General features: G+C 40.9%; 12 protein-coding genes across 12 annotated transcripts in view; 10 read left to right on the top strand and 2 right to left on the bottom strand.

Annotated features, from left to right (window-relative positions):
• Nucleotides 1-9,204: 9,204 nt before the first annotated feature.
• LOC119738397 (dedicator of cytokinesis protein 3-like) lies at nucleotides 9,205-52,907 on the bottom strand. Its single transcript, XM_038213281.1, has 31 exons — nucleotides 52,901-52,907; nucleotides 51,695-51,792; nucleotides 50,582-50,766; nucleotides 50,133-50,264; nucleotides 48,840-48,948; nucleotides 47,684-47,873; nucleotides 46,641-46,768; nucleotides 44,403-44,501; nucleotides 43,228-43,421; nucleotides 42,222-42,300; nucleotides 41,215-41,280; nucleotides 39,173-39,332; nucleotides 38,916-39,061; nucleotides 38,049-38,137; nucleotides 36,676-36,835; nucleotides 34,387-34,629; nucleotides 31,764-31,853; nucleotides 31,006-31,101; nucleotides 30,663-30,804; nucleotides 30,149-30,312; nucleotides 29,493-29,579; nucleotides 27,927-28,103; nucleotides 26,614-26,697; nucleotides 25,456-25,572; nucleotides 24,125-24,222; nucleotides 23,142-23,238; nucleotides 17,390-17,479; nucleotides 13,109-13,196; nucleotides 11,535-11,711; nucleotides 11,268-11,353; nucleotides 9,205-11,148 (listed from the first exon to the last, which is right to left on the bottom strand). Exons 1-31 carry the CDS (start codon nucleotides 52,905-52,907, stop codon nucleotides 10,546-10,548), a joined length of 4,281 nt encoding a protein of 1,426 aa, XP_038069209.1. The 3' UTR covers nucleotides 9,205-10,545.
• Nucleotides 52,908-53,071: 164 nt separating this feature from the next.
• On the top strand, nucleotides 53,072-57,686 carry LOC119738395 (C-X-C chemokine receptor type 2-like). Its single transcript, XM_038213276.1, has 2 exons — nucleotides 53,072-53,534; nucleotides 57,682-57,686. The coding sequence occupies exons 1-2, from the start codon at nucleotides 53,072-53,074 to the stop codon at nucleotides 57,684-57,686; spliced, it is 468 nt and encodes a 155-aa protein (XP_038069204.1).
• A 12,102-nt stretch (nucleotides 57,687-69,788) lies between these two features.
• LOC119738391 (C-X-C chemokine receptor type 2-like) lies at nucleotides 69,789-71,891 on the top strand. The gene is made up of 2 exons (XM_038213273.1): nucleotides 69,789-70,205; nucleotides 71,856-71,891. Exons 1-2 carry the CDS (start codon nucleotides 69,789-69,791, stop codon nucleotides 71,889-71,891), a joined length of 453 nt encoding a protein of 150 aa, XP_038069201.1.
• Nucleotides 71,892-73,601: 1,710 nt separating this feature from the next.
• On the top strand, nucleotides 73,602-74,585 carry LOC119738388 (beta-4C adrenergic receptor-like). Its single transcript, XM_038213268.1, has one exon. It carries the CDS (start codon nucleotides 73,602-73,604, stop codon nucleotides 74,583-74,585), a length of 984 nt encoding a protein of 327 aa, XP_038069196.1.
• Nucleotides 74,586-78,314: 3,729 nt separating this feature from the next.
• Nucleotides 78,315-80,012, top strand: LOC119738384 (C-X-C chemokine receptor type 2-like). The gene is made up of 2 exons (XM_038213266.1): nucleotides 78,315-78,731; nucleotides 80,007-80,012. Exons 1-2 carry the CDS (start codon nucleotides 78,315-78,317, stop codon nucleotides 80,010-80,012), a joined length of 423 nt encoding a protein of 140 aa, XP_038069194.1.
• Nucleotides 80,013-83,152: 3,140 nt separating this feature from the next.
• On the top strand, nucleotides 83,153-88,893 carry LOC119738381 (C-X-C chemokine receptor type 2-like). Its single transcript, XM_038213255.1, has 2 exons — nucleotides 83,153-83,569; nucleotides 88,741-88,893. Exons 1-2 carry the CDS (start codon nucleotides 83,153-83,155, stop codon nucleotides 88,891-88,893), a joined length of 570 nt encoding a protein of 189 aa, XP_038069183.1.
• Nucleotides 88,894-91,092: 2,199 nt separating this feature from the next.
• Nucleotides 91,093-92,858, top strand: LOC119738373 (C-X-C chemokine receptor type 2-like). The gene is made up of 2 exons (XM_038213247.1): nucleotides 91,093-91,509; nucleotides 92,745-92,858. The coding sequence occupies exons 1-2, from the start codon at nucleotides 91,093-91,095 to the stop codon at nucleotides 92,856-92,858; spliced, it is 531 nt and encodes a 176-aa protein (XP_038069175.1).
• A 2,352-nt stretch (nucleotides 92,859-95,210) lies between these two features.
• Nucleotides 95,211-96,194, top strand: LOC119738363 (beta-4C adrenergic receptor-like). Its single transcript, XM_038213233.1, has one exon. It carries the CDS (start codon nucleotides 95,211-95,213, stop codon nucleotides 96,192-96,194), a length of 984 nt encoding a protein of 327 aa, XP_038069161.1.
• A 4,230-nt stretch (nucleotides 96,195-100,424) lies between these two features.
• Nucleotides 100,425-102,581, top strand: LOC119738359 (C-X-C chemokine receptor type 2-like). Its single transcript, XM_038213224.1, has 2 exons — nucleotides 100,425-100,841; nucleotides 102,576-102,581. Exons 1-2 carry the CDS (start codon nucleotides 100,425-100,427, stop codon nucleotides 102,579-102,581), a joined length of 423 nt encoding a protein of 140 aa, XP_038069152.1.
• Nucleotides 102,582-103,731: 1,150 nt separating this feature from the next.
• Nucleotides 103,732-105,448, top strand: LOC119738356 (C-X-C chemokine receptor type 2-like). Its single transcript, XM_038213221.1, has 2 exons — nucleotides 103,732-104,148; nucleotides 105,443-105,448. Exons 1-2 carry the CDS (start codon nucleotides 103,732-103,734, stop codon nucleotides 105,446-105,448), a joined length of 423 nt encoding a protein of 140 aa, XP_038069149.1.
• Nucleotides 105,449-108,334: 2,886 nt separating this feature from the next.
• LOC119738355 (C-X-C chemokine receptor type 2-like) lies at nucleotides 108,335-109,312 on the top strand. The gene is made up of 2 exons (XM_038213220.1): nucleotides 108,335-108,785; nucleotides 109,158-109,312. Exons 1-2 carry the CDS (start codon nucleotides 108,335-108,337, stop codon nucleotides 109,310-109,312), a joined length of 606 nt encoding a protein of 201 aa, XP_038069148.1.
• Nucleotides 109,313-111,457: 2,145 nt separating this feature from the next.
• Nucleotides 111,458-125,977, bottom strand: part of LOC119737057 (dedicator of cytokinesis protein 3-like) — a gene marked incomplete at its 5' end in the record, with an annotated part of 15,196 nt that continues 676 nt past the window's right edge. Inside the window, 8 exon segments of the mRNA XM_038211129.1 lie at nucleotides 111,458-111,661; nucleotides 113,632-113,898; nucleotides 115,053-115,174; nucleotides 116,280-116,494; nucleotides 117,174-117,258; nucleotides 120,204-120,327; nucleotides 121,670-121,751; nucleotides 122,813-122,952. Of these exon segments, the coding sequence (XP_038067057.1) occupies nucleotides 111,473-111,661; nucleotides 113,632-113,898; nucleotides 115,053-115,174; nucleotides 116,280-116,494; nucleotides 117,174-117,258; nucleotides 120,204-120,327; nucleotides 121,670-121,751; nucleotides 122,813-122,952 (1,224 nt within the window).

Here is a 125,977-nt window from a genome sequence, read left to right as displayed (position 1 = left end):
AGATGTGATCATGTTCAGTACATGTTTTTATGGTATTTTGTGCGTTTTGGAATGTGATATTACAGAATGAAAAAAATCTTTGTCTTTAATAATAATGTGTAGTGAGAAAAGAAACAAGCAGACCTGAAAAAAATGGAAAATAGTCATATCTTGAGTTTATTTTTGTGTGAAATATTACATATTCATAAATAAAGACAGTTTACCCATTCCTATTGGTCGAGAGCCCGTCACGTGGCCTGTCTTAAACAGATGATAAAGACATGGCTAGCTGGTCTCAAACCCTTTTCCAGTGTCACATGAAATTTGGACTCTTAAAAATCCAGTGCCTCTTACCGTTTTATTGGTTGAACGTTCACAATCCTCAGGTAGGCATGCACAATACTACCAGTGAGTCAGTATTTTATAGTCCTAAATTCACAACGCAACGCCCCAGGTGCATTCTGCGCGACATCACGCAGTATGCGCGATGCGCATGCCAATCTCCATAAAAGGAGGTGTTTACATCTTATTCGCGAGCTGGACACTCCATTATTTAGCTAGAGAGGTGTTTCAAAAAATATGAAGTGAACTTGTTGAACAAAATCAGGGTTTTTTGACCGTAAAGTTTTGATTTAATTTTTGGCTCGGGTAATTATCAGCACCCAGACTCCAAGCGGTCTTAAACAGAATGATAAAACCTCCAAAACACATTTATTCCCTTATTAAGGGATTCTGTGATTACATGAGCTACATGTTGTGAACCCCCTCCCCCATTGGTCGTTTGGTACATGTATCATCCATAGTGCTGTGCTGAATATTCAATCACCAACCAGATATCAGAATGTCATTTTTTTGCGATTCAAATTTTCAAAAAAATGTGAGCGATCTCAAAGAGATGAGAAAACGTCCATGATGTTATCCGAACCCTAACCCCCAAGTACTAAGTTCCTCAGGACTACCCTGCTAAATCCAACAGAGTCCAACCGGAGTGTCCTGCTCAATCCACTGTGCCTTATTTTCAGGTGTCTGCGAGATCTAACGGAGTCCAACTTGGCGTTAAAATGCGGTTCAGTTGCCTGCTGAATCCAACATTTTGCATCGGGAATGTACACAAGGGGTTTACTGCTCAATGCAACAGGCTCCATCGGGTATATGATTTACATGTAGTTGGATCCTGTTGGATTCAGCAGGGTTAGGGTTTTAATGCCACACTTTTCTTAAAAGCCATTTTCACATGAGTTGAGAGTTTCCACAAGGAATGTTAATGAGATCAAATTTCTCCTGTTCGGCCTCCTGTTCTTTGTATTATTTCCATGAGCCCTTTGTCATTTTTCAACGAGCGCAGAGTCGTGCATATCCCGATTGGCGGTCACATGTAGCTTGGGTTGACATATATGCTGAACTTGAGCAATGCATTTTGTAATCATGTATGAATATTAAATTATTTGAAAATGCACAGCGCAGGTTATCCATCCGTTCCGACTTCCTTGCGTTTCCCCGTTTTGGCAACAGATTGTGCAAAGAAAACTTGGCAGGAGTGCCATTCACTGTCATTTCAGTCCTTCAATCAAATGTGGCAGGCTGTGAGTCAACAGCCCACGTGGATGGAGTAGAAATAAAAGCTGAAAGGGATAGAATGACATGCTAAAATTCTACCACATTACATTTTTGGTCTCAATAGAATGTAAACTTACATTTACTCGTGTAAACGGCTCATTCTATTTGGTGTTTCCTGGCAGCATGAGCTCTGCTTATCGATATAAATCCCGTAGACTTTTTCAAGCCCTCCAAGTGAAGACACGGACTTTTTGCATTTTATTGACAAGTATCTCTGACCCTTTATTATTTGAAATTTTGCACATTTCTTTTAACAGGGTTCCCACAATCGTGGAAAATTCCTAAAATCCTGGAATTTAAAGCTATCGTGGAAATTCATCGAAAAGTCATGGAATTTTGTTTTAACAGGAGAGACGGAAAGTTGATATTTCAAGAAAAAAGATCATGGAATTTTGTACAGCCCGTACGTGTCATATTTGACAATAGCAATCCAGTTTACTACAATGTGCGTGTACATGTACTGTTTACATGTACATGTACATGTATATTGTATTTCCTCTTTATGCATGTACATACATTGTACATGTATGGTCTATATGGGTGCAACAGTGCAATAAAATTCCCATAGACACTTGTGGTAAATGCCCATACTTCAGAATTCTTTTAAAAATACTCGGAACTCTCACATGTATTTTAGCTGCACAGTAAAATGATGATCGACATGTCATCTTTCATTTTCTTTTCATTTTTTGGTGGGTTGACCATTGACTTTTCCAGGAATTCTCACTCAAAGAAGATGTCCCCTATTTTCCCCAAAGCGGAAAAGTAGCCATCTTGAAAAAGGATCCCTCCACAACATGGCAAAATAGTGCCACTCTCGAGCCCAATTGCATCCAAAATGCTCAGAATTGGAAGCCCCCAAGTCCGGGCCAGAGGTTCATTGCCATATCTCTTCAATTCCCCAATGTTATGGCTCTCAGAACTCTCTAATATAGAATATTTTGAGGGTACAAGCTTTATTCATGAGCTCGGCGGATGAGTTTAGGCCTACTTACAGGTGTGCACCCATATGTACACGTACTTAACTGCATGTTCAATGCACCATTGTGTTGCTCAATGGTTTTGTGTCAAACTGGAAGGCTGAAAGGGAGTGGCATCCCTTGCTAGTGCCTCCAGAGCAACAGGCTCCTAAGATGCCAAAAACAACATGGGAATTGGTCATGGAAGGCCCTTATTTTGTTCTGGAAAATTTTAAGATTTCTGTAGGAACACTGGGAACAAAAAACCCACTAAAAATCAAAATTTTGTGGAGAATACATAAATTTCCCAGGCCAATGCAATTTCGAACTAATGAACGGCTGCACACCAGTTAGCTTGTGTCATATATAAAAGTGTTTATTCATACCTCGTCTTTGTTTCAACACAAAAGGCAAAACGTACTTTCAGTTCAAATAAAAAAATATGATAGTTACATTGCAGACCAAAAACAACGAAATTCCAACTACGCTGGATTATACATAATCTGTACATAATTTGTAAACACACAAGTCGATATGTAGTCCCGAGTAAAACAACTAATTTCTACATCCATTCCATTCCATTCTATACATGTACATGAGATTATTACACGTGAATAAAGACCTGAAGTAAATACAAGCATTGTCATACACCCAGGGGCAGAACCAATGTAACTGTTTTTTTGAGGGGGGAGGGTGTCACATTGTAATTTTTACTGTGTGGATCACATCCCCTCAGCCCCCTCAATACCCCCCCTTCTTTCAAAATGGTCCAGCCAGAGCTGGAACCCAGTCATATACCCAGCACCAAATGTAACAGAGCAGTCCCCCCCCCCCTCCCATTCTCCCTATACCTTATACACACCCTAGACTATTGTTACCTAACACATCCCCTAGATATCTCAAAAGAATTTCTGAGATTCTGTTAACACAATGACCAACACAAGGGGGGGGGGGTCCCTCTGTCACATATCGCGCTACATGTGTATAGGCAATCACACGTGAATATACAAGTCGGATCGGAAGCAGCAAGCGATGAACAAGGACAAAGGAATGGAATAGCTTGTGAGTTGACTAAGGACTGGAGGACTTGTGATGGACTGGGCCCGATAGCACTGCTTAACAGTAAGCAGAAAAGTTGTGCTTACTATAACAGAAAATCATGATGCTGCTTAAGCACTATTTCATGCTAACGGCTGCGCGCGCATGGAGATTTCTATTGTTACGTCACTGATTTAAGCAAAGTTTTCTTCTGGGGTTAAGCATGCTTTTGCTGTGCTTACTGCTTAACGGTCCCTATGAAATAGATGGAGGCTCGGTAAGCACAAAGTCGGCTGTTAAGCAGCGCTATGAAGTTGGGCCCAGGTGATGACTCGATTGCAACTGTGTCCAGCCCCGATAGTCTTGATCCAAAAGAGACAATAAAGAAGAGATTCATGTGTGGTTTTAGGACAGAAAACTGTACATTTTAGCAATCATCTGCAGAAACATGCTGGATTTTCTTCAAAACAGCCCTCGGTCGATACAACTCTTGAACCGTTAACTTGCTACACGCGATTCATAGTTCAAAAACCTGCCACTGAAAATGCAAAAACCCTGTACAAAGGCAAATCTCGAACCTTCAGATGCCAGACCATAGCCTTTTTTTCATTGGGAGGGGGACAGGTTTGCATCTTGAACAAAATACACAGATAAATAATAAACTTAGATGTTTCATCTGCTTTGAAAAATTTGACAGCATTTATCATTGGAAAATTTTCATGTGACAAGTTATAAAACTCTTTCTAAAGGATAATTCTGGCTAAACAATAAATTTCTTTTTTTATACTCATTCCTGTTTTGAGGAACACAGAACTTTGTCAAACGACAATCAAAAAATCTACGGTGAAAAAATCAGCATTTGTCTATCAATTCTCAATATTCGCTACAGTTTATTTTGGTCGATCTGTACATTTTATAAAACATCACTGAGTAATGTCACTCGTGAAATAATTGTTAAAAAAAGGAACAGCTACATAAGGATAATTTCCTTGATTTGCTTGCAAAATATATCAAAATATATTTTTAAATATCAAAAAATATTCAATATTTAATGACATGGTCAAACTCAAATATCTTACTCATACCGGCTTACAAAAAATAAACCACCAAAAAAACCCCAAAACTACCCCCATCCAAAGAAACAAAAAACCAACATCCCATCCACAAAACAAAACCATACCACATCCATGCATGTAATGCATACAAGTAACCACAGATTTCAAAATATGTAAATTTGCTGAAATTCGATCAATAATTTCTTCTTACTTATTGTCATGATTCCCATCACTTGCAATGAAACTGGACAAATACAGAGAACAGTCTTGTGCAGTTTACAGAACAACCTCTTTTGGTTTCGTTGTTTGTACAAATATTATTTTACTTAACCCTTTGCAAGTCAGGGTTAAGCTACACTACCTCAGGTATCAGTACAAAATAGTATTAAAGAAAAGGATTTTTTTATAAAATGTATTGTTGGGTTTTGCCCTACACTGACACTACTCTTTAGAACTGTATACTCAGTGTTGTCCAGCAGCTTGTGACAAAAAATCCCACTCGCTCAGGTGGGACTCGAACCCACGACCTCTTGCTTACTCCAGTAGATATCTTAACCACCGGAACACCGAGATTGCTGGGTCGGCTGGCGGGTTCTATCGGGGGACCAGCTATTTGTTCGATTTGAAGACTAACTAGGTACATGAACCCAGTTTCCATTTAACAAAAAAGACAAAAATATTTCCCAAGTCCTGTTGCTTTGTATTACAAAATCCCCCCCCCCCCTCTCCAATATTTAAAAAAAAGTATTCTAAGAAAGTATCTTGAGGCATATCTTGTGTTGTAGATTTTTGGTGTGTTCTCAAGCATGTCAAGATTTCTTAAATCGCAAAGATGTTCATCTACATGACATTCAAACTTTTTGGACGCATGAAAAAAATTACTGCTGCTTGCCAATACATCCATTGAATTAATTCCTACAAAATCTGAGAAACAAAAAACTGGAATCAGGTCAATTAATTATTTCAGGTGAAATTCAGTACTATACATGTATATACGCAGATTGCCGTTTATCCGGCAAGCAGTCTGGCTTCTCTACAATCAAGCCATAAAGAAAGCACAATAGGTAGACAGGGTACACCTCCCCTTTGTTTGGTGCATTACATTAAATTATCATGGTCACAATTCTCCTGTGTACACTGTATATATATATCCATTTAGCATGTGTGCATAATGCTTTCTCTGCTTAATGTCGTTGTGCTATTGTGGAAACTTTAGGTGATTTTTATCGAGACAAATATAATTATTTTATGCTACTTGCAAAATAATTCTCCAAATTTTGTAACAATGAAACAAAAACTTGACAAAGCTTCTGCAATAGGCATACACCCTCAAATATCAAATTAACAGTTCAGCATATTTCTAAGCATTCAAAAACACTCTAAAAATGGAATTGGGGTTGAAATTTTTTCTAGGAAATATAAAGGAAATTGATATAAAAACCTTGTGAAAAATTTCCATGTATTTCACAATGGTGGGTTACTCTTGACCAATGCCAAATATGTAAAATGTACATGTACAATACTGTATTGGGGATAAAAATTCCCATACAAAATAATATTAAGTTGTTTTTTTTCTTTTCCTACTGTGATGCAAATAACTAAATGAAAAGAATACACAAATAATTTTGTACCTAATTGAAGATCAACTTCAGAGACTAACTCGCACATTCTACAGACTACAGCTTGCAAGTTACAGCAAGAAACAGGAATGTAGAAAATCTGAATAATTAATTCTTCCTTTTGTATTCAAAAAGTTACACATGGCCTTACAAATTCCTGTTTACATGTACAAATATATACATATTATATACACTTGGCTTCAATCTACTCTATATTATGATTGAAATTTTACATTTTCATTTACTTAATTTTTTTCCTTTAATATCATTTTCTAGTTTATTACAGACTTTTCTTGATAAAAACACAACTGAAAAAAATAGACCCTATTTGATGAAAAGTAAATTGCATCACTCCAGTAAGTTATTTTAATAAAAAAATCCTCTGCAATTCACAAGATTGTTCGCTTAAGTAGCTAAACCTCTTTTCAGATCAGGCTCCAAAGTTGAGTCCATCTTAAAGGCAATAATTTTGAAATTATTTTGTCCGGGTGTGAATTGCCACCAAAAATGGTCTCGACTGTGAGAGATTTTTGCTTTTCGTTTAATCATGTCCAACTGCTGCCTAAGTACATCTACATGTAGTGCAAAGAAAAAATTTAAAAGAGGTTACAACCTAACAAAACTCTATCTTTCCTCAATCTCCAAACTTCCCCCCTCTCAATTTTTGGAATAAAAAATTGGAGAATTCTTTATAGAAACTTCATGACCAATTTATATTGGTGAATCTAAGAAATATTCCAAGCATTTACAAAAATGGTTTCTGAAAACCGGGTGCAGTCATGTACAATCATTAGAGCGACTGCCCGTGATTCCATACAAGTTTTTTGGTCTTAATTTGTGCCATGTAACGAAGACCCTGTGCGTTCTGATGGAATGGGAAGGCAATGGTTTGTATGCCTTGGACAGGCATGAGTCAACCTTTGTGCATTCACTGTTACTACATTAAAATAATTATAAGATGGAATTTTTTTGCGTCGGGGTGATATAAATCAAATTAGGTTTTGCCCTTCACCGACGTTTTTAAACACTGTATACTCGGTGTGTTACCTCCCGAGTGAAAGTTGGAAAAAATCACTCGGGTGGGACTCGAACCCACGACCTCCTGCTTTCTAGTGCAGATGTCTTACCACTCGACCACCGAGCTAACGGGATCGGTTGACTGGTTCGAATCTGATGTACATAGCAGCGGGTACCACATAAACTATTATACATGTAAGATGGAATTTTTGCGTCGGGGTGATATAAATCAAATTAGGTTTTGCCCTTCACCGACATTTTTAAACACTGTATACTCAGTGTGTTAATATAACAAAGGACGCCCTCTGAGACACCCGAACGCATATGGTCTATTAACCAACGCTAGATATATATGAAATTGCTGTCAGGCCATACTGTGATCTGTGCAAAAATCTGAGCAAATGCTTGTGAAATGGAGCCCAAGAATTTGAAGCAAATGGACGATGAGCAGCAAGATAATGCTGATGATGATGATGATGATAATGGACTCGGAGCACTGTTACGCCCTGATCTTAATGAGGGAGTTTTGAGCGCCATTTCTTGCACGCACCCAGGTTTTGGTTCTTTCTACCCACATTCTGTGGAAAAGTGAACCACTTCGCGCATATGGCGTGGGTCTTTCAAACATGCTTTTTCTGAGTAGGGTCGCATCAAAGTGACTTGGCTACTGCTTGCAATTACACACGCGCCTATGGAAGCCGCTGCAGCCACTCCCCATAGAGCTGTGTGTTATTGCTAGCCGCAGTCAAGTAAATCAGATGCAGCCTAGCCCACACAGCGTTGTCTACAGTGCCCTGCATGGAGTCCATGTGATCAAGGATCCTCTACACAAGTATAAACGACTCATCTGAGCTTGTGTACAAAAAATGTACGGTACGGATTGTCTACATCCGTGATATGCCGCGTCTGCACATAGAACAACGCATAAAACATGTAGAACAATGTGCAGTCCTGCGTGCGTGCGCGTCTGGCACACGCATGACGCTTAAGGGCCGTATCACGCATGTAACCATGGGGAAGTCGTTTATCCTTGTGTAGAGGATCTGTGATATGATAGACGATGGGATATACACCATGTACCAAGATTTGCAGAATAACAAGCAGCAAGAGTTATTGGATGGCAACCCTTTTTCTGCATGCCACACAGCCATTAGGTTATGTCTTTTCAGTATTGTTTTTCAGAACGCACATTGAATTCTGCATGCTTTTTCTTGAAGGACTAGGATTAAAATCGTAAGTGCAAATCGGTGTTGTCTATGAATCTATCCCTTTAACAACAAAGCAAGAATTGATATATCCCATAAATTTGTTCAAACACTTGATAAAGTTGGTCGACTGTTAGCTGTCGCTATGACACAAATTTAGGCTATGCAAAAGTATAGAGGAAGTGAAATGTTCAGTATGGGAGACAGAATTCCCCTCCGATGAATGGATTGGATATTAAATGAATTTACATGCTCTCTATTGCTACCGCACTCACTGCCGTGTGCAATCATCACAAATTAACGTCATTGCAACGCATGCAAAGTTGCCAATAAACCAGCTTAGCTATTTGAAATCAAACAATTTTGGACAAATTTTATTCGAGAGTGAATTAAATACAGAGCAATGTAATCCAAGCGCATGAGTTGCCAACAGTGTCAACGTTTGGTTTTCTCTTCAGAAAATGGCCGAATTTGGGCTGAATTCCAACAACAAACCCAGTCGCAATTACAGTGGACTCTTGTTAGTACAAACTCTGTTAATACAAATTCTGGTTAAAACAAACATAAAGCCTTGGTCCCGACTGTGCATTTATGTGCACAATGAATGGGACTGATGTTCCTCTTAATACAAAATTCTGATATAACAAACAATTTGGCTAGGTCCGAACGAGTTTGTTATAACGAGACTCGACTGTACTGTCATAAATTATCTAGCCTTTTTTTGGGGGGGGGGGGGGACTGGAAAGTTTTGCTATAAATGACTGTTCACTTTAATCAGGGTTTTATGCCAAATTAAAAGTAGAACGGTATTCAATGTTGAAATCACAGTTTTCTTTTGTCTGCAGACATATTTTTGAAGTTTAAATTTTTCCCGAAATGCAATCCATTTTTTCTTCGTATGTCAACTGCCTCACCCTGTAATGAACTCACTTTCTGTTTGAAGTCACATTCCTATTACTTAAACTAAAGCAAATCATTTTTGGAATTACTGCAAACGCTCTAACCGGCCCTTGACTACAAAACAAATTCAGGAAACTGTATCCAGCCATGCAACCCAGTTTGCCAATTGAAAACTGGTGAAAGAGACGGAAGGCAAAACAGAAATGTATCGTTTTGAAATTTACCGCAGCAGTTCAGAAGTTGCACTCACTTCTTTCTTGCGATCATGCAAACGACAACATATACGTGTACACTTAAAAAGAGCTTATTTTGGCATAAGACGTAATTGAAATGTTGCTCATTTATGGTCGTCGGACTTCTAGCTACGCTTGTAAAACAAAACATATCAAAAACAAGTTGACAGGTGCCAGTTTTGTTTGTGTTCTTTGTTAGCCCACCACCTGGAATAAACGCACGGCAATACTTAACAATACCTGTTGACCTCATGACATTGAACAACAACTGAAAGATGGTAGGTGAGTTGTCTATGGAGCGTTTTCTTCCTCTTTTATGCCTGCGACGATAAATCAATGCGACAATTTTAAACAGCGTAATGATGATGAACTGTTGGCATCTTAAAATACAAAATTCAGCCGTAGGTATTTCAATTTCATGTTTGGAATTCACACACTTTGTCTTGACGGGAATTTCAGAAGGAAGATGGCGTTGTATGTCAGGTGTGAACTTGATTTGAAAGAATGAATGAGGTTGGAAGTCAACTTTTTTCAGAGCTGCCCAGTGGCCGATATGAAGCCCAATTTGCTGGGGGGGGGGGGGGGGGGCGGATGCACTTGGGTAAGGCACTCATTGGGTTTTAAATGATAAGGTAATTTCTGCCTTTCCCTGAATTCGGAGCAGGGGGCACCAGGGGGCACAGGCCTTGAGTGGGGGTCTGTGGCCCCTCCCCTCCCTACCCCGCTTAGTTCTGCGACTGCATGAAATTGCTACATGCTGCTACATGTAAGTAGGGTACTTTTGGTCTTAAACATTTTGGGGCGACTTAGACCTACTGGCTGCTAAAGGAAAATATCCAGGATGAGATTTTGATGATGATATCTTTTTTAAGGGGAGGGGAATCAAAATTTGATTCACTAATTCTTGCACAACCAAACAAAGATCAGACATTATTGGTGTCTGTAGGACTAGACGCAGTCCCTTTTCTGGACTTGGGCCTCATTGGGACAGGTGGAGGCACCTTTGGCTTGACGTGGGCTTCGTTTTTCAACTCACCCGCAAGTTGCTCTACCGCCTGTGCCGCTGCGATGTTTTCTGGAAGTTCGGGCGGGGGAATGCTGGGAGGGGGCGGGGAAACAGCAGACGGGGAACGGGGCGGGGAGCCGGGGATGTCCTCCAGAGTCCGTTGGCCAAGCGGCGAGGGGAGTGTGTCCAAATGGGAGGGGTTGGTGCTGGATCTCTTCTCGGGACGGCTTGGGATGGGTGGCGGGGCATCCTCCGATTCCCCACTGGATGGCCTCGGGGAATCGACCTCCCCGCCCAGAGAATGGGACCGGCCTGATTTCACGGGTATTGCCGGTGGGGCCTTGTCATAATCCGTCCTACGCCTGGAGGGGTGAATGGCCGTTGTGCCTCCGATGCTAGACTTCTTGGTGGGGAGGGGAGGCGGGGAGGCTTCGCCATTCTCAGGAAGCTCGTGAGGTAGAGGTCTGGCTGGCTCCAAGATGATGGTGCGAGGAACGGAAGTTTCAGTTGGCTGGGAAGGCTACAGTGGAGACAAGCCAAAAAGGGCAAACACTAAAGGGCATGCTTGAATAAAAGTACACTGTAGTTGCATTTTAAATGTTCCGTTTTTTAATTTTTTTATTTCAGGTGTATACCTACCCGTCTCACTGGCAAGGCGGGAGGAATGTTGGGATCTTCCGATGTACTTCCTGATTCCCGAGAACTTGTTGATGAGGTGCTTGCCACTGCGCAAAAATAAAAAGAACCCCAAACCATCCCAATTAGTCGTGAAGAAGCTCCGAGGCAAACAGTTCCGACTTGACTCATTGGCTGTTTTATAAAAATTACCGTGGAATTATATATCGTCAAACACACCAAAAAAGCTACAAGCCCCTAGCTTGGACAGTGAGTCATTATTTTTTTTACCAGAGCTGGATGAGTTTGGTCGTGACCCCGAGCTGTTCCGCTGGGAAGGACCTTTGTAGGTCTCCCTCAAGAGGTTGGTGACGTCGCGGTCCTTGTGTGGGGACTTAAGGAGCTTCTCCGGGAGGGGCAGGCGGGGTGAACCCAACTCAGAGATGTCTGGGGAGGGTAGGGAGGTACCTAGAGAAAGGGAAATGGGGTTAGGATGGGTCAGTCAGAAGGCGTGATGGGCACAGCTGTGGTCCAGACATTAACAAGTCTGTCGCAAGTCAATCGCAAACAAATCACAAGTGTGTCACGTGTCAGTCTCTATTGGGACGCAAGTTAAATCAAAAGCCAATCACAAGCCAATCGTGAGTCAATCACAAAACTTTCGCAAGTCAATCACAATCCAATCACAAGTCAATCACAAGCCAATCACAAGTCTGTCACATGTCTGTCACAAGTCAAACACAAATCAATCACAAATCAATCACAAGTCTGCACCAGTCAATCACAAGTCGATCACAAGCCAATCGTAAGCCAACCACAACTTAATCAATAGTCAATTACGAGACTTTCACAAGTCAATCATAAGTCAAATCACAAGTAATCAAAAGACTGTGGCAAGTCAATCACAAGCCAGTCACAACTCAATCACAAGTCGATCGAAACTCAATCACAAGTTGATCGCAACTTGATCGCAAGTCGCAAGTATGTTCTTCAAACATACTGTGACACAGCCATTCCTTTATCAGTGTTCATCACCCAGTGCTTCTGACCTGACTTGTGATTTGACTTGTGATAATTACAACTCTGACTGTCATGACTGGCCATGTTATCTCAGTGATATCCATTATCAGCACTCAGTACACCCACAGGTATGGACTCCGTGCACAAGTACCCCCTCAACGGTTACTAAGAGAGAGTTGAAGGAGACCACTAGAATTTACATGTACATTTGAACTCATTACCGACAACGCCTGACGCTCGCGCAAAGATGTAACTGGTTTGTGCATCCTTAATAAAGTCAGTTGTGCGTACTTTAGGGCATACGCGCACGAACATGCGATGTGTCTCTCCTACTGGAGGTATCGAAAGTGGTAAAACAGCACCATCTAATGTTCGGTCACAGATTCCATAGGCACCAGTGATTTAGTCAGATCCTGAGTAGCTAAGTGTACAATTTTGTTGTGTCGACAGTGTTACACATGAATCGGGCATGTGCTCACTGTCAATGCACAAGGCCCACATCAATGGAGTAACCGTCGTGCGTGCTACTGCACAAAGCAACTGCCCCGTGATGGATTATCTGAACAATAGCTAGCACAGTGCTTGAGCCATTGAAGGGGGCCTTCATGATAGAATTGACATCGTGCCGACGTTGGTCTATATTTACAGAGCTCCAAAATGAATATTGTTTTATGTGGTACTGCACTTTACTAATGAAGGACACGTAGATTAGTGCAGGATCATCCAATGCAAGACATCAACGTCAAACCCGAAGTAAAAAAGTTGAAAATTCAAGACAAACGCTAGTAGCACACTGAATTAAGACTAGCTGGTATTGGAAGCCATTTTGGGTCCTCTGTACTTACTACTTGAGCGGTCTGAGGGTAGGCTGGTGGACGAATCGGACTTCTTCAGGAAACTTGGTACAATCTTGCTAGCCCGGGAGCTGCTCTGCTAGACACAAGTTGAGGTAAACGTGAACAGACATAAACATTAAAGTCAAAAGTGCATGGGAATTTAGTAAAAAATGCAAACCGTTCTTGAGGTCAGCGGTTCCGAAATTCGTCTTTGTTGTGCTTAGTACTTACATGTATGGGCTATTCCAGCGGGAGTGTAATGTCCGTGACAGAGCCAATTAACCATGATATCTAATTAATGATTCAGAGAAATGATCCAAAACTCCTAGTCTGTTATCTCCTTGACTATGCATGTACAGGGATAAGATTTGAAAAATACATTTTCAGGCTTATTCATTGAGCTCTTAATAGCCCTGTCATGGACATAACATAATGGTGGAATTGTCAATATGTATTATGTAATGATACATTTACTTGTAAATGTACTTACAAAATGAATGCAATTTTTTTTTTATTTTTATTTAAGGTGACATTGAAAAGAGTGAGTTTTGAACCTTTCACCTTTAAAAAAACCTGTACTGGTGCTCTACTGACTAAGCTACCTTGGCTTATGTTGACAGTTTCTCCTCATTACAATGAATGAAATTCACACTTCTTGTTAAATCACATTACATTACTGTCTCCATTGCCTTAATTTACTGGCCCGTTTTTTTATGGAGCAGTACTTTAATTGTGTTTAAAATTCCCGGCGTAACTTGAAAAGTACATTAGTGATTTGAATAATACTTGTACTAAAAGAAAGCTCATGAATTGGGCTTTCATATCCTAGATTTTGAAAGTGCTACATGCAGAACTATGGTTCCGACATTTGGATTTCTTTTCTTTTTTACTCACCCTGTACAGTAAGAAACCCACTTTTGACAGCAATTTTCACCTACTTGTTGAGCATATTTCAAAAAGTCAATTTAATAGTATTGAAATATCGATCTTTAAACGTAAGTGATGAAAACATGATTGCAAAGGCATATTTTGTCTCTGAGATATGGTAGTTTAAAAATGTCATGTGCCAAACCTGTTTTTCCGTGGATGGCTTTATTCCATCCGCTTGACTGAGCTCCAGAGCTTTATTTGAAGATAAAAAACACGACACTAGACTGACACGTGGACAACAGTGATTTTGGTGACTATTCAAATTAGCATAACACTATTCTTGCGATTGTTTAAAAAAATTCACCACGTATGGTTGAAGAGCTATACTTCACGACATTATAAAAACAAACGGTTCAAATAGGTTAAGTAGGTTAAAATTCCTGTCAAAAGTGGGTTTCCTTCTTTTTGCACCACCCTGTAGTGCACAAGCTATAGTGAACTTCTACAGTTAACAAGTTATAGTAAACTAATAAAATAGTAATAGTAAACTAATAAACTAATAAAATAGTTATAGTAATCTAACAAAATAGCTTATAGTAAACTAATAAAATAGCCCCCCCAAAAGTCTCCGGTTTCTGGTATGGAGCTTGCCCAAAAAGCGGTGCGGCGACGCGGCCTTTTTTTTTTTTTACCTGTTTTTTTTTGGCTTCAAATGTCGGCCGATGACTGCAAATGGTGCCCGACTAAACTTAGTGCAAATATATGGGAGTCCAGAGAGGCCACATAAAGCTTATTCTCGATCATAACCCCATATTAAAACACGTTAAAATTGTCAAACCAGGATTCCAGTCAAACCAGTGAGTTTGGCTGTTTGGAGACATTATCTTTCATTGAAAAAAAAACCTTTTTCATTTTGCCGACGCGCATGGCTACGGCGACGCGCGCGCATACCAGAAACCGGAGACTTTTTTTTTTGGCCTTATAGTAAACTAATAAAATAGTTATCATGGTTATAGTAAAGTGAAGTGGAATGGATTGTGTACAGTGGGGTGCAAGTGGGAGTTTGTGTTGGGTGGATGGGGTTATCTACTCGGGCCTGGTCAAAATAAATGTATTTCTATCATCAATGAATGCACTTCCGACTAAGATGAAATACACTTGCTAGTAAACCTTAGAAGTAGTCAGAATCATTTATGACAAGAGAATATCAAAAGACTAAACAGGGGTGAGAACTGGAGGAAACTGAAAAATCCACAATTAGGCCAATCGGTAGAGCTAGGGTCCAGAGGGGCCCAGAGCAACACAGCATTCTATGGTACATGTATGTGTACGTGTTTGCCTAAAGGCACCCCTAAAAAAGATAACTCTTTACATGTATGTTCTATACAGGGTGGAAAAAAAAACGAAACCGAGATATTATTGCTAATTGGAACAGAAGTAGGGCACATGTGAATCAAAGGGAGATATCCTCTGTTAGGGTTGAATCTCCTCTTTAAAATGACACCCTGATGATGTCTTTACATTCACGGTTGACTGAGCAGCAACCAATTTTATGAAAGGGTCTATTTAGAGACTTGCGCCACTTCTAAATTGTCACAGAGTGAAAGGCTATGGTTGCCAATCAAGGCAGGTGGGGAAAAGAAGCGATTTCACCATGAAAAGTGGCGCAATTCTCTAAATAGACCCTTTCATAAAATTGGTCACTGCTCAGTCAACCATTAATGTAAAGACATGATCAGAGTGTCATTTTAAAGAGGAGATTCAACCCTAACAGAGGATATCTCCCTTTGATTCACATGTGCCCTACTTCTGTTCCAATTAGCAATAATATCTGGGTTTTTTTTTATCCACTCTGTATCAACTTTTATGAGTAAAAAACACCTTTGCTGTAAAAGCTAAAGAGATGCAGATTTAAAAAAAAGAGAGAGTTTTGAAAAATCCTGAAAACATAAAAAAATCCTGACAAACCAAACCCCTGAGTAAAAGAGAGGTTATGAGAACAGGTTTTAACTCTACAAGAGACATTTCAAAGAACAAACATCTAAAATTATTATGTAGATTTCATTCAATAGAAAAATCAGACACAAAAGTAAGAAAGATCAGACAAGTAGAACAACCTGACATCATGCAAAAACTTTATTAATGAAAGGAAGAAATATTTTCAAAGTGAATATTAAAAAATAAGTTACATTGGTAACATAGTAACCAGTTAGATAGAGAAGCTGACGAAGTCCTTTCTATGCTTTGTGGTTGTGCAGACACAACACTGCCGAACTCACCTTCTAAAACTATTTTCCTGCCCAAAATTTAGTCTGCTGCATGTTCACGGTTCATATAGTACATTTCCAATTATAGTAACTTGCAGTTCACTTCACACAAAATACCCATACACAATATGTACAGGATCGCCATCTAGCAATCCTGTGAAGTATTGAACTAAGGACGTGTTAAGTTTAGTAAAATCAGAAAGACCTGAAAATTAGAAGTAAGGTTTGTTCCGAGTGCAGTGAAGTTTAAAAATTTAACTTGTTGAGAGTGAATTTTGTGAGAAAAATGGTTTTGGGTTAGTACAGTGAGTTAAATATAATGTCATCATTACAAGCATCACAGCATTCCAGCCTTCTGCCATTAAAATTTACCGCATACTATAAGTAAAATGTTTTTTGCAGAACATGAAAATGCTACGTGCGGTAGAAGTAATACACTTTGCATCAGTTTTCTTGCCCCCCCCCCTTTTTTTTAGGCACACACTTTGTGCTTGTACTAGGACAGTTACGATTTTCGAAAAGAGCTGGAAATTTGTCTTTGGGTTAAAAATGGGTTAGTCTGTTTTTTTATTTAGCAGCGACCATGTTTGTTCTGTACCTTGAAGTCACATTCATATTAAAGGAAACTTTGCCGAAAAGTCAGATGCATCAAATCTGTGACAACATTTGACGCAAGCCTTTGCATGGTGTTTATCCTTAGAATATACATTACATATGTTTCTACAAAAAGGACCAAATCTGGTTGGGGGAAAAAAACCTGTTTTTTTTTTTCCTTTTTCAAATAACATTCTCCCATTTTTTCAACCCCAAAATGATTCATTTTCCAGAAACAATCGACAAACCATCACTAAAAACGAATCATTGTTGAAATTTCTCAAATCAAAATTGCAATTCCCCAAGGCAGTTTTAAAAACGGCTGAAACTGTTTGGAAAAAAAAAAAAAACCTGAAACCAGAAAAAAGGGAATAAATCTGTATTTTCCCTGTGACATGTAAAGAAACAAATACAGTCGCTGCTTAGTAATTAGAGTGCTTTCTGGAAGTGATGTTAGTATGTTGGAGGGCCATCTACCAAAGTGACTTTCTGCAGCGACAGAGACAGTTCTGACAGCAGAGCGCTCCTTGGATTTTTTTGTTTGTTTGGAGAGTTATACCTCGGTGTGCTGTCGAGTGGTCGCTATGGTAGCCCGCCCTCGTCTGATGGGTGAGTTGTCCTGGGAGGAACGTCTGTCCGCTAACCCTAGCTGCAAAGTGGTTGGGGAAGGGGGCCAGACTAAATAAGATTTGGGCTTGCCATGATGGAGGATTTTTTTTAACACTTTCAAAACCACGTTGTTGATTGACTTGGCCCTCCTCAGTATCAAATCTTCTTTTCTTGTCAAGATCACGAATGTGCAAACAATAGTCCACATGCTGAAATCTGACATTCACTCTAAGTTTGTTCCTGTCACATAATGGTGTAAAAAATTGAAGCCTTATTTTTAAACAAGACTGTCATAGCTATTTTTTTTTTTTTTTTTTAAATCTGAACTCATCCACAAAAATTGCAAACCTGTTCATCCAAATAAAATGGCACTCCATACCACAAGCCCTGCATGGATACCTCGGCCACAGTTTTCTCAAACATTTATTAATGGTCACACAATAAGTCAGCGCCACCATAAGAACAATCTGAAAATGAATATTAGGTTTTGCCCTTCACCGACGTATAAACACTGCAAACACAGTGTGTTACCGCCCAAGTGATCTGAAAATGCTCTTTCAGATGGTATAGATGAAGTATGTGCGGCAGAAATACGAAGCTGTGTTTTGAAAACCACTGGATGTACTCTTCGTTTGGGAGTTCTGTGTGGTTTCCTTGTGGTATAAACTCATTGGTACACAGCAAAGGATGGGTGTCTTGCTAGCCAAGGTTGGACGAAGTCTTCATTGCATTACGACTGACAGGAGTCCACCTGGGCTAGGTGTCTTGCCAACTCAACGTTGCATTGGTACTGAAAGAGTTACTGGGTGGTCCGATTTTTCAAAAGCCAGCATGCTCTTCAGATTGTTTTGATGATTGGTTAAGCACTTCAACCAGCCAATTAATTTTTTTAAGCGTTATAAGGGAAGTCCAAAGTCAATTTGTTTTTCCTTTGCATGCGTTCCTCCTTTCTTTCAGGTGACTGGAAGAGAAAAGTTTTTACATACATGCAAATTAAACACGGCCAATTAATACACCAATTTGGTGATGACCAAAATTAGACGCCATCGCTGCAGGTGGCACTTCACTACTAACTTAGTAGGTTGTATGTACGCACACAACAGGTTACCGAAAATACGCACTCGGCTGAAATTTGAGAAAGTGTGTGGCATGAGCGTAAGCGGGGTACCAGCGCAGTGATGGCGTCTAATCAGGGTTGCTGATTGGTCAATACTCAATATTAGCCCGCCTGCAAATTAAAACATTGAAATAACAAAAAAAAATCTTTGAAACAAAAAAAATGGATTCAGCCTGTGCAAAAGCAGCCTGCCAGTTCGCAGTCAAAACAGTCTTTGCTTTTTTGGCTTGTTTGTCATTCTGGACTACCTCGTTGTGATATTGGCGCATAGTGGCCACGGTAGCACGGCCGCGTCTCATGGCCTGCTCTCGTTCTAACGGTCTGAGCCGGTTCAGTGTGGCGTGCTGTGAAGAAGAAGGGGGCACCTTGAGCTTCCATTTGGTAAAGGAGGGGGCGAGGACGGTGACGTGCGGGGGAGTTGCCTATTAGGCCGAAGCTTTGCCAACTGACCGATGAAATATGTTCGTTTTTAAAGAGCAAAGCCTGATCAATATGCAGCACACATTAACTGGATACGTGTACCACCAGTGTTGGAGCAAAGGCTTTGTCGCCCAAGGCCAAGGCCAAGGCCAATGTTTTGATCCTCAAGGCCAAGGCTTTAACCCTCAATGCCCAGGTCAATGCCAAGGCCCTATAACTCACAAACCCCATTTCGCAGAGAAGAAAATAAATACTACCCAATTTGTTGTTTGTTTGGCACGATTTTTTTCTGAGATCACTTTAGAAGCTATAGATGTCGGGTCATTTAGATATCACAGGTCATTTTTGCAAATGTTAGTATATTAAAACTTTGAGGAATTGAACAATGGCTTTTGTACGACTAGGACCATTGACCCAAAATTCAAAACTTTTATCCCAAAATTCAAATATTTCACACCAAAATTTTGAAAAGTTTAAGGACTGCTCTATCTGAAACCACACACCCAATTTTAGCCCTGCTGTCATATTTATTCTGTACACCGAATCTTTGCCCCCTAAAAACAATCATAATGCTGCATTTTCTAAATTATCCCCTATGGCAAACAAATTCTACTTTTACTTTGAACAAAACTCTCAAATATCTCTCCGAATTCATCTGAAAAGTTATAAATGGTACTTGACATATTCTTCAAATCCCAGTTGACCATCTGCTCCCAATTATTTTCCCTCCAAAATAAAATGTCATGGTAGAAAAAACTTCGGTCAGTTGGCAAAATCTTCGTCGGGAAACAGTTCACGTAGCAGTCCCATGCAACATGCAGCCACAATGCAGATTAGATTCATGCACAGGCGAGTTAGTACACACCAAAATAAAAACACTTTCCCAAAATATAGGAAAATTTATGCCTTGAAGCAGAAATTTGCTGCAGTGACAGTTTTTTTTTTTAAGCTTTAGGATCCATGCACAGATTCATTCAAGAGCTGGAAATTAAGCCACAATGCACACAAGGAATTGCAGCTCTGCGGCCCATGCAGTCCAGTATACGTCTAAGTGATCGATACCTGGAACCTTACAAAATGAATGTTACGAAAGGGAGAACATCTCAGAGGGTCTTTCTAATCCTTCGTTTCATGAGCTTTACGAGGCGTGTGACAACACACAGTCTTGTTCCGTAGTTGTGGGGACATACACTCGTTTGTACGAGCTATTTGTGTGAACCGAAAATGCTGTGGGGACAGCAGAAAGTCCCAATAACTCGGTCCTAATTTGCCTAACAATAAAAAACGTCCCCATAACGCAGTGTAGGCCACAGCAAAGTTACAGACACACCACTCCGTGCTGACTGCCTGGAAGGTAGCCAAGATTTTTTTTCCTGGTCACCTGATATTTGCCAACAGACACAATTTTGCTGACGGGAAGAAGCTTCTGCCAACAAAAATGATAGACGGGGGTTGTCACACGCCCACGCCCACCCCCAGTGACACCTGTAGTTAAAGCAGCAGTATGGGTGGGGCCCTTTCTCGGTTCAAACACTGCCCAGGTACCCTAACTTTGAAAATGTGGAACTTCAAAAATTGAGATCAAAAGTAAAACAATCTACCTGCCTTTTCAATATACCCGCCTTTTCAATATACCCAATGCTATGTGTCCAAACCCAAGCCCAGAACTTTTGACCAAATTGTTGTCAATGAGTGATGAAGAAAGCCTTCCCCACCCCCCCCCCCCCCTCAAAGAAAAAAAAAAACCTCGATGTCCCTCAGGTGGAAATATCAACCCTAAACTTTGCTGCATTCAGGCACAAAACCAAAATGACATGCTCCATGCAGGTAGCATTAAAAAGTTTTGTTTAAAATCAACTAAAAAAAAAAAAAAAAAATTCCCTTAATCCTTTAGAGACACAATTTTCTTACGTTATTGTCCATTAAGCCAACAGTTTTGTGGCAATGGGCTTCAGCCCCTTACATGTACATGTATCAGAAATAATGCAAAAGTTATCAGCAAATGGGTCCTGAGAATTGCGACTTGAATTCAACTATAAAAGGTGATTATGCTTCCAACATTCTCCGGCATGTCCAGAGCCTTTTCCTATATCTTTGAAACCAAATCTTTAAGCCCTGAAATCTTGTAAATACATTTAAACGTTAAAATTTACAAATTTATAAAATCAGATATTCACATATAAGCCTGTTTGCTTATGTCATGGTACAACTCTCACGCTCCCCCCCAAAAGATCAAAGAAGCTTGGCATGTATTGGTTTTCCATAGCGTTAAACACGTCTTTCCTTTTTTTGTTGTTGAATTCTCAAGCTTCTCAACATTTAATTAATTCTTCCAGGGAGACGATCTTTGCAAAAAACTGTGTCTCTCTCCTCCTTTGTCAAATCTTCGAAACCAGACGCACAGTCAGACAATCGGCCTAAATTGTTTCAATTTAAGTGAATTGAAAATCGAAATGTGTGAAATGCATTCGCTATGCGCATGTAGGAGTACATGGCACAAAACAGCCGTTTGATTGTAGATCCTTACCTTGACTTCATCAAAATGGGATTGTTTTAGATGCTCCGGACAACTTTTGTTTTCCTTCTAGCTTTTAGCAGAGCTTTTTTACTTTGAATTTCTCACAGCGGAAAGTCCCCTTATTTAATTTTCAATGTTGTAGATTGTTTCAAATATGTATAATCTTCAAAATTAGTCAGTGTCTGCCACATTAAAGTGACTGATCTTTACATGTTTAAACAGTACATGAGCATCACACTAAACGTTTACCAATTTAAACAAATTGAACAGTCCACCTTTCGATTATTCCCTGGTAAAGGTCATCTCCGGGTTTACCTGAATTAAACCTGACGGTGGGACCAACACAACATACACTTATCTCCTTTTATTGGTTTGACTCCAAATTTGGGGCTCAAGAAACTCAAAACTTGAACTATCCTACTTGTGTCACTTGCTCATTCCCCACAAATACCATTATCTCCGTGCCATGCAAGTCCATGCATTGGGATACCTACCCCATACGAGTTACCTACCACAAACCACTTGCGATACTGTCAGATTGAATAAGTCCATAGGAATAACGCTTTAAAATATGTTCTTGAAAAGACCCCCCCCCCCCCCCGCCCCCACTCTCGAATGAGTACGATTTTACTGCACAACAGGCTTACAGTATTACCATAGGTGTTAAAAGTATGTGTCAAGTGAAGTTCAGATTCGTTCTCCATTGCCAGCAGTGCAAAATATTCAGTGTGTGCAACTTGTTCACACAGGACTTTGTTTAGGGTGCCACTCCACCGTCTGAGTAGCTGATACATAGAAGGGTTCTAAACACACTACCTATACTACTGAGGTCAAAGATTAAGATATCTGGGTAAAAAAATGTAATTCACAATAATCAATATCTAACTCACATATAAGAGTCAGAAAACGTATGTCATTATCCTTATGACCTTTGACACAACGCTTTAACAACGAAGGTACTGTGTTGCCCGTGTAAACATATTTTGGTATAAGGCCCCCTGCAAATCTCTTTGCTAAAGCTACTGTTTAGGTCCTCCACAATTCTATGCTGCTGCTACTGACGATAGTTGTAGCTGTAGTTCTGGACGCCTGTTTTCAGACGTCACATCTCCGGCTAATCAGAACTCAGGAAATAATCATCATCGTGTACAGTAACATTTGGGCAGACATTACAGCCTGCAATTGCACAGTTCATATATGCCTGACCACGGGTCTGTGAACTGACATGGGCATGGGGAAACCATTATTGTGGCAAAGCAAAAAACTGTTGTAAAATATACTCCTGTAACTGCCAACTATAGGAGTGTGTACCGTTAAGGTCATCTCTTGCCTACAACTGATGATGAAAAACCAATGTCTTCACATCTGCTTTGTAGACTAATTCGGCAAGCAAAACTAGAAGTCATGTTTGAGGTGGACCCAAGTACGCGAGTGCATTTTAGTAACCCCATTGGTCGATGGAGCCCGGAGTGGCAGCGTACTACCTGTGAGCACGAGCCTGGGTCCACTTCAGAAACGGCTTCTAATTTAGGTCGCCAAATTAGTCAATACATCTTGTGCCAAGTTTCAAGTAGTAACAATTGTTGTGATTATTAAAACAACCAATCAAACAGCCAGCCAAGTGTTCTAGCTCTGGGAAGCACTTACCTGTGTGGGGGACACCGGGGCGTTGCTCTCAGTAATGGAATCCAGGTAGAACCTGCTGGAACCGGTCGGCTCCTCGGAGCTGATGCGCGGCTTGCCGCTGATTTACAAGTGCAAACGAGAAAAGGAGAGAAAACTTTCACATTCGCAAGTCAGTCACAAGTTAGTCCGTTTCAAAGTCAAGTCACAAGTGTTTCAAATTAGCTGTGGCAACGACGTTCCTTTTGTCCTCGTACATCCCCTGTTACTTGTGAGCTGACTGAGGATTTGTTGCAATGCTGATCAATGTGCAAAAGTTTACTAAAAAAAATAACCATGTGTGGTCTAGCAGCAGCGCACAGGATTCATGATTGTGAGTTCGAGCCCCACCATGGCCATGCGTGTTGTGCCCTTGAGTAAAGCACTTTACCTCAATTACTCCTCTCAACCCAGGTGTTAAAATGGGTACCGGCATTATTCAATGCTGGGAAGGTAACAGACTCGCTGTGGAGGAGGTGTGGCGATCCCCCACAGCAGCTTTTCATGTACTCGAGTCTGGCAAAATGGCTTCGAAAGAGAGATGGGCACTCGGTTCCTGTTAACGCAGGTTCGTCCCCTTAAAAAAAACCCCAGCCTGTTCAGGTCTCGAACATGCTGCGAACTCCAGAATGAAAAGGAAAGGAAAACATTCCAAATCAAACGCACTTCCTCAAAAACAGACCTGAAAACAGTAGGTGCTCTACAAACTCAAAACAGGGCCGACACACGTTTTAAAAGGTAGCTAAAATGAGAGGGGGGGGGGGGGGAATAAAACAAAGTGTGAATGACCCCAGCCACATTTTGCGTACAGGTTGAGACACAATTTTTTGAAAGACAGTCTTCCCTTCTCTAGTTCCATTCTCTTTCTCCAGTTCCATTACCAGAAGTCTGTCATGAAATGAAATCTTCTCAACTTATTGGTGGGGGGGGGGGGGTTGCAAGTATTGGCGATTTGCTTGGACACTCACCTTGGCGAGGTTGCAACAGGCATCACTGATTTACGGAATATTGCCGTCTTCTTTGCATTTGATGTAGGAGTGGTGGAAGTTCGGATCGGCCCGCTGGACTGGTATCGCATGAAATGATTCAATTGAATTCAAATGTACATTATTATATTCATATTCAATAAGGGAATAAATATGTGCTTGGCTGGTTTTAAACAAGAACGTTTCAAACCAGCTAAGGTTGTTTAAAACCAGCCAAGGGCCAGATCCGAGGTCATTATTTGTGTCCAGGCCCTTAGCTGGTTTTTAAAGTACTTGTTTAACACCGGTCAAGCAAATATTTATTCCCAATCGTATTTATTCCCATTCATACATGCCTTTTGGTCGAAAAAGGCAAAACAAGTCAAAATTTCACAAATTTTTTAACGATTTTTTCAACAATTTTACCTCACGTTTTGTGAAACACCCCTCTGGCCATGTCGATGGTACATGCTAACAATCTCCTTATATGGAAATTGGTATGTGCGTGGCGCGTACTGTGCGATGTGGCGCAAAACGCAGCAGTGTTTTACCGGCGGTTAAAAACCACCCACGTGACGAGCTCTCGACCAATAGGAATTGGTAAACTGTTTTAAGTATTTATGAGTAAACATGAATACCAATCACAGTAAAAACACATGACGTTTTCTTTGATTAAATTTCATGTCAAGCAGAAAGTAAATTTTAATACTTTTGCCCTTCGAAATTATGTCAGTGAAGGGCGAATCCAACATTAAAATTTACATGAAATGTGTTGTCTCATGTGCTTGAAATACATTGAAAGTTTTGTCGTCTTCAGAATTAGTTTTAATTTGGTTTCACAAGTCTGTCACACGTCATCCAGTCAAGGGCCCATGGGGGGGGGGGGGGGAGTGCACAGCCCCCCTAAAAACAAAACCAATTCTTTCTTATTTAATTGACATCACAATAAAGGCAGACACTGAGTACTTTGTTTAGGGTTCAAAGTTCAGAAATCGCCTCAGATTGCACCACAGAGCATCTACAATCAAAACAAATTTCGGAGCTCTAGAGCGGGCCCCGAACCCCGCGCCGTAATTTTTTGGACCCACTTTTTGGGGACTAAAATTTTTTTGGGGCCCCCCCCCAAAAAATTGTGCTATGGACCCGCCCTTGCATCCAGTCCAAAGTCCCGTCACAATCTATTCAAATTAAACGATGACAAAGACCAGACTCCGTACTTGTTTATCCCATGTTGCGTGTGGCTGGACTTGTGCCCTGACATGTGATTTACTTGTGACTGGATTGCCATGGTCATTTGATTGACTCGATGTCAACAATGCAGGTGCCATACTCACCAGGCCAAAGTCTCTCCGGAGTTCAGCCAGTTTGCTCTCCAGATTTTCCTGGAATTGCGCCAAGTTGTCGGTGCGAAGCTGGCCGTGCAGATTGACCCCTTTGGTTAATATCTGCATCTGCAGGCAGAAAAGAATTTAAAAAGAAAAAATTTAGTCATTAGGAGCAAATAACAGTACACATGCTTTGGCCTCCTTTTCAACTTTGCGGTTAACATCCTGTTTTCAAAGTGCATTATGGTAAACCCCTGGTATTCCCTTGCACAAGGCCACCGATTTGGGCAGTTTTGGGGGCATGTGTGGCTTAGGCCTAAAAAAAAAAGCCTCCGGTTTCTGGAATGCGCGCGCGTCGCCGTAGCCATGCGCATCGGCAAAATGAAAAAGTTGTTTTTTTCAATGAAAGATGATGTCTCAAAACCGCCAAACTCACTGGTTTGACTGGAATCCTGCTGCTGCACAATTTTAACGTGTTTTTAGATTGGGTTATGGTTGAGAATAAACTTTATGTGGCCTCTCTGGACTCCCATATATTTGCACTTAGTTTAGTCGGGCACCATTTGCAGTCATCAGCCGACATATGAAGCAAAAAAATCAGGTGAAAAAAAGCCGCGTCGCCGCACCACTTTTTGGGCAAGCTCCATACCAGAAACCGGAGACTTTTTTTTTTGGCCTTAACTTGGTTTTTTTTTTTTGTGAGTGAATAATGACCATAGAGCTATATCAAATAACAAGAGCGCTAACTTCATGTACAAAGTAATGCCTGCTGGGTGCATCCATGTTTGCATATCTGGGTTCGTATTCCATAGCCATTACACCTAAACCGAAACGCACAATCAGCAAATGAGCGTGTCATTTTGCTCTACGCAAACAGCGCGTATTCGCTGCAGATGCTTTTTGCCGTAACTTTTTTTTGAACCGTCAATGACGCGCTTAATTTGTTTGCGTATGTTCTACTTGCGCGTTGCATGTGAGTACACTTTCAAAATTCAATCCATCTTATTTCATTATTATCTACAAACACGCACATGAATTCAAAATGTCTGCGCCCAGGACGGCTTCAAAGCGTATCCACGCGCAGAATGACCAGTTAGCGCTCCAGTAATTTAATATAGCTCTATGATAATGACGAGGTTATATTTGAAGCTGTCAAAAGTTATTTACCTGCTCCGAGACCAGCCTTTCAAGTTGTAAACAAAGGTCACTGTCCTCTGGATGCTGTTTCTTGTACTCATTGCTTAAGAATGCCTGAAGGAATGACAAAAAGCAGCATCTGTTATGCAACAGCCTGTTATCCAATGTTGCTGACTAGCCCGCAGATCGACACCGTTTGGTTATAAGACCTGCCTGCTTGATATGTGAGCAACATCACCTGCATTTCCTAATGTCACACTGCACGTTTCGGCAATTGGCATAATGGTGAAGTTCATGCCTATTCAGACATTTGGTTGTGGGTCTTTTCTATAAATCTGGAGTCCACTTTTTTTGTCCTGTCCCTGTTACAATCCTGGATTTCTTATAAGTCTGGAGGCACTCCGGGACCCAGTTGTCCTCTAAAGAGTGATTATGAATAGCAAACTTCCAATCCAAAACAAATTAAAAAAAGGCATGTGGAGTCATTGTTATCCCTAACTCCCTAGGGGGTGTGCAAAATTGTATTAAAATTGGAAGATTCAGGACTGTTAGGGTTTTAATGATACTTGAATGGCAAATTACCGAGGTAATAGGGACAGGAAAAATGTCACACTTTGGAGCCTAAATTGATAGAATGACCCATGTGCAGTCATTACTTGGATTGGACAGAGCATCATGGAGCAGGGCTTGGCAGATCCTTGCTTTTATGAAGGTACTTGCTAACCAAAGCCTAGAGCTAGTCACAAGCAGTATGGATTATGGTCAGAATGTCATGGGGCAGGGCACATCACAAGTCAATCACAAGTCAATGTCAATCACAAGTCAATCACAAGTCAATTACAAGTCAATCACAAGTCAATCACAAGTCAGTCACAAGTCAGTCACAAGTCAGTCACAAGTCAATCACAAGTCAATCACAATTCTAATCAATCACCAGTCAATCACCAATCACACATCAATCGCAGTTAATCACACGTCAATGACATGTCATCACAAGTCAATCAGACGTCAGTCACAAGTCAATCACAAGTCAATGTCAAGTCATCAAAAGTCAATCACCAGTCGTCCAGTCCCTATAGTCAAGTCACAAGTTATTCAAATGACTCATCTCTAGTAACTTCAAGATGTTCATCTCTAGTAACTTCTGACCTGACCCTTGAATTTGACTTGTGAATTGACATGCGATTGACTTGTGATTGAAATCCCAACTCTGCCTTTGTCAATGTTTATCCCTGACTTGTGAATTGACTTGTGACTAACTTGTGACCGGACTTGTAAAAGACTTGGTCTTGACTACAACACTGTTACTACTACCATCGCACTGTACTTGCTACTGCCATTACCAGTTTGTATTTCTTGGGCCCTCCCTGGACGGCCGCGTCAATGGTCCCTTGTAGAACCATACTGAGTGGGTTGATGCTGCCGTTAGGATTGGCATACATCTCGGCCGTGATGGTGCGGATGGCTTTGTTCTTGTTCTCCATGACGCTGACTGCGTTCTGGATTGGGGTCTGTTCAACCTAACCACACCAAGACAAAAAGGGGAATCATTGACTCAAATTCTCTAGGAATTCTTGGGGGGTCATTAACCCAAGTTCCCACGCAATTCTTAGGAAAGGGGATCATGAATGTAAATTCACAAGGAAAGGAATTCTTGGGACCCATTAACTTGAATTCCCAAGGAATTCTAGGGGGATTATTAAACTGAAAGAATGTTGCAACCTGACGCTGTTTTTGTTCTTCGTAAATCATCTCAATGAAGCTCAGTCATTGCAAAAATGATGATGAGACATGAATCTGGGACTGAGAAACATTTCCAGTTTCGTTAGTAATTACTTAGAAAATGTTCTTGACTCTCCATAGACTTTGTACTCTATCGCTGAAGTAGCGTCAGGTTTGAACATTCTTTCCTATTAAACAAATTCCAAAGGAATTCTTGGGGGAGGGGAGCAAAGGGGTCATTAACCCAACTTGCAGGAAATTTGAGAAAAATAAGAATAGTTTAAACATGTGCATGGCAGCAATGTTATCTGTTATTGGAGAGAAGGGGGGGAGGAGATCAGAGTTGTAATGACTCGAGTCAATGACTTGACTCGAGTCTGAATCAAGTCACAATTTTTTGGTGACTCAACTCGACTCAAGTCCCTAAAGGGTAAATGACTCGATTCGATTCGAGTACCTCATCAGAATACTTGACTCGACTCAAGCGAAGGCTAATAAGACTCGAGTCCCAAAAATAAAAGCAAAACTTTGAGAAAAGTGTTTGCAATGACTTATGGTGGAAAATTGATGTTCACATCACTTAGCGAATAAAGTACACTACAGCGGCCGCTGTCATGTACAAACATACAATATGTCACAGACTGCCACCTTATGGTGCTGGAATACACAAAATACTATCCCGGAACCGGACTTGGAAACATATTTCCAATTCGTGGTTTCATCATTGGCCTTGGGCAATTTCTTATTAAGCTCTTGGATTCGAACACCAGCTAAATTTATGCCCTCTTTTTGAAAATTGAATAGATACCTGCCCACTTTTAAATAATCAGAAACAGTTTTGTATAATGCAATTTGGTGTTGCTGTTGTCAGCGATCAGCGAAAAAAATTCTAGATCCATAGCCAAACCAGATAGCCTATAAGACTGATGTTTCACTTCTTGTTAACTGTTAGCGATATATGACTTTCTCTTTTGTCTTTATGTGTTATATAGTGCTCTTATATAGTGCTCAAATATATTCATGACTCAAATTGACTCGAGCCAAATATTTGACTCGACAACACACTGTGACTCGACGCGACTCGACTCAACTCGACTCGAGTCTCTTCTTAAAAATGTCTCGACTCAACTTGAGTCACAAAAATCAGTGAGTCGTTACAACTCTAGGGAAGATAGGGAGTTGCTAACCGTTTCAGACTCGATGACATCAGCCCATCTGAGGAGACTGGGCAGGGTGTTTTCTATCGTTAACTGTGTCTGCTCCACATACAATGTCTGTAAACAACAAATACAAAAATAACGATGAATATGTCAATAATACTATACAAATAAGTGGGATTAAAGAAATTGAAATACTGTTGAATAAATCACTAATCAAGAAAAAAAAACAACGTTTGTTGACGTCAATTACGCAATGCTTATTACCACACTCTAACATTTGTATTTGTCAGGATTAATGCCACTTTAGAAAACACAATGTTAGGCCAAAAACAAAAGTCTCCGGTTTCTGGTATGCGCGCACCCGTCGCCGTAGCCATGCGCGTCGGCAAAATAAAAAAGTTTTTTTTTCAATACAAGATGATGTCTCAAAACTGCCAAACTCACTGGTTTGACTGGAATCCTGCTGCTGCACAATTTTAATGTGTTTTTAGATGGGGTTATGATCGATAATAAGCTTTATGTGGCCTCTCTGGACTCCCATATATTTGCACTAAGTTCAGTCGGGCACCATTTGCAGTCATCAGCCAACATTTGAAGCCAAAAAAAAAAAAAAAAAGGTAAAAAAAAAACTTTTGGGGCAAGTTCCATACCAGAAACCGGAGACTTTTTTTTTTTGGCCTTACCTTGAACTCATTATCGGGATCTTTCTCCCCCTTGTGGAAGGGCCGGTCAAACTTGAATTTGCTGATCCTGTGGGTGTCGTAGAAACTGCTGATCCGGATGGGAACATTCATGTCCTTGAAGATGTTGTCTGTGGGGACGGTGTCGACCGCTCTGACCTGGAGGTCTGTTGGGGTATTGGAGTTAAAGGCGGCAAATACAGGTATCACATAAAGCAATAATGTTAAAGGTAGTGTATGACATCTGAAAATATATCTGGCCGCGTCAGTGCAACAAGGTCGTAACTCGATTCTGTAACAAAGTCATATCTCACAGAAATACATCGGGATTATTTTAAGCGAGATACGACCTTTTGATATTGAAAACTCGTGCTTCACATACATGACGTCGCACAACATTTTAGGAGATATGACCTTGTTGCACGGCCACGACGATATATATAGAAAAATAAAAATTGCCAAATTTTTATGAAAATGAATTTTGAGTATGAATCTTTGAATTTCAATCCAAGGATACACTGATGATTGTTCTGCAAGTCGGCGCTGGTGGGCGGCTCATTCTTCTGCCAGTTCTTGGCGCGGGGAAAGTCCGACTGAAGCCGCTCAAAGAGGGTGCCCAGCTGCTCAAATGGCCGACCGCGGTAAATCCAGGCTTTGCTCTACCGAAACCAGAAATGTACAAGTTTTTAAAACAGAGTGAGAGAGAGAAACTCACTATAAACCAAAAATGTCTGAAATGTTTTTGGTCTGAATATGCAGGGTGAGTCAAAAAAGCGAAACTCAAATGTTGGGACCATTGTTTAAGTGAAGTTCTGCATGTAGCCCTTTCAAAATCTAGGATCACAAGAAGGTGATCTTACCTTGAGTGGGAAGTTGCCATAGAAGGTGACCCTGAAGTAGGTGGGAGTCGGTCTCTGCTTCTGGAGGATGTTGTCAAAGAACGACGCTTGAGCTTGCTGATGAGAACATAACAACATATCATGGAGTTTAAAGTCAAGCCAAGGATATTCAGCAAAACATCGGTTTATTAATGTGCCATCTAGTCAAGACTACTTAAAGGGAATATGCAACATTTGCAAACATCACAAAACAAAACTACCCAATTAATTTTGAAATGACTGTTAGTGAATGACAGTCTAAAGCATCCTGTAAAATCATGGCACCTGGTGTGCTGTAATTTTCAAGAAAAGTGGTATTTTTGTATCAATTTCCAATGCTGGTTGGCCTACCAGCATTGGAAGAAACTGGCTTTTTTCTCTCAAATACTACCCCATATTTACCATATTTGGTTAGTCTGCATTTTGTTTGCAATCGATTACACACCTATGAATGGGTACAAGCCAGGTAGACTGGTTCCCTGACCTTACAATTCCCCAACGTCTATAAATTGTTCCGTTTCATCTTAAGTGGGGTCAGGGAACCAGACTACAGGTACATGATTATTTTTCTTGATTTTTGCAGCATCTACAAACACAAAACTTCAAACAAGTCGGTGTAACTATATTTGCTATAAAATACTAACCCCCAAATCCGTCCATTTCTGAAAATTACAGCAAAAACAAATGTTGTATTTTCCTTTAAAATTGAAAACCATGTTTAAGCCAGAACGTTTTCTTACCAGTATCCTGCTGTTTTTTCCATAGTCAAACAGCTTGCTCTCGTACTGAACCGACAACTCCTTGCAAAGAGGAATTCCAAACTCCCACATCTGATAGATAATAATAATCATATGGATTTATATAGCACACACATCAACCAAACACGTTATCATGGCCAAGGACATCATTATTATTACCCCTGCTCATCAGGCCAATGAAAGCCTACCAAATTTCAGATCCATGGGGGGTATACAGCTTGACACTGCCACATAGGCGCAACTGGCTGAACTTAAACACATAACCATCTATACCCTCACAGGTACCCATTTACTCCTGGGTGGGGAGAAGCAATGAGTGACAAAGAGCCCTGCCCAAGGACGCACACACCACAACCCCAGGCTGGACTCGAACCCACAACCTGCAGGATTACCCGTAGTATTACCCACAGGATTACGAGTAAAATGCACCAGACCAGGAGGCCACGGCACTCCACAATATATAGCTAGAGACTCCGTGCACAGGAACCCCCGTCAACGCTTACAAAAGGAGAGTTGGGGGAGACCACTGGGAGGAATATTCAAGAGCACTGCTAACAAGGCCTGACACTCACACAGATACGCTATGGGCTTGACCACATTCAGCATAAAATGAGTCGTTCGTACTTTTGGCCATGCAATCACGAAGCAGTATGCGAGTGTAGACACCGGCAATCGTGGACCAAGGACAAAAGGGTCAGGGCACAAACAATACGTCCACGCTTGACTGATAGTCCACCACTGAAATTCGTGTACAAAACCAATGAAAGCTGTTGCAAAAAAGTTAGGGTACAAACAAAGGAATGAGGATTACAGCAAATGGGCTCTGTGCGCCAACAAAAAGGGCGCCCTTTTACCTAGCAACGACGTCCCATGGGCGGGACATTTAGCTGGTTGATGCGCACCCTTCCTTGTGTGTGTGACGCACGTACACCAGGGCATTTGTACTATGTACACGCAGTGGTACATGGTACGGCCACGCGTCGCGGCAAAATTGCAGTCAGGCAAGATAGCGTCGGTCGGTCACCCCCAACTGTGCTTTCTTTGCCGGTGAGGGGGTACTTGTGAACGGAGCGGATAGGGGGTCCATGATTGCCGGTGTTTACAAAGATACATACGCATGCAGTGCCACTATCCCACTCTGAAAAGTGTCACAAAGTGCCATGTACGGAGTCCAATATCCAGGAATGTCATTGAAGCGTAAAAACCGGCTATGTTCATTAGCTCATGAATATGCATCAGGTGTAATATTATACAAATACTGACTGCTTTGAGTGGTGTATTAAGTAGCCTCTAATTTAAAGGTGATCCATGGAACGTTCTGTTTTCCCGAAGCGAAGCCGAAGGAAATGGAATGCTCCATGGATCACCGAGGGTGGCTAGTAATAGTACACCACAAGTGAAAGCAGTCAATATCTGTTTCACAACACCTCTCCCACAGATTCTGCTTAATTTTAAGAAATAACTGATCAATTAAACAAAATTCCAATTAATATACATTTCTATTTTAATATGAAATTAGTAGAATATGTACTTACGCTTTTCCAAACTGCCCCTTCATGGAATGTTTGAACCCCACTCTGTATGGCATGGGAACAATACATGCAACGCGCAATGCACAATGCACACACCCGTATGCATACGTGTGCACACATGTCCAGTTGCCATTTGGGTTGCTATGCATATAGCACTTTTTTTCAGCCATTGTACAGTCTTTTTGGATGTGAGTGTGGCAGGGCCAAATTTAACTTGTATTTTTTCAATGTATTTTTGTATGCTTTAGTATAGGAGTAGCCCCCCTGAGGAAATCCAGTGTTTCTATTAGATGTCCCCAACCCTTTCATAGTTGTGTATCCCCCTGATTAGCTTCCCCCAGCAACAAGTCCACATTGTATGTAAATTAGACTCATGCATTGGTCCCCTTCCCCCAAGACCATGTGCCCTGCCACCCTGTAAGCCTACAGACCCCTCATAATCAGTAGCAGACCAGCGGCAGTGGAGAGAACACTTTATTTTTGAGCCTCTCTTTCCCCTTGATTTTTCTTGGGTGCGCTTTGCCCTGTGTGAGTGTTTTTCTGCTCGAGTCATTGAGTTTCTTCCAGAATTGTCTTGAAAGACATTATATTACACACTGTGTTGGTTTTAACTTGGTTTTATCATTGGTTTTATGGTTAAAGTTTTCGGTCGAAGTCTTTAGTTTTGGTTTTAGGGTTTTAGTTTTTTTTTTAGGTTCTATTCTTTGCTTTTAGTTTCTGGTTTGTGGTTTAAGGTTTTGGTAAATAAATTCTTTTTGGTCCTTTTTTTGGGTTTGAAATCTAGAATTTGTGTCTGAGTCTCTATTAATTCAATCTCCTCGCGCCTTTTCCTTTCAAGATCCTGGGTTTAGTTTAGTTTTGTTAGTAAATCCCCATAGATAGAGAGTCTGTTTAGTGCGAGTTCCCCATAGCGGGTCAGTTTTCACGGTTACATGTACAGCAAGAGATTAAACATAGCGAATGTCGCATGACTCACTCCTGGCCAATCAAGGTACAGAATTTGTAGGTGAGGCACTATAAACGAATGTATGATTTCCAAATGTACAAAAAGTTTGTCAATTAGCAAAACAAACCTCTCCCTTGTCCATGAGATTGATGATCTCGTGATACAGCGCCTCTTTTCTCTGCATCTCCGACTGCTGCGGGTGTTTGTCGTCCGATTGAAGCAGCTTGTCCCTCCACTCCAGGGACGTAGCCAGCACCAGCAAGGTGAAGGCGGCCTCGGTGTAGTCGTTGGACTCTAGGTGCAGGTCTCGTAGGCGGTAGATGTAGCGGGCGTAGATATCCTCGCGGTTGGCATCGTCCTTGTAGAAATTCTGTATCGACGTGAAATGAGAGAAACATCATCAGGATGTTCATCTGTCTGGTTATAAGAATCTTCCCATCATATATGATATGTGACGGCTTTGGACTGGCATCCCATGCTATAAAGAGAACCAGAGATAAAGTCTGAACAGATGATCCATAATTGAGTCAGGACAAGACTTTACTTTATTACATTAGAGTTACGTTCCCTGTGCTCAACACATTCAATTATTTTTTCTATTAATAAATGTGATGATAACTTTTGATGCTTTATTCCAACCCTAAAACCTCCTTTTTAGCCCCCCCCCCCCCCCCCCCCCCCCCCCCCCCCCCCCCCCCCTGACTGTGGGAACCTGTACATTGTGATATTTCACCGGTTGAGAATATTCACGACACATTTCAGAATTTCTTGGATGGCATAACCACCGAATGGACTCTACTGATTAATAATGATATTGGCTTCTTGTATAGCGCTCATGTTCGTCACAAAATGATGCTCCTGGCACTCCCATATTACCCTGGCTTTAAGCACGGCTGCCATTACGGCGCACAAGCATTGAAGGAATTCCTTCCTACCAGGTACCCATTTACTACACCTGGGTTTAGAGAGGCAATCGTAGTAAAGTGCCTTGCCCAAGGGCACGAGCACCATGTTCCCCGTCAGGATTCGAACCCATGTACCACGGCACACGAGTCGAACACCGTAACCATTGGTCCACAGCACTCCATTAATACAACACTCATGCATCCATGGGAAAAATACTTTGAGCACAGAGATTTCCTAATAGCACAGAAAATAGGTGACCTGTCGCCAGAGATTAGCTTAAAGTCGGAAATTGCCATTTTGCAGTAAAGTGGGGCAATATACAAATATAACATGGTTTGAGGGTGGACAGTCGATATTCGCTCCCCGAGGTATTGGAAGTTGACAAACTAGTTCCCGAGGCGAAGCCGAGGGAACTAGTTTGTCAACTTCCAATACCGAGGGGAGCTAATATCGACTGTCCACCCGAAATAAACCATGTTATATTTGTTTTACTATACCTTATACATATTCAGTTGCCGAATTTTGTTTTATTATTATGCACCTAAAACAAAATTTGGGAAAACTTGTACAGCTCACCAAAAGATTCAACTTCAATTACTAGTTCGGTTCGTTTGCAATATAATACAGTTACTACAGTTGTAAATACAGTTGTTTGCAATGTGTACAACTTTCTTTTGTACAGGAGACATCTTTACACGGTCTATACATTTTCTCCAGTACGGCATCATTGAGCTCTGTAAATTAACATTTACGCGAACCGTGCAACCATGCATCTCTCCTGTGCGATGTTCGCGCGTGCGTACTGCACCGTGCGACAGTTCCTCGATTGCTCTGTAAAGCGCATGCGTAGTAGACTGTCGCACGGGTAACCCATGCGACAGTCTACTACGCATGCGTATTTACAATGTGCGTGAATCCTCGCGCGCGCGTTTGGTAAACAGCAAGAATAACATCTGGCACGTGATGGTGAATTGACCAGTGAACGTTCGGCTCTCGATCATGAATATGTATGAGGTATAGTAAAACAAAATTTGAAGAGGTTGTCAATATTTTTGTTTCCAGGTGAACCTTGATGTGTAAGTCTTTTTTTTACCTTTCTCCAGCTTGTTTTGTTCTGTCCATCACCTTTAAAACCCGTTTTCAACCCGTTTTATTATTTGACTGTTTGTTCACTTTAACACAACTGCAGGATGTTTAAATTCCATTTTCACAATAATCAGTTTTACATCTTCAAGTAAGTTGGTGGTCTATATTTCCAATACTGAGCTCAGTACCCCTAAACGTTGTATACCATTGCAAAGCTCTTGTTCTGCAGAATCCAAATAAATAAATATCTCAATTCTTAAAAAGTCAGACTTTCGGCTCATATTGTGATGACAGGTCATGTTTGGTTACCAGTCAAAACGACAGGATCTTTACTACTTGCCACTGGTTCTCAGCTGATGTTCGCTAAGCACATTTGTATTCATGCTAAGCGGCTCCATGACAATGTGGTTCAGGTGATACCTACCATGAGATTGTACATGCAGTTCAACCGGAGGTGTCTGTTTTCCACGCTGGTGTCGGCCACGTTGCGGTAGTCGATGAGTCGCTCCAGCAAGCGCTTGACCTTGTCCACAAACTGTTCGCCTTCCTCTCGCCACGGCTGACTGGCGATACATTCCAGTAGACTAGGGAAAGATATCAATGAACAGAGGTTACATAATGTAGAGTACATCTTCAGGTTGAGTGAAAAAAAGCCGCAACCCAAATGGCAGGACAATTTTTTGAATGAAGTCTTGCCTGTAGCACTTTGAAAATCTAGGAAATGAAAGCCCACTTAATAAGCTTTCTTTTAGTACAAGAATCATTCAAATCACTCATGTACTTTTCAAGTTATGGAATTTTGAACACAAAGACTGTTTTAAAGTTCTGTCCTCAGATCACAAAAAAGGTATGTGTTCTTTCAGCAAAAAAAACCAATTCACATGCGAATGAATGTGAATTGTTTTCTTTTTGCTGAAAGAACAATTACCGGAGTAATTGCAGAATACCCCGCCACTCGGAAATACACCCCTAAAATCTCTGGCTACGAGGTTGGAATCACTGGAAAAGAAACAATTCAAGTCCATGCCAGCTACGCGGATACTGAGTGAGGGTCCATTATTTGAGAACGAAGCAACCTAAAAGAATTGGGAGTTGCTGAAAAATGTTTAAGTCCAAATCAACCACCCTGTTGGCGGCTACGCGGATACGGAGTGGGAGTCCCCTTGAATATGCTTGAGAACGAAGCAAACACAAAAGGAATGGGAGTTGCTGAAAAAATTCTAAGTCCAAACCAACTACCCTGTTGCCGGCTACGCGGATACGGAGTGGGAGTGCAGTGGAGCATGACGCATAGTAAATACAGTAGCACTGAGAAGGTTTATTGAGGGCAATCAACCGTGACTCCGTAGCCAGCTACGAGGTGGATAGATTGAGTGGCGGGGTATTCTGCAATTGTGCCCAATTACCTTTTTGTGATCCATGGAAAGAACTTTAAAATGGTGGTTGTGTTAAAAAAAAAACCTGTAACTTAAAAAGTACATGAGTGATTTGAATGATTCTTGTACTAAAAGAAAGCTTCTTAATTGGAGTTTCATATCCTAGATTTTGAAAGTGCAACATGCAGAAGTTCATTACAAAATGGTCCTGCCATTATCCTTTTTTTTTACTCAAGCTGTTTACCAACAGCTTTTGAGTTTACTGGAAATTTGCAATGGACTTGTGATCCATCACAAGTACCTCCACTGCAATACTGATACAATGCCTATATGCACTTTGAGAAATGCTGGCTCTCATCACCAGAAAAAGTTAAAAAAAAACAAACACACAGAAATAAGGGGATAAATGGGGTTGACTTACACTTGATTAAAGAGAACGGTGTAGTTTTCATCCCCTTTCTTCTCCACACACACCATAGTGTCCAGCTTGTCGATCAGATCATCCTCCAGCTGCAAACGACAAAATCCAAAACACTCCAGAGTAACTTTAAAATTGTTAAGATGTCTCTACTAGTGTACAGAATGCAGGGTCAAACCCATTCATTCACTGAAGAATTATACTGCACTCGATCTTCAAATCTCTTGAGAAGCATGTGTGCCTGAATCTAAACAAAAACAGACACTTGGTGCTAAAAAAAAGACAGATTTTATTCTGATTTGAATCTGTGAAGAATTATTCTTCATATATGATGCATGTTTCGCAGCTGAAGCAAACTGGATAAATACTGACAGATGTACGGGAAACAACATTTATGTATTAGTGCTGTGTGTGCTTGTACATTATGTGTACACACACACACACGACATGCACAGTACACCGAATCATCTGGCACTGAAGCCGGGGGCAACGTCCATAAGGAGACTTATATTTACGGCTGGAAATACGTATGCCACAAAATGTCCACTGCGACAGAAGTAAACAACCAGGTTTTTTTGGTCTTTCCTCAAAAACAGTGCAACATTAGTATAATTTCTTTTCAACCAGACCTTTGAATGATAAGTAAACAATCTTAAATATACACAATTTGGCGATTTCAGGACTGTTTGCCCCTTTATGTGTATTCCCATCACCTTAACAAACACAAGCCAACTATACAATGTAGACTAGGCATCATTTCAGAATGATCCCACGGGGAAGATGCGCCCCAGTGTCCAAAATCTGCAGGAGTTTCCACACTTCACCACTAGAGGGCAGCACAGTGCACTAAGGACGATAAACCTGTCGTACCTGGTTGAAGTTGCCCCTCTCCAGTTTCTCGCAGCACATGATGTCAAAGATGATGGGCAGAATGATGCGACGGATCTCGGCCTGTCTGACCATGGTGACCTCCAGGAAAGGTCGGGTCAGGTTGCGGAACAGACTCTTGTGATCGCCTTGGGTTGCGGACAAACGACAAACACAGTTACAAATCAGACAAACACATGTGCAAAGTCTGTGTTAAAGTAAAATATCAGAATCAAAAGTATCAGAAAAAAGTCTGGTACCTAGACTCTGCCACTTGCTGACAATCTCCTGGGCCATGTCCACCCTCATGTCACCGTACCGGTTGAGGATACGATCACGCTTTGCTGGGGTCATAGTGTCGAGCTGTAGACAGGGCTGGGTGATGAAGACACAGGCTAGACGGAAGTAGTCAAACCATAGCTGAGGATGATGAGAAAAATCACTGAGCATTACTAAAAAATTACTGGAAAATTACTCAATTATTTAAAGCATATATGATCATTTGCTTTCCATGCATTTTATTTGTTTCCAATAATAACACCACTCAAAATCCAAAGAAGAATGTTCAAAACCGAACTCGTTAAAGTTTCAGCTCAGTGGACATTACACTTTTTGAGAAAACAGTGAAAAACCATGCACAATCGTTTGATCACAAGCATGATTTTGCCAATAGCACTCTTTATTCAAAAAATCAGTCAATTGACTGACCTACATTTCTTGATTTCTTTTAAACTACAGCAAGCCACAACGTAATTTCACGGGGTGTTTAGTACCAATACCATTTACAATCCAAGTAAGCTTTTGATAATAATTTGGTAGGTTACTTTTGGGATATATGCAAATGATCCTATAGGCCTTCAACGAGTGGAGTGTTTTCTTCAATCTTTTCACTATATGTAATAAGACTGGTGCATCCTCAATGCAAGTGCAAACACAAACTGGAATCTGTGTTGTCGCAGCAATTGTGTTTTTTTGCGTGGCAAATTTAAAATGAGTAGAACACAGGAAACTTTGGCAAGTTTTACTCTGAATATTTCATGACTTCAAATTCCCGTTTGCATTCACATTAAGCAGGAACAATTCTTGACCCTCCAGCACAATACCAGCCAATTTTTGAAAAAAAACCTTGGATTTTGGGCTCATTAGAAAGGACATTGAATAAGCTTTCTACTGATGTAAAGAATATGGGAATCGGACAAAATCTGACAGAGTAAAAGGTACTTTCAGTTCCCTATTTTCATCAATATTCAATGGATTATGGGCTGAATCTCATAATACGGCCATGGGACTGCCAACTGGTTCTGTGCTGGGGGGTCACATATAGTTTTTAATCCATGGGTAAAAAACAAAGGGAAAAAAAATTATAAACAAACATAAAAACATTCTTAAAAAGTTTTCGCAACATCATTTATAAGATGGAATTTTTCCCAACCTTTACTCAGGAGGTAACACACTGAGTATACAGTGTTTACACGTCGGTGAAGGGCAAAACCTAATTTGATTAACATCATTTAACAAACCAAATTACTAGAAAATTAAACACACAATCTTCATCTAAAGAAAAAGAGAACAGACGCATGCCACCACTCTGCGATGACATACCAAAGAAATTTTACAGTTAATTTTACTGGAGACAATATACAAACAAATCTCGTGCACAACCCTTTCATAGCCACGACATGCTAAAAGTCATATGGGGAAAATATCAAGCCTCGAGTACACTATAACAGATGCTCAATACAACAGAACCCCACATGAGATCATTAAAAAGGTAGAGAGGAGGCTTTTGGATAACAAAGTCACATAATTGTGAGGTTTTCTGGCAAAATGAGACAGAACTGGGCAGAGGTCGAAATGAGGGTTTGCAGAGATTAGGAAAGAGAATACATTTCTCCTTACAATACGGTTTGTTGCATTTCAATCGGACATTCTGTTGACAAGTTAGGGCTGTTAAAAGTTTGCATGTATCGATTTGTCAAAAAATATAGTACTGAGAAACAGGCCACTAAAATTTCAAGTTTTGTACTCGTGAAATGAAAGATGCCAATTGTTTTTCCATAAGAACACTTTTATTCAACATATTTTATACTATATCTTTAACATATGTGTAGTAGACATATGAAATATTACAAATATCAATAAATCGAAAAATCGAAAAAAAAAATCATAATTCTCAGTTTTTTGCATTTTTCTCCACTACAGCCTGTGCTTCGACTGTAATACCATAACCACAATCACATACAGACATGCACATGCTGACTTCATGCAGTTCTGTGTCATACTTCCAACGCAAGCCACTTACTTCGTACCCTACTCTTCTTTCCAGCCAATTTTCTCCCCCAGATGCACGGCTGTAACTCTGCATACTCTGGAATGGTTTGTTTGTTCACAGGAAAACTGGTTTTTGGGTTGTTTTTCAAGGAAGGTTTGCAATATTACATTTAGCATAATCACATTGACCGTTGAGAAAAGTCCGATGAGTGAATCTGAAGTAAGCATGCTCTGAATTGCTTCAGCAAGTAACTCACTAAAGGGTATGTACAACATTTGCTCTTGCTTCAATTTTCAGCAGTAAATGGATTTTGGGGATTAGAATGTTGAAGCAAATATTGTTAAACTGACTTGTTTCACGTTTTGGGCTTGAAGATGCTGGAAAAGCCAAGAAAAACATCATGTTTTTGTAGTCTGGTTCCCTGATCCCACTTAAGATGAAACGGAGCAATTGGTGGATTCTGGGGTCAGAGAATCAGTCCAGCAGGCTTGTACCCCTTCACAGGTGTGTAATCAATTGCAAAGAAAATGCGGAAAACTAATTATGAAAAGTTAAGAGCAGTTTTTGAAAAAAGCCAGTTTTCTCCAAAGCTGGTCGGCCAACCAGTGTTGCAAAAATACAATTTTTCTTGAAAATCCAGTAAGATGTTTTGTGATAATTTGATCATTTCGGGGTTTTTTATGTTTGCAAATGTTGTATAATCCCTTTAAGGCCTTTCACACTGTCCAAAATCTTGGTGCTGGACCCGGGTCCAACATGGAGATTTCAGGAACCCCTTCCACACTGGCAAGTATCGAAAATGACTTTCTACACGGATCCAGTGCTTTACATGGGTAAAATTCAACCATGGTCGGGACCGGTATCAGCTTGAAAAATATCTAATAGAGGACTTAGATAGATAGATAGATAGATAAACTTTATTAAAATCCCAAACTGGAAATTACATGTTGTCGTCTCTCATTAAAAGTATTTCGACAGATTGAGGAAGCACGGTAGTCAAAATGGCCAAGGCAGTTCAAGTATAAACAAGAACTCACCTCTACATTAGCGTTGTCAGCAGTCAAGAATGTGCTGGACAGATCGATAGACACTCGCCTTGTTGCAACGAGTATCACACTAGACAGAAACAAGTAACAACATGGAGTACAATTACATTTAACATTTGACACACGCATAACCCCAATGAGGTTTTTACATTTTTCCCAAAAGCTCGTCATTATTTCATCATGCGGAAATACAGGGTGGTTAAAAAAAAGGACACCCACATTTGACAGCAATTTTCACCTATTTTTAAAAATTATTTGTAACCGTCGATTTGTAGCTATTGAAGTAGTGGCCTTTTAGCAAATGTGACGAACAAATCATTGCATTTGCACATTTTGACGTTGAGCTATGCTAATTTGAACATTTCACGTGCGAAACCTGTTTGTCCATGGAGGTATAAACACTCAACACAAAATGCACCAATGCATGCTTGAACATTATCATTTGAAAAAACGCGCTAACAATGAAGCCCATCTTAACATTTGAAAGGGCATGCCATTTGATTGTTATGTTATGTAATGTTATGCAACAATGAACTTAAGCCAACAGCATATTGAGAAGATGATCTTAACACAGACATGAATAATTGGACAGCTTCAATAAAAGTTACCAAAACAAAATATGTTTTGGTGGGAAGGTTTTTGAACTTTTTTATGAACTACGAAAACGTACAATTTACATAGAATAACCCGTGGACAAGACTAATTTTGGTGACTTGTATTCAAATTAGCATAATATCACCATTTTTGCGACTTTTACTATGCTTTTTTCACCATGCATGGTTAAAGGCCTATACTGTACTACTATGTGAACAAAATATTTAAAATAAGTTCATTAAGTAGGTACAAATTGCTGTCAAATGTGGGTGTCCTTTTTTTTTTAACCATCCTGTATAAATAAACCAATACAAATTTATACCCAAAACCCCAATGCCCTCCTATTGTGCCCACCATATCTTAAACAGGCTAATTGTATATATGGCGGTCCATCCTGTTTTACCTGTTGGCCAGCATTCTCATGGCCATCCAGTCCACCTGGTAGAACTGCTTGGCAGACAGCTCCTTGAAGACCCTCATGGTCTTCTTGAGGAATTCTCGGTGCCTCTCCTGTTCCCTCAGGCTGGCCTTCAGCTCCTGGTAGTGGGATTCCTTCATCAGTCGCAGCAGGTCCAGCAGACAAGAGATGCATAGAACCTGGAGGCGAGGAAACGCAAGAGAAGGTCAGACTGTGTAACTCTTTCAGAAAAGAAATATTAATTAAAACAAGATGCATTTAATTCTATAAACACAAACGACAGTTTACCAATTTCTATTGGTCAAGAGTCCGTCAGGTGTGTGTTTTAAATGGTTGATAAAACTCTTGACTGGGTTTAAACACTTTCTGTCTGGCACTGCTTCATTCTGCGCCACAGACACGCCAATCTCCAAACAAGTGGATTTTTATTACTACTCGCAAGGCACAAAATATAAAACATAGCTAGAGGGGTGTTTCACAAAACATGAAGTAAACTTGTTGGAAAATTGTTGGACTTATTTTGATTTTTTGACTGAAGGGTATTTATGAATGGCAATAAATATGGGCCTCCCTTTGGCTTGGGCCATTATCCGCATTTCACTTTGGGAGTTTCAGACCATAATTGTGCCTGAATTTTTTTTTGGGGGGGGGGGGTGGGTTTCCAGGTGTAACAGTCAGAAATGCATAACCCAAAATGTCTCAATTTCACTTTCGTGACACCTTTTGTGACATCATAAACTTCAACTGCATAACTTTGTAAAGGAAGGTCTTTTTCATAAAATTTAATCAATGTTGTATAGGAGAAGATCTATATTTTGACAATTAAAAACAATACTTTTGGCCAACTGCCCAGAAGAGTCTGTTTTTAGAGACAAGAAGAAAACATTGGAATAAAATTACAGGGAAAACCGCGGAATGACTTACAAAAGAAAACCCGCACCCCAACCCACCAAATGCTAGGTGGGATTCTACTACTTCTCTTGGGGCCACCACAGTAAAGTGATATCCAGGGCAGGATTCGAACCCGGGTCACAGCAGTGGAAACGGAGGAAAGTACTGCTACTCCAGCCTGATTCCCCTTGTTAAGATCAAATTATTACTTTGAAGGTTTTAATTCATCATAGACTGCATGGAGTTCCCACTAGAGTTGAGACTCTTACCGCTGTGTTGGTCTTCCAATCAAGCGACATGACCATGTTCAGAATACTCTCCAGCAGCAGCTTGACAATGATGCTCACGTCAGCGTCCACAGACTCCGTCTGCAAAATAAATACAGAAACGCTAATCTCCTGTATAGGGGAATATTATACAAATATTAAAGAGGTTGTGGAATGCTCGAAGACATTTCCGTCATTTTTCGGGTATATGTAGCCTAAGGTGTGATGAAATAAAAACGACTATTGGGTCTGTCATGAAATGAGTACAAAAGGTACTTTTGAGAGCTGTTTTTCAGGTCCTGTTTCGACCCGAACGTCCAGTTTGTGTAAAAGTCGTCGTTGGGGGCAGCAAACAAAACATAGTAAATCGTGACGTAATAAACAGGACTCGTTTATACTTCGCTGCATCGGGAGTCCCATTTATTACGTCGTTTGCTGCCCCCAACGACGACTTTTACACAAATCGGGTCGAAACAGGACCTGAAAAACAGCTCTCAAAAGTACCTTTGTACTCATTTCATGACAGACACAATAGTCGTTTTTATTTCATCACACCTTAGGCTACATATACCCGAAAAATGACGGAAATGTCTTCGAGCATTCCACAACGTCTTTAACTGCTTCGAGTGGTGTAGTAAAACTAGCCTCCCGAGGTGATCCATGGCGAGGGAAAATAGAATGCTCCATGGATCACCGAGGGAGGCTAGTTTCACTTCACCACGAGATAAAGCATTCAATATTTGTTTTGTAACACTTCACCCACAGATTCTGCTTGGTTTTAATATTTTAAATTATTCAAATCTGAACACAGTTAAAATAAACTTCAATTTCAATTTAAAATTGGTGGGAAATGTATTTCTCACTCTGTGGCGCGCTCTCTTGGGAACAATATGGGCTATGCGCACACCAGCATGCATTTGCACACAAATACCGCGCCATGCATATAGGACTTTGGTTGCTAATGGTATAGTACCGGTACTTTGGTTGCTACGGGTATAGTACTTTTGGCCGTACACTGAAAGATTGCAAAAATAGGAAGTGCCATGTAACTCGCTCTCGGCCAATTAAGACACAGAATCTGTGGGTGAGGTGTTATAAAACCAACTATTTCACCCGCAACTCATGGAGTATTTGCGTATTGACTGACCTTGTGCATCAAGTAGATATCACGCAGAATCCTGCCAGCATGCTCCTTCAAATGTCCTCACAAATGGCACTCTCCTTCCCGTTCTCAATGTCTTAGGGAAATAGATCCATCTATTTGACCCACAAACCAGGTAATATTTGTGTATTGACTGACCTTAGATATCAAGTAGATTCTTGACAGCGTGCTGCTTAAAATGTCTACACACATAGCACTCGATCTCCTTCCAGAACTTTCTCAATGCCTTAATAGGAAAATTTCTGCATATTTGACCCCAAAAATATTCACTGACCTTGGATCTTGCAGAGGCTTGCCAGCATGCTACTCAAGTTGTCCACACACATAGTGCTCTTCTCCCAGTTCTCAATGCCTTAATAGGAAAATGTCTACCCACATTGTATTTGACCCCAAACCATGGTACAGGTATTATTAGTTACCCTGCGAGCGCGAGTGGAACACGGAATAATGTAGTGCGTCTGTGTCCCATATACCACGACGCCGAAGGCCGAGTGGTATGTGGGACACAGACGCACCACATTTTCCGTGTTCCATGAGCGCGAGTGTGATAACGAATTTATCTTTAAGCAAACTTGACGCGCAGTAAAGTTGGACCATGGCTTTACACAAACCTTTTAGCGGTTTAGCGCATGCAGCTGGAATGTGGCTCGCATCTTGGAAAAGCGCAATACGCAGGGTGCGATATGGACCGTGCAATGCAGCCTCATATCACACTGTTGTTGCCATGGATCGACCAATCAGGATTGAGGATACAAGTTGGCTTGACGATAAATTTCTATATTGACTGACCTTGAATATATACCTAAGAAAGGCTTGCCAGCATGCTGCTGAAGATGTCCACATACACAGCACTCTCCTCCCAGTTCTCAATGTCTTAGGTAAATATAATCATCTATTAGACCCATAAGCCATGGTATATTTACATATTGAATGACCTGCTGGGTATCTTATAGAGGCTTGCCAGCATGCTGTTCAAGGTGTCCACATACATAGCACTCTCCTCCCAGTTCTCAATGCCTTAGGTTAATATAATCACATATTTGACCCATAAGCCATGGTATATTTACATATTGACTGACCTTGGATATCTTGTAGAGGCTTGCCAGCATGCTGCTCAAGATGTTCACACACATACCACTCTCCTCCCGATTCTCAATGTGTAACCTCAGCTGTTTGAGGGAAGGTTCCAGCAGGAATTTTCTCGACACTGGGTTCAAGGGTCAGATTAAGGAGGAATCATATTAAGTAAGAGCAGAACACAAGGAAGAAAGTTGTAAACTTTTCATCTATGAACCCTCCTACTATGAAATAGAATTTCATTATGCACCACACTTCAAAATCAGATTGTCACATGTGAGAGGTTTTGAAGTGGTACGGAATGTGCTGTTTAACCCTGTAGGGGCCGGGTGGGGGGAGGGGGCGCCCCCCCCCGACTTTTTCTGCGATAGCCTTGAAATTTTTTTTTTTTCGCGACCCGAGCTGTTATAACTTTTTAGCCTTGAGCCTTGCGCATCTTTTGATAAAAATCGGACCACGGGTTGCCGCGCAACGAAAAAAATTTCCAGCGCTATGCGCTGTGAAAACTGAATTTTGCCCTATACGTAGTGTACACAGAGCAAAATTACCATTCGTGCATATATGAATAATTAATTAGCCATAATTCCAAAACCCTTTGACCTATAGTCATGAAATTTCTTGAGTATGTTCATGATAAGTTGTTCTATGCATGTATCGAGTTTCATAATTTTTCGTCGCTGGGAGCTGGTAAAAAAAGCCTGGCTCTTTTAGGGTTAAAACATTGTCAATACAACAGAGGCTGTGAATCTTGTATATATGTGGAGTATAGTACAGCTAAGCCAGAACAGGCTTAGAAGTGTCCAATACGTGTAGATTCTGTTTACAGTGTATTTTATTTGCTTTGCTTTATTGTTTTTTGTGGTTATCCAAATTTAGCATCTGGGACTGATAAGAAGGAATTTCCGAGCTTTTTGAGACTTTACTTTCAAAAAATTTAATGGTAAAAGTGTGAAGTGAAAAATGAGAAAATCAGCTGATCCGAGGGAAGCTTGCATGCCTGAAATAAATAAATAAAAACAAAGTTGATTTGGAGGATGCAACTCACTTGACTCCTTGAAGAGGTTGCTGTCGATGGTTTCCGACAAGAAGACCAGTTTTGCTTTCAGGACTTCGGGGGGAAGATCCTTGACGGGCATGTGCTCCAAGAGCTCAATGATGAACTGACTGACCTCCGGCGTGCTGTACATGACCCGCAGCTCCGTGGCTATGTGACTGAAGTTCTTCAACAGAATTAACTGACAGAAAAAAAAGGTACGATATGAAGAAAAAGGTAATAGGGGCTCCGTTTTACTAGCAGTACATTTCTGACGGTTTTATGTTTTTTTTTGCTGGAATCAAGGGGCCAGTCTACTGTCCCCTGACTGACTGAGCCACTGACAAATTGCTGACTGACTGACTGTCTGTCAGGTCCAATAAAACTAACTAAACTCTTGTCAAATTTTCAGGTTTACCTCAACTAGGCAACCCTTGTCTGTAATTGTAGACGAAAATACACAAAATTTCCTTAAAATAAAACGAAAACTAGAAAGCACTCAGAGAGCACAAACCTTCGCCAAGGCTAAACCATTCCCCGCCATATTGTCAGTACACCCAAAAGAAATACTTGCATGATAGTGAAGAATCCTTTAAAAAGCATCTTAGATCCAGACCCAGATCATCCGGATCTGTACTTGTACCAAGGACCAAACCGCTAAAAAAACTGTCATGCAAATCTGTCCATAACTGTTTGAGTTATCTTGTTAACAGACAAACGAACCAACCAAGCAACAAACTAACCAAATCCGATGAAAACATAACCTCCTTGGCGGAGGTAACCAGGCATGCAACTGGGAAATCACCAAAAAAGAGGAAATTCTAATTTTTCCCAGACTTTGTACAGTGTTTTTCTATTTTCAATGGCACACATGGGAAGTAAAAAAGAGGAAATCAGCTGATCCGAGGAAAAGTTGCATGCCTGGGTAACTAGACATCTAGGAATGCCCAACTTAGCTTTCCAGTGTTTTTATAGTAACCAGTAAAGTGTGCCTGCAAATCACAATAATATAAAGCCTATAATCTATATTTTAAGGGGGGAATTGTAAATTTTCCACATTCTCCACAGGTGGCAGTGGGGCCCAGGATACAAAGTAGTCTAGTATTTGGGAGGGGGGAGGGGGCTAAGAAAGGGGAAGGGAGATGGGGAAGGTGTCATCCAGAGTTACCTGCTGCAGTTGCAGTTTGTCCTCTGTGTGCGTCATCAATTTGTTCATGGAGCCAAACAGACACCGCATGCTGTCTTGAATGTTGCCGTCGTGGAAGTCGCCCGTCGCCCTGCCCAGTCAGATTGAATAAGAGAAAGGGACAAGTGAGACCAGAGAGCGCCAAAATAACGATTCATACCTCTTCCCAAAATTTTAAGCAGACACTTTGAGGTAAGAACGATATGAAATGTGAGTAAAATGATGATATAATGATGTGAGTAAAATGATGATATAAGCTGCAGTGAAACAAATTCGAAAACAGCACATGGAGAGTGACTATGAGACCACAAGGCCCAGTCTAAACTTCATGCAAATGTGAAATGTGATGTGATTTTTCGAGGCTATGTGGCATTCACAGCCAATGTCCATCACCCATTACATACGACATTATAGAATGGCTACAATTTGGGCTGTGCTTGCAATGTGTTGCTTAGAGATACTTACCACAACACTCTGCAAGTTAAAAACAAAAAAAATGACGTCATGTTATAGAACATCACAAGGCATGTAGAATTGAATTCTACATTCAAGATATCTTTGGCTTATCACAATTAAGGCCACCAAAAAAGTCTCCGGTTTCTGGTATGGAGCTTGCCTCAAAATTGGTGCGGCGATGCGGATTTTGTTTTTTTCCTCTATTTTTTTTCTGTAAATGTCAGTTTGAGGTGGAGCTTGAGGTGACCTCAGTAAGGCCATAAGGCTTGAGAATACTGCACCCACTTATGATCTCGACCGACACGAACACTCTTCGGGAAATTTGGATAGTCAAGACAAAAATCAGAGAAAATGGTAGTAACGTTAGACCATACAGCGACATCGACATCGCGCAAGAGCTACCATGCTGGTCTTTAGTCTGCTCCCTTACATATTACGCTAATTAAAAAGCATTTACAGGTTCCAGATACACGACCATCACTCCCTCAGTCTGGCTTCCAGACACACAATTACAAAATAACAACACCGTCTGCAAATGGTGCCCGGTTTAATTTAGTGCACAATATATGGGAGCCCACAGAGGCCACATAAAGTTAATACTCAATCGTAACCCCATCCAAAAACACGTTAAAATTGTGCAGCAGCAGGATTCCAGTCGAACCAGTGAACCAGTGGCGGTTTTGGACATCATCTTATATTAGATTTTAAATTTTTTTTCCCGACGCGCACGGCTACGGCAACGCGCGCACATACCAGAAACTGGAGACTGGGGGGGGGGGGGGGGGCGCCTAAGGTACAATAAAAAGACAAGTATCTTACCTCTGGTACAAGACGTGTGACCTGAAGATAAACTTGAAGAGGTTCTGCACAGCCTTGAGGGTACTGACTACAATTTCAGCCTTCTCTATCATGGAGTTATCAATGTAACGCTTCAGTTCTTTCACCAAAAACCTGGGGAAGACAAATAGTTACAAAATGTGAGGTGTTCTGGTAAAATGAGACAGAATGGGCCAAGGTCAAAATGAGAGTTGCAGGTATTAGGAAAGAGAACAAAACTCCCCTTACAATACTGTTTGTTGCACTTCAATCGGACATTCCGTTGACAAGCTATGGTGGTTTTAACTTTGCATTTATCAACACATCAAAAATAGTAAAATACTGAGAAAAAGGACTTTCACGTGTGAGTTTTGTTTCTGAGAAAATGAAAGATGCCAACAGGCGAATATTAGCGCAGAATTCCGTGATAAGAAAACCCTTTTCAGTCTTACATGTGAGCTTGCGTGCTGGCAAAGAAGTTCTCAATGTAGGTGTCCAAAACGGTGGTGAAAGACTTGAATCGCGTGTCGCCCAAGATGCCCAGGATGTAGACCAGGGCATCGAAGACGTCCCTCTCAAAGTCTGCGGCTCTCTCGTCCAGGATGTTGAACAGTGCATCCAAGATGTCTTGAAGAACCTGACAGACGGAACAAAAAAATAACGTTACTCTTTTTTCACGTGGGGCTACCGCAAACCTTACATCTTTAGACTTTCAAAAGACGTTCAAGTCTTATGTTGTATCTTGTTACTCTGGGCAGGCATCTCGCTTTTGGACAATTGTGGTAGGTTGCTGCCCTGGCACGGTTTCTAGGACGGAATAATCTACGGGGTAAGGGTAAATTAACAGTGGATGGCCTCTACCCACCTAAATCCTGAAGTCCTCAAAATATTCCTGCAGCCAATTTAAAGAAACAGTGCTCAACGTACGCCATGCGTAGGACTTACGCAACAAATTTCATGTGCAGCTGTGCAACAAACTTACGATCGATTTCATGGAAAACTTGGCGTAGCTGCGCAACGTTATAAAACATCTTGGACGAGGATAATAGCAGCATTTACGACAGCTGTTTGTATTGTTCGGTCATGAAATAGTTGTTGAATCACCTCTGCCCTCCGACTTCCTTCCGAATCGTGCATCGTGAATCAACTCTAAAAACTCAGTCATGAGTAAAATGACATTCATTACCTCAGAAACAAAGCTGTGAGTGTGTATCAACTTTGATAACTTGTGCAATGACAGGCTTCTAGACGATCACAATTTGCTAGCAAAATAGTTCATTTTGAGTCGCTATGCCATAACTTACAGCACCTAAATGACTGCGCAAGTAACAACGTAATTTGTTGGGCAATTTGCGGACTTAAGCACTATGAAGTTTTCGTGATATGTGCCATAAGTGAAATGTCGCACAGCGTTAAATGTTGCCCAACTTAGACGATAAATTGTGGAGCAAGTGAAGTTACGCCATTTTGCGTAAAGTTTCATGAAATTGGCTGCTGCTGGATTCTGAAAGAATTCGGGGGGTTTAGGGCTAAAGTCACACTACATTTATTTTTCAATGACTCACCCGTACAATCTCTTGACCTCCTACTTTGGTGATTCTATGCAGGGTCTCCTTAAGTCGCTGCGGATGGGCCTTCCATTTCAACAGATTCAAGAGAAACACTTAAAAGGGAAAGAAAAACAAAAGAAAAACATAAAGGGAAAACCACAGGTTAAGTCTGGGAGCACTAATCATCCATCTGACTTTTCATTTCTTTTTAGCTTCAAACCTACAACTAGTTAAATTTGCTTGTCACGCAATTTGCTCATTTCTAACAATAAAACTACACAAACTCCACCGAATTATGTTGAAAAAGCAACCTTTTACACTATTCAAGAAAACAGAGAGAAAACATGCGCAACCATTTGATTGCAAAACAGTCAATGGTCAATAGAACTCTATATTTCCAACGATCAGTCGATTGACTCATCGTTGGGCAGTTAAAAAACCTTCCTGCACAATCATGGAATGTCCAAATTTTATAAAATTTTATAATGTGTCTTGCACATTAAATATGTGCAAGACATCGGGTAGGGTTTGCATGAAGACAGTGCATTGTGCTGACATCAAGGGGGAATTGGGAAGAAATGTAGGGTCCATCAATGAAATATTTTCAGAATAATCCCAACTTACTATTTTAAAGCCGCCAATTTAAAGCAACTAGTTTACAGGTGCTATTTATGTCGAGGAGAGTGCTTTTTGTCAGAATCTTTGGCAACTAAAAAGATATTTGTCCTAAGAACACTTGACCAGGCAATTGGTGTTTTCCCAGCCAGGAGCTTCCAATTTCAAACAAGCGATAATGCCGCTGCTAATCTGACAATGAAGTCATCAACTTCTTGACATGAGGCAAGTTAATAAGGTAGGAATTAGCAACAGTTGAGGACAAGTTGGTGTGTTGTTTTTACAAAACAGATCAGACTGCCAACTGATGAATATACTGTAAATGGAAATTGACAGGTACGGTACCGGTAATGGCAATTTGCAGGAAATTGAGGTCAGCTCAAAAGGCATCCAAAGATTGCCTTCAGTGTAATATGAACGCGACACTCACAATGACAATATCAAAAAATAATGAATATCAAGGAGCTAATCAGAGACTGGCCAATCATCACTGACCTATGGTTACCGGTGTATACACACTTCCTCAAGTGCATGATAAGGACAAGCCACACCCATTTAGTTCTTTTCAAGACATAAAGCCTACAAAAATCTCTGGATGCAGTTTACCACTCATTTGCAATATGTGATGCTTTTCTGACTACATTCATTCCTATTACCTTCAAAGATTCAATGAAAAAATGACAGTTTTTGGTCAAAAATCAGTTCTGCTGTCTGTGTAATTCATACCCTGGAGTAAAATAAAAAATCCTACTGAAGGATTGAACCCGACCAAGCAAGATGAACATCAACATGAATTCAACAGGAACTAATGAAGAACTGTCTACATTCAATGCATCCACGACCCCAATGACTCAGAACAGAATTGAGTACAACTTCATCCGATGCATCCTGCTCGTCATAACGACCATCCTACTTCTGACCCTCAACCCGCTGTGTCTTGTGGTCCTGAGGCACGTCCGCAGCATCCAGGAAACAACCAAGATATTCCTCAGATCCATGACAGTTGCCGATCTTGGCATAGGACTCTTCCAAGCTCTACCGATGACTGTCCTTGCAATTTCCGAGACTGAGCACATCAGCGATGTGTTTTGCAGTGTGCTGTCGTTTGCCCAGTGCATTGCAATCTACAGTCCCCAGATATCACTCCTGCTGCTGACTGTGGATCGCTACATTTCAGTGGTGCACGCACTGCGCTACCCATCTCTTGTAACTGTGAAGCGGGCCAGAATTTCTGTCTGTTGTATGTGGGGATCCCTCCCCTTGATTGTTACTGCATACGGATTTATATCACATTGGAAAACTGAATACATCAAATCTATCCCAAGCTGTGTATTTCAGCTCAGCATAATAGGACAAATAGCCTATTCAAGTATATTAGTCATCACTCTGCTTGTTATTCTCATAGCATATGCACGACTGTTCATGATATCGCGACACCAAGCGAGAGCCATCCAAGTCGAAAACCAAATCGCTCAACCGGGCAACCCTGCTGCGAGGCCTGACAACAAGGCACTAAAAACAGTCCTCATTATTGTTTTGACTGCATCTGTTGCCAACCTCTTGCCACTCTTCAGTGTGTTTCTTTTCATACATGGTAAAGACCCAATAGTAATCCTGTTCACCTATGTGCTGCCTGTCCTGACAAACAGTTGGCTTAACGTGGTCATCTATTATCTCAGAAACCAAGATTTTCGTCGAGTGACCCATGATCTCCTGATATCTATCTACCAATCTTGTAAAAGCTGCATGCCATGTGCTGCAAACTGAACTGAGGGGTGTTCAAATAACTGTTGGCAGCTTTCGTAACATCATTTGGTGAAAAAAAAAAGATAAGCTACAGTGGAGGAATAAGAACATCTAAAAATCAATTGTCATATCAGTGACTGCCACTTTATATGTTACTTTCTATAAAAGAAAAGGAATTGCTATCTCACTCATGCTTAGTGGGTTATGTGTGCAATGTTCAACATGTATTACAGTATGCATACATTTGCAACTACCGATCCGAAACTTACACAACTTTCAATCTTTTCAATCCTTAAACAACTTCAACAATAAAGTTCATACAAATAGCCATCCTTAATCTATGATAATTAAGTTAAAACATGACAATAAAACTAACATTTGTACATACCTCTGGCAGAATAAAAATGATGGAAATGATAAGTGAATGTTCAGGCCTGACAGCTGAAACAATACACTTTTAAATTTCAGTTGGCCACTCCCCCAACAGCGCCCTCTGTTGTTCTGGCCAAAGTCATACAATTTTAATTTCATTCAAGAAAAGTTTTCTTAAAATGAGAAAGTATTTTTTTGTACAATGCATCAACAAAGAACACTTGGCAAGAATAATTTTCTTGAAGTGTAGCATTTTTTGAAGACAAGAATTGTTTTTATGAACAGGAAATATTTTCTTAAAATAAGAAAATAGATGGCAAATATGAGAAAAACACAGTTCGTAGTTCTTAAACAAATTTCTTATGTAAGTAATTTTCTTAAAATTAGAAAATTTTCTTGTAATGAGAATAATTTTGAGAAAAAAAATCGTAAAAAAAGATATAATTTCTTCAAGTATATTTTATTAAATATTTTAAGAAGTATTTTCTTGCCCATTTTCTTTTTTCTTACAAATTATCTTAAATCTAGAATATTTTTCTAATTTCAAGAAAAGTTTTCTTAAGTAAGAAAATATTTTTGGCAGTGAGGTCTCTCATTTCGGGAACAGCTATGGTTGAGAAGATCGTCTCCACACTAATGGGCGTCAGACTTGATCCCAACAGACTTAGGTCAGGCCCCGTGATGCCCCACCACAATATTCTCATTGCCCTTTGAATACAGTTTTCAACATGTACAAGTGATTCAGAAATGATAAACATATTTGAACATGTTGAAATGTTCAGCCAGCCACAGACATTAAATATTCGTTAATGATTTGGAAATAAAATTGAGGTCGCTCTGAGAGGTCTCTCATTTCGGGAACAGCCATGGTTGAGAAGATCATCTCCACGTTAATAGAGGCCTTTTCACATTGTCCAAAATCTCCGGGTTGGAACCGGTTCCAACCCCGAGATTTTTTTCAACCCTTTTCCCACTTCTAAAATTTCAACCCGGTTCCGACCCGGGTAGAGTGCTCTAGCCGGATCGAAATCAACCCTGGGAGGGACCAGGGTTGAAAATCTCAACCCGGATCGAAATTGCATTTTTCGGCGTGAACCGTGTCGAAAATGATAGTGTGAACCGCCCCCCGGGTTGAGTCACTCACGGCCGATCCGTGTTGAGTTGAGGCCAACATTTTACCGAAAATCTGACAAGCCGTGCATAATATTTCCCTCCACCACTATCGCCGTCACAAACACCGATCCCGAAACAATTGCTCCCTAATTATCATCCAATAATGTATCGGTGTATGGAGCATCCTTTACCGAGTCTGGGCTTGTATTAGGTCCGCAAAATGTACCCCAAAAATGTACATTTCTAATGTTAAATAGAACGAATCGTCTAACGAAATGACCGGAGCCATTTTGGAAATATTGCACACAGCTGCGCTGGTGTCGTACAAAAATCGGACTCCCAAATTGGATTCGTTTATACTCTCTTATTATTGGTCAAACCCTTTCCCGTGACAGGTCCTTCTCCTAATAGGCATGCGCAATACTACCAATGAGTCCGTATTTCACAGAGTAGTAAATTCACGCTGCACACCGGCCTGTCCGTAAGCCTCGTGCGCGCAGCAGCCGCGGGCGTCGCAATGCATTATGGGATTGAGAAAATCATCGCAGCGCCCTGTGTCGAGAATTTGTAGTGTGAATTCACAGGGGCCGTAGCCGGATTGAACGTTACACGGTTCACGTAGCGGCCGTTCCCGTAAAGGACAGTGTGAACGTCGCGTCTCTCCGATCCGTGTCGAAAAATACTCGGGCTGAACCGGGTTGGATCCGGGTAGGTTTCAACACGGTTTGAAACGGAGATAGTGTGAAAAGGCCTTAGGTGTCAGACTTGATCCCGAAGGTCCGAAGTCCCATTGGTCCGAAGTCCCATTGGCCCGACGTCCCATTGGTCCAAAGTCCCATTGGCCCGACGTCCCATTGGTCCGACGTCCCATTGGTCCGACATCCCATTGGTCCGACATCCCATTGGTCTGATGGCCCATGGCTCTATATGTTCCATTGTCCATACGTCCCATTGGTCCGACGTCCCATTGGTTCAACGTCCCATTGGTCTGAAGTCCCATTGGTCTGACGTCCCATTGGTCCGGCGTCCCATTGGTACAAAGCCATTGGTACAACGTCCCATTGGTCTGACGCCCCATAGGATAAGGGTTAGGGTTAGGGTCAGTCAACCTGAACCAATGTAACAACACAGTATTATGTTTCATCGGACCAATGGGATGTCGGACCAATGGGACGACAAAACAATGGAACGTCGGACCAATGGGAAGTCGGGCCAATGGTACGCCGGACTATCGAGACGTAACCATTACAAAGAAAGATTATGACATTCCAGCATGGTGAACCATTGAAGGAAAGTGCCCCCTGAGTACGTTTTGATTTTTGTTTTACCTTACATGTACTCAGCTACTAAAGTGCTTGGGGCAAAACATCAGGTCCTCTGAGGCTAATTGTTAAGCCATGTCAGAATCACTTATTTTGCGGCTGTGGCTTGCATTTTTTTCCATTGACAAACTATAAGGAAAAGAGGAAATACCATCAGACAGCTCTCCCCAGTTTGGTCATGGCCTTACTATTCTGGGTGAGCTTGATAAAGCAGATGATGGGGCAGACTGAAATACTGTCCATTCCTTCATTTTCCTGCTGTAGGTGTGGTTGCTGAACACCCCGCCTCATTTATTTAGGATTAACTGCTTTGACAACTCAATCTCATGTAATTAAAAATGTTATAAGTGTGATGATAAAGTATGATGATAGTTTGAAGTGTAATACTTACATTAGGTTAGCTGATTAAGAGCAATTTGACTAATCCCTATCACTTTGGAAGGCAGTTATTATTAAAATGCTTGTTCAGCCCATCACAGAAGTAAGTATTGAATTTGCAGTACTCATGAAATAAAAAGTTTCCGGAGCGTGCTGAAGTAGGTTTATGCCTCAGGGAAACTGTGAGAATGATGAAAAAAGTATTATGAATTACGGCCCATATGATGCCAACTTAAGCTTGTAAAATTGCTCAATTCAATACCGTATTTATATCCCTTAAAACATAAATTGGAAACAGTTTTAGATGAAAAAAAACCCCCAGTTTCTGGCAGTAATTGGTGTATGAGCTACCACAGGGCAAACCATCAACACAGATTTTGAACTGACAAATGTACATGTAACTGGGTGATCGATTTTCTTTTTTCTTCATTTTCCCTCTTATTTTTCCTATTTAAGGTTAGCACCTATGCTAGATACTTATTATAATTCTAGGGTCAGAAAACAGCAGGTTGTTTGTTATATCAAAGAACTAGATTCTGAACAAACATTTGGCAATAAAAAGGGAACGGTCCTAAAAACAAATTGAACGGGCACTTGATGTTTTCCACCTCAAGAGCTTCCAGTTTTGAACACGCAATAATGCCGCTGCTCATCTGACATTTAATAAGCAACAGTTGAGGACCAGTTGGCCTGTTGTGATTTATAAAGAACAATAAACACAAACAAGACCGGCCACTGATATAATTGCATTGTAACTAGGGAAATACAAAGGTACATGTAATTGCATTTTGCAGGAAATTACCAGCAGCGCAAAAAGCATCCTACAGTTGCTTTGTAATATGAATGCGCCGCTCACAATGAAAATAATAATTTTGTCAATAAAAGGGAAAAGAATAGCAAGGAGCCAAGCAGAGTCTTACACAATTATAGAGACTGGCCAATCAGCACTGACCTTTTGTTATATACACACTACCGTACCTCTATGCACAAGGACAAGATGCACCCATTTCATTAGTTTTTTTCCAAGAGACAAAGCCTACTTGCAGACAGAAATCTCTGCATGCAATTTACCATTAATTGACAATATGTGACGCTTTTCATACTACATCTATCCTTATTACGTTCAAACAGTTCAATGTAAATGTGAAAGATTTTTGTCAAAGATCAGTTCTGCTTTCAGTGTAATTCGTACCCTGGAGTAAACTAAAACAAATCTTACTGAAGGATTGAACCCAACCAAGTAAGATGAGCATCAACATGAATTCTACAGGAACTAATGAAGACCTGTCTACATTCAATGCATCCACGACCCCAATGACTCAGGACAGAATTGAGTACAACTTCATCCGATGCATCCTGCTCAGTATAACAACAATTCTACTTCTGACCCTCAACCCGCTGTGTCTTGTGGTCCTGAGGCATGTCTGCAGCATCCAGGAAACAACCAAGATATTCCTCAGATCCATGACGGTTGCTGATCTCGGGGTGGGACTCTTCCGGGCTCTCCCAATGACTGTGTTAGTGATTTCTGAGACTGAGCATATCGGTGATGCGCTTTGCAAAGTGCTGTCATTTGTCGACTGCATCCTAAGCTTCAGTCCCCAGATGTCACTCCTGCTGCTGACTGTGGATCGCTACATTTCAGTGGTGCATGCGTTGCGCTACCCATCTCTTGTAACTGTGAAGAGGGCTTGCATTTCTGTTTGTTGTTTGTGGGGAGCAGTTGTTTTGATGATAACAGTATACGGATTTACATCACATTGGAAAACTGCATACTACACATCTATCCCAGCGTGTGCATTTCAACCAAATTTCTCCTGGACAACTGTACATATAGTCTATTCAAGCATTCTTGTTAGCACTCTGTTAGTTATTCTCACAGCGTATGCTCGACTGTTTATGATATCAAGACACCAAGCGAGAGCCATCCAAGTCGAAAACCAAATCGCTCAACCAAGAAATCCTGCTGCAAGACCCGACAACAAGGCCCTAAAAACAGTCCTCATTATAGTTTTGACTGCATCTGTTGCCAACCTCTTGCCACTCTGTTCATTTATCTTACAAAGTGCACACCCAATAGCAGTCCTGTTCACCTATGTGCTGCCTGTCCTGACAAACAGTTGGCTTAACGTGGTCATCTATTATCTCAGAAACCAAGATTTTCGTCGAGTGACCCATGATCTGCTGATATCTAACTACCGATCTTGTAAATGCTGCATGCCATTTGCTGCAAACTGAGCTGAGGGGTGTTCAAATAACTGTTGGCAGCTTTTGTAACATCATTTGGTGAAAAAAAGATAAGCTACAGAATAACTGGATTAATAAAGTGCAAAATTCATTGAGTAGATTAAGGAGCAGTTGAGTAGAATATGTACTCGTGGAACGGTATAATTGCAAGGGGTTGACTCAATTCAAAATAAAATTAAAGAAAGTAAAAAAAAAAGGAATTTTTTTTTTTTACACAGAAAATTTTTTTTTAAAAAAAGATAACAATTTGAACAGATTGCTTGAAGTATTACTTGTACCAAAAAACGACTCTGGCCCAACTTTAAACAACTGCTTGTTCAAAATTACAGATTTTTTTTAACCTCATGACCGTGATTTAGGATCCCTTTCTCTACCCAAGTACATGTATATTGTGGTGGAAAGTGTAAGGGCTTAGGGCCAGTTTATTTCCATTGTTTTTTACTGCATGTATTGTGAATGTGCAAGACTATGCATGCGATTAGGTTTATGTACGAAACTATGCACGTGACTATTAGGTTCACAGGCTGGGCAAAGCTTAGCACCCAGAGGAGCTGCCACAGGAATGGCAATGGTAAGCCAAGGTTGTACATTGCTGATGCTGTTGTGCATTGCTGATGATGTTGTGCATTGCTGATGATGTTGTGCATTACTGATGATGTTATACATCTCTGATGTTGTGAATTCCTACTACTATTATATTGCTCATGTTGTTGTATATTGCTCTTGTTGTTGTTTAGTGCTGATGCTGTTGTATATTGCTGACGCCGTTGTACGTTTTTTGCTAATGTTGCTATGAATTCCTGATGTTGTTGTACAAATGTACTTTGCTGATGCCGTTGTAAATTGCTGATGCTGTTGTACATGTATTCCAGATGCTTTTGCGCATATTTGACTTTGTGGTGCATTACTGATGCTGTTGCACATTGCTACCGCCAGCAGTAGGTTAGGGTTGTATCCCGTATAGGAAAGGACCCAGATCATAAAACAACCACCAACATTAAAGTCCAATTACTGTACATTTATTGATTAGTGCTGAATAAATTGTATTAATTGTGCTGACAAATCTGATGTCAAGGGGTCTTTGTTGCAGGTTTATTGCGTAGATTAGCAGACTAACAATCAGTCACAATAGGTAATAAATTTCCTACAATATGGGCCTTGACCCTTCCCCTTGAGGTCGCTCTAAGAGGTCTCTCATTTCGGGAACAGCTATGGTTGAGAATATCGTCTCCACACTAATGGGCGCCAGACTTGATCCCAACAGACTTACAATGTAGGTCAGGCCCCGTGATGCCCCACCACAATATTCTCATTGCCCTTTGAATACAGTTTTCAACATGTACAAGTGATTCAGAAATGATAAACATATTTGAACATGTTGAAATGTTCAGCCAGCCACAGACATTAAATATTCGTTAATGATTTGGAAATAAAATTGAGGTCGCTCTGAGAGGTCTCTCATTTCGGGAACAGCCATGGTTGAGAAGATCGTCTCCACACTAATACATGTAGGTGTCAGACTTGATCCCGAAGGTCCAAAGTCCCATTGGACCAAAGTCCCATTGGTCCGACGTCCCATTGGTCCGACGTCCCATTGGTCCAAAGTCCCATTGGTCTGACGTCCAATTGGTCCAGTGTCCCATTGGTACGAAGCCATTGGTACAACGTCCCATTGGTCTGACGCCCCATAGGATTAGGGTTAGGGTCAGTCAACCTGAACCAGTGTAACAACACAGTATTATGTTTCATCGGACCAATGGGATGTCGGACCAATGGGACGACAAAACAATGGAACGTCGGACCAATGGGACGTCGGGCCAATGGAACGTTGGACCATTGGCACGTCGGACCATTGGGACGTCGGACCAATGGTACGCCAAACTATCGAGACATAACCATTACAACGAAAGTTTATGACATTCCAGCATGATGAACCATTGAAGGTGAGTGCCAACTGTGTATGTTTTGATTTTTGTTTTACCTTATTCAGATACTAAAGTGCTAGGAGCAAAACATCAGGTCCTCTATTAAAAAGGCTAATTGTTAAGCCATGTCAGAATCACTTATTTTGTGGCTGTGGCTTGCATTTTTTTTACCACTTACAAACTATAAGGAAAAGAGGAAATACTGTCAGACAGCTGTCCCCATTTTGGTCATGGCCTTACTATTCTGGGTGAGCTTGATGAAGCAGATGATGGGGCAGACTGAAATACTGTCCATTCCTTCATTTTCCTGCTGTAGGTGTGGTTGCTGAACACCCCGCCAATGGGATGTCGGACCAATGGGACGACAAAACAATGGAACGTCGGACCAATGGGAAGTCGGGCCAATGGTACGCCGGACTATCGAGACGTAACCATTACAAAGAAAGATTATGACATTCCAGCATGGTGAACCATTGAAGGAAAGTGCCCCCTGAGTACGTTTTGATTTTTGTTTTACCTTACATGTATTCAGCTACTAAAGTGCTAGGAGCAAAACATCAGGTCCTCTGAGGTTAATTGTTAAGCCATGTCAGAATCACTTATTTTTCGGCTGTGGCTTGCATTTTTTTTCCATTGACAAACTATAAGGAAAAGAGGAAATACCGTCAGACAGCTCTCCCCAGTTTGGTCATGGCCTTACTATTCTGGGTGAGCTTGATGGAGTAGATGATGATTCAGACTGTACTACTGTCCATTCCTTCATTTTCCTGCTGTAGGTGTGGTTGCTGAACACCCCGCCCCCTAAATTTAGGGTCAACTGCTTTGACAACTCAATCTCATGTAATTAAAAATGTTATAAGTGTGATGATAAAGTATGATGATAGTTTGAAGTTTAATACTTACATGTAGCTTAACTGATCAAGAGCAATTTGACTAATCCCAAACACTTTGGAAGGCGTTTATTATTAAAATGCTTGTTTAGCCCATCACAGAGGTAAATATTGAATTTGCAGTACTCATGAAATAAACAGTTTCTGGAGCGTGCTGAAGTAGTTTTATGCCTCAGAGGAATTTTGGGAATGATGACAAAAGTATTATGAATTACGGCCCATATGATGCCAACTTAAGCTTGTAAAATTGCTCAATTCAAAACTGTATATTTATTTCCCTTAAAACATAAATTGGAAACAGTTTTAGATGAAAAAAAACTCCCAGTTTCTGGCAGTAATTGGTGTATGAGCTACCACAGGGCAAACCATCAACACAGATCTTGAACTGACAAATGTTCATGTAACCATGGTAACTGGGTGATCAATTTTCTTTTGTCTTCATTTTCCCTCTTATTTTTCCCATTTAAGGTTAGCACCTACGCTAGATACTTAGTATAATTCTAGGGTCAGAAAACAGCAGGTTGTTTGTTATGTCAAAGAACTTGATTCTGAACAAACATTTGGCAATAAAAAGAGAACGGTCCTAAAAAAAATTGAACGGGCACTTGATGTTTTCCACCTCAAGAGCTTCCAGTTTTAAACAAGCAATAATGCCGTCGCTCATCTAACATTTAATAAGCAACAGTTGAGGACCAGTTGGCCTGTTGTCATTTTTCAACCTTGCCGTTCATGATTTTTAGTGTAAAAGTACATTTTTAACATTCATTTTATTGCATATCAAGTTTTTTATCAACTCAAAACCAACTGAAACCAATAGCATTTGTGATAAACAATGGACAAAAACAAGTTAAAGTTTACCAAAGTGTTTATTTACACCATAACAGATGTTCAAATATGCCTTTTTATTCAATTTCACAAAAATTCACCATTTTCGTACACATTTCCTAGATACAAAATAAAGTCATTTAATCGACATATATATTTGGCCATAACTTTGGATTGCATGGGTCATTTTTGCAATTTTACCATCATTTGATTTCTTTTTGGGTGGGCTTTACAATGAAAGCAATCCCTTAAACAAATACAACCATTTAAAAAAAAGTTCACTAGCCCTAGTTTCATTGTGATTAAATGCTGCCACTCAAGATGACAATATTCCACATCAATGATCAACCAGAATACAAGAGAATACCAAGCAGTTCTCGGCAATTCAAAGACTGGCTGACTATCACAGACTCTATCAAACATACAAGCTTACCCTGAGTGGCATTTCAATGACAAGCCGCCACCATTACAAAGAAGGATTAAACATTCTGTCATGGTGCTTGAAAAGTATACAAATAATGAATATTTATGAGTGCAATGGTAAAAATCAAATTCCCGTCAGTACATGTAATTCATTCCTTGGAATAACAGATTAGTCCTGTCCATTCAGATGCAAATTTGTGGTCGGAACATTTCAAATATTTCCAAAATAAATTCACAATATTTGAGACAGGGAGACAATCAGATGTTTTTCCCAGCCATTTTTTACTGAATAAGGCCAAGCAGGTTGGTTTAAAAGTGATTAAATGCTGCCACTCAATATGACAGTATTCTACATCAACCAGAATGCAAGGGAGTACCAAGCAGTTGTCTGCCATACAAAGACTGGCAACTATCGCAGATAGGGATACAAAACAGCACGCTATCTGTAAATGTCAAAGAAATTGATTCCTGACAGAACGTTTGGCAACAAAAAGAGATTGGTACTATGAAAGCATTTCACCAGGCACATAATGTTTTCCTAATCAAAAGCTTCCAATTTTAACAAGCAATAGGCCTAATGTCTCTGCTCATTTGACTTTTAATATGCAATAGTTGAGGACCAGTCGTCGTGTTGTGACAATAAACAAGAATATCAAGGAGCCAAGCTGAGTCCTACACAGCACAGAGACTGACCAATCAGCACTGACCTTTGGTTACATGCACAGTACCTCTATGCATGATCAGGACGAGGCACACCCATTTAATTTTCTTCAAGAGATAAAAGCCTACGAACAGAAATCTCTACATGCAATTTACCACTGACAATATGCGACGTTTTTCTGACTACATCTAATCGTATTACGTCAAAAAGGGTTAAAAGTAAAATGAAAGATTTCTGTCACAGATCAGGTCTGCTGTCTGTGTAATTCATACCCTGGAGCAAAGCGAATGTTCCTACTGAAGGATTAAACCCGACCAAGTAAGATGAGCACCAACATGAATTCTACAGGAACTAATGAAGACCTGTCTACATTCAATGCATCCACGACCCCAATAACTCAGGACAGAATTGAGTACAACTTCATCCGATGCATCCTGCTCAGTATAACAACAATTCTACTTCTGACCCTCAACCCGCTGTGTCTTGTAGTCCTGAGGCACGTCCACAGCATCCAGGAAACAACCAAGATATTCCTCAGATCCATGACGGTTGCCGATCTCGGGGTGGGACTCTTCCGGGCTCTCCCAATGACTGTGTTAGTGATTTCTGAGACTGAGCATATTGGTGATGTGCTTTGCAAAGTGTTGGCTTATGCCGACAGCATCCTAATCTTCAGTCCTCAGATGTCACTCCTGCTGCTGACTGTGGATCGCTACATTTCAGTGGTGCACGCACTGCGCTACCCATCTCTTGTAACTGTGAAGCGGGCTCGCATTTCTGTCTGTTGTTTGTGGGGAGCAGTTGTTTTGATGATAACAGGATACGGATTTACAACACACAGGAAAACTGCATACATCAAATATATCCCAGCGTGTATGTTTCAACCAAATTCCTCTGAGCCATATGTACAAATAGTCTATTCAAGCATAGTAGTCGGCACTCTGTTAGTTATTCTCGCAGCATATGCTCGACTGTTCATGATATCACGACACCTAGCAAGAGCCATCCAAGTCGAAAACCAAATCGCTCAACCAGGAAACCCTGCTATGAGGCCCAACAACAAAGCCCTTAAAACAGTCCTCATTATAGTTTTGACTGCATCTGTTGCCAACCTCTTGCCAGTCTGTGCAATACTACTCTTAAAAAATCCAAGCCCAATATTAATCCTGTTCACCTATGTGCTGCCTGTCCTGACAAACAGTTGGCTTAACGTGGTTATCTATTATCTCAGAAACCAAGATTTCCGTAAAGTGACCCATGATCTCCTGATATCTATCTACCGATCTTGTAAAAGCTGCATGCCATGTGCTGCAAACTGAACTGAGGGGTGTTCAAATAACTGTTGGCAGCTTTTGTAACATCATTTGGAGAAAAAAAAGATTAGCTACAGTGGATTAATAAAGTGCAAAGTTCATTGAGTAGATTAAGGAGCAGTCGAGTAGAATATGTACTCGCGGAACGGTATAATTGCAAGGGGTTGACTCAATTCAAAATAAAATTAAAGAAAGTAAAAAAAAAAAAAAAAAAAAAGGATTCTTTTTTTACATAGAAAAAAAATAGTAAAAAAAAAGATAACAATTTGAACAGATTGCTTTAAGTATTACTTGTACCAAAAAACCGACTCTGGCACAACTTTAAACAACTGCTTGTTAAAAATTACAGATTTTTTTTTAACCTCATGACTGTGATTTAGGATCCCTTTCTCTACACAAGTACATGTACATTGTGGCGGAAAGTTTATTTCCATTGTTTTTACTGCATGTATTGTGAATGTGCAAGACTATGCATGCGATTAGGTTAATGTACGAAACTATGCACGTGACTATTAGGTTCCCAGGCTGGGCAAAGCTTAACGCCCAGAGGAGCTGCCACAGGAATGGCACTGGTAAGCCAAGGTTGTACATTGCTGATGCTGTTGTGCATTGCTGATGATGTTGTGCATTACTGATGATGTTGTACATCTCTGATGTTGTTGTGAATTCCTACTACTATTATACATTGCTCATGTTGTTGTATATTGCTCATGTTGTTGTTTAGTGCTGATGCTGTTGTATATATTGCTGATGCTGTTGTACGTTTTTTGCTAATGTTGTTATGAATTCCTGATGTTGTTGTGCATTGCTGATGCCGTTGTAAATTGCTGATGCTGTTGTGCATTGCTGATGATGTTGTGCATTACTGATGATGTTGTACATCTCTGATGTTGTTGTGAATTCCTACTACTATTATACATTGCTCATGTTGTTGTATATTGCTCATGTTGTTGTTTAGTGCTGATGCTGTTGTATATATTGCTGATGCTGTTGTTCGTTTTTTGCTAATGTTGTTATGAATTCCTGATGTTTTTGTGCATTGCTGATGCCGTTGTAAATTGCTGATGCTGTTGTACATTCCAGATGCTTTTGCGCATTTTTGACTTTGTGGTGCATTACTGATGCTGTTGCACATTGCTGCCGCCAGCAGTAGGTTAGGGTTGTATCCCGTATAGGAAAGGACCCAGATCATAAAACAACCACCAAAATTAAAGTCCAATTACTGTACATTTATTGATTAGTGCTGAATAAATTGTATTAATTGTGCTGACAAATCTGATGACAAGGGGTCTTTGTTGCAGGTTTATTGCGTATATTAGCAGACTAACAATCAGTCACAATAGGTAATACATTTCCTACAATATGGGCCTTGACCCTTCCCCTTGAGGTCACTCTGAGAGGTCTCTCATTTCGGGAACAGCTATCGTTCAGAAGATCGTCTCCACACTAATGGGCATCAGACTTGATCCCAACAGACTTAGGTCAGGCCCCGTGATGCCCCACCACAATATTCTCATTGCCCTTTGAATATAGTTTTCAACATGTATAAGCGATTCAGAAATGATAAACATATTTGAACATGTTGAAATGTTCAGCCAGCCACAGACATTAAATATTTGTTAATGATTTGGAAATAAAATTGAGGTCGCTCTGAGAGGTCTCTCATTTCGGGAACAGCCATGATTGAGAAAATCGTCTCCACACTATAGGTGTCAGACTTGATCCCGAAGGTCCGAAGTCCCATTGGTCCGAAGTCCCATTGGTCCGACGTCCCATTGGTCTGACATCCCATTGGTCAGAAGTCCCATTGGTCCGACGTCCCATTGGTCCAAAGTCCCATTGGTCTGACGTCCAATTGGTCCAGTGTCCCATTGGTTCGAAGCCATTGGTACGACGTCCCATTGGTCTGACGCCCCATAGGATTAGGGTTATGATCAGTCAACCTGAACCAGTGTAACAACACAGTATTATGTTTCATCAGACCAATGGGATGTCGGACCAATGGGACGTCAGAAAAATGGGACGTCGGACCAATGGGACGTTGGACCATTGCGATGTCGGACCATTGGGACGTCGGACCAATGGTACGCCGGACTATCGAGACATAACCATTACAACGAAAGTTTATGACATTCCAGCATGATGAACCATTGAAGGTGAGTGCCAACTGTGTATGTTTTGATTTTTGTTTTACCTTATTCAGATACTAAAGTGCTAGGAGCAAAACATCAGGTCCTCTATTAAAAAGGCTAACTGTTAAGCCATGTCAGAATCACTTATTTTGTGGCTGTGGCTTGCATTTTTTTTACCACTTACAAACTATAAGGAAAAGAGGAAATACTGTCAGACAGCTGTCCCCATTTTGGTCATGGCCTTACTATTCTGGGTGAGCTTGATGAAGCAGATGATGGGGCAGACTGAAATACTGTCCATTCCTTCATTTTCCTGCTGTAGGTGTGGTTGCTGAACACCCCGCCAATGGGATGTCGGACCAATGGGACGACAAAACAATGGAACGTCGGACCAATGGGAAGTCGGGCCAATGGTACGCCGGACTATCGAGACGTAACCATTACAAAGAAAGATTATGACATTCCAGCATGGTGAACCATTGAAGGAAAGTGCCCCCTGAGTACGTTTTGATTTTTGTTTTACCTTACATGTATTCAGCTACTAAAGTGCTTGGAGCAAAACATCAGGTCCTCTGAGGCTAATTGTTAAGCCATGTCAGAATCACTTATTTTGCGGCTGTGGCTTGCATTTTTTTCCATTGACAAACTATAAGGAAAAGAGGAAATACCGTCAGACAGCTCTCCCCAGTTTGGTCATGGCCTTACTATTCTGGGTGAGCTTGATAAAGCAGATGATGGGGCAGACTGAAATACTGTCCATTCCTTCATTTTCCTGCTGTAGGTGTGGTTGCTGAACACCCCGCCCCATTTATTTAGGATTAACTGCTTTGACAACTCAATCTCATGTAATTAAAAATGCTATAAGTGTGATGATAAAGTATGATGATAGTTTGAAGTTTAATACTTACATGTAGCTTAACTGATCAAGAGCAATTTGACTAATCCCAAACACTTTGGAAGGCGTTTATTATTAAAATGCTTGTTTAGCCCATCAAAGAGGTAAATATTGAATTTGCAGTACTTCATGAAATAAAAAGTTTCCGGAGCGTGCTGAAGTAGTTTTAAGCCTCAGAGGAACTATGAGAATGATGACAAAAGTATTATGAATAACGGTCCATATGATGCCAACTTAAGCTTGTAAAATTGCTCAATTCAATACTGTATTTATATCCCTTAAAACATAAATTGGAAACAGTTTTACATTAAAAAAAACCCCAGTTTCTGGCAGTAATTGGTGTATGAGCTACCACAGGGCAAACCATCAACACAGATCTTGAACTGACAAATGTACATGTAACTGGGTGATCAATTTTCTTTTGTCTTCATTTCCCCTCTTATTTTTCCTATTTAAGGTTAGCACCTATGCTAGATACTTATTATAATTCTAGGGTCAGAAAACAGCAGGTTGTTTGTTATATCAAAGAACTAGATTCTGAACAAACATTTGGCAATGAAAAGGGAACGGTCCTAAAAACAAATTGAACGGGCACTTGATGTTTTCCACCTCAAGAGTTTCCAATTTTAAACAAGCAATAATGCCGCTGCTCATCTGACATTTAATAAGCAACAGTTGAGGACCAGTTGGCCTGTTGTGATTTATAAAGAACAATAAACACAAACGAGACTGGCCACTGGTATAATTGCATTGTAACTAGGGAAATACAAAGGTAATGGCATTTTGCAGGAAATGACCAGCAGCGCAAAATGCATCCTACAGTTGCTTTGTAATATGAATGCGCCGCTCACAATGAAAATAATAATATTGTCAATAAAAAGGAAAAGAATAGAAGGGAGCCAAGCAGAGTCCTACACAATTATAGAGACTGGCCAATCAGCACTGACCTTTGGTTATATACACACTACCTCTATGCATAAGGACAACACGCACCCATTTCATTAGTTTTTTCCAAGAGACAAAGCCTACTTGCAGACAGAAATCTCTGCATGCAATTTACCATTAATTGACAATATGTGACGCTTTTCATACTACATGTACATCTATTCTTATTACGTTCAAACAGTTGAATGTAAATGTGAAAGATTTTTGTCAAAGATCAGTTCTGCTGTCAGTGTAATTCATACATTGGAGTAAAATAAAACAAATCTTACTGAAGGATTGAACCCGACCAAGTAAGATGAGCATCAACATGAATTCAACAGGAACTAATGAAGACCTGCATACATTCAATGCATCCACGACCCCAGTGACTCAGGACAGAATTGAGTACAACTTCATCCGATGCATCCTGCTCATCATAACGACCACTCTACTTCTGACCCTCAACCCGCTGTGTCTTGTAGTCCTGAGGCATGTCCGCAGCATCCAGGAAACAACTAAGATATTCCTCAGATCCATGACGGTTGCCGATCTTGGCATAGGACTTTTTCGAGCTCTCCCAATGACTGTTCTTGCAATTTCCGAGACTGAGCACATCGGCGAGGCATTCTGCAAAGTGCTGTCGTTTGCTGAGGGCATCCTATTCTACAGTCCCCAGATGTCACTCTTGATGCTGACTGTGGACCGCTACATTTCAGTGGTGCATGCGCTGCGCTACCCATCTCTTGTAACTGTTAAGCGGGCTCAAATTTCTGTCTGTTGTATGTGGGGAGCCCTTGTGTTGATGACAAGTGCATATGGATTTACACATTGGGACACTGAATACATCAAATATATCCCAGCGTGTGTATTTCAGTCAGGTTCCTCCAGGACATTGGTACAAATATTCTCTTTAATCATAGTAGTCGGCACTCTGTTAGTTATTCTCATAGCGTATTTACGACTTTTCATGATATCGCGACACCAAGCGAGAGTCATCCAAGTCGAAAACCAAATCGCTCAACCAGGAAACCCTGTCGCGAGGCCTGACAACAAAGCCCTGAAAACAGTCGTCACTGTAGTTTTGACTGCATCTGTTGCCAACCTCTTGCCACTCTGTTACCTACTACTCTTACAAAGTCCACACCCAATACCAGTCCTGTTCACCTTTGTGCTGCCTGTCCTGACAAACAGTTGGCTTAACGTGGTCATCTATTATCTCAGAAACCAAGATTTCCGTCGAGCGACCCATGATCTCCTAATATCTAACTACCGATCCTGTAAAGCGTGCATGCCATTTGCTGCAAACTGAACTCAGGGGCGTTCAAATAATTGTTGGATTAATAATGTGTGAAATTTTATCTTGAGTACTTTAACAACTTTAACAGTTGAGCAGAAGTTGTACTCATGGAACGGTATAACTGCCATTCAAGGGGGGGGGGGACACATTTCAAATAAATTAAGGAAAGTTTTTTTAAATAAGGATTTTCTTTTCTATAGAAATTTGTTTTACATTTTTTTTGAAGAGATTGCTTTAAGCATTGCTTGTACAAAAACAACCTTCATGTGAACAACTCAGGCACAACTGCTTGTAAAAAGCACAGACTTTCTTTAAACTTCATGATTGCGATTTAGGATCACTTTCTCTGGACAAGTATATAATTGTGGTGGAAAGTGTGAGGAATAGTAGGGCCAGTTTATTTCTATTGTATTTTACTGCATGTATTGTGAATGCGCAAGACTATGCACGCGACTATTAGGTTGGTGCACAGGCTGGGCAAAGCTTAGCGCCCAGTAGAGCTGCCACATGAATGGCACTGGTAGGCCAAGGCGCGTATGCCAGTACACATACATGTACATGCATGTACATGTACATGTATGCACATATTAGGCACAGACATTAGGCAGTTAGTACTGTACGTAGTATGTGAGTTGAGCTGCAAACAACAAACAGACAGAATTACAAATGTAAGTAGGTCATTACTTGTGCTTTGTGTTTGTGCAATGCTTACACAAATGTATGTGCAGTTTGTACGTGTACAAAATGGTGTGAACTGCACCGATGTTATGCTGGCATGTATAGCTGATGTGTTGCAAGTGCAAGGCTTTTATAACTGTACGTTGCTGATGCTGGCTTGCATGGTTGATGTGTCTTGAGTACAAAGATGTATATGAGCTGTACATTGCTGATGTTGTTGTGCAATCCCAATTATGTTGTACATTGCTGATGTTGCTGTACACTGCTTATGTTGTTGTGTACTGCTAATGCTGTTGTATGTTTTTGATGCTGTTGTACATTGCTGATGCTGTTGCACATTGCTTACATGTAAATGTATTTTCTTATTTACTGTTTATTTGTATATATTGCCAATGCTGTTGCGCATTGTTGACTTTGCAGTTCATTGCTGATGCTAATTGCTTCTGCAAGCAGTAGGTTAAGGTTGTATCCCGTGTAGGAAAGGACCCAGATAATAAAACAACCACCCAAAATAAAGTCCATTTGTACTGCTTGTGCTGAAAAATTCTGTTGTCAAGGTGTCTTTGTTAAGGTTTATTGTGTAATTAGCAGAGATAACAATCAGTCACAATCAACGGTATATTTTCATCCAAAACGGCCCTGCACTCGTAGCCTGGAGGTCACTCTGAGGGGTCTCTTGTCTAGGGAAGGACCTTGTCTCTACCCTACTTTGAATACAGTTTTCAACGTGTACAAGCAATTCAGAAATGATAAAAAAAATTGAACATCTTTGAATTTTCGGCCAGTTTCGGCCAGTGGAAACTGAAGGGTTACGGAACGAAATTAGACACATAGCAATATGCATCCTGTAGAATGGTTTTATTGTGATTAAATGCTGCCACTCAAGATGACAATATTCCACATCAATGATCAACCAGAATACAAGAGAATACCAAGCAGTTCTCGGCAATACAAAGACTGGCTGACTATCACAGACTCCATCAAACATACAAGCTTGCCCTGAGCTGCATTTCAATGACAAGCCGCCACCATTACAAAGAAGGATTAAACATTCTGCCATGGTGGTTGAAAAGTATACAAATAATGAATATTTATGAGTGCAATGGTGAAAATCAAATTCCCGTCAGTACATGTAATTCATTCCTTGGAATAACAGATTAGACCTGTCCATTCAGATGCAAATTTGTGGTCGGAACATTTCAAATATTTCCAAAATAAATTCACAATATTTGAGACAGGGAGACAATCAGATGTTTTTCCCAGCCATTTTTCTTACTGAATAAGGCCAAGCCTACAACACAGTGCAATATCCTGCAGGTTGGTTAAAAAGTGATTAAATGCTGCCACTCAATATGACAGTATTCCACATCAACCAGAATGCAAGGGAGTACCAAGCAACTGGCCAACTATCGCAGACTTTATCTAACATATAGGGATACAAAACAGCACGCTATTTGTAAATGTCAAAGAAATCGATTCCTGACAGAACGTTTGGCAACAAAAAGAGATTGGTACTATTAAAGCATTTCATCAGGCACATAATGTTTTCCACATCAAAAGCTTCCAATTTTAACAAGCAATATTGTCTCTGCTCATTTGACTTTTAATATGCAATAGTTGAGGACCAGTCGTCGTGCGGTGACAATAAACACAAATGAGACTGGCAACTGGTATGAATGCATCGTAAAGGGAAATTCAAAGGTAATGGCATTTTGCAGGAAATTTACGGCAGAACGAAAATGCATCCCACAGTTGCTTCAATGTTATATGACTGTGCCGCAAGCGATGACAACATTATGTGTCAATAAAAATGAAAGAATATCAAGGAGCCAAGCTGAGTCCTACACAGCACAGAGACTGGCCAATCAGCACTGACCTTTGGTTATATGCACAGTACCTCTATGCATGATAAGGACGAGGCACACCCATTTAATTTTCTTCAAGAGATAAAAGCCTACGAACAGAAATCTCTACATGCAATTTACCACTGACAATATGCGACGCTTTTCTGACTACATCTAATCGTATTACATCCAAAAGGGTTAAAAGTAAAAATGAAAGATTTCTGTCAAAGATCAGGTCTGCTGTCTGTGTAATTCATACCCTGGAGCAAAGTGAATGTTCCTACTGAAGGATTAAACCCGACCAAGTAAGATGAGCATCAACATGAATTCTACAGGAACTAATGAAGACCTGTCTACTATCAATGCATCCACGACCCCAATGACTCAGAACAGAATTGAGTACAACTTCATCCGATGCATCCTACTCGTCATAACGACCCTCCTACTTCTGACCCTCAACCCGCTGTGTCTTGTGGTCCTGAGGCACGTCCACAGCATCCAGAAAAAAACCAAGATATTCCTCAGATCCATGACGGTTGCTGATCTCGGGGTGGGACTCTTCCGGGCTCTCCCAATGACTGTGTTAGTGATTTCTGAGACTGAGCATATCGGTGATGCGCTTTGCAAAGTGTTGGCTTATGCCGACAGCATCCTAATCTTCAGTCCCCAGATGTCACTCCTGCTGCTGACTGTGGATCGCTACATTTCAGTGGTGCATGCGCTGCGCTACCCATCTCTTGTAACTGTGAAGCGGGCTCGCATTTCTATTTGTTGTTTGTGGGGAGCAGTTGTTTTGATGATAACAGGATACGGATTTACAACACACAGGAAAACTGCATACATCAAATATATCCCAGCGTGTATGTTTCAACCAAATTCCTCTAAGCCATATGTACAAATAGTCTATTCAAGCATAGCAGTCGGCACTCTGTTAGTTATTCTCGCAGCATATGCACGACTGTTCATGATATCCCGACACCAAGCGAGAGCCATCCAAGTCGAAAACCAAATCGCTCAACCAGGAAACCCTGCTGTGAGGCCCAACAACAAAGCCCTGAAAACAGTCCTCATTATAGTTTTGACTGCATCTGTTGCCAACCTCTTGCCAGTCTGTGCATTACTACTCTTAAAAAGTGCACACCCAATAGCAGCCCTGTTCACCTATGTGCTGCCTGTCCTGACAAACAGTTGGCTTAACGTGGTCATCTATTATCTCAGAAACCAAGATTTTCGTCGAGTGACCCATGATCTGCTGATATCTAACTACCGATCTTGTAAACGCTGCATGCCATTTGCTGCAAACTGAGCTGAGGGGTGTTCAAATAACTGTTGGCAGCTTTTGTAACATCATTTGGTGAAAAAAAGATAAGCTACAGAATAACTGGATTAATAAAGTGCAAAATTCATTGAGCAGATTAAGGAGTTGAGTAGAATATGTACTCGTGGAACGGTATAATTGCAAGGGGTTGACTCAATTCAAAATAATATTAAAGAAAGTAAAAAAAAAAGGATTCTTTTTTTACATAGAAAAAAAATATTTAAAAAAAGATAACAATTTGAACAGATTGCTTGAAGTATTACTTGTACCAAAAAACGACTCCGGCACAACTTTAAACAACTGCTTGTTCAAAATTACAGATTTCTTTTAACCTCATGACCGTGATTTAGGATCCCTTTCTTTACACAAGTACATGTATATTGTGGTGGAAAGTGTAAGGGCTTAGGGCCAGTTTATTTCCATTGTTTTTTACTGCATGTATTGTGAATGTGCAAGACTATGCATGCGATTAGGTTAATGTACGAAACTATGCACGTGACTATTAGGTTCACAGGCTGGGCAAAGCTTAGCACCCAGAGGAGCTGCCACAGGAATGGCAATGGTAAGCCAAGGTTGTACATTGCTGATGCTGTTGTGCATTGCTGATGATGTTGTGCATTACTGATGATGTTGTACATCTCTGATGTTGTTGTGAATTCCTACTACTATTATACATTGCTCATGTTGTTGTATATTGCTCATGTTTTTGTTTAGTGATGATGCTGTTGTATATTGCTGACGCTGTTGTACGTTTTTTGCTAATGTTGTTATGAATTCCTGATGTTGTTGTACATTGCTGATGCCGTTGTAAATTGCTGATGCTGTTGTACATGTATTCCAGATGCTTTTGCGCATTTTTGACTTTGTGGTGCATTACTGAGGCTGTTGCACATTGCTACCGCCAGCAGTAGGTTAGGGTTGTATCTTGTATAGGAAAGGACCAAGATCATAAAACAACCACCACAATTAAAGTCCAATTACTGTACATTTATTGATTAGTGCTGAATAAATTGTATTAATTGTGCTAAAAATCTGATGTCAAGGGGTCTTTGTTGCAGGTTTATTGCGTATACATGTATTAGCAGACTAACAATCAGTCACAATAGGTAATAAATTTCCTACAATATGGGCCTTGACCCTTCCCCTTGAGGTCGCTCTGAGAGGTCTCTCATTTCGGGAACAGCCATGGTTGAGAAGATCGTCTCCACACTAATGGGTGTCAGACTTGATCCCAACAGACTTAGGTCAGGCCCCGTGATGCCCCACCACAATATTCTCATTGCCCTTCGAATACAGTTTTCAACATGTACAAGCGATTCAGAAATGATAAACATATTTGAACATGTTGAAATGTTCAGCCAGCCACAGACATTAAATATTTGTTAATGATTTGGAAATAAAATTGAGGTCGCTCTGAGAGGTCTCACATTTTGGGAACAGCCATGGTTGAGAAGATCGTCTCCACACTAATACCGTAGGTGTCAGACTTGATCCCGAAGGTCCGAAGTCCCATTGGTCCGAAGTCCCATTGGCCCGACGTCCCATTGGTCCGATGTCCCATTGGTCCGACATCCTATTGGTCCGACATCCCATTGGTCCGGCGTCCCATTGGCCCGAAGCCATTGGTACGACATCCCATTGGTCTGACGCCCCATTGGTCTGACGCTCTATATGTTCCATTGTCCATACGTCCCATTGGTCCGACGTCCCATTGGTCCAACGTCCCATTGGTCTGAAGTCGCATTGGTCTGACGTCCCATTGGTCCGGCGTCCCATTGGTACGAAGCCATTGGTACAACGTCCCATTGGTCTGACGCCCCATAGGATAAGGGTTAGGGTTAGGATCAGTCAACCTGAACCAGTGTAACAACACAGTATTATGTTTCATCGGACCAATGGGATGTCGGACCAATGGGACGTCAGAACAATGGAACGTTGGACCATTGGGATGTCGGACCATTGGGACATCGGACCAATGGTACGTCGGACTATCGAGACGTAACCATTACAACGAAAGACAATGACATTCCAGCATGATGAACCATTGAAGGAAAGTGCCCCCTGAGTACGTTTTGATTTTTGTTTTACCTTACATGTATTGAGCTACTAAAGTGCTAGGAGCAAAACATCAGGTCCTCTGAGGCTAATTGTTAAGCCAGGTCAGAATCACTTATTTTGCAGCTGTGGCTTGCATTTCTTTCCATTGACAAACTATAAGGAAAAGAGGAAATACCGTCAGACAGCTCTCCCCAGTTTGGTCATGGCCTTACTATTCTGGGTGAGCTTGATAAAGCAGATGATGGGGCAGACTGAAATACTGTCCATTCCTTCATTTTCCTGCTGTAGGTGTGGTTGCTGAACACCCCGCCTCATTTATTTAGGATTAACTGCTTTGACAACTCAATCTCATGTAATTAAAAATGTTATAAGTGTGATGATAAAGTATGATGATAGTTTGAAGTGTAATACTTACATTAGGTTAGCTGATTAAGAGCAATTTGACTAATCCCTATCACTTTGGAAGGCAGTTATTATTAAAATGCTTGTTCAGCCCATCACAGAAGTAAGTATTGAATTTGCAGTACTCATGAAATAAAAAGTTTCCGGAGCGTGCTGAAGTAGGTTTATGCCTCAGGGAAACTGTGAGAATGATGAAAAAAGTATTATGAATTACGGCCCATATGATGCCAACTTAAGCTTGTAAAATTGCTCAATTCAATACCGTATTTATATCCCTTAAAACATAAATTGGAAACAGTTTTAGATGAAAAAAAAACCCCAGTTTCTGGCAGTAATTGGTGTATGAGCTACCACAGGGCAAACCATCAACACAGATTTTGAACTGACAAATGTACATGTAACTGGGTGATCGATTTTCTTTTTTCTTCATTTTCCCTCTTATTTTTCCTATTTAAGGTTAGCACCTATGCTAGATACTTATTGTAATTCTAGGGTCAGAAAACAGCAGGTTGTTTGTTATATCAAAGAACTAGATTCTGAACAAACATTTGGCAATAAAAAGGGAACGGTCCTAAAAACAAATTGAACGGGCACTTGATGTTTTCCACCTCAAGAGCCTCCAGTTTTGAACAAGCAATAATGCCGCTGCTCATCTGACATTTAATAAGCAACAGTTGAGGACCAGTTGGCCTGTTGTGATTTATAAAGAACAATAAACACAAACAAGACCGGCCACTGATATAATTGCATTGTAACTAGGGAAATACAAAGGTACATGTAATTGCATTTTGCAGGAAATTACCAGCAGCGCAAAAAGCATCCTACAGTTGCTTTGTAATATGAATGCGCCGCTCACAATGAAAATAATAATTTTGTCAATAAAAGGGAAAAGAATAGCAAGGAGCCAAGCAGAGTCCTACACAATTATAGAGACTGGCCAATCAGCACTGACCTTTTGTTATATACACACTACCGTACCTCTATGCACAAGGACAAGATGCACCCATTTCATTAGTTTTTTTCCAAGAGACAAAGCCTACTTGCAGACAGAAATCTCTGCATGCAATTTACCATTAATTGACAATATGTGACGCTTTTCATACTACATCTATTCTTATTACGTTCAAACAGTTCAATGTAAATGTGAAAGATTTTTGTCAAAGATCAGTTCTGCTTTCAGTGTAATTCGTACCCTGGAGTAAACTAAAACAAATCTTACTGAAGGATTGAACCCAACCAAGTAAGATGAGCATCAACATGAATTCTACAGGAACTAATGAAGACCTGTCTACATTCAATGCATCCACGACCCCAATGACTCAGGACAGAATTGAGTACAACTTCATCCGATGCATCCTGCTCAGTATAACAACAATTCTACTTCTGACCCTCAACCCGCTGTGTCTTGTGGTCCTGAGGCATGTCTGCAGCATCCAGGAAACAACCAAGATATTCCTAAGATCCATGACGGTTGCTGATCTCGGGGTGGGACTCTTCCGGGCTCTCCCAATGACTGTGTTAGTGATTTCTGAGACTGAGCATATCGGTGATGCGCTTTGCAAAGTGCTGTCATTTGTCGACTGCATCCTAATCTTTAGTCCTCAGATGTCACTCCTGCTGCTGACTGTGGATCGCTACATTTCAGTGGTGCATGCGCTGCGCTACCCATCTCTTGTAACTGTGAAGAGGGCTTGCATTTCTGTTTGTTGTTTGTGGGGAGCAGTTGTTTTGATGATAACAGTATACGGATTTACATCACATTGGAAAACTGCATACTACACATCTATCCCAGCGTGTGCATTTCAACCAAATTCCTCCTGGACAACTGTACATATAGTCTATTCAAGCATTCTTGTTAGCACTCTGTTAGTTATTCTCACAGCGTATGCTCGACTGTTTATGATATCAAGACACCAAGCGAGAGCCATCCAAGTCGAAAACCAAATCGCTCAACCAAGAAATCCTGCTGCAAGACCCGACAACAAGGCCCTAAAAACAGTCCTCATCATAGTTTTGACTGCATCTGTTGCCAACCTCTTGCCACTCTGTTCATTTATCTTACAAAGTGCACACCCAATAGCAGTCCTGTTCACCTATGTGCTGCCTGTCCTGACAAACAGTTGGCTTAACGTGGTCATCTATTATCTCAGAAACCAAGATTTTCGTCGAGTGACCCATGATCTGCTGATATCTAACTACCGATCTTGTAAACGCTGCATGCCATTTGCTGCAAACTGAGCTGAGGGGTGTTCAAATAACTGTTGGCAGCTTTTGTAACATCATTTGGTGAAAAAAAGATAAGCTACAGAATAACTGGATTAATAAAGTGCAAAATTCATTGAGTAGATTAAGGAGCAGTTGAGTAGAATATGTACTCGTGGAACGGTATAATTGCAAGGGGTTGACTCAATTCAAAATAAAATTAAAGAAAGTAAAAAAAAAAGGATTTTTTTTTTTTTACACAGAAATTTTTTTTTTTTAAAAAGATAACAATTTGAACAGATTGCTTGAAGTATTACTTGTACCAAAAAACGACTCTGGCCCAACTTTAAACAACTGCTTGTTCAAAATTACAGATTTTTTTTAACCTCATGACCGTGATTTAGGATCCCTTTCTCTACCCAAGTACATGTATATTGTGGTGGAAAGTGTAAGGGCTTAGGGCCAGTTTATTTCCATTGTTTTTTACTGCATGTATTGTGAATGTGCAAGACTATGCATGCGATTAGGTTTATGTACGAAACTATGCACGTGACTATTAGGTTCACAGGCTGGGCAAAGCTTAGCACCCAGAGGAGCTGCCACAGGAATGGCAATGGTAAGCCAAGGTTGTACATTGCTGATGCTGTTGTGCATTGCTGATGATGTTATACATCTCTGATGTTGTTGTGAATTCCTACTACTATTATATTGCTCATGTTGTTGTATATTGCTCATGTTGTTGTTTAGTGCTGATGCTGTTGTATATTGCTGACGCTGTTGTACGTTTTTTGCTAATGTTGCTATGAATTCCTGATGTTGTTGTACAAATGTACATTGCTGATGCCGTTGTAAATTGCTGATGCTGTTGTACATGTATTCCAGATGCTTTTGCGCATATTTGACTTTGTGGTGCATTACTGATGCTGTTGCACATTGCTACCGCCAGCAGTAGGTTAGGGTTGTATCCCGTATAGGAAAGGACCCAGATCATAAAACAACCACAAAAATTAAAGTCCAATTACTGTACATTTATTGATTAGTGCTGAATAAATTGTATTAATTGTGCTGACAAATCTGATGTCAAGGGGTCTTTGTTGCAGGTTTATTGCGTAGATTAACAGACTAACAATCAGTCACAATAGGTAATAAATTTCCTACAATATGGGCCTTGACCCTTCCCCTTGAGGTCGCTCTAAGAGGTCTCTCATTTCGGGAACAGCTATGGTTGAGAATATCGTCTCCACACTAATGGGCGCCAGACTTGATCCCAACAGACTTACAATGTAGGTCAGGCCCCGTGATGCCCCACCACAATATTCTCATTGCCCTTTGAATACAGTTTTCAACATGTACAAGTGATTCAGAAATGATAAACATATTTGAACATGTTGAAATGTTCAGCCAGCCACAGACATTAAATATTCGTTAATGATTTGGAAATAAAATTGAGGTCGCTCTGAGAGGTCTCTCATTTCGGGAACAGCCATGGTTGAGAAGATCATCTCCACGTTAATAGGTGTCAGACTTGATCCCGAAGGTCCGAAGTCCCATTGGTCCGAAGTCCCATTGTCCGGCATCCCATTGGTCCGACATCCCATTGGTCTGATGGCCCATGGCTCTATATGTTCCATTGTCCATACGTCCCATTGGTCCGACGTCCCATTGGTTCAACGTCCCATTGGTCTGAAGTCCCATTGGTCTGACGTCCCATTGGTCCAACGTCCCATTGGTCCGACATCCCATTGGTCCGACGTCCCATTGGTCCGACATCCCATTGGTCCGACATCCCATTGGTCTGATGGCCCATGGCTCTATATGTTCCATTGTCCATACGTCCCATTGGTCCGACGTCCCATTGGTTCAACGTCCCATTGGTCTGAAGTCCCATTGGTCTGACGTCCCATTGGTCCGGCATCCCATTGGTACGAAGCCATTGGTACAACGTCCCATTGGTCTGACGCCCCATAGGATTAGGGCTAGGGTCAGTCAAAGTCAACCTGAACCAGTGTAACAACACAGTATTATGTTTCATCGGACCAATGGGATGTCGGACCAATGGGACGACAAAACAATGGAACGTCGGACCAATGGGACGTCAGGCCAATGGAACGTTGGACCATTGGGACGTCGGACCATTGGGACGTCGGACCAATGGTACGCCAAACTATCGAGACGTAACCATTACAAAGAAAGATTATGACATTCCAGCATGGTGAACCATTGAAGGAAAGTGCCCCCTGAGTACGTTTTGAGTTTTGTTTTACCTTACATGTATTCAGCTACTAAAGTGCTAGGAGCAAAACATCAGGTCCTCTGAGGTTAATTGTTAAGCCATGTCAGAATCACTTATTTTTCGGCTGTGGCTTGCATTTTTTTTCCATTGACAAACTATAAGGAAAAGAGGAAATACCGTCAGACAGCTCTCCCCAGTTTGGTCATGGCCTTACTATTCTGGGTGAGCTTGATGGAGTAGATGATGATTCAGACTGTACTACTGTCCATTCCTTCATTTTCCTGCTGTAGGTGTGGTTGCTGAACACCCCGCCCCCTAAATTTAGGGTCAACTGCTTTGACAACTCAATCTCATGTAATTAAAAATGTTATAAGTGTTATGATAAAGTATGATGATAGTTTGAAGTTTAATACTTAAATGTAGCTTAACTGATCAAGAGCAATTTGACTAATCCCAAACACTTTGGAAGGCGTTTATTATTAAAATGCTTGTTTAGCCCATCACAGAGGTAAATATTGAATTTGCAGTACTCATGAAATAAACAGTTTCTGGAGCGTGCTGAAGTAGTTTTATGCCTCAGAGGAACTTTGGGAATGATGACAAAAATATTATGAATTACGGCCCATATGATGCCAACTTAAGCTTGTAAAATTGCTCAATTCAAAACTGTATATTTATTTCCCTTAAAACATAAATTGGAAACAGTTTTAGATGAAAAAAAACTCCCAGTTTCTGGCAGTAATTGGTGTATGAGCTACCACAGGGCAAACCATCAACACAGATCTTGAACTGACAAATGTTCATGTAACCATGGTAACTGGGTGATCAATTTTCTTTTGTCTTCATTTTCCCTCTTATTTTTCCTATTTAAGGTTAGCACCTACGCTAGATACTTATTATAATTCTAGGGTCAGAAAACAGCAGGTTGTTTGTTATGTCAAAGAACTTGATTCTGAACAAACATTTGGCAATAAAAAGAGAACGGTCCTAAGAAAAATTGAACGGGCACTTGATGTTTTCCACCTCAAGAGCTTCCAATTTTAAACAAGCAATAATGCCGCTGCTCATCTGACATTTAATAAGGAACAGTTGAGGACCAGTTGGCCTGTTGTGATTTATAAAGAACAATAAACACAAATGAGACCGGCCACTGATATAATTGCATTGTAACTAGGGAAATACAAAGGTAATGGCATTTTGCAGGAAATTACCAGCAGCGCAAAATGCATCCTACAGTTGCTTTGTAATATGAACGCGCCGCTCACAATGAAAATAATAATTTTGTCAATAAAAAGGAAAAGAATAGCAAGGAGCCAAGCAGAGTCCTACACAATTATAGAGACTGGCCAATCAGCACTGACCTTTGGTTATATACACACTACCTCTATGCATAAGGACAACACGCACCCATTTCATTAGTTTTTTCCAAGAGACAAAGCCTACTTGCAGACAGAAATCTCTGCATGCAATTTACCATTAATTGACAATATGTGACGCTTTTCTTACTACATCTATTCTTATTACGTTCAAATAGTTCAATGTAAATGTGAAAGATTTTTGTCAAAGATCAGTTCTGCTGTCAGTGTAATTCATACCCTGGAGTAAACTAAAACAAATCTTACTGAAGGATTGAACCCGACCAAGTAAGATGAGCATCAACATGAATTCAACAGGAACTAATGAAGACCTGTCTACATTCAATGCATCCACGACCCCAGTGACTCAGAACAGAATTGAGTACAACTTCATCCGATGCATCCTGCTCAGTATAACAACAATTCTACTTCTGACCCTCAACCCGCTGTGTCTTGTGGTCCTGAGGCATGTCTGCAGCATCCAGGAAACAACCAAGATATTCCTAAGATCCATGACGGTTGCTGATCTCGGGGTGGGACTCTTCCGGGCTCTCCCAATGACTGTGTTAGTGATTTCTGAGACTGAGCATATCGGTGATGCGCTTTGCAAAGTGCTGTCATTTGTCGACTGCATCCTAAGCTTCAGTCCCCAGATGTCACTCCTGCTGCTGACTGTGGATCGCTACATTTCAGTGGTGCATGCGTTGCGCTACCCATCTCTTGTAACTGTGAAGAGGGCTTGCATTTCTGTTTGTTGTTTGTGGGGAGCAGTTGTTTTGATGATAACAGTATACGGATTTACATCACATTGGAAAACTGCATACTACACATCTATCCCAGCGTGTGCATTTCAACCAAATTCCTCCTGGACAACTGTACATATAGTCTATTCAACCATTCTTGTTAGCACTCTGTTAGTTATTCTCACAGCGTATGCTCGACTGTTTATGATATCAAGACACCAAGCGAGAGCCATCCAAGTCGAAAACCAAATCGCTCAACCAAGAAATCCTGCTGCAAGACCCGACAACAAGGCCCTAAAAACAGTCCTCATTATAGTTTTGACTGCATCTGTTGCCAACCTCTTGCCACTCTGTTCATTTATCTTACAAAGTGCACACCCAATAGCAGTCCTGTTCACCTATGTGCTGCCTGTCCTGACAAACAGTTGGCTTAACGTGGTCATCTATTATCTCAGAAACCAAGATTTTCGTCGAGTGACCCATGATCTGCTGATATCTAACTACCGATCTTGTAAATGCTGCATGCCATTTGCTGCAAACTGAGCTGAGGGGTGTTCAAATAACTGTTGGCAGCTTTTGTAACATCATTTGGTGAAAAAAAGATAAGCTACAGAATAACTGGATTAATAAAGTGCAAAATTCATTGAGTAGATTAAGGAGCAGTTGAGTAGAATATGTACTCGTGGAACGGTATAATTGCAAGGGGTTGACTCAATTCAAAATAAAATTAAAGAAAGTAAAAAAAAAAGGAATTTTTTTTTTTTACACAGAAAATTTTTTTTTTAAAAAAGATAACAATTTGTACAGATTGCTTGAAGTATTACTTGTACCAAAAAACGACTCTGGCCCAACTTTAAACAACTGCTTGTTCAAAATTACAGATTTTTTTTAACCTCATGACCGTGATTTAGGATCCCTTTCTCTACCCAAGTACATGTATATTGTGGTGGAAAGTGTAAGGGCCTAGGGCCAGTTTATTTCCATTGTTTTTTACTGCATGTATTGTGAATGTGCAAGACTATGCATGCGATTACCGTAATTTTTGGAATATAAGCCGCGCGGCGTATAAGCCGCAGCACGCAAAAATCTGCAAATTAAGATTTGAAGTCGGCGTATAAGCCGCATCGGCGTATAAGCCGCACCAACCGCAGCGGTTCAATTTTGTAAGGCCTCTAAATTCTAGTCAAAATGCTCTGAACCAGTTCCATTTGCACTACGAAAGCTATAAAAGGGCCACAAATGTTATGTCAAATCATTTACAGTCGATTACTCTTACAAACAAATATGGAAATTGATGATGAGAAATAAAAAACGGGAATTGCTGCCGGCTGGCTCGTCAGTGAGCCTGTGCCGGCGAATGACATTATTTTCCCCCAGCACTTGAGAGAGTATGCAACCCACCATGTGTTGTCTGACTGGAGCGCTACAAATCCTGCTTTGTGGCAACATACGCTGAGTTGTTTTGTCCTAAAGGTTAAACAAGTCCGCTTTTACAGCAAAACTTATCAAATTGTTGTGATTACTAACGAGTAGTAACGTCAAAACTTCAAGTTTGGATCGTAACTTTCTTCGAAAACAGTCAACACGATGCCGAGATTTTTATGGACGAATCCATTAATTTTGTAGGGGTGGTTTCACCCCTGTTTTGAGTTTTACATCGTTTCTAGCATACATTTCAAGAAAAAAATTATATTGTGACGTTGCACAACTGATTATCAAATAACGATATGTTTCAAACTCCATAAAAAGTATTAGTTGTCTTTTTATCTTTTTTTAAACTGGGGAAATATTGGTAATTATTGTTCCCAAGAAAGTGCACCCCTTTATTACCACAAATGGTGTGGTCCATGGGGAATCCCTGCAGCATGCATGCAGCATGGGCAGCATCACGGCCGGTTGTCGATGTCCAAGGGACAGCTTTCACTAGCCGTACTTTTTACCGCTCGGTACCTTTTTGTGGGACGTGCTTTCGGTTTGTTAATGACTTTCTTAATTGATAATTATTTCAGCAACACATCTCTTCTTGTACCAGTACATTAAATACACATGAAAATGTCATTTTTATTCTTCAAGTCTCGGCGTATAAGCCGCCCTGTGTATAAGCCGCAGTAAACGTTTTCATGGGCAAATTCAACGTATAAGCCGCGGCTTATATTCCGAAAATTACGGTAGGTTTATGTATGAAACTATGCACGTGACTATTAGGTTCACAGGCTGGGCAAAGCTTAGCACCCAGAGGAGCTGCCACAGGAATGGCAATGGTAAGCCAAGGTTGTACATTGCTGATGCTGTTGTGCATTGCTGATGATGTTGTGCATTACTGATGATGTTATACATCTCTGATGTTGTGAATTCCTACTACTATTATATTGCTCATGTTGTTGTATATTGCTCATGTTGTTGTTTAGTGCTGATGCTGTTGTATATTGCTGACGCTGTTGTACGTTTTTTGCTAATGTTGCTATGAATTCCTGATGTTGTTGTACAAATGTACATTGCTGATGCCGTTGTAAATTGCTGATGCTGTTGTACATGTATTCCAGATGCTTTTGCGCATATTTGACTTTGTGGTGCATTACTGATGCTGTTGCACATTGCTACCGCCAGCAGTAGGTTAGGGTTGTATCCCGTATAGGAAAGGACCCAGATCATAAAACCACCACCAACATTAAAGTCCAATTACTGTACATTTATTGATTAGTGCTGAATAAATTGTATTAATTGTGCTGACAAATCTGATGTCAAGGGGTCTTTGTTGCAGGTTTATTGCGTAGATTGGCAGACTAACAATCAGTCACAATAGGTAATAAATTTCCTACAATATGGGCCTTGACCCTTCCCCTTGAGGTCGCTCTAAGAGGTCTCTCATTTCGGGAACAGCTATGGTTGAGAATATCGTCTCCACACTAATGGGCGCCAGACTTGATCCCAACAGACTTACAATGTAGGTCAGGCCCCGTGATGCCCCACCACAATATTCTCATTGCCCTTTGAATACAGTTTTCAACATGTACAAGTGATTCAGAAATGATAAACATATTTGAACATGTTGAAATGTTCAGCCAGCCACAGACATTAAATATTCGTTAATGATTTGGAAATAAAATTGAGGTCGCTCTGAGAGGTCTCTCATTTCGGGAACAGCCATGGTTGAGAAGATCGTCTCCACACTAATACATGTAGGTGTCAGACTTGATCCCGAAGGTCCAAAGTCCCATTGGACCAAAGTCCCATTGGTCCGACGTCCCATTGGTCCGACGTCCCATTGGTCCAAAGTCCCATTGGTCTGACGTCCAATTGGTCCAGTGTCCCATTGGTTCGAAGCCATTGGTACGACGTCCCATTGGTCTGACGCCCCATAGGATTAGGGTTAGGGTCAGTCAACCTGAACCAGTGTAACAACACAGTATTATGTTTCATCAGACCAATGGGATGTCGGACCAATGGGACGTCAGAAAAATGGGACGTCGGACCAATGGGATGTCGGACCATTGGGACCAGGGTCCGCAATAAGCGGTATCGCATCGCAATTTGCGACACATTCGAGGCCGACTGCGACGCAATTTTTAAAGTGCATCGCAAAACTGCTATACAACATTTTGATCATGAAAAGTTGACACAAAGTGTACTTGCCACCAAATTTCGGTCCACTAAATTCCACAACTATCGGACATGGTAAAAATCCATCATGTTTTGATTTAGTTAAGCTTAAATACTGAAAAAGAACGTCAATTTTGTTCAGCTGTATAAAATCTGTACGTGTTTAGTTTGTAAACAGGCGGCGTCTGATAACGAGACCACGTGATAAACGCAGCTAATAATTTGGAATCGCACTTATGATCCGGACATAGGGAATGCCCGGAGCGTCGGTGCGATACCAAATTATCCGCAGCATGTATCACGTGGTAAATCACGTGCATGATCAGAGGAGGTTGCAGGACGTACGTCGAGATTTTACCTCGTACTTTGAATCTGCTGCGACTGTGCGAGGAATAATTTATGGATTTATAAAAGAAATAACACGTTTATACACACTATCTGGTCAAGTATTCAACAAACTTTATTCTTATTCTCACTCACTGGTAAATATATGCATGAAATGAGTATTTTGGTGGCTAAAAAAGTTACATGCACGTCGTGCATGCTCAGCAAAAAAGCTACGTGCACAAGCTAAAATCTACATGCACTGGTGCGTGCGTGCACCCGGGTAAATCAAGCCCTTTTCTCATCATTAGATATTTGTCGGTTTACCTTAAACATTTTGCCGACACGGAAAACGGGTTTACCCCTTCAAGTAAATCACTTGATACGCACGTGGGATTCGTGGGAACTAAAACGTCAAAATCCCAGCTGTGTTGTCGTTTGTGCGCTGTGTAGCATATTGATGAAAACATGGCTACTACGAAAACTACCGGTATCAAGGCAAATACTGCCAATAATTGGCAGGCGGATCTAGACCCGGGCCAGGAATGGCCCGGGTTAATAAATTGCTTTTTCACTCGAAAGTTATTCCAGCAAGCATGCAGCTCCTGAAATAAACAGACAACTGATGAGTCATTAAGTTCACAGCTTAACGTAAGTTACTTCTTATTGCTTTGTAATTTGTACAGTCTGACACTGACAGGTAAACAGTAATTGCAAAGCCGAGGCTAAATTTGAGTATAACAAAACTGCTATGCAAAATTGGTAAACTGCTATGCAAATCAAAATTTGCATAGCAGTTTTGCTATACAAAAAAAAACCCTTAAGGCTTACCCTGATTGGGACGTCGGACCAATGGTACGCCGGACTATCGAGACATAACCATTACAACGAAAGTTTATGACATTCCAGCATGATGAACCATTGAAGGTGAGTGCCAACTGTGTATGTTTTGATTTTTGTTTTACCTTATTCAGATACTAAAGTGCTAGGAGCAAAACATCAGGTCCTCTATTAAAAAGGCTAACTGTTAAGCCATGTCAGAATCACTTATTTTGTGGCTGTGGCTTGCATTTTTTTTTACCACTTACAAACTATAAGGAAAAGAGGAAATACTGTCAGACAGCTGTCCCCATTTTGGTCATGGCCTTACTATTCTGGGTGAGCTTGATGAAGCAGATGATGGGGCAGACTGAAATACTGTCCATTCCTTCATTTTCCTGCTGTAGGTGAAGTTGCTGAACACCCCGCCAATGGGATGTCGGACCAATGGGACGACAAAACAATGGAACGTCGGACCAATGGGAAGTCGGGCCAATGGTACGCCGGACTATCGAGACGTAACCATTACAAAGAAAGATTATGACATTCCAGCATGGTGAACCATTGAAGGAAAGTGCCCCCTGAGTACGTTTTGATTTTTGTTTTACCTTACATGTATTCAGCTACTAAAGTGCTTGGAGCAAAACATCAGGTCCTCTGAGGCTAATTGTTAAGCCATGTCAGAATCACTTATTTTGCGGCTGTGGCTTGCATTTTTTTCCATTGACAAACTATAAGGAAAAGAGGAAATACCGTCAGACAGCTCTCCCCAGTTTGGTCATGGCCTTACTATTCTGGGTGAGCTTGATAAAGCAGATGATGGGGCAGACTGAAATACTGTCCATTCCTTCATTTTCCTGCTGTAGGTGTGGTTGCTGAACACCCCGCCCCATTTATTTAGGATTAACTGCTTTGACAACTCAATCTCATGTAATTAAAAATGCTATAAGTGTGATGATAAAGTATGATGATAGTTTGAAGTTTAATACTTACATGTAGCTTAACTGATCAAGAGCAATTTGACTAATCCCAAACACTTTGGAAGGCGTTTATTATTAAAATGCTTGTTTAGCCCATCACAGAGGTAAATATTGAATTTGCAGTACTCATGAAATAAACAGTTTCTGGAGCGTGCTGAAGTAGTTTTATGCCTCAGAGGAACTTTGGGAATGATGACAAAAATATTATGAATTACGGCCCATATGATGCCAACTTAAGCTTGTAAAATTGCTCAATTCAAAACTGTATATTTATTTCCCTTAAAACATAAATTGGAAACAGTTTTAGATGAAAAAAAACTCCCAGTTTCTGGCAGTAATTGGTGTATGAGCTACCACAGGGCAAACCATCAGCACAGATCTTGAACTGACAAATGTTCATGTAACCATGGTAACTGGGTGATCAATTTTCTTTTGTCTTCATTTTCCCTCTTATTTTTCCTATTTAAGGTTAGCACCTACGCTAGATACTTATTATAATTCTAGGGTCAGAAAATAGCTGGTTGTTTGTTATATCAAAGAACTTGATTCTGAACAAACATTTGGCAATAAAAAGAGAATGGTCCTAAAAAAAAAAATTGAACGGGCACTTTATATTTTCCACCTCAAGAGCTTCCAATTTTAAAGGGAATATACAACATTTGCAAACATCGAAAAATAAAACTACCAAGTTTTTGCGAAATACCTTAATAGGATGTTGGTAAATGACAGTCTAAAGCATCCTGTAAAATTATGGCACATGGTATACTGTCATTTTTTCAGAAAAGTGGTATTTTTGTATCAATTTCCAACGCTGATCGGCCGATCAGCGTTGGAAACAACTGGCTTTTTTTTCAAATACTGGCCCCAATTGACCATTGCACTTGTTTGCAATCGATTACAAACCTATGAACGGGTACGAGCCAGCTAGACTGGTTCCCTGACCTTACAATTCCCCAATGTATGTAAACTGCTCGGTTTCTTCTTATGTGGAGTCAGGGAACCAGACTACAGGAAAATGATCGTTTTTCTTGGTTTTTATAGCATTTTCGAACCCAAAACCTCCAAAAAGTCAGTGTAACTATATTTGCTTTATATTTCCAACCCCCCAATTCCATCCATTTCTGAAAATTACAGCAAAAGCAAATGATGTATATTCCCTTTAAACAAGCAATAATGCCGCTGCTCATCTGACGTTTAATAAGCAACAGTTGAGGACCAGTTGGCCTGTTGTGGTTTATAAAGAACAATAAACACAAACGAGACCAGCCACTGATATAATTGCATTGTAACTAGGGAAATACAAAGGTAATGGCATTTTGCAGGAAATTACCAGCAGCGCAAAATGCATCCTACAGTTGCTTTGTAATATGAACGCGCCGCTCACAATGAAAATAATAATTTTGTCAATAAAAAGGAAAAGAATAGCAAGGAGCCAAGCAGAGTCCTACACAATTATAGAGACTGGCCAATCAGCACTGACCTTTGGTTATATACACACTACCTCTATGCATAAGGACAACACGCACCCATTTCATTAGTTTTTTCCAAGAGACAAAGCCTACTTGCAGACAGAAATCTCTGCATACAATTTACCATTAATTGACAATATGTGACGCTTTTCATACTACATCTATTCTTATTACGTTCAAACAGTTCAATGTAAATGTGAACGATTTTTGTAAAAGATCAGTTCTGCTGTCAGTGTAATTCATACATTGGAGTAAAATAAAACAAATCTTACTGAAGGATTGAACCCGACCAAGTAAGATGAGCATCAACATGAATTCAACAGGAACTAATGAAGACCTGTCTACATTCAATGCATCCACGACCCCAGTGACTCAGGACAGAATTGAGTACAACTTCATCCGATGCATCCTGCTCATCATAACGACCACTCTACTTCTGACCCTCAACCCGCTGTGTCTTGTAGTCCTGAGGCATGTCCGCAGCATCCAGGAAACAACTAAGATATTCCTCAGATCCATGACAGTTGCCGATCTTGGCATAGGACTCTTCCGAGCTCTACCGATGACTGTCCTTGCAATTTCCGAGACTGAGCACATCGGCGAGGCATTCTGCAAAGTACTGTCGTTTGCTGAGGGCATCCTATTCTACAGTCCTCAGATGTCACTCTTGATGCTGACAGTGGACCGCTACATTTCAGTGGTGCATGCGCTGCGCTACCCATCTCTTGTAACTGTTAAGCGGGCTCAAATTTCTGTCTGTTGTATGTGGGGAGCCCTTGTGTTGATGACAAGTGCATATGGATTTACACATTGGGACACTGAATACATCAAATATATCCCAGCGTGTGTATTTCAGTCAGGTTCCTCCAGGACATTGGTACAAATATTCTCTTTAATCATAGTAGTCGGCACTCTGTTAGTTATTCTCATAGCGTATTTACGACTTTTCATGATATCGCGACACCAAGCGAGAGCCATCCAAGTCGAAAACCAGATCGCTCAACCAGGAAACCCTGTCGCGAGGCCTGACAACAAAGCCCTGAAAACAGTCGTCACTGTAGTTTTGACTGCATCTGTTGCCAACCTCTTGCCACTCTGTTCATTATTCTTACAAAGTCCACACCCAATACCAGTCCTGTTCACCTTTGTGCTGCCTGTCCTGACAAACAGTTGGCTTAACATGGTCATCTATTATCTCAGAAACCAAGATTTCCGTCGAGCGACCCATGATCTCCTAATATCTAACTACCGATCCTGTAAAGCGTGCATGCCATTTGCTGCAAACTGAACTCAGGGGCGTTCAAATAATTGTTGGATTAATAATGTGTGAAATTTTATCTTGAGTACTTTAACAACTTTAACAGTTGAGCAGAAGTTGTACTCATGGAACGGTATAACTGCCATTCAAGGGGGGGACACATTTCAAATAAATTAAGGAAAGTTTTTTTAAAATAAGGATTTTCTTTTCTATAGAAATTTGTTTTACATATTTTTTGAAGAGATTGCTTTAAGCATTGCTTGTACAAAAACAACCTTCATGTGAACAACTCAGGCACAACTGCTTGTAAAAAGCACAGACTTTCTTTAAACTTCATGATTGCGATTTAGGATCACTTTCTCTGGACAAGTATATAATTGTGGTGGAAAGTGTGAGGAATAGTAGGGCCAGTTTATTTCTATTGTATTTTACTGCATGTATTGTGAATGCGCAAGACTATGCACGCGACTATTAGGTTGGTGCACAGGCTGGGCAAAGCTTAGCGCCCAGTAGAGCTGCCACCTGAATGGCACTGGTAGCCAAGGCGCATGTATATGTATATACAGTGTGTATACATGTATGCACATGTTAGGCAGGGACTTTAGGCAGTTAGTGCATAGTATGTCAGTTGAGCTGCAGACAACGAACAGAAAAGAAGTAGGTGGATTACTTGTGCTCTGCGTTTGTGCAATGCTTATGCACAGTTTGTAGATGTACAAAGTCGTATGAACTGCACCGATGTTATGCTGGCATGTATAGCTGATGTGTTGTACGTTGCTGATGTGTTGTACGTTGCTCATGCTGGCTTGCATGGTTGATGCGTCTTGAGTACAAAGATGCATACGAGCTGTACATTGCTGATGTTGTTGTGCAATCCTAATGATGTTGTACACATTTTTTTACATTACTGATGTTGCTGTACATTGCTTATGTTGTTGTATACTGCTCATGCTGTTGTACGTTTTTGATGCTGTTGTACGTTTTTGATGCTGTTGTACGTTTTTGATGCTGTTGTACATTGATGATGCTGTTGCACATTGCTTACATGTATTTTCTTATTTACTGTTGATTTGTATATTGCTAATGCTGTTGCGCATTGTTGACTTTACAGTTCATTGCTGATGCTGATGTACATTGCTTCTGCAAGCAATAGGTTAAGGTTGTATCCCGTGTAGGAAAGGACCCAGATAATAAAACAACCACCCAAAATAAAGTCCAATTGTTGATTATTGCTGAATAAATTGAACTGCTTGTGCTGAACAATTCTGTTGTCAAGGTGTCTTTGTTAAGGTTTATTGTGTAATTAGCAGAGATAACAATCAGTCACAATCAACGGTATATTTTCATCCAAAACAGACCTGCACCCGTAGCCTGGAGGTCACTCTGAGATGTCTCTCGTCTAAGGAAGAACCTTGTCTAATAGGTGTCAGACTTCACCCCAGTAGACTTAGGTCATTACCAGTGATGCTTCGCCACATTATTTTCATTGCCCTTTTCAACATGTACAAGCAATTCAGAAATGATTAAAAAACACGAATATGTTTAAATTTTCAGCCAGGAAAAAAAAATTTCATTTGGTAATAAAATTTATGAAAGACCATCAGCGTATCACATAGCAATTTAAAATTTCACATTCCTGTCATCTAGTTCTACATCATACGGTATCACTCAAAATCTTGGATTTTTCCTGTCCATTCAGATCCAACTTCGCTGTCAGGATTATTTCAGATATTTCCAATGGAGACAATCACTTTTTTTTTTCCCCAGCCGTTTTCTTAAAGAATAAGGCCATGCCTACCAGCTTTGTACAATAAATGGAAACTGAAGGGTAATAAAACTGAACGAAATTAGACCCAGAGCAATATGCATCCTACAGGTTGGTTCATTTGTGATTAAATGCTGCCACTCAAGATGACAATATTCCACATCAACCAGAATGCAAGAGAGTGCCAAGCAGTTCTCGGCAATACAAAGACTGGCTGACTATAACAGACTCTAAAATCAAACATACAAGCTTGCCCTGAGTTGCATTTCAATGACAAGCCCCAACCATTACAAAGAAGGAATAAAACATTCCAAATAATGAATATTTATGAGTGCAATGGTGAAAATCAAATTCCTGTCATTTAGTTGTACGTATGTAATTTATTCCTTGGAAAAACAGATTGGTCGTGTCCATTCAGATGCAAATTTGTGGTCGGAACATTTCAAATATTTCCAAAATGAATTCACAATATTTGAGACAGGGAGACAATCAGATGTTTTTCCCAGCCATTTTCTTACTGAATAAGGCCAAGCAGGTTGGTTTAAAAGTGATTAAATGCTGCCACTCAATATGACAGTATTCTACATCAACCAGAATGCAAGGGAGTACCAAGCAGTTGTCTGCAATACAAAGACTGGCCAACTATCGCATACTTTATCAAATATAGGGATACAAAACAGCACGCTATCTGTAAATGTCAAAGAAATCGATTCCTGACAGAACGTTTGAGAACAGAACAAAAAGAGATTGGCACTATAAAAGCATTTCACCAGGCACATAATGTTTTCCACATCAAAAGCTTCCAATTTTAACAAGCAATAATGTCTCGTCTCATTTGACTTTTAATATGCAATAGTTGAGGACCAGTCGTCGTGTTGTGACAATAAACACAAATGAGACTGGCAACTGGTATGAATGCATCGTAAAGGGAAATTCAAAGGTAATGGCATTTTGCAGGAAATTTACGGCAGAACGAAAATGCATCCCACAGTTGCTTCAATGTTATATGACTGTGCCGCAAGCGATGACAACATTATGTGTCAATAAAAATGAAAGAATATCAAGGAGCCAAGCTGAGTCCTACACAGCACAGAGACTGGCCAATCAGCACTGACCTTTGGTTATATGCACAGTACCTCTATGCATGATAAGGACGAGGCACACCCATTTAATTTTCTTCAAGAGATAAAAGCCTACGAACAGAAATCTCTACATGCAATTTACCACTGACAATATGCGACGCTTTTCTGACTACATCTAATCGTATTACGTCAAAAAGGGTTAAAAGTAAAAATGAAAGATTTCTGTCAAAGATCAGGTCTGCTGTCTGTGTAATTCATACCCTGGAGCAAAGTGAATGTTCCTACTGAAGGATTAAACCCGACCAAGTAAGATGAGCATCAACATGAATTCTACAGGAACTAGTGAAGACCTGTCTACATTCAATGCATCCACGACCCCCATGACTCAGAACAGAATTGAGTACAACTTCATCCGATGCATCCTGCTCAGTATAACAACAATTCTACTTCTGACCCTCAACCCGCTGTGTCTTGTGGTCCTGAGGCACGTCCGCAGCATCCAGGAAACAACCAAGATATTCCTCAGATCCATGACGGTTGCTGATCTCGGGGTGGGACTCTTCCGGGCTCTCCCAATGACTGTGTTAGTGATTTCTGAGACTGAGCATATCGGTGATGCGCTTTGCAAAGTGCTGTCGTTTGTCGACAGCATCCTACTCTTTAGTCCCCAGATGTCACTCCTGCTGCTAACTGTGGATCGCTACATTTCAGTGGTGCATGCGCTGCGCTACCCATCTCTTGTAACTGTGAAGCGGGCTTGCATTTCTGTCTGTTGCATGTGGGGAGTAGTTGTTTTGATGATAACAGTATACGGATTTACATCACACAGGAAACCTGCATACATCAAATATATCCCAGCGTGTATGTTTCAACCAAATTCCTCTGAGCCATATGTACAAATAGTCTATTCAACCATAGCAGTCGGCACTCTGTTAGTTATTCTCGCAGCATATGCACGACTGTTCATGATATCACGACACCTAGCAAGAGCCATCCAAGTCGAAAACCAGATCGCTCAACCAGGAAACCCTGCCGTGAGGCCAGACAACAAGGCCCTTAAAACAGTCCTCATTATAGTTTTGACTGCATCTGCTGCCAACCTTTTGCCAGTCTGTGCAATACTACTCTTAAAAGGTCCACACCCAATTGCACTCCTGTTCACCTATGTGCTGCCTGTCCTGACAAACAGTTGGCTTAACGTGGTCATCTATTATCTCAGAAACCAAGATTTTCGTCGAATGACCCATGATCTGCTGATATCTAACTACCGATCTTGTAAACGCTGCATGCCATTTGCTGCAAACTGAGCTGAGGGGTGTTCAAATAACTGTTGGCAGCTTTTGTAACATCATTTGGTGAAAAAAAGATGAGCTACAGAATAACTGGATTAATAAAGTGCAAAAATCATTGAGCAGATTAAGGAGTTGAGTAGAATATGTACTCGTGGAACGGTATAATTGCAAGGGGTTGACTCAATTCAAAATAATATTAAAGAAAGTAAAAAAAAAAAAGGATTCTTTTTTTACATAGAAAAAACATATTTAAAAAAAACAAAACAATTTGAACAGATTGCTTGAAGTATTACTTGTGCCAAAAAACGACTCTGGCACAACTTTAAACAACTGCTTGTTAAAAATTACAGATTTTTTTTAACCTCATGACTGTGATTTAGGATCCCTTTCTCTACACAGGTACATGTATATTGTGGTGGAAAGTGTAAGGGCTTAGGGCTAGTTTAATTCCATTGTTTTTTACTGCAGGTATTGTGAATGTGCAAGACTATGCATGCGATTAGGTTAATGTACGAGACTATGCACGTGACTATTAAGTTCACAGGCTGGGCAAAGCTTAGCGCCCAGAGGAGCTGCCACAGGAATGGCAATGGTAAGCTAAGGTTGTACATTGCTGATGCTGTTGTGCATTGCTGATGCTGTTGTGCATTACTGATGATGTTGTACATCTCTAATGTTGTTGTGAATTCCTACTACTATTATACATTGCTCATGTTGTTGTACATTGCTCATGTTGTTGTTTAGTGCTGATGCTGTTGTATATTGCTGATGCTGTTGTACGTTTTTTGCTAATGTTGTTATGAATTCAATTACTGATGCCGTTGTAATTGCTGATGCTGTTGTACATTCCAGATGCTTTTTCGCATTTTTGACTTTGTGGTGCATTACTGATGCTGTTGCACATTGCTACCGCCAGCAGTAGGTTAGGGTTGAATCCCGTATAGGAAAGGACCCAGATCATAAAACAACCACCAAAATTAAAGTCCAATTACTGTACATTTATTGATAAGTGCTAAATAAATTGTATTAATTGTGCTGACAAATCTGATGTCAAGGGGTCTTTGTTGCAGGTTTATTGTGTATATTAGCAGACTAACAATCAGTCACAATAGGTAATAAATTTCCTACAATATGGGCCTTGACCCTTCCCCTTGAGGTCGCTCTGAGAGGTCTCTCATTTCGGAAACAGCTATGGTTGAGAAGATCGTCTCCACACTAATGGGCGTCAGACTTGATCCCAACAGACTTAGGTCAGGCCCCGTGATGCCCCAACACAATATTCTCATTGCCCTTTGAATACAGTTTTCAACATGTATAAGCGATTCAGAAATGATAAACATATTTGAACATGTTGAAATGTTCAGCCAGCCACAGACATTAACCTAACGTACCTAAATCCATCAAAATCCACCCCCCTGTTTCGGGGGATTTCGGCGGATTCAGGATACCTCCATATTGAACGAACTGGGGGATTTTGATGGACTCAGGATTCGAAGCCTAGCGGAACTGGCGGATTTTGATGGATTCAGGATACCTCCATTTTGAGCTATTGGGGGACTTTGATGGATTCAGGATCTCAACAGTTTAACTCTTTTGCAATGTTTGTGGTCAAGTAAATACTGCTGGCACTAGCCCTGCCAAGTCTGTCACGTACTGTACAAACACGTACACACATGTACTGGGTGGACTTGCATGGAGGGTCACTTGCTGGAGGAAAGATACAAATAATGCGTGAAACGTAACGAACGCAACGCCGTTTACGCGCAAAGAACACCATGTGCATCGCTAATAATTATGTGTGCGCATCGCGTAAATACTCGGTGCGCATTTCTTGCTTCGCGCGTGTTGAGCTAGGTCACGTGCTGGAGGAAAGATACATTTAGCTCCATTACTTTACGTTCATTTGTTGCGCGTCTATGAGAGACAACCAAAATGGCAGAGATTTATCGCACAGTGACTGGGCGCGTGTGGACGCGCTGCCGATCTAGTCTTTTCATTCTATATCTATGGTTTACGGGCTGAAACATGCGCTATGTCTTTCACACAAATTTTGTGTGCGAGACGTATTCACTTCGGTACTGATCCATGCTGGGGTCGCCATGCATTGGTGTATTTTGACGGATTCTATGCAACAACACACATCACAATTTTCATGCGAGCATGGTATCCTGAATCCGTCAAAATCCACCAGAAATTTAGGTGATGGATTTTGAAGACTCTATGGAAAAACATGCTGTATTTTTTTTTATGCCACCATGGTATCCTGAATCCGCCAGAATCCATCAAGACTTTTGCTGGTGGATTCTGGCGGATTCAGGATACTTCCAGAATCTACACTGGGGGATTCTGATGGATTCAGGATACCAGCATTTTTTGCATGACAAAATTGGTGGATTTTGGCGGATTCAGGATACTTTCTAGTAAAAGAGCCCCAGGAGTTAGGGTTAAATATTTGTTAATGATTTGGAAATAAAATTGAGGTCGCTCTGAGAGGTCTCACATTTCGGGAACAGCCATGGTTGAGAAGATCATCTCCACACTAATACCGTAGGTGTCAGACTTGATCCCGAAGGTCCGAAGTCCCATTGGTCCGAAGTCCCATTGGCCCGACGTCCCATTGGTCCGGTGTCCCATTGGTACGAAGCCATTGGTACAACGTCCCATTGGTCTGACGCCCCATAGGATTAGGGTTAGGGTTAGGATCAGTCAACCTGAACCAGTGTAACAACACAGTATTATGTTTCATCGGACCAATGGGATGTCGGACCAATGGGACGACAAAACAATGGAACGTCGGACCAATGGGACGTTGGACCAATGGAACGTTGGACCATTGGGATGTCGGACCATTGGGACGTCGGACCAATGGTACGTCGGACTATCGAGACGTAACCATTACAACGAAAGATTATGACATTCCAGCATGATGAACCATTGAAGGTAAGTGCCAACTGAGTATGTTTTGATTTTTGTTTTACCTTATTCAGCTACTAAAGTGCTAGGAGCAAAACATCAGGTCCTCTATTAAAAAGGCTAACTGTTAAGCCATGTCAGAATCACTTATTTTGTGGCTGTGGCTTGCATTTCTGGGTGAGCTTGGTGGAGCAGATGATGATTTAGACTGTACTACTGTCCATTCCTTCATTTTCCAGCTGTAGGTGTGGTTGCTGAACACCCCGCCCCCTAAATTTAGGGTTAACTGCTTTGACAACTCAATCTCATGTAATTAAAAATGCTATAAGTGTGATGATAAAGTATGATGATAGTTTGAAGTTTAATACTTACATGTAGCTTAACTGATCAAGAGCAATTTGACTAATCCCAAACACTTTGGAAGGCGTTTATTATTAAAATGCTTGTTTAGCCCATCACAGAGGTAAACATTGAATTTGCAGTACTCATGAAATAAAAAGTTTCCGGAGCGTGCTGAAGTAGTTTTAAGCCTCAGAGGAACTATGAGAATGATGACAAAAGTATTATGAATTACGGCCCATATGATGCCAACTTAAGCTTGTATAATTGCTCAATTCAAAACTGTTTTTATATCCCTTAAAACATATATTGGAAACAGTTTTAGACAGGGGTGTGAGTGACCACTGATAAAACTAGCTGAAAACAGCTGAAAAAGGTGTAAAAAAGCTGAATTTTTGAAATCTCCTATACTTTTGTACACAGCAAGTGAAGGGAAAAAGCTGAAATCCAAAACAAAAAAAGCTGAAATCAGCTAAAAAGCTGAGATTTCACACCCCTGTTTAGATGAAAAAAAACCACCCCAGTTTCTGGCAGTAATTGGTGTATGAGCTACCACAGGGCAAACCATCAACACAGATCTTGAACTGACAAATGTTCATGTAACTGGGTGATCAAGATGAAATAATATCGTGTAAACGATTATGTTGTGCATGCAAATGGCGTGTGTAATATTACTGTGCGTATCGGCGGCTGAAAATGTGATCGGCAATTTGTTTTCTGTGTACGGTGAGTCATAATACTGACACTGTGACAGCTCGGTTACTTCTCCCACGCGGTCTGGGTAAATTTTCCCGTGTCGAAAGTCCAAGTGCGGACAGTGGTCACATTTGACCATTTCTCATTTTACCATCGTCTCGGTAAAACCTTCCAAAAAAAAAGTCCAGTGCGGACACGGCTTAAGATCAGGTCTGCTGTCTGTGTAATTCATACCCTGGAGCAAAGTGAATGTTCCTACTGAAGGATTAAACCTGACCAAGTAAGATGAGCATCAACATGAATTCTACAGGAACTAATGAAGACCTGTCTACATTCAATGCATCCACGACCCCAATGACTCAGGACAGAATTGAGTACAACTTCATCCGATGCATCCTGCTCAGTATAACAACAATTCTACTTCTGACCCTCAACCCGCTGTGTCTTGTGGTCCTGAGGCACGTCCGCAGCATCCAGGAAACAACCAAGATATTCCTCACCACCATGACGGTTGCTGATCTCGGGGTGGGACTCTTCCGGGCTCTCCCAATGACTGTGTTAGTGATTTCTGAGACTGAGCATATCGGTGATGCGCTTTGCAAAGTGCTGTCGTTTGTCGACAGCATCCTAATCTTTAGTCCCCAGATGTCACTCCTGCTGCTAACTGTGGATCGCTACATTTCAGTGGTGCATGCGCTGCGCTACCCATCTCTTGTAACTGTGAAGCGGGCTTGCATTTCTGTCTGTTGCATGTGGGGAGTAGTTGTTTTGATGATAACAGTATATGGATTTACATCACACAGGAAACCTGCATACATCAAATATATCCCAGCGTGTATGTTTCAACCAAATTCCTCTGAGCCATATTTACAAATAGTCTATTCAAGCATAGTAGTCGGCACTCTGTTAGTTATTCTCGCAGCATATGCACGACTGTTCATGATATCACGAACCAAGCGAGAGCCATCCAAGTCGAAAACCAAATCGCTTAACCAGGAAACCCTGCTGTGAGGCCCAACAACAAAGCCCTGAAAACAGAGTTCATTATAGTTTTGACTACATCTGTTGCCAACCTCTTGCCAGTCTGTGCAATACTACTCTTAAAAAGTCCAACCCCAATAGTAATCCTGTTCACCTATGTGCTGCCTGTCCCGACAAACAGTTGGCTTAACGTGGTCATCTATTATCTCAGAAACCAAGATTTCTGTCGAGTGACCCATGATCTCCTGATATCTATCTACCGATCTTGTAAAAGCTGCATGCCATGTGCTGCAAACTGAACTGAGGGGTGTTCAAATAACTGTTGGCAGCTTTTGTAACATCATTTGGTGAAAAAAGATAAGCTACCGTGGATTAATAAAGTGTGAAATTCATTAAGTAGATTATGAGCAGTTGAGTAGAAGTTGTACTCATGGAACGATATACAGTCGACTCTCGTTAGTACAAACTCTGTTAATACAAAACTCTGGTTATAAATAACAAACATAAGGCCTTAATCGGTCTCGACTGAGCATTTATGTGCACAATGAATCGGACTGATGTTCCTCTTAATACAAAATGCTGAAAATATGGCTAGGTCCGAATGAGTTTGTATGTTTGGAAGAATTAACAACATTTGAAAACATCAAAAAACGGAATGATCAAATTGTCACAAAATATGTTAGGGAATGACAGTCTGAAGCATCCTGTAAAATCGTGGCTCCTGGTGTGCTTACATTTTCAAGAAAAACAGTACTTTTCCAACGCTGGTCGGCCAACCAGTGTTCGAGAAAACTTTTTTTTCTTTCAAAAATGTCTCCTATTTTTTTCATATTTAGTTATTCCGCATTTTCTTTGCAATTGATTACACACCTGTGAAGGGGTACTAGCCTGCTAGACTAATTCTCTGACCTCACAATTCCCAAAGTCTACAAATTGCTCTGATTATTCTTGAGTGGGGTCAGGCCGGGGAAGCAAACTATACAAACAAGATTGGTTTTCTTGGTTTTTCCATCATCTACAACCCCAAAACTTGAAACAAGTCAGTTTAACAATATACAATGTATGCCATATTATACCGATCCTCCAAATCCATTTATTTCTTAAAATTGCAGCAAAAGCAGAAATATTGTACATTCCCTTTAACGAGACTCGACTGTAATTGCATGGGGTTGACTCAATTCCAAAAAAAAAATTAAAGTAAAAAAAAAAAGGATTCTTTCTTTACATAGAAAAAACTATTTAAAAAAAAGATAACAATTTGAACAGATTGCTTTAAGCATTACTTGTACCAAACAATGACTCTGGCACAACTTTAAACAACTGCTTGTTAAAAATTACAGATTTTTTTTTAACCTCATGACCGTGATTTAGGATCCCTTTCTCTACACAAGTACATGTGTATTGTGGTGGAAGGTGTTAGGGCATAGGGTCAGTTTATTAATGGTTTTTTTGTTTATCCCCTCACAGAGTTAAACATTGAATTTGCAGTACTTCATGAATTAACAAGTTTCCGGAGCGGACTGAAGTAGTTTTATGCCTCAGAGGAAATATGAGAATGATGACAAAAATATTATCTGTTATGGCCCATATGATGTCAACTTAAGCTTGTAAAACTGCTCAATTCAATACTGTATTTATATCTCTTAAAACATAAATTGGAAACAGTTTTAGATAAAAAAACAAACCCCAGTTTCTGGCAGTAATTGGTGTATGAGCTACCACAGGGCAAACCATCAACACAGATCTTGAACTGACAAATGTACATGTAACTGGGTGATGGATTTTCTTTTGTCTTCATTTTCCCTCTTATTTTTCCTATTTATGGTTAGCACCTACGCTAGATACTTATTATAATTCTAGGGTCAGAAAACAGCAGGTTGTTTGTTATCAAAGAACTACATTCTGAACAAACATTTGGCAATAAAAAGGGAACGGTCCTAAAAACAAATTGAACGGGCACTTGATGTTTTCCACCTCAAGAGCTTCCAGTTTTGAACAAGCAATAATGCCGCTGCTCATCTAACATTTAATAAGCAACAGTTGAGGACCAGTTGGCCTGTTGTGATTTATAAAGAACAATAAACACAAACAAGACCGGCCACTGATATAATTGCCTTGTAACTAGGGAAATACAAAGGTACATGTAATTGCATTTTGCAGGAAATTACCAGCAGCGCAAAAAGCATCCTACAGTTGCTTTGTAATATGAATGCGCCGCTCACAATGAAAATAATAATTTTGTCAATAAAAGGGAAAAGAATAGCAAGGAGCCAAGCAGAGTCCTACACAATTATAGAGACTGGCCAATCAGCACTGACCTTTTGTTATATACACACTACCGTACCTCTATGCACAAGGACAAGATGCACCCATTTCATTAGTTTTTTTCCAAGAGACAAAGCCTACTTGCAGACAGAAATCTCTGCATGCAATTTACCATTAATTGACAATATGTGACGCTTTTCATACTACATCTATTCTTATTACGTTCAAACAGTTCAATGTAAATGTGAAAGATTTTTGTCAAAGATCAGTTCTGCTTTCAGTGTAATTCGTACCCTGGAGTAAACTAAAACAAATCTTACTGAAGGATTGAACCCAACCAAGTAAGATGAGCATCAACATGAATTCTACAGGAACTAATGAAGACCTGTCTACATTCAATGCATCCACGACCCCAATGACTCAGGACAGAATTGAGTACAACTTCATCCGATGCATCCTGCTCAGTATAACAACAATTCTACTTCTGACCCTCAACCCGCTGTGTCTTGTGGTCCTGAGGCATGTCTGCAGCATCCAGGAAACAACCAAGATATTCCTCAGATCCATGACGGTTGCTGATCTCGGGGTGGGACTCTTCCGGGCTCTCCCAATGACTGTGTTAGTGATTTCTGAGACTGAGCATATCGGTGATGCGCTTTGCAAAGTGCTGTCATTTGTCGACTGCATCCTAAGCTTCAGTCCCCAGATGTCACTCCTGCTGCTGACTGTGGATCGCTACATTTCAGTGGTGCATGCTTTGCGCTACCCATCTCTTGTAACTGTGAAGAGGGCTTGCATTTCTGTCTGTTGTTTGTGGGGAGCAGTTGTTTTGATGATAACAGTATACGGATTTACATCACATTGGAAAACTGCATACTACACATCTATCCCAGCGTGTGCATTTCAACCAAATTCCTCCTGGACAACTGTACATATAGTCTATTCAAGCATTCTTGTTAGCACTCTGTTAGTTATTCTCGCAGCGTATGCTCGACTGTTTATGATATCAAGACACCAAGCGAGAGCCATCCAAGTCGAAAACCAAATCGCTCAACCAAGAAATCCTGCTGCAAGACCCGACAACAAGGCCCTAAAAACAGTCCTCATTATAGTTTTGACTGCATCTGTTGCCAACCTCTTGCCACTCTGTTCATTTATCTTACAAAGTGCACACCCAATAGCAGTCCTGTTCACCTATGTGCTGCCTGTCCTGACAAACAGTTGGCTTAACGTGGTCATCTATTATCTCAGAAACCAAGATTTTCGTCGAGTGACCCATGATCTGCTGATATCTAACTACCGATCTTGTAAATGCTGCATGCCATTTGCTGCAAACTGAGCTGAGGGGTGTTCAAATAACTGTTGGCAGCTTTTGTAACATCATTCGGTGAAAAAAAGATAAGCTACAGAATAACTGGATTAATAAAGTGCAAAATTCATTGAGTAGATTAAGGAGCAGTTGAGTAGAATATGTACTCGTGGAACGGTATAATTGCAAGGGGTTGACTCAATTCAAAATAAAATTAAAGAAAGTAAAAAAAAAAGGAATTTTTTTTTTTTACACAGAAAAAAAAAATTTAAAAAAAGATAACAATTTGAACAGATTGCTTGAAGTATTACTTGTACCAAAAAACGACTCTGGCCCAACTTTAAACAACTGCTTGTTCAAAATTACAGATTTTTTTTAACCTCATGACCGTGATTTAGGATCCCTTTCTCTACACAAGTACATGTATATTGTGGTGGAAAGTGTAAGGGCTTAGGGCCAGTTTATTTCCATTGTTTTTTACTGCATGTATTGTGAATGTGCAAGACTATGCATGCGATTAGGTTTATGTACGAAACTATGCACGTGACTATTAGGTTCACAGGCTGGGCAAAGCTTAGCACCCAGAGGAGCTGCCACAGGAATGGCAATGGTAAGCCAAGGTTGTACATTGCTGATGCTGTTGTGCATTGCTGATGATGTTGTGCATTACTGATGATGTTATACATCTCTGATGTTGTTGTGAATTCCTACTACTATTATATTGCTCATGTTGTTGTATATTGCTCATGTTGTTGTTTAGTGCTGATGCTGTTGTACATTGCTGACGCTGTTGTACGTTTTTTGCTAATGTTGCTATGAATTCCTGATGTTGTTGTACAAATGTACATTGCTGATGCCGTTGTAAATTGCTGATGCTGTTGTACATGTATTCCAGATGCTTTTGCGCATATTTGACTTTGTGGTGCATTACTGATGCTGTTGCACATTGCTACCGCCAGCAGTAGGTTAGGGTTGTATCCCGTATAGGAAAGGACCCAGATCATAAAACAACCACCAAAATTAAAGTCCAATTACTGTACATTTATTGATTAGTGCTGAATAAATTGTATTAATTGTGCTGACAAATCTGATGTCAAGGGGTCTTTGTTGCAGGTTTATTGCGTAGATTAGCAGACTAACAATCAGTCACAATAGGTAATAAATTTCCTACAATATGGGCCTTGACCCTTCCCCTTGAGGTCGCTCTAAGAGGTCTCTCATTTCGGGAACAGCTATGGTTGAGAATATCGTCTCCACACTAATGGGCGCCAGACTTGATCCCAACAGACTTACAATGTAGGTCAGGCCCCGTGATGCCCCACCACAATATTCTCACTGCCCTTTGAATACAGTTTTCAACATGTACAAGTGATTCAGAAATCATAAACATATTTGAACATGTTGAAATGTTCAGCCAGCCACAGAAATTAAATATTCGTTAATGATTTGGAAATAAAATTGAGGTCGCTCTGAGAGGTCTCTCATTTCGGGAACAGCCATGGTTGAGAAGATCATCTCCACGTTAATAGGTGTCAGACTTGATCCCGAAGGTCCGAAGTCCCATTGGTCCGAAGTCCCATTGGTCTGAAGTCCCATTGATCTGACATCCCATTGGTCAGAAGTCCCATTGGTCCAACGTCCCATTGGTCCGACGTCCCATTGGTCCAAAATCCCATTGGTCTGACGTCCCATTGGTCCGGCGTCCCATTGGTCCGAAGCCATTGGTACGACGTCCCATTGGTATGACGCCCCATAGGATTAGGGTTAGATCAGTCAACCTGAACCAGTGTAACAACACAGTATTATGTTTCATCGGACCAATGGGATGTCGGAACAATGGGACGTCGTACCAATGGGACGTCGGGCCAATGGAACGTTGGACCATTGGGACGTCGGACCATTGGGACGTCGGACCAATGGTATGCCGGACTATCGAGACGTAACCATTACAAAGAAAGATTATGACATTCCAGCATGGTGAACCACTGAAGGAAAGTGCCCCCTGAGTACGTTTTGATTTTTGTTTTACTTGACATGTATTCAGCTACTAAAGTGCTAGGAGCAAAACATCAGGTCCTCTGAGGCTAATTGTTAAGCCATGTCAGAATCACTTATTTTGCGGCTGTGGCTTGCATTTTTTTCCATTCACAAACTATAAGGAAAAGAGGAAATACTGTCAGACAGCTGTTTCCATTTTGGTCATGGCCTTACTATTCTGGGTGAGCTTGATGGAGTAGATGATGGGGCTGACTGTACCACTGTTCATTCCTTCATTTTCCTGCTGTAGGTGTTGTTGCTGAACACCCCGCCCCCTAAATTTAGGGTTAACTGCTTTGACAACTCAATCTCATGTAATTAAAAATGCTATAAGTGTGATGATAAAGTATGATGATAGTTTGAAGTTTAATACTTACATGTAGCTTAACTGATCAAGAGCAATTTGACTAATCCCAAACACTTTGGAAGGCGTTTATTATTAAAATGCTTGTTTAGCCCATCACAGAGGTAAATATTGAATTTGCAGTACTCATGAAATAAAAAGTTTCCGGAGCGTGCTGAAGTAGTTTTAAGCCTCAGAGTAACTATGAGAATGATGACGAAAGTATTATGAATTACGGCCCATATGATGCCAACTTAAGCTTGTAAAATTGCTCAATTCAATACTGTATTTATATCCCTTAAAACATAAATTGGAAACAGTTTTAGATTAAAAAAAAAACAGTTTCTGGCAGTAATTGGTGTATGAGCTACCACAGGGCAAACCATCAACACGGATCTTGAACTGACAAATGTACATGTAACTGGGTGATGGATTTTCTTTTGTCTTCATTTTCTCTCTTATTTTTCCTATTTAAGGTTAGCACCTATGCTAGATACTTATTATAATTCTAGGGTCAGAAAACAGCAGGTGGTTTGTTATATCAAAGAACTAGATTCTGAACAAACATTTGGCAATAAAAAGGGAACGGTCCTAAAAACAAATTGAACGGGCACTTGATGTTTTCCACCTCAAGAGCTTCCAGTTTTAAACAAGCAATAATGCCGCTGCTCATCTGACATTTAATAAGCAACAGTTGAGGACCAGTTGGCCTGTTGTGATTTATAAAGAACAATAAACACAAACGAGACTGGCCGATGATATAATTGCATTGTAACTAGGGAAATACAAAGGGAATGGCATTTTGCAGGAAATTACCAGCAGCGCAAAATGCATCCTACAGTTGCTTTGTAATATGAATGTGCCGCTCACAATGAAAATAATAATTTTGTCAATAAAAAGGAAAAGAATAGCAAGGAGCCAAGCAGAGTCCTACACAATTATAGAGACTGGCCAATCAGCACTGACCTTTGGTTATATACACACTACCTCTATGCATAAGGACAACACACACCCATTTCATTAGTTTTTTCCCAAGAGACAAAGCCTACTTGCAGACAGAAATCTCTGCATGCAATTTAACATTAATTGACAATATGTGACGCTTTTCATACTACATGTACATCTATTCTTATTACGTTCAAACAGTTCAATGTAAATGTGAAAGATTTTTGTCAAAGATCAGTTCTGCTGTCAGTGTAATTCATACATTGGAGTAAAATAAAACAAATCTTACTGAAGGATTGAACCCGACCAAGTAAGATGAGCATCAACATGAATTCAACAGGAACTAATGAAGACCTGTCTACATTCAATGCATCCACGACCCCAGTGACTCAGGACAGAATTGAGTACAACTTCATCCGATGCATCCTGCTCATCATAACGACCACTCTACTTCTGACCCTCAACCCGCTGTGTCTTGTAGTCCTGAGGCATGTCCGCAGCATCCAGGAAACAACTAAGATATTCCTCAGATCCATGACGGTTGCCGATCTTGGCATAGGACTCTTCCGAGCTCTCCCAATGACTGTTCTTGCAATTTCCGAGACTGAGCACATCGACGAGGCATTCTGCAAAGTGCTGTCGTTTGCTGAGGGCATCCTATTCTACAGTCCCCAGATGTCACTCTTGATGCTGACTGTGGACCGCTACATTTCAGTGGTGCATGCGCTGCGCTACCCATCTCTTGTAACTGTTAAGCGGGCTCAAATTTCTGTCTGTTGTATGTGGGGAGCCCTTGTGTTGATGACAAGTGCATATGGATTTACACATTGGGACACTGAATACATCAAATATATCCCAGCGTGTGTATTTCAGTCAGGTTCCTCCAGGACATTGGTACAAATATTCTCTTTAATCATAGTAGTCGGCACTCTGCTAGTTATTCTCATAGCGTATTTACGACTTTTCATGATATCGCGACACCAAGCGAGAGTCATCCAAGTCGAAAACCAAATCGCTCAACCAGGAAACCCTGTCGCGAGGCCTGACAACAAAGCCCTGAAAACAGTCGTCACTGTAGTTTTGACTGCATCTGTTGCCAACCTCTTGCCACTCTGTTCATTATTCTTACAAAGTCCACACCCAATACCAGTCCTGTTCACCTTTGTGCTGCCTGTCCTGACAAACAGTTGGCTTAACGTGGTCATCTATTATCTCAGAAACCAAGATTTCCGTCGAGCGACCCATGATCTCCTGATATCTAACTACCGATCCTGTAAACGCTGCATGCCATTTGCTGAAAACTGAACTGAGGGGTGAACATCTTTTGGTTTAACAAAATGACGTGCCAAAATGAATTATAAAGGTGTCAAACTTTATGTTGAGTGGTTTTGATATATCAAAAAGCATTTCAGTACATCCTTCATGTTGTATATTGCTGCTGATGTTGTACATGTATATTGCTGATGCTGTTGTACATTGCTGATGCTGTTGTACATTGATGATGTCATACTGAACTGAGGGGTAGTCTAATAACTACTGGCAGTTTCTGCTACTTTCTTTAAAAAAAGATAAGCTACATACATACATGTACAATGGATTAATGATGTATGAAATCTGTTCTTGAACAGTTTGTCAAGAAACGTGAATATAAGTGGTACTCATGGAACAATTACCAGTGAAGGGCTGCCGAAAATGACAACCGATAAAACTGTTGGCAGGAAATTATAAGACACAGAGCAAAATGGTTCCTGCAGGTTGGTTTAACCCATTCGCACTTGTACTACGGTACATTCTATAACATTGTGTTTGTTCACTGAAGAATCAATAAAACCATGGAGTGCTCAGGCGTTTTGGGCGCTACAGTGAGTAATGGGCTCCGTGCGCCAACGAAAGAGGGCACCCATTTACCTAGCAATGACGTCCCATGGGCGGGACATTTAGCTGGTTGACGCGCACAGTTCCTTGTGTGTGACGCACAAACACCAGGGGATTTGTACTATGTACGCGCAGTGGTATGGCCGAGCGTCGCGGCAAAATTGCAGTCAAGCAAGATGGCGTCGGTCGGTCACCCCCAACTGTACTTTCTTTGCCGGTGAGGGGGTACTTGTGAACGGAACGGATAGGCAGGGCGGTTTGGACAATACAGTGATTTCAGGTTTAATTGTGATTAAATGCTGCCTCTCAAGAACAAACAAAATCAAGAAACCTGGCACTAATGCTCTTTCGCCAAAGAGGAATGCTATTGCCACAAGTTTCGCTGTACTGTAAATATATGAAGCAATTAAAGTGAACAACTGAGAACCAAAGATTCTAAGCACTGTCGATATTTCGATATTACGCGATTATTTGATATCGATATTGCCCTTTTTTTAATCATTTTAAAATATCATAAATGTTCATATTGAGAAAAAATTTTGAAAATATGAAAAATTTTGATATTGAGGAATAATATCGATAGTATCAAAATGCGTTTGATTATCGTCAAAATAAATCTCCCGTTTGTGCTTTTACTTTGTGTTTAATGTTTGCCCTATAATGTAATAATTCTCAGTTGTTGCTGAGCATAAGTTAATTGAAATGAAATAAAGCCACTGGTGATGGTTTTTTGTGTCGTCTTTTAAATCTCGGCGCTATAAGTGAATTCATTTCTTCAACATTGTGACTAGAAAGTGCAATGCATTAATTGAGTCAGCAAATCTACCAAAAAAGTCATACTCGATTCTTAACCCTAACCATCCCAAATCCTCCAAAATCATTTTGGCAAATTGGAGGAATTTGCAGGATTGAGGTTAAATGGCAAAAGTGCGTTGCTGATTTCGGAGGATGCACTGTGTCAAGGTCTTGGGCCAGACCTTGCATTGTTTATGCTCAGCCTAACATACATTTAGTCCTTTGATTATACTTGAAATCCTCCGCACTGCTCCAGGATGTCACTGCCTCTGCCTCAGCCTATTGACAGTCATCATAGCTGGAGGATTTTGCAGGATTCAGGCAGTGGTCACCTCTCCACGGACCATATTCAAGAAATAATGGAGGAATTTGCAGGATTGAGGCTATATGCTATTTTCCCATGAGGCCAATTGGAGGATTTTGCAGGATTGAGGCTACATCCTAGCAAAAAGGCCTAGGGAGTTAAGGTTAATGAAAGTTAAGGGTTGGTCGGGTCACCTGACGCCACCCGTCGTGTTTGGGGTTCACGACTTAATACGTCCTCCATGCGAACAAGGAATCACTCCATCGTCCTCCGACCACAAAAAATTAATAACAGTTGCAACATTTCATTCATAATTTCAACAACCGACGATCGGCACGCAACAAGTTTGGAAAGCTTACAGGCTGTCTGTCTGCACTGGACTTAGTTTGGTCAAGTTGACCACAGTCTCTGCACATTTTACCACAAAAAGTCCAACGCGGACACGGCTAATGAAAAACAAAACCCATAGATGCAAAACAGCAATGCTGATTTTAGGCCTTGGTCTTACCATTCTGCGTGAGCTTGGTGGAGCAGATGATGGTGCTGACTACCAGCGATTCCTTCATGTTCCTACTGTAGGTGTGGTTGCCGAACACCGGGGAAGCCCGGCTGGCGATCTCCTGGGTGCAGAACGGCAGGTTCAGGTACGACATGTCGCCGAAGTCCTGATTTTCAGAGCACTAAAAAAAACCAACAACAGTGAATAATCACGTTATTTTGGGCAGCATTTGAAGCAAGATAGACGAACAAGCTGAGGATACATGGGGGTACAATGGGGGTACAGAATGTATTATTAGTCTTTGACAAATGATGATATTAGACCATTATCATGTTGCGGCCATCTTGTTTTTTTTCCCCATTTAAATCAGAGTAACCAAAGCGAGGCTGGAAGGAAAAAGTCTGGTTCCTTTTTGCACAAAAACATTAAAATTCAGTAATGTTATTGGGTACAGGGAACATGACTGAAATGGTGGCAGCATGATAAAGGTCTATGAGGCCTAGAATCCATGTGTCCGTCATGCATTAAGTGCAGCTTGCAACTGCGTGTTGTGTGAAAATCAGTTGTTTGAAAAGCGACGCGCACACGTCCATGTATCGTTATTGTGCTATCCATACTGTGTTATCCGTTGAAATTATAAACATGTACGCTTCAGGTAGCAACTGAAACGGATGACACATACAATATGCATGGGATTTGTTGGCTACAACTTAAAGAAACGATGTAGTGGTGTGACACAAAGATGAACACTTATGGTTGCCTATAAAGCAAAGCAGTTTATACATATTATAAGTGCATCTGATTGAAACAAACTAGGGCCTGCCTTGATTTTAATTTTCAAATACTACATATTCATACCCTTTGTATTTTATTGAGAAGGTATGATCTTGTCAACGATTATTCTGTAAAAAAAGTGTGCTTTACCAAACTAATCCAAATCTGATTGAGGCTAGATTTTTCTACTTGCAAAACTACAGTGTGCTCTCTGTTTAAGCTTTTACGTCTGTCAAGTGTTCAGAGAAATACGTACACATGGATTTACAGAGTAGGCAGCACAGCTACGCAATTGGTAATACGCAAATCGATAACGAACACATGGATTTTCGGCCTAAGGCCAAAAAAAAAAAGTCTCCGGTTTCTGGTATGCGCGCGCATCGCCGTAGCCATGCGCGTCGGCAAAATGAAAAAGTTTTTTTTTTAATGAAAGATGATGTCTCAAAACCGCCAAACTCACTGGTTTGACTGGAATCCTGCTGCTGCACAATTTTAACGTGTTTTTAGATTGGGTTATGGTCGAGCATAAGCTTTATGTGGCCTCTCTGGACTCCCATATATTTGCACTAAGTTTAGTCGGGCACCATTTGCAGTCATCAGCCGACATTTGAAGCAAAAAAATCAGGTAAAAAAAAAAAAAAAGCCGCGTCGCCGCACCACTTTTTGGGCAAGCTCCATACCAGAAACCGTAGACTTTTTTTTTTGGCCTAAGGCAGTGACGACTGCCATTCTCACAGCGCTTAGGACCGAGTCCCACTGAGCTGACAGAGAGGAAGGCTTTTGTTTACATGGAGGATGAACCAGCCATTATTTCACATGGGTTACTAGGGTTGGCAGTGCATAAAGGGCATGCCTCTCAGCACAGAGGCCTGGGTTCGATTCCCGGCTCGGGTCATATGCGAGCCGAGTTGTTCATTGATTCTCTCCTGTGCCACGAGGGCTTTCCTCCGGGCTTACAGGTTTTCCTCCCTCCACCAAAAATCAACGCATTTGATCTGGCTGTGCTCCGTAGTACGACATGGGTTCGAGGTTGCTGCCTAGGGTGCCCTCACATGTCTTCGGCTCGGCCACTTTGTAGCTGCGTCCTTCTCAATTCCGCGAAAAGCTTCCCATATCCGGCGATCACTTGTCACCCCGAGCACAAACCCTATGGGACCCTGTGGAAAATGTCTAAGTGTTTTCTCAGTAAAAATTCAAAAATTTGTCCCTGCTTATTTAGACTTTTTAAGACATATTATCACTTTCTGATGGTTGATAGGTCATTAAAGGGAAAAATTACTGAAAGCCAGATATGGGAATCTTCCCAATTCCGCTTCCGCTGCGAGTAAGAACAATAACCCCCCCCCCCCCAAACGTTTATGAATCCTGCCCACTTACCTTGTAGACAAATAGCTCATGCTCACTGTCCTCCATAGTGGTCCCGTCTTCCTTCATCAACCTCATGAAGGCAATGGCAAACAGACTGCGCTCCCCGCGGGTGGTGGAGCAGTGACGACACTCCAGTCGGATGTGGGTATCCTTGAACATCTCCATGGGGATGCTGAGCCGGATGTTCTCCACCCAGTGGGGTTGGTTGGTGTGGTAGTAGATGGTGGACCGGTACTCGTCTGTCTCGTCCTCATCCCCGCCCAGCCAGATGCATTTCTGATGGAGACGTTAAAAAAGGCATTCAGTGGAACGCCGCTATAACAAACATCGTGGGATCCACAGAAAGCATTCAGAATAACGATAGTTCAATATAGCGATTTTGAACCGCAGGTACCCTCTTTTGACCAATAGTGACGTCACTGAATTGGCATTTCTCACATTCCGCCGCCGCACGAGGAGTTGTCACAAAACTTTAGCAACGGGTGGTTTTCCCTTTTATTCCTTGGGAAATCGTTCTTCAACATTCAAACACGATGTAACCATGGGTGGTTTGATGTTCGGGAACTAAAAGTAGCCCAAAAAGTGTTTAATACATGTACAACCGGTACTTTTTTTTGGGTTAATCTGTTGACTTTTTTCAACAACGATGTTTGATACGTTTTGTACATTAAAACCGGGAGCCAAGGATGATGTTCGGTATAGCCGAATGTTCGGTATAGCGGTGTTCGGTATCGCAGCGTTCCACTGTATATATGTTTTAAGAAAGGCATATACTTAGCCCAAGGTTTTCAAAAAAATTTCACTTGCTTTGTATCACACATTTTGATATTTCTGCAAGAAAACACTGACTAATGTTGAGCTGGAATCTCCGAAAGCAGGGACCCAAGAATCAGCCCCAGTGTAACTGTTGTTGGATTCACAATAGGACATGACGCAGCAAAGCTCGCCCGTCATACGATCCGAGTGCATAATTTTAGGCACAAAGTCCTTGAATTTCAAGTTTTAAAAATGCAAGCCATGAAACTATAAACTCATTATTAATTTTTTTTTTCCATATAAGCATGGCAGGTAAAAATACAAAGTGTTATACCCACGAGCTATCCGAGAATGTTGAGGAAATCGGACGCTTTCGGAAACTGGAGGAATTATTTTAGTCACATGACATTGGCGGCTGCCTGACCTAAGATTTGACAGAAATAGTCAGAATCTGTTGGTCTGGGAACCAGACTTTATGCACTGCATGACACTTTGGCCAGTAACCAGTTTTTGCTGAGCAGGTATTTCCTGTGCCTAACCAACGTTCTGTGCTAAGCAGGCCGGTGAAACTGATCCTAGTTCTCAGCAGATGTTTTGCTCAGCATGAAACTTTGCTTAGAAACTCATAAGCATCTCCATCAAGTTGAGTCGAGGATGCAACAAAACGTTCTTACCATCTTCTTGTTATTGCCATCTAGGACGTGCACAGTGACTTCCACATTCCGGCTGGCTGTCTTGCGCCCTCTCTCAAACTCTGCCCTGTCAAGCATCAGATACAGGTCATTCCTCACGTCGCCTGGTATAGGAGTACGAAAAGGGGAAAAGGAAAATAATGAATAGAATGAAAAACTCATAAAGGGACATATTAAACGACTTGCTTTGGCTTCGTCTTCCGCTTGATGACATTTTAGGCCCCCCACTTCGGGAACTCCAGCTACATTTTGGTACCTGTTATGCTTCAGGAACATTCAACCGGTTGATATGAAGACAAAAGTTGGAATATTATCGTTCAGTTTGCCTCTCAGTGATTCAGAGGTAGTAGGCAAATCCGAAGTCAAAGCCGAAGTAAAGGTTTCGAAAACCCCCATAGAGTTTCATTCACCCTAAGCCTTAAGGGTTCATTTGCATTATGCACCAAAACGGTTACTGAAGTAAATTTAAATGATATTTTAATCAAAAAATCACATTTTTAAGATGCGACAAGAGGAAAATGAAGAAAGAGGAAAATGAAAAATCCCTGAAATGATGGAAGTTTGGGAGCTGCAGCGCCCAATGCGTACCTAAGGTTATTTGTTGAAGTTAACGGCACAGCTAACACGAGCCACGGATGGGCCCAGTTTCATTTTTATGGGGGCAAAAATGCATTAATAGTTATTGCAAAAGAAGTTGTTTTATATGGCTTGGGGACGGATGCCTTTAGCCCTCATCCTCCAGGGTATTTTGGATAGAAAACCTGCCAAACACAGCAACATGCAATGCTTGTCTAAGTGACAAGCCTGCTCAGTGCAGCAAGATCCATCAGGTCAAAAGCTGTGGTCATCAAATGCAGCAGGATACAACTGTGGCATTGTTCTATGGGACTAGCTCTCATTGTCCCAAAAGCGGCCGTTCATGCACTGTTGTTGGTAGCTGAATGCATCAAAGTGCACCAGACTTTTCCACCTGATGTACTGTGTTGCATCTGGCAAGGTTAGGGATAAGGGCCCCGGAAAATGTTTGCAATTTCCGCAACTTTTGCAATTTGTTGCACAAGTTAAGGGACAAAAATGGGAAAAAAGTAGGACAAGTGATCTGTGTCGCCTTTTCCGCGGTCGATCCCTATATGTCTCACCAAAAATCCGGAAATCCGGAGAAATCTCACCCCAAGGTGAACAAAAGCGAACATCACAATGAGTACTTACCGGGCATGATGACATCAGAGAAGCCGAGCTTGCGCGTGGTAGAGACACGAAACAGCAGCGGCATGTCCCGTTTGAGCTGGTCAAAGTTGCCGTGAAGCATGCGCAGACACAGCGAGATGCCTATATTGGTGGTGCTGGTCGTGCCCGTCTTGTGGGCGTGCTTGCGGATGATGTTCTCGTGTAGCTGGTAAAACTCCGCCTCTGCTGATCCCTGACTGTAGGTTTACATCGAATTAAACAAACAAAACGTAAACAAAAATAAAGAAACAAAATTAAACGAACAAAATAAACAAAGAAAAAAAAGGAGAAGAAATTAACACCGAATAATTTGATTGCGGTACCCGCTGCTACATGTATCAGATTGGAACCAGCCAACCGATCCCACAAGCTCGGTGGTCGAGTGGCAAGACGTCTGCACTAGAAAGCAGGAGGTCGTGGGCTCGAGTCCCACCCGAGTGATTTTATCCAACTTTCATTCGGGAGGTAACACACTGAGTATACAGTGAGGGGCAAAACCTACTATTGATTTACATCATCCAACTATGACTGGACTGTATTGAATATTCAAGCATTTCAAATTTTGATTGATTATTTAAATATATTTGAATATCTGGAATATTTTGATTGATTATTTGAATATTTGGAAATAAGACACAGAATTTTGATTTAATTAAAAACATAAAATTCAGTTCTATAAAAGAAAATGAATGAAGAGGCCAAATCACTTTTTTCCTGGGGGGGATGTTGTTCGTTATCATTGCTTGTTACTCTAACTTGCTACTTTATGCATATTTTTTTAAGGGGGGGGGGAAAAGGGCCCCAAAAAATTATCTTCTTTTTAATTTGCACTGCTTAAACAAACTCTTCATGCATTTGAGATTGCAAACAACTTACTAAATCTTCATGACAGTGTCAACTTCCTTGGTTGAAGACGACATGTCATGGAATGGTTCTGTCAAAACAGTCGCCAGGCTGTACACTGTGTAAAATAGAAGAGACAAATGATCAAAAGAGCTCGTTCGTCGATTCTTAAAAATGAAAAAAAAAACAACAGGGTATCCTTGATTTTACAATGAACTCTGTTTTTTTCCCACCAATTTTAAGTCATCTCTTTAACCCTAACCCCCTTGAGTGATTTACTAGGAACCTCCCTCACTCCTGCAAATTCCAACACCATGTGGTAAACACTACACCCAAACTGTTGGACTCTGATTATGGTGGTATGATTACCCCATGCAAAGCATAATCAGTTTACTAGTGCGGTCCTCACTCCAACATATTCCAACAAACCCGGGTGTTGCAGTTTGACTGAATAGGGATTGTTAGGGTTAAGGATCGCCCGCATTCTAAAAATGTAATACGAACATTTTTAACAGGCTCCCAACAGGGATGTAGTCGAGTCCTCCACAAGTCCCAGCAAGTCCATCACAAGTCCTCCTGTCCACATTCAACTCACAAGCCACTCCGATGATCTTTGACAATGGCACTCCTTTGTTATTGTTCATCCACAGTTACTTGTGACTGGACTTGTGACATGCCTTGTGGTTTACTTGTGACTGGACTTGTGATGGACTCAACTACATCCCGGGGGCAAATAGCCTTAGCCTGGAAAGCTCTAAGCTCCATGAATTCAGTCTGAGAAAGTCAAATGGAGCAAAAGCTGAAGCTTAGATTGTTCTTGAGTCAGTCCTGCTCTATGGCTGTGAGGCCTGGACGTTGACCAAACGCCTTGAGAAAAGGCTAGATGGGTGCTTTACCAGAATGATAAGAGTGGAAAAAAGGGTTAACTGGTCAATGCACCTGACTATTAACCAGGATCTGTATGGTGCACTACTACACCTCATAAATATTCATGACCAAATTGGAGCACATCATTGGCCGATTCCGCCGCGCGTCTGGGAAGTAAAAATGATACGCGCCCAGTTGACGTCATCCCGGTGAGTATCCAGCTGCGCTGCCGTGCGGTATTTTTTCTGGTAGCACCAAAAAATTTCCTCTGGAACTCGCCTCGCAGACATGTAGTCCGTGGCATGTAATCCTTACGGGACCAGTCTGTTATTGTATTCCTTGTAAAAACTGCAGTTAAGACACATTAACATTGACTGACGAAGGACTTGATTATCTTGTGCTGAATAAAGATGCAAAATCTACGAAGGCCGTTTTCGACAAGGCAGTGAGGCTACTAAAAGGGCATTGAGGCTACTAAATATTTATGAGGTGAAGTAAAACAAATACAGCATGGTATATTTCTTCCCCTCAAACCATGCTGTATTTGTATACCGGTACTACCAATCAGGGCAAGGAGACTAAGATTTGCGGGGCACTGTCACAGGCATCCTGAGCTTGCTGTCAGCAGCCTGGTGCTCTCTGGACTCCCTCCCATGACAGACGATCCACAGAAAACCGAATACCACCTATGTGGGCAGCATTTGTCATGATACAGGCTTCCTAAAAGAAAAACTACCAGCTGCTATGGGGGACAGGGAACAATGGAGAGCCATTATCCAGCAGATAATGCTGACTTAAGCAAGTAAGCAAGCTCATCCCCAACTGCCAAACACTGAAAATGTCCCTCCATTAATTTGTTACTGAATCCGACATTGTAGGAATGAACGAACAATGACTCTAATCGTCAGGGGTGTGATCGGACAAAAATGAAAAATCCACGAACCTCGGTTGACATGTATACATGTACATGTACATGTATTATTGTACATGTACATGTATTATTGTACATGTATTATTGTACATGTACTTGTATAGATGGGAAAGATTTCCATATACGAAGTTCACTCAACACCCTGTGTACAAACCCTATGAGATTGGACTGAAAAATTCTAAGTGTTTTCTAAGAAAATGCTTGTATTGTCTCACTGCTCAAATTGACTTTGATGACATGAAATTGCTATCTGGGGGCTTGTTAGTCAATACAGAGGAAAATTAGTGAACTTCGTATATGGGAATCTTTCCGTGTAGATGTACATGTATACATAATATACATGCACATATGTCCATATATAGGGCATTTACATTTTATGTAGGCCTACTGTAATTTCTGTAATGTTTGCAAATTTTGTCGCTTCAGTAAAGAAAACAAATGGGGGAAAATTAGGAAAAAATGTCTGTTCATTAAATAATATAATCCATATGTGATTGATTCAATAATGTCTTTTTCTGTGCGTGATGTTATTACTTTTGCATGTTTGCAGAGAGAAAGAAACGATTCACCAAAAAAAATATGAACGGTGCTTAAAAAGTTTAAATAGTAGGCCTAGGCTTAATCTTACTTTAAACTCCAGTCCCAGGCTTCCAAAACATTTTTGAAATTTTGTGTTGGTGGTGGCTATTTTTCAAAGCACTACTGCAGTTCAAACTTATTTCCATCCAGAGTGGCACTTTATTACCAATTCTTCCAACCATACTCTTAAATTCCTTGACAAAATCGAGGCAATATTGACTCCAACGTGTTTGCGAATTGCTAGCTCACGATCGTCACTGCACAATACATGCACAATAAACACACATCCACACGCAGTACACAAACACGAGGTGCAAACCCATTGAAAATTATTTTTAGTCTGGTCCTTATGTACTCCACTGCGCACACTGCATTGATGTCTATCAGGTTCTTGACCGCACTGCTTATTAGACTTGTGTCACCAGTCCATCCATTATCGTAAATTAGGGCCTATTTCTCCAGAAGTTTTTGGGCGATATCACGGAAACAGAAAACGTTGGAAATCCGGAATCCGCATAAAATTCCGGAAATCCGCATAAAATTCCGCAGACGTTAGACTAAAAATCCGGAAATCCGGAAAAATCACACCCTTGAATCGTACAATGGCCCTGCATTAAATACCCCCCCCCTTCCGACTCTAGCCCCTCCTCTTCCAATGTTCTTCACTTGAATAAACGTTAACTTACCGCCGCAACCGTAAGGTCTTCTGAAGTTGGAGGCATGCTTCTTGTTTGTGGACAGCATGGATCCTACCCGGATGATGTGGCAGGTTAGGTACAGGTCCCTGCCCAAGTCCTTGTTGCTTAAATCCTGAAGAAAAAAAACACCGAGAACATCGAGACAAAATAACAAAATGCTTGTCTTGTTTTTTTGTTTTTTTTTAAATGGATTGTTGCAGGATGTGAACTCACAACCGACAAAATACCTGAACAGTGGACTACTGACTTGGCTTTCTCACCATGTGGTGCCAATCCTTTTCAAACTTGCGTTTGAGAGTCATGCCAAATCAATTTATTCCTTAGATTAAAATTTATTCAGTAATCAATACATAAAGTTCTCCTGTCTGAAATCAAATTCTATTTGGTCTACTCAAGTTTCTCCTGATATCTTTTGGGTTTGTGCATTTCTGGAACATTTACAAATACCTGGAACAAACTCTCGGTATGGTAGACACTACAAGAGAAAAAATTATGGCAAGGATCGAAGCAGGCTGGAAGAGCTTTGGAATGTACAAAGACGTTTTAACATTTTTAACCAATGTCACTTCCACGCAGTGTGAACAACCAATGCATTCTAACATCCATGACCTATGGAGACTAAACACCGCCAAAGAGCTAAATCAAAAGCTGATCAAGGGTCCAGTCAAGGATATAATTGAGGTCAGAGAGACAAAATGTAGGTTGGCAGGACATGTAGCAAGAATTCAAGACAACACCAGTAAAGAGCTAACAGGTGGACTAAAAAACTGACAGATTGACAACCACGAACAGGCAAACGAAGAAAAGGACAAAAAAGAAGACGGAGAGATGACATCCCAACACACATGGGTACGGCTACATGGACAAGACTGCCTAGACAGAGAGAGGAATGGTGCATTCATGAGGAGGGCTTCGTCCAACAAATTGATGGACTCTAGCCTCATGATGATGATGATTCCTGGAACGTCAATCTGAACTGCGTGTTACTTCGTTCTTTCTTAAACTTGAATTGTGAGAAATGAAGCACAGTTCAATAAGTGGAAAGAAATCCAGAGAGAACAGTATGACCAAGTAAAATCCATGGATTCATTGGAGGAGTAAAAACCCAATCAGGAATACTGGCCCAGGTAGGAATTTAGGTCATCAGAGTTGGAGACGCAAGACGCATCGTATTACTTGGCAAGCAATAAGGTGTTATTGTCCAGCCACAGCCAAAAAAAAAAATCCACTGAAATAAACATAATTTTCACGATTTCAGAATGAAACTGTGGCAGTGCGGAAAATGTTGCATACATTTTCTGCGCAGGTACGGCCTACATACATGTATCACTAATAATGTGGTGACAAAAAATTACGTCTACAGTAGTACAAATACTTACTGTCGCTACTCACTTCAAAAACCAAGTATCAAGTATTTGGCTCGGGGAAATTGCCATAATCCAAGGAGTACTTACACAGAATATCGTGCACTGGTTGCCGATCTTTTCAAAGTTGTTCGGCACCCCCTGCTTGTTGAACTTGGCAAGATAGCGCTCGCTGGAAACAAAAGAAACCAGAAATACTCCAGTCAAATCAAATCACTTACTAATCCAGAGCTGTTTGAAGTTGCGGTATCAGCGTTAGATACGCAGCTTGTCTTGGGACGTTTCCATTCTGATGATTCTTCGTCACTTAGGTTTTTCTGTGTGCTGCATTTGCCTAACCCTGCTGCATTACTTTTTTTTTCAGAACATACTTTCTACTTGCAATACAGTAGTATCATTTACTTTTCTCTTAACCAGTTTGCGCCAGAGATCGTGTATACACGCAAAAGTTTTGCGGTATTCAGAACGAATGACAGATAAACACGCAGGGAGCAAGGCCGGATATATCTGTCAGCGACCCGCTCCAGCGAGCCAGGCTGGAAATATGAGTGTGCTGCCCGAGGGTGATGGCTTCAACCTGCCTTGCTTGAGGTCGAGTGAAAAGTAATCCCATGCCTCATTCCGTTCTTGTCAAAACAATTCCAGCATGAACTGGTTAAAAGCTGGTTTATATTTTACACAAATGCAAATTGAATTTGACTTCATGAAACACTTGCAATGGCACTCGCCAGATTTGAAACATATTCAAGTTTTGCAATTTGGCAATGCAGGACAGCAGAACTTCACAATGACACTATGGGGTCGACAATTGATTGTTTGGTAAAGCAGTAGCTTGCTACAGCAATTTCCTGTCCCAAAGTTTGTATAATGAACAATTGCATAAAGCAGATGTATATTGATGTTTCTAAAAGGGGAATCACAAATTTGCATGAACTTTCATCTCCAGTATGATCTAGTCTTCACTCATAGTGGTGCCCACTGCTATATCAGATTCGAACCATCCAACTGACCCCCGCAAGCTCGGTGGTAGAGGTGTAAGACCCCTGCTCTAGTAAGCACGTTGTTCGTTCCAAGTTCCACCCAAGTAAGCATGCATTTTTTTGGCAAACCCTCGGACAACATCGAGTATACAGTGGTTCTAAAAATATGTCAGTGAAGGGGAACAAAAATATTGAACTTGACCCATTGATAAGAAAGAGTCATGCCTCGCAGGAGTGGACAAGCCTGCCTCACCTGATAAACTTGTTGTTCTTGGCGTCGTACAGTGCGAAGAAGGCCTGGGCTTCATCCCCGGTGCAGCAGCCAAAGTTCTTGAGTTGTAAGTGGATGTGATGAGTAAAGGTGGCCGTTGTTTCCACGGCTCTCACTTCCGTCTGTCAGAGTAATCAAAACGCCAAGTCAGAAATTGGACTGTCCCCGCTCCCTATAAATTATAGGGACGGGTAGCTACTTCCCATTTAAAGCCATTGATTGGATCACCTTTGCGCGTGCGCAACAAGATTGGTTTCTTTTTTAAACGATTTTCACAGCTTTGTGCATGGATGGTACTTGAACACATGGCCATCAGAAAAGTGACTCTAATCACAACCAGTGGGCAAAATAGCCAGTGTCATCATGAAGGCCACTTTCAAGCAATTCAGCTTGGTTCTTGGTTGGTTCTTCTCCTAAATACTCCACGTGGGAGTTTATACAGGAGGCCAGAAACACCGGGGCAAACCCCTTCTCTTAGCGATAAGTGTTTACTGGGTTCTTTTACGTGCATTTATACAACACACGGGACCTACGGCTTAACGTCCCATCCGAAGGACGAAGCAATAATGGTTAAGTGCCTTGCTTAAGAGCACAAGTGTCCGCCGGCGGGCTCGAACCCACGTCACTGCATAGGTTTTGAATAATACTGAAACTTAGTGCCCTCTCTTTATTGATAGTTGCCAGAGACACTTCAAATTCAGTGAAAATTGAAGCTCATCACTACACAAACTTCACATTCGTAGCCTTGTCGCCATTTTGCAATAGGCTGGTTCCGCGCAAACATTATCGTTGTGATTTTGTATTCAGGGGGCAGGAGTCAGACTTAGGCTAGTTCTGCATATAATCTGCATGTAGGAAAACCTCCAGGATTCATTGCCCGCTACCTCTCCCTACATTTGAAGTTCAAAGGACAAAGGAGGAACCGGGAACTAGTCTAATCAGCAATGTTAAATCACTTTTTTTCAGTTCCAAGAGACAAACTATATTAAACGAAATGGTAGAACTGCACGTTCCATTCAAGTTATAACTTGTTGTTAATAAGATTCACGGCCAATATGACCAAAACAATTGTGCTTTCTGCACTAAGTTTGCAAAGTGGCAAGTTCAAAAGTAAGTGGCTACGGCTGGCAGAAACACAAGGGTCTATGGAAAGTGGATTGGGCGGCTTCCATTGGTGCACGTGTAATTGCTAGCCACAGCCGGGTGATTCTGATGCAGTCTGAGCTTCCTAAACCAAACCTTGTGAGATCTTTCAAACATGACTAAGAAGTGGTCTCTTTTACACAAGCCATCAGTTTTGTTTATAGGGCCGGATAATAATGATGTTGAAGTACCACATGACCATCCGGGTTCCCCATGATCGGCCACCATTGTAGTAGGCAAGCGTTTGGCTAGCAACCACGTTGTGCATTTGTAAACTAGACAGCATACAAATATAACATGGTTTGAGGGTGGACAGTCGATATTCGCTCCACTCGGTATTGGAAGTTGCCGAGGGAACTAGTTTGTCAACTTCCAATACCGAGTGGAGCTAATATCGACTGTCCACCCGAAATAAATCATGTTATATTTGTTTTACTATAACTCATACTTATTCAGTTGCCATTTTTTTTATATATAATTATGCACCTAAAACTAAATTTTTCGGAGAAACTTGTACAGCGTACCAAAAGAATATTGTTGCTCAACTTCACTAGTTTGGTTTGTTTGCAACACAGTAACTACAATTGTAAATAAAGTTGTTTGTGTACAACTTTCTTTTGTCCATAAATTCTTTATTGTCCATAAATTTTCTCCAGTCCGGCATTTATATAATTTACGCGAACCGTGCAACCAAGCATCTCTCCTGGGCACTGTTCGCGCGTGCGTACTACACCCATGCGACAGTTCCTCGATTGCTTTGTAAAGCGCATGCGTAGTAGACTGTTGCATGGGTAACCCGTGCGACAGTCTACTACGCATGTGTATTTAGCCTGTGCGAGAATCCTCGCGCACGCGTGTTTGGTAAACAGCAAGAATAACACCTGGCACGTGATAGTGAATTGACCAGTGAGAGTTTTGGCTCTTGATCATAGTATGTATGAGGTGATCATGAATATGTATGAGGTATAGTAAAAGGGCTTATTTTCACATTAAGTAACCACAAATTCTTTATCAAATGGCATAATGGTCACTACCAGTGCTGTGAATGGTTGTGATTGTGCAGACCCAGCACTAGGTGTTAGCTATTAAACATAAATGTGAATATTTAAATGGAAATTTGACCCCAAAAAGAGAGAAAGTTTGCTCGATGTCCTGCCACACACCTGTGAGTCGGGGGCGAATTGCTCGCCAGGTGACATCCCAAGCAGCCCTCCGGCATCAACAAACCCCTTACCGCCGACAAATACATACACACATACAGGCAGACACCACAGCACACACACACAGACACAAGGGAGACCGGTCAGGGTGAGACAGCACCGGTGGGGATAAACACAATGAAACAATTTCAAAGGTGATGGGTTTGGGTGCAAAGTGTGGGATTGAGGGACGTGAGGGAAAATCAGATTACGGCTCTCTGGTTCTTTGCACAGACCATTTTGAATGCCCTTTGCTGGTTTTTTTAGTCTCATCATATTTTTAATGAGGTCAATGCTCAGTGCCAATGTCATTACAAATATATACAAATGTATTTTGAGTCTGATGCTGAGCTGGGCACTGAAATGATAATCACTGATAACCGAACAAAGTTTGGAATTAAAACGTTATTCTTTTGTAATTCAATCACCCTTTTTTCTCTCTCATACAAGTACAGTAGCTTGTCAAAAGTGACGTTATCAACATATCACTTTCAATTTCATCTGTCACTGGCACAATTTCCAACAGCCGACAGCTGTTGAATGTTTGGACATTTTTTGAAACAGTTTGGAAATGCACATTTTGTATGTTTTGGAAGTTCACAGCAAAGACAAAATGGAACGGCCTGCCAGTAAGGAGTGCACATACATACATGTACATAAACACAAATAAACAAAGACCGTGTAAATCATGTTTGAAGCTTTGCCTTTGCATGGCGGGGGTGATAAAAGAGGGAAACTAGCTTGCAGGTTTACCTGGGAAAAATATCTCTTTCGTGATGAAGTGATTAAGCTTTTGCAATGATCA

This window comes from Patiria miniata, unplaced genomic scaffold (genome assembly GCF_015706575.1).
Source record: "Patiria miniata isolate m_02_andy unplaced genomic scaffold, ASM1570657v1 HiC_scaffold_3, whole genome shotgun sequence".
Lineage (NCBI taxonomy): Eukaryota > Metazoa > Echinodermata > Asteroidea > Valvatida > Asterinidae > Patiria > Patiria miniata.
Note: the sequence above shows the minus strand (reverse complement) of the source record. Positions and strands in the feature narration are given on the sequence as shown.

Coding starts and splice junctions, on each gene's coding strand:
- LOC119738397 (XM_038213281.1), bottom strand. Junction 46,769..47,683: donor CAACCTCTTCAAGGAGTCAA/GTGAGTTGCATC, acceptor CCTTGAACCCAG/TGTCGAGAAAATTCCTGCTG. Junction 36,836..38,048: donor ACCGTTCTCTTTAATCAAGT/GTAAGTCAACCC, acceptor ATCTTTCCCTAG/TCTACTGGAATGTATCGCCA.
- LOC119738395 (XM_038213276.1), top strand. CDS start 53,072: ATGAACATCAACATGAATTCAACAGGAACTAATGAAGAACTGTCTACA.
- LOC119738391 (XM_038213273.1), top strand. CDS start 69,789: ATGAATTCAACAGGAACTAATGAAGACCTGCATACATTCAATGCATCC. Junction 70,206..71,855: donor CGCTGCGCTACCCATCTCTT/GTAACTGTTAAG, acceptor TTGACTTTGCAG/TTCATTGCTGATGCTAATTG.
- LOC119738388 (XM_038213268.1), top strand. CDS start 73,602: ATGAATTCTACAGGAACTAATGAAGACCTGTCTACTATCAATGCATCC.
- LOC119738384 (XM_038213266.1), top strand. CDS start 78,315: ATGAATTCTACAGGAACTAATGAAGACCTGTCTACATTCAATGCATCC.
- LOC119738381 (XM_038213255.1), top strand. CDS start 83,153: ATGAATTCAACAGGAACTAATGAAGACCTGTCTACATTCAATGCATCC. Junction 83,570..88,740: donor CGTTGCGCTACCCATCTCTT/GTAACTGTGAAG, acceptor TTCCTGCTGTAG/GTGAAGTTGCTGAACACCCC.
- LOC119738373 (XM_038213247.1), top strand. CDS start 91,093: ATGAATTCAACAGGAACTAATGAAGACCTGTCTACATTCAATGCATCC. Junction 91,510..92,744: donor CGCTGCGCTACCCATCTCTT/GTAACTGTTAAG, acceptor GCTTATGCACAG/TTTGTAGATGTACAAAGTCG.
- LOC119738363 (XM_038213233.1), top strand. CDS start 95,211: ATGAATTCTACAGGAACTAGTGAAGACCTGTCTACATTCAATGCATCC.
- LOC119738359 (XM_038213224.1), top strand. CDS start 100,425: ATGAATTCTACAGGAACTAATGAAGACCTGTCTACATTCAATGCATCC.
- LOC119738356 (XM_038213221.1), top strand. CDS start 103,732: ATGAATTCTACAGGAACTAATGAAGACCTGTCTACATTCAATGCATCC.
- LOC119738355 (XM_038213220.1), top strand. CDS start 108,335: ATGAATTCAACAGGAACTAATGAAGACCTGTCTACATTCAATGCATCC. Junction 108,786..109,157: donor GGCTCAAATTTCTGTCTGTT/GTATGTGGGGAG, acceptor ACCCAATACCAG/TCCTGTTCACCTTTGTGCTG.